Raw genomic sequence first — 144,179 nt, 5'->3', positions numbered from 1 at the left:
TTTTCAAACTCGTGGCCACAGCATTCTATTGAGGTACATTGTTAGCTGTGTGTGTGTGTGTGTGTGTGTGTGTGTGTGTGTGTGTGTGTGTGTGTGTGTGTGTGTGTGTGTGTGTGTGTGTGTGTGTGTGTGTGTGTGTGTGTGTGTGTGTGTGTGTGTGTGTGAGTGTGAGTGAGAGAGAGAGACCTCTACTCCCACCGACCCCAGGGTTCTCCCTAACCGGCTGAGTGGTTTGGGCCAGGGCTGACCTTGGAGGTGAGTCCACTGACCTGGATGTCTGAACAGCTCATTATCCAGCCCATGGGCCCTCAGGGGACCAAGCATGAGCCAGACTGCTCCCTGGGTAACAACCAGGGAAAACATCCCGATCCAGCTCTCATCTCGACCCTGCACAACAAAGTTCAACCCAGCTCTCAGCACGGCTAACAGAAGGAGATTCATTATAAGGGGCAGGAAATGTCACACAGCTTAAGCCCCTGTGATTTGCTAATCATCTGAGGTCCCCAGATCCTGCTGACAATGCAACATTTAGCGGGAGGTTTTATATCCAGTATTTTTTTATCCATGTCTCTCTTACCCTGTTCGTTATCTTCTCAGTGCTCTGTTTTTTATTTTCTTGTCAGCATTGTTGTGCGCTCTAAGAGAATCCCTCTTAGAACAGCGTCTGTCTGTCGCTAAGACTCTCCATCTCGTCCCATGTCTAGTCCCTCTTTTCTCTCCAGGCCCTTTCTGTCAACAGTGGCGTTCTTTACCTGCTCAGGATCTCTGCATTAGCAATTCAGTTGTCAAACAGAGGGAGAAGAGCGCAAAAAGGCAGAGCTCACAGGGGCCCATCCCATTTCTCACTGTGGCTAATTTGTCTTGATTAGGGCCAGACGTCTTTTGCACAAGTGAAGGCAACGCCACATGGGAGGCACTTGAGTGTGCAAAGACATAATTACCTTACTGTGTTGGAAGGAAAATTGTAGCAAACACAAAGAAACTCAAGTCCCAACCCTACTCCAGGACCATAAATGGCATCTTTAACCTTTATTTAACTATTTAACTTTAACAAATTCTTATTTACAATGACGGCCTACCCCTGCCAAACCCGGACAGCGCTGGGCCAATTGTCTGCCCCCCCTATGGGACTCCCAATCACGGCCGGATGTGCTGCAGCCTGGATACAAACCAGGGACTTCCACTGAGATGCAGTGCCATAGACCGCTGCACCGCTCGGGAGCCCCCCCAGGATGATCAAATCGTTATCACTCATAGATGAAGAGAGATGCCCAACTTCCCCTGTGGTTCCATGGAAAAAGAGATTATGAAGCACAAGTTGCCTCTAGTTCAGGTCTGCATTGTTACCCCCCCCCGCCTTCTTACTAACGACACTCAGCAACAGGGATGGTTTTGAGATTCCAGGAGTGGAAAAAAGCTTTGGGTAATCAATTCTCCCCTGGATCAAATATGTCCCCAGGGGCTGGTCACTGAGCCCTGGCCAATAACAGGAAAAATCTATTAGCCCCACCAGTGGCCAGATTCTATCTGTTAGCATGCTACGGGGTGTGTGTGTGTGCATGTGTGTGTGCACAGTTAGGCCTGGGAGGGGCTTGTGTAACCTCTCTCAGAACAGCCCTACTGGGCGCGAGACAGAATACATAAAAACGTCTTCTTCAGGACACACATTATCCAGTCATACCTCTCCAATGAAAAGGATGAAAGCCAAACACACTGTCTGACACAGAGAAAAACAGAGGCAGAGAGAGGGGAGGGGGGGATAAAGAGTTACTGTCGGGGAATGTGGACAAAGCAGGAACACTAAGTTAAAGGGTTCTTCGGCTGTCCCCATAGGAGAACCCTTTTTGGTTCCAAGAAGAACCTTTTTGGTTTCCATGTAGAACCCTTTCCACAGAGGATTCTACATGGTTCTCAAACCGGTTCTATTTGGAACCAAAAGGGTTCTACATGGAACCAACAAGAGTTCTTCAAAGGGTTCTCCTATGGGGACAGCTGAAGAATCCTTTTAGGTTCCAGACAGCACTTTTTTTCTAAGAGTGTACTACATCGCTGTGTTCAAAGACAGACCTGCCAGACCTTTCAGACAGTCAGTCAGCCATAACAGTTTTTGTCAGGCATTGTCTACCTCTGATTATACCTAAAACTGACCTTGATGTTGAGGAGTGAAACTCACACACGCTCACAACAGGAAACTCAGAGAGAGGCAGAGACAAAATCAGTGAGAAACAGAGTGGGAAACTGAGGGGGAGAGAGAGAGATGGAGAGAGGGAAACTGAGGGGGAGAGAGAGAGGAGGAGGGAGAGAGGGAAACTGAGGAGGAGAGAGAGAGGAGGAGGGAGAGATGGAGAAAGGGAAACTGAGGAGGAGAGAGGGAAACTGAGGGAGAGAGAGAGGAGGAGGGAGAGCTGGAGAGAGGGAGGAGGAGGGAGAGAGAACTGAAGAGGAGAGAGGGAAACTGAGGGGGAGAGAGCTCAATCCAGAGGCTCAGACAGGACATTGTACCTTTGATCAGCCTTGTTGTTAAACATTCTGACCTCTGCAGAGAGGCAACCCCCAGTAGAGAGACAACACCGTAGAGATGGCATACACTTTTCTCTGTCCCTCCTTCATCCCGCATTTTCACTCTGCAGAAGAGCCCAGCAGGCAAAGCGGTGCTTGATATGGCATTTTTAGATAGTTTGGATAGATATTTATGTTGTTTAAAAAAAAAAATTATTTAGCTGTTATTTTACCAGGTAAGTTGACTGAGAACACGTTCTCATTTAAATCAAGGACCTGGGGAATAGTTACAGGGGAGAGGAGGGGGATGAATGAGCCAATTGTAAACTGGGGATGATTAGGTGACCATGATGGTTTGAGGGCCAGATTGGGAATTTAGCCAGGACACCAGGTTTAATTAACACCCCTACTCTTACGATAAATGCCATGGGATCTTTAATGACCTCAGAGAGTCAGGACACCCGTTTAACGTCCCACCCGAAAGACGGCACCCTACACAGGGCAGTGGGATATTTTTTAGACCAGAGGAAAGAGTGCCTCCTACTGGCCCTCCAACACCACTTCCAGCAGCATCTGGTCTCCCATCCAGGGACTGACCAGGATCAACCCTGCTTAGATTCAGAAGCAAGTCAGCAGTGGTATGCAGGGTGGTATGTACATGATAGTGATGACAAACAAGTTCTCTATGGTGGGTACAGCGTTTAGGAATTCATACAATGTATCTGTCTCTAACAAGGCTCAATGAAAACTTATAGTTGGGTTAAGAAGTTTAGCAGGGATTTACAGTATCTGTGAGGCAAAGCACATTGTTAGCTTTTTGCTGCCCGGTCCCCTTTGTCCTGAAAGCTGTGTTAGAGAAGAGAGTCACCAGAGTGGATCTGCTGCTGCAGAGGAAAGAGTGTAATGAGAGAGGCTTTTAGAGGGGATATATAATGAGATATCTAATGAGGGGAATGAATGAGACACAGCAGGGGGACCGGAGGAGGGGGGTATCACATCCACACACAGTAAACAACACAGAGGGAGGGAGGGCCTGTGGATACATACACATCAACTGTCTGCCACCTCACTAATGTCTTTTCTGTCCTCATCAGTGTGTGCGTGTGCATGAATGAGTTCATGAGTGAGTGTGTACAGACTACAGGCTATACGATTCTTTTTGTATGTCTATATGTGTGCAGGGGAATGTGCAGGTGTATTGTTATATGTCTATATGTGTGCAGGGGAATGTGCAGGTGTATTGTTGTATGTCTATATGTCTGCCGGGGAATGTGCAGGTGTATTGTTGTATGTCTATATGTCTGCAGGGGAATGTGCAGGTGTATTGTTGTATGTCTATATGTCTGCAGGGGAATGTGCAGGTGTCTTTTCGTGAGGGGCTTTGTAGTGTAACAATATATTTCTGTATGGGCTGATTGTTACTTGTAAGAGCCGTTGTTGCATTTGGAAATGTCTTGGTCTGGAATATAGACAGCAGCTCTGCCTCTGATCTAACGAGGCATTTTGCTCTGCGGTAGACAGCTTTGAGGGGATTTCAGAAGAGGAAGTGTGAGATTTTAACAAGGAGAAGATTTTATTTGGCAAACGTTGAGCCGAGAAAAGGTTGCAAAGGAGTGGAAAAAAAGACGGGCTTCAAGCTGAGTCCCACCCACTCAAATGCTGTTACGTCTATTTAGAATTGGATATAGGAAACCAAAGCCCTGAACTGCCATTGTGTAACATAAAAAATGCCTCAAATTTAGCTAAAGCTGTGGAATTAGCTTTTCATACAAAGATGCTTCTCTTTCTGCTAAAGACGGAAAGAATTGTGCCTTGGGTTATCTAATGACTTTGTTTTTGTTTATTCTGTCATACTGTATGTCCGTTACACTAACTTTCCAGTACATCCAGCCAATCATTTTGCTTTCGTCACTTTCATTGACAAGATTGACATGGTCATTGAATATGAATGTTAGTTCTTTGTATCAGCTTGATGTCACAGTCTCATTTACATGCAGTACAGGTACCCACTGGGCACAGACGTCAGTTCAACGTCTAGTTTTGATTTTCATTTGGTTGAGTTGTCGACTAACGTGAATTCAACGTGAAATCAACAGCAAAAAAAATAATTGCACTCATTGGATTTAGGTTGATATGTGGGTGAAAAAAGACAAAATGCCTTTATGTTGATGACTTTTTGCAAATCCAATTAGTTTTCCACGTTGATTCAACGTCATCGCGTTGATTTTTGGGGGGTTGAAATGACTTGGAAACAACATTGATTCAACCAGTTCTTGCCCAGAGGGTAAGGTTATGAATGTAGCTAAGATCACCCTTTGTTTTTCTTTCATCATTTTTATTTTACATAGAAATCTGTGGTTAGGGAAATGAGCACACTGCATAGCAACAAGGCAATCACTGAGAGTAGAGAATGGGAGATGTAAATTCTCTGTGCCAAACATAATATTTTATATTTTCAGCTACATCACTGTCTCAAGGGAGGTTAGTGGAATTATCACATAATGGTTCTGCTTTGTGGGAGCTTATTACCCTAATGCCCTTATTAGAGAGTACCAGAGGTGAGTGACATAATAACCACATTCATCATATAATACACTGAACAAAAATATTGGTCCCATGTTTCATGAGGTAAAGTAAAATATCCCAGAAATGTTCCATACGCACAAAAAGCTTATTTCTCTCAAATGTTGTACACACATTTGTTTACATCCCTGTTAGTGAGCATTGCTCCTTTGCCAAGATAATCAATCCACCTGACAGGTGTGGCATATAAAGAAGCTGATTAAACAGCAGGATCATTATTACACAGGTGCACCTTTTGCTGGGGACAATAAAAGGCCACTCTAAAATGTGCAGTTTTGTCACACAACACAATGCCATAGATGTCTCAAGTTTTGAGGGAGCATACAATTGGAATGCTGACTGCAGGCATATCTACCAGAGCTGTTGCCAGATAATTTAATGTTAATTTCTCTACCATAAGCCGCCTCCAACGTCCAACCGACCTTACAACCGCAGACCATGTGTATGGCGTTGTGTGGGCGAGCGGTTTGCTGATGTCAACGTTGTGAACAAATTGCCCCATGGTGACGGTGGGGTTATGGTGTGGGCAGGCATAAGTTATGGACAATGAACACAACTGCATTTTATCAATGGCAATTTGAATGCACAAAAATAGGTTGATGGGATCCTGAGACCCATTTTTTAAGGTATCTGTGACCAACAGATCTGTAGTCATGTGAAATCCATAGATTAGGGCATAATGAATTTATTTAAATGGACTGATTTCCTTACATGAACTGTAACGCAGTAAAATCTTAGAAATTGTTGCATGTTGCGTTTCTAGTACGTTTACAGTATATATGGTATAATACATTAGGGGTGAACACAACATACTGTATATACTGCAGCCAACAGTTACAATATCCTCTTCTCCTGTGGGTTTATGGACCTCTGTAAACCAACATAAGACTGCTGGCTACTCCGATACAACACTTACAGTCCATTAGGAAAGTATTCAGACCCCTAGACTTTTTCCACATTTTGTTACTTTACAGCCTAATTTTATAGTTTTTTTCCCTTATCAATCCTCACACAATACCCCATAATGACAAAGCAAAAACAGGTTTTAAACAGAAATATCACATTTACATAAGTATTCAGACCCTTTACTTTGTTGAAGCACCTTTGGCAGCGATTACAGCCTCAGTGTCCTCTTGGGTATGACGCTACAAGCTTGGCACACCTGTATTTGGGGAGATTCTTTCATTCTTCTCTGCAGATCTTTTCAAACTCTGTCAGGTTGGATGGGCAGCGTCACTGCATAGCTATTTTCAGGTCTTCCCAGCCCAGGCTCTGGCTGGGCCACTCAAGGACATTCAGAGACTTGTCCTGAAGACACTCCTACGTTGTCCTGGCTGTGTGCTTAGGGTCGTTGTTCTGTTGGAAGGTGAACCTTCGCTCCAGTCTGAAGTCCTGAGCGCTCTGGAGCAGGTTTTCATCAAGGATCTTTCTGTACTTTGCTCCGTTCATCTTTCCCTCGATCCTGACTAGTCTCCCAGTCCCTGCCGCTGAAAAACATCCCCACCGCATGATGCTGCCACCACCATGCTTCACCGTAGGGTTGGTGCCAGGTTTCCTCCAGACGAGACGCTTGGCATTCAGGCCAAAGAGTTCAATCTTGGTTTCAGACCAGAGAATCTTGTTTCTCACGGTCAGAGTCCTTTAGGTGCCTTTTGGCAAACTCCAAGTGGGCTGTCATGTGTATTTTACTGAGGAGTGGCTTCCGTCTGGTCACACTACCATAAAGGCCTGATTAGTAGAGTACTGCAGAGATGGTTGTTCTTCTGTAAGGTTCTCCCATCTCCACAGAGGAACTCTGGAGCTCTGTCAGAGTGACCCTCGGGTTCTTGGTCACCTCCCTGACCAAGGCCCTTCTCCCCCGATTGCTCAGTTTGGTTGGGCAGTCAGCTCTAGGAAGAGTCTTGGTGGTTCCTAACTTCTTGCATTTAAGAATGATGGAGGCCACTGTGTTCTTGGGGACCTTCAATGCTGCAGAATGTTTTTGGTACCCTTCACCATATCTGTGCCTCGACACAATCCTGTCTAGGAGCTCTTTGGGCAATTCCTTCGACCTCATTGCTTGGTTTTTGCTCTGACATGCACTGTCAACTGTGGGACCTTATATAGACAGGTGTGTATCTTTCCAAATCATGTCCTATCAATTGAATTTACCACAGGTGGACTCCAATCAAGTTGTAGAAACATCTCAAGATTGATCAATTGAAACAGGATGCACCTGAGCTCAATTTCGAGTCTCATAGCAAAGGCTCTGAATACTAATGTAAATCAGGTATTTTATTTGTAATACATTTGAAAAAAATTCTAAATATCTGTTTTTGCTTTGTCATTATGGGGTATTGTGTGTAGATTGATGAGGGGGAAAAATGATTTAATCCATTTTATAATAAGGCTGTAATGTATCAAAATGTGGAAAAGGGGAAGGGGACTGAATACTTTCCCAATGCATTGTATATCCTGTTCAACCAATACTGTTGACTTGGATGCATTTTGACATATTCCCTCTTGGTCGATCCTAACCCCACTTTGTTCAGACTTCCCATCATTTTCCCCTTCTTTATGCAGTTACGTTTTCTCTCTCTCTGTTCTCTCTCTGTTCTCTCTCTGTTCTCTCTCTGTTCTCTGTTTCTGCTGGCAGTGCATGTTTCCTGTGTTGTGCATCCAGCAGGAGGTCTGGACTCAACCTACCATTAGCCACCTCTGGTCCAGGCTTTGATGTGTTTGGTGTCCACTTCTGGAAAACAACACGTACGCTACCCTGAGGTCCTTCCTATTTTGCCTCACCCTGACTATTGGCCCTCATTGAACAACCCCTCCACCTGTCCTAGAATGCCCCCCAAGAGAGCCTGTCGTGTCCCAACTCACCTTTTCAGGCGTTTTCCCTTCAGACATCTCTCTCTCTCTCTCTCTCTCTCTCTCCTTTCTATCTTTTGTTCTTTCTTTCTTTCTCTCTCTTTCCCCGGCTTTCATCCTGCAAATCCGCTCCTAAGCTCAAGGCAGACTCTTCTGTGGAGTACAAACAGCATACAAAGTTGGGATGTTTTTGTTGCCATGGCACCAGGAGGAAGCCTAGGCAGATAGCTCTGTCAATATTGTATATATATTTGTATTATTAAGTGTTTTTTGTTGCATTTTGAAAAAAAAATTTGTTACCCTGTTCAGAAAAAATATCTGGTGGTGGCCCATGGAGTTGCAGGACTGACAATGGAACATCTGTTTACTTTGCTTGGCTAGCATTAGCTAGCTAGCTGGCAAATCTAATTTGAATGATGCATCAACACCTGATCAACACAGAACCAGATTTTTATTCCACCTGCCTCGGTTTCTGGAAGGATGTGGACTGTGGTGTGAGGGGATTATAGAGGCTCACCTCGTAGGAGACGCTTGGTGATTACTGCCGAGGTGTGGTGGTTGTTTCAGTATGATATGTTGGATAAAGGAATAAAGACAGACACCAATGTCAAGTTCAATAGCCTTGGTCATGCATTGTACAAATCCCTACGCGTGGAGTCCGGGGAACAGTCCGGCTAGTCGAATACCTATCAACTAGACTCCGTAACAGTGGTCTCTCAGGCACTTTTGCTGCCGAAGCATCATCCAGGTGGGTGCTACACATTCGGTGGTGGATGTTCCAGCGTACCTACAGAGGAGGAGTAGCTGTGAACTTCAGAGACAGAGGAGCCTGATAAAGAGCTCCCGACTGTTGTTTCTCCCTCCCTGGCTGTACCATCGACGCCACCTCCACTCAAGCTACTCCTTTACTGAACTGCATCATGATCTAGCTGTGGAAGACCATCTCCCATCAACTGCCAGCTCCCTGAATTTGTTTGAGATTCTGTATGAAAAGCTTTATATTAAATACACAGGAGGTTGGTGGCTCCTTAATTGGGGAGGATGGGCTTTTGGTAATGGCTGGAGCAGAATCAGTGGAGTGGTATCAAATACCATTCCGTTTGCGTCGTTCCAGCCATTATTATGAGCCGTCCTCCCCTCAGCAACCTCTACCGATAAAATACATGTATTATTATTATTATTATTAGAGGGGTTGGAGAGACTGACATAGATCAGGTGGAAGCGGTTGGTAGTTATGGCTTGATGGGTTGTGGCATGGACTGGACAATAGGGCCTCAATTATGTTATCTCGTCTTTACCATCAAGAAACAACAACAGGTTGTGTAGATAAATATAATGTTTTGTCCTTTCAAGTTGGTACAATTTCTACCAGCTATTGTCCGCATGTTGAGTCATCCCCAACTATTTCAACAGCAGATGCATTTCTCTCAACATTAGCCTGCCTGTGTGTGCAGCCCGTGGGCGTAGCGACCAGAATTCCCCTTCCCAAACCTTCCATCAATCAGAGTCGCATCACCAGGCAATGTCGCCATCACCATGCACCCGTCACTCACAGACTAGTCCGGTGACACTCCCCTCTACCATTCTGCAGGTGACAGCGTTGTCCCTGGAGGCAGAGATGAGGGGGATGGGGGGAGGAGGGGGACGGGGGGAGGGAGAGGAGGGCAGACGATATAGGTGGTGATGGCTCTCTGGTCAGCAAACATGCCTTCATTGTATTCATTACTAATACTGTGCTATAATTGGTAATTGCTATAGCATGACCTGAGACGTCTGTGTACCTCCCTAATCATTGTGTCAGAAATAATCAATCTGCCCACATGTAACAAGGCAGGAAGCTCTCAGCGTGTCACCATCATCAACACCTCTCACTTTCCACAGGAAAGTCACAGGAAAAGCTGTTCCCCAGGGCGAATGTGTCACTGCCCACAACACACCAACAACAACCTGCAGCTCTGAGGAATTCAGCCAAGACATGCAATAATGCCTCAGCACAGAGACACTGACATCAATACAAAGACAAGCTTCAGTATACCCGCAACTGGAACTGCAATGACTAACACTAATGACTGAAACAATGCTGTTGCAAAGTGAAGGAGCAAATACTAGTTTCAGACAACAATTAAGTGTTTCCTTCTCGTTATTGAAATGCTGAACTGGTCAAAAAGTGGTGGTGCAACAGAAAAACCCAAAGAGCATTTCAGGGAACTTCGCCACCGGTGGTCATTAATTGCAGAGCAATTACGAAGCAAGATGTCCATAACGAGTCATTATTGCATTGTAATTGTCTCTATGTCTGAGTAATGAGGCTGGTGTTGGGTGTTGTGATTTGGCTGGTTAGTTCTGCAGGCTCCGCTGGTCTTGGGGAGAGGCATAATCAGCAGCAGTGGAATCTCTCTAAGAGAGCCTGGATGGTGTGTGTGCCCTCTGGCCAACCATAATAAGAGGAGCTGTCATGGGAGAGGGCCAGGAGACATCAGCTCCATTTGCAGTTAAGACACAGTGGAGATGGATCACGCAGCTGAGCCGCTGTCTGTGTCCAGACAAATTAGCTCTGAACTAATATCCTCCTGACAGGGTTTAGGATATGTTTCTACAGTAATGTTTTGTCTATTCATAATGGGTCTTTTATGTTGGATGTTTTTAGCGAAATTCAATTAATTCTTGATGTCGGATGACTCGGAATTGTGTGGTGGAAGACGTATCAGATAGGCACTGGTGCTGACCCTGTCAAGAATTTATATTTTCCATTAAACCTTTTGCTACAGCTCAAATAACGATTCTGTATATTCTGCCCCATCCTGATTGCTGGTAATTACAGTCATGTGACATTTAGAGTCTGAAGTGTATAAATTAAAATGCTTTTCTTTTGTAGTTCTCCTATCTGCAGCTGCGCTTCTCTTGTCTAAAGGTAATTTGACTATTGAGGCTTTTACAGACTTCTAATGGCCTCCTATTCATTTGCATATTTTATGTATTACAGAGCTTTACAGCACGACTTGGGCAATTAAGCACTTGAGCGATTTCTCAAGGGTCCCCACCTGGACCTGAACCCAAACAACCCCTACATCTCTCTCAAGTGCATTCATATCGTGAGCATTTATCTTAATATAATTCATTCTCAAATACACACAGCATCATCAAAATAGTTTGAAAACGGCATCAGTCTGATGGGGTGCTGGAGTGATGGAAGAAGAATGTGTGTTCTTAGCCTGCCCCCTGCTGGTAAATGGAGAACTACACGTCAGTAGAAATTACTAGGGCTGGGACTTTTTCCTGCTCAGGTATCCAGGAGCTCCTGTGGACCTCATTTTATTTTTTAGCCTACAGTTAGGGATATGCTTTACTTGACCATGTGACCTCTGGGATATGTTTTATTCGACCATTTGACCTTACTAGGAGTAAATCCTGGCTGTGGACATGGTCCTGTGTCACAGTGTCACCTCCTCATCCATTTCAACAGACAGATTTACTACTGTCTTCTAAGAGTAAAGGTGCTGGGTAGGTCAACAAAAAGACTGGAGTTCCTCTCTACCATGACCCTTCCAGTAAGGAGACGAGAGACAGGCTGTGGTGAGGTTTTCTTTACCTGCTGGACATTGTTCTCTCAGACTCAGAACATCATCTGTTATTACCTTATGAGTTGATTGTGTATTGTACTGAGACAGACAGGTGTTAACTTGTTCACTGGGAATATCATCACCTTCTCATCATCCTTTATTTGAATATACTGTTCCTTCAGTGAGACACGGAAGGGCAGAATACCTCAGGTGCCCATCTGGTTTCAGAGGTGAACGTTTCAATTCAACATATTGTGTTCGTAAAGAAAATAACTTGAAAGTCAGCGGGCGCTCGATTAATCATGCCCTCCAGCATTGCCTGATATATCAGTGAAATGTTTGAAGTTACCTAATCAAGGTGGTGGCAATAGTGATGTGAAGTGGGTAATTAAAACCGCTGGCAATTTTAGATTTTCATTTAGATTTCATATCAGTCATCAGTCATATTTCTTATGATCATGCGCTGATAATATAGAAGCAGTAATTGTAAAACAAAACATTTAACCCAAATGATCATTTATGAATACACCATTAGTTCTCAGCAGTAGAGTACTGATATAGCAGATATTGATTGAGCTCTGAAATACATACTGCAAAAACAAGTGTCATCCACAGTCAGTAAGCTAAGGTAGAATGGTGTAATTCTATTTAATAATAGCAGACTCGTTTCTGAAATCGCTTGTCTTTTCCAGTTATTTTCCTTTATTCCCTGCCTTCATCTCAGAGGACAGGCCAACCAAAGCAAAGCCCCTAGATTCCTGAGCAAACCACTATGCGCCTTGGCCCTGGTAGCGAGAGTTTTGAATGTTGTTGTAACTGACATCATGTGACTGACTACACAGAGAACAGACACTGTTCACTGAGGACAATGGAGAGACGAAGAGAACCCTGAAATGCTATACTGCACTGTAGTCTATTGTATGTGGAGTGGATGTATTTGAAGTGGGCAGATATTGGTGTTTTACTCTTGTCTGTGATGAAGCTGTCAGACACTTACTGTGTATACAATATGTGGCATGCAGGTGGATTCTAAGACCGAGTATGATGATAATGAAGATGGAGATGATGATGGAGACGTGGTATTCTTCACAGTGGTGATAGTCTCAGCCACCATCGTTGTCTCTGTGTGAGGTAGCAATAAGCCTGGGGACGAGGTTACGATATGACCATGATGACCATCATGCTAATGCTGATGGAAACCATATTGGAAACGACGGTGACCACGATGATGATGATGATGATACTGGACAGCTTTTACAGGTTGTAGACCAGCTGCAGTCAGTCTGGTGTCAGCTCTGCCTCAGCCAGTAGCACAGTGAGCGGTAGGCCAGCCACTAACAGAGCAGCCATTCCCTAGGTCTTGATGACTTCCAGATGACAGCCCAGACAGCCTGGCCAGAGAGAACTCAGCACTCAGTCACAGACAGAGAGAGAGGGGGGAGGCAGAGATTAGGGAAGGGGAGGAGAGGGAGAGAAACAGACAGAGTGGTGGAGAGGAAACGATGAAGCAGTTGCATATGAAGTGGTTTAGCAGTGCTCCAGTCAGCGTTCTTACCTCATTGTTTGTACACAGCTCTTTCCAGCTGGGACCTGGCTGGCTGCTGTGATTGGCTGGGGACTGATCCACATTCAGATCCCATTGAGACAGACAGACGACAGGGCAGTGTCAGTGTGTGTGTGCTGGGCCGAGAGTCAGCATGATGCATCAGTGGGGTCTACTCATCACTGTGTTCTACTGCCAGCTGTATCTGGCTGCTGCTCAACACTGGAGGAAAGGTAGGACACCTGAGCACCTCACAGAGCTTAGACTGACTTCAGGTCAGTTTGAGGGGTCCACATAGACACGTTCATAGAAAGTTCATGGTTGTTGTATAGACGTTCTCAGAACTAAGAGCAATAAGAAGTAATGACCTGCATTTTGGAATCAAAGGAAAAAATAAACAATATGGTTATGTATTAAGTATCGTTGTGTGTTATCATAACTGAACGTTTTGCTGCCAAATAGATTATTTAGGTGGAGTTAAGTAGGCTACATTTTTTTATGTAGACTTTTTTCTGATGTGTTTACAGACTTTTATGAAATGTAATGTTTTTTTGAAGAAAAGACAAATGTTTTGTTTGATTTGGCAGGGCTGTGGGTGTTAGGCTCCTGTATGTATGTGATTGTGTTGATGAAAAGGAGAGAAATGCTATTTTCTGAATATCTTTCAACAAAGTTCCCAGGGAAAAACAACTTCAAGTGCCTCTTTGTAGTTGGGTCCAAACATTTGGATCCACATTCATACATTTTCCCTCCCTCCCACACACGTCAATGTTTGGTTCCTTGGAAATGTTGACTGACGAAAATAGGTCCCTCCGAATTAAGGAATGTAGGAGGGTGGATTTACATGTAAATCACTGACAGTCACATGATGTTGAACTTGCTTCAGGAAACGCAACTTAGCTCAGGTCTTTGCTGGCAGATGAGATCCAGCCATATACAGTCGTGGCCAAATGTTTTGAGAATGACACAAATATACATTTTCACAAAGTTTGCTGCTTCAGTGTCTTTAGATATTTTTGTCAGATGTTACTATGGAATACTGAAGTATAATTACAAGCATTTCATACGTGTCAAAGGCTTTTATTAGCAATTACATGAAGTTGATGCAAAGAGTCAATATTTGCAGTGTTGACCCTTCTTTTTCAAGACCTCTGCAATCTGCCCAGGCATGCTGTCAATTAACTTCTGGGCCACATCCTGACTGGTGGCAGCCCATTCTTGCATAATCAATGCTTGGAGTTTGTCAGAAATTTGTGGGTTTTTGTTTGTCCACCCGCCTCTTGAGGATTGACCACAAGTTCTCAATGGGATTAAGGTCTGGGGAGTTTCCTGGCCATGGACCCAAAATATCGATGTTTTGTTCCCCGAGCCACTTAGTTATCACTTTTGCCTTATGGCAAGGTGCTCCATCATGCTGGAAAAGGCATTGTTCGTCACCAAACTGTTCCTGGATGGTTGGGAGAAGTTGATCTCGGAGGATGTGTTGGTACCATTCTTTATTCATGGCTGTGTTCTTAGGCAAAATTGTGAGTGAGCCCACTCCCTTGGCTGAGAAGCAACCCCACACATGAATGGTCTCAGGATGCTTTACTGTTGGCATGACACAGGACTGATGGTAGCGCTCACCTTGTCTTCTCCGGACAAGCTTTTTTCCGGATGCCCCAAACAATCGGAAAGGGTATTCATCAGAGAAAATTACTTTACCCCAGTCCTCAGCAGTCCAATCCCTATACCTTTTGCAGAATATCAGTCTGTCCCTGATGTTTTTCCTGGAGAGAAGTGGCTTCTTTGCTGCCCTTCTTGACACCAGGCCATCCTCCAAAAGTCTTTGCCTCACTGTGTGTGCAGATGCACTCACACCTGCATGCTGCCATTCCTGAGCAAACTCTGTACTGGTGATGCCCCGATCCCGCAGCTGAATCAACTTTAGGAGACGGTGCTGGCGCTTGCTGGACTTTCTTGGGCGCCCTGAAGCCTTCTTCACAACAATTGAACCGCTCTCCTTGAAGTTCTTGATGATCCGATAAATGGTTGATTTAGGTGCAATCTTACTGGCAGCAATATCCTTGCCTGTGAAGCCCTTTTTGTGCAAAGCAATGATGACGGCATGTGTTTCCTTGCAGATAACCATGGCTGACAGAGGAAGAACAATGATTCCAAGCACCACCCTCCTTTTGAAGCTTCCAGTCTGTTATTCGAACTCAATCAGCATGACAGAGTGATCTCCAGCCGTGTCCTCGTCAACACTCACACCTGTGTTAACGAGAGAATCACTGACATGATGTCAGCTGGTCCTTTTGTGGCAGGGCTGAAATGCAGTGGAAAAGTTTTGGGGGGATTCAGTTCATTTGCATGGCAAAGAGGGACTTTGCAATTAATTGCAATTCATCTGATCACTCTTCATAATATTCTGGAGGATATGCAAATTGCCATCATACAAACTGAGGCAGCAGACAAATTAATATTTGTGTCATTCTCAAAACTTTTGGCCACGACTGTACATTATGTGACTGTGTGGATACGAGTCTGACATGATCAGATAAAATAACACAAACTTTATTAATCCCAGAGGGGAAACTGGTCTGTCAATCAGTCATGTGTCTCAGTATCCATAAGGAAAATATTATTACATCCATGTCATACTAGTACTAAGCTTATCTACTGTATGGCTATTGAACGTCAGGTCACTTCTAAAGATCACATCTGAATATTTATGATTTGATAGAGGGGACAGACAGTGATTTAGAATTGGGGACAAACTGTAAGTGTAGCCCATGTGACTGTCTCTGGCCCATGTGACTGTCTCTGGTCCACTGTGTCCCTCTGACTGCTGCCAAATTCTTCCCCAGCTGTTTTGACTGCAGCAGCTTGGAAGAACATCTGCATATCTGACTTGATATATTGTTATCCCTTCAATATTGAGACATATCTTGCCCCATATTTGGAGCTCTCAGGTCTTCGGTCCACTGGGAAAGTTCTAATTAGGACATATACTTAGCTTGCTCCAGTGTGTGTGCATTCTGTGGAAAATATCACTTTAGACATCACAATGCAAATATGTCAACTGGTTAAGCAAACATCATTCATCAGTTGTAGTATGGCAAATGTTCCTGACTTTGGTTTTGGCTCTGACTTTAATCCAAATAACCATTACTGTAAACCTGGAGTACAGTGACCTCTGGTTTGCCTGCTTTTCTCTAGTCACGACACAATTCCAGCCAAGACCATTTAGCACTGCTTGTAATGAATGGCTTTGTGTTTTCCCCTGGCTCATTGCATGTGCTTAGAGGGAGATTACAAGTTCCCTGCTTGTCTGTGAGGACACAGGGGACAGTGTCCTAGCAAACACTGATTATTTAGTCTAGCGCTACAGTGGGCCGAGAAGCACGAGCGATGATTGGTTTCTTCTAGCTTTGAAAACTGAGATCTGCTTTCAGAGGTGGATCATCCACTTTAAACCAGCAACCACTTATTCCATATGTGATCGGCTAGATTCGGAAACCGAGTCTACTGTGCATCAGATGACTGTGTTGGCCCGCTGAGCTAAAGCCTAGGCATTACACAAGTCTTCAGGTCTCAGGCAAGGTTACACATCACATGGGCATTGCACGTATATGTTTCTTTGTGTTGCTGTTGTTCTGCTGAGGTGAAAAGAAGGTTCCCTCCTGTTCTTCACTTCTGACTCGAGCTTAACACAGTGGACTCAACTCATCATCTGTGTGTGGAATTCCAGCTCCACCTACCTCCACTTATAGATGCAGACTGGAAGGCATCAGGAAAGGATGTGCTCCTGGATGGAAGTCAACATTGGGGCTTAGGCTTTCCAGTACATACTGGATGAGTATCTCACTTGGATGCACAGTAGCACATATCAGCCCAAATCTAGGTGAAAATTATGACGGCAGTGTCTGGCATTCCTCGCAGCTGCTGTATGTATGGCACCTGTGCAACTACTGGGTAAACCCATACAAATTGCTGGCTGGTTGGAGCAGCCATTTTGGAGCTAATATCTCCACAGTGGTACAGCATCGCCTTAACATCAAATGATTCATGGAAAATGAAGCATGGAAATGAACCTCATAGACCTCGTAACCTCACTGTTCACACTGGCTCTGTGCCAATAAAAGTTGTTGTCCCTATGGGTGTGTTCTGTATGCTTATACATTCCAACGCTGCTTCTTTAACCCTGTTTCTGAATGGGGAGAATGTGGCAAGTGTTGTCCCATCGACAGTGTGAGGCCTTGGTGGCCGGACGGTTAGGAGTACAGTGGAGGGGGACTGGGAATAACAAGAGCTGATCCTGGATCAGAATCCATATGGAGTACAGTCTGAGAACAGTGGAATTGTGCTGGGTGTCAGTTGACCAGAAGCTTATTCCTGATCAGTTTCCATTGAGAGGGCCAATGTTTAAACTATGACCCTCATTAAGCTCAGTGAGCCTATATTTCTCTTGGCTCAAACAGCAGTGATTGGATATCTGGCTTAGATTAGTAACAAGAGCACGTTCTACAGTAGTAGGGAACTAACCAAGCTCAGAAAGAATGTCACTCTCTGACAGGTGTTGTATCTATGAGAGAATGAGTAAGCTATGGTGTAAGGTATGGATAAACAGTAGCCCTGTGTGTTGTGTTTCATAAAGCTAAGTTACAACCGCATTGAACTCTGAACTGTTGAGAGGACAACTTATTTTACCGCTAGTCACGCTGTGTTCCTACCATGACCTTTCTGTTCTGTCCAGGGCCCAGGCATTCCTCAGACAGACTGAAGCACTGCATGATCGATGGTCTGTTTGTGTCCATTTCATACATGCTCCGACTTCCAATCAAGCTTCTTATTTGGGCGTTGTCTGTCTGTACCTGACCCTTCAACCCAAAAGCACATGGTCCTGTACTTTCAACACACAGTCAGAGTTCCTGCCAGGTATTCAGGGCTGTAATGGAAAAGAAAACAAATAAGGTATTGAGGGAGAGATGCTGTTGCAACAAACTTTCTTTGGGTTGGGCTGGGTCATCTCTAGGTTATGTTAACAACATTTCTCAACGTGTCATATTTTTCTGTTGAGGTCAAATACTTGACCACAAGAATGTCTCTATGTACTGTAGCTGTCTCTCAGACTGGTGAAGGGTATTACCATGTCACTACTGTGCCTCAAATCATCCCCTCACTGTTAAGAAGCTCAGAGTAATACAGAGAAAACACTGTTGAAAGAAGCCGCTCAAAGCCCCATTATCTCACTTAATGTTAATCAGGCCTAGGTCATTTTTGAGAAATTAGACGAGTCCTTTGTAGATATAATAACTACCACATCTCCCTTACAGGTCGAAGAATAGGTGTGAAGGAGGTGATTCAGTGAATGGCCTCATCTGAGATCAGAATACCTGCCTTAGCTGCATTTAGCTCAGGAGCTGCCTTTAGCTCAGCAGTCTTGTGGTATGCAAGAGACCAAGGTTGGAACCCAGTTGGTAAGCTTGTGTCCAGGTGTTTCTCTGCTTCTGCTCCTGGTTAGCTCCCCTTATAAATGACAGAGCTGCCTTAGTCTGCGGTCCTGAAGGCTGAGAGAGGGGGCTTTTATAAGGAGCAGACCACAGCTCCTGAACTCTCAGGCCTGCTGCGGCACATATGCCCTGACACTTTGAAATCTGACCGCCCTATAGCCAAGCCCTATAGACACACCTGGCTCTTTGAAAAGAGGGGGCATATATAACGTGGGACATACCTGAGATTACCGGTGTCAGAGGTTTAAAGGTTTTCACCTGGTTTCACATAGGGACATCTGCTGCAGTTTACACCCTGGTTGTCTCCCACAAACCTGGGGCTAGATAGTTTAACCTACGTAGACATGTTTACAGTATGCAGTAAGTGTAGGATTTTACATGACCTATAGCCACTGTGTCAATGTATTTGACTATATTGTATACTGTAGACCTATGCCACTGCGTAAATACTGCAACGTGTGCTGAGTTTGACTGACCTCCTGGTCTCAACAACGGCAACCATATTCACCCGCTCAACGGGAAATTCTGGATCTATTGTATTTCAGGCCTTCTTTTGGTTGCCATTGGTTTAATGAGTCATTCAACTACTCAAAATGCTATCTCTCCTCTTCTCACTTTCTCTCTCCTTTCTCTTCAGCCCTTTACCCATCAGCTTTTAGAGTGAAGCGTGGCACACACTCATTGGTCAACCCCACCTTCCAGAACTCTGTGGAAGATGTTAACCTGCTGTTTGAGGTGAGTCAAAAATAGCCATCTCTGCTTAAATTACATTAATGAGCTTAAAGGGGATTTAATTCATTGTGAATGTTACATGGAAACAAGAAGATTGTTGTCAGATAAAGTTAAATCTTCCACAAACGTAAAGTTTTATTGCAGGCTCTGTCTGTAACAGTCTGGCTCTTCTCTCCGACCCACAATGAATCATCCAGAGACCCTCCTCTCAGATCATTTTGTCTTTAATACTTAATAATGTTCTGACAGTGAACTCCATATCCCAGAGGCCCCTGCTTCTTCTCGTTGTTGAGCGAGACCATATCCACTGTGGGCACAACCCAGATTCATCCACACATATTAGAGCTGGTATGTTGGAGCCCAAGGAGCAAACATTATGTCTGGACATATACTGCTCAACCATCCACCGCTCTGATGTTTAAGTGGAAAACATGGACACAGAGGTTATAGGTTATTGAATCTTTGTGAATCTTGTGGGGTAGCAGAAAAACATGTTGCATCAGAATCAATGCCACTCAAGCTTTTATATTCGCCATTGCTTCTAAATAAAATATCTTAGGCATAACAAGTCAAAAATACCTGAAAGCTCATCTCTTGTGCTTTTGGGAAGAATTCTTAACTTTCAGAAACTCTGTTAGTTACTTAAGTGAGTTGTAGGTCGCAGAGGGGCCCCTTTCTCCATACTGTAGCAAACTCTTCTATCAGTCCTTGTCAGTGCCACATCTCAAATCGACCCCTAGACCCTGCACTTATGGAGATCTGAGAGTGCATAGGGTCTAAGGGTTGATTTGGAATTGGGCATTACAGTATGGGAAGAGGCTACATTTCTACTGTTTGTTATGACAGAACTCAGAACATCGCTGAGCAAACAACGGAAACCAAGAAGTGCGTGTGCAGTAAGCAAAGTTGGAGAGCTCTTGTCTTCAGCAGTGGGCCTATGTGTGTAGGTGTGTGTATCCCTCAGAGTTCCATTCAGAGAGAGAAGTGAAAGTTAAAGACGAATTGAATGTTTGACTCCTCTTCTCCTACTAATTGAAGAGCTGAAACATTTCCTGTTTGATGTGAATCTTGTGGGTACTACCGCTCGTCGTGCTGCAGGGAAATGGAGGTTGGAGGTGGGAAGGGCAGAGGCAGAGAAGCTGTAGGCAAAGTGAACAGTCCTCATGGGTTCAAACTTTCTGAATTTCATACAGTTGAACTTGGGCAACGAGAGTCATGGTTGGAGCAGGAACGTAGTTTTGACCTACTGGGAAAGGGAAGCTGAAGCCTTAGGCAGCAGTCGTCATCAGTATCAGTGTGTGGGTAAAATCACTGGGGAAACCAAGCCAGGAAAAAAAGCCATATTACAACCTATGTGTTGTGAGAATTTATTTGGTTGCTCTATGACCTGTTAGTTCATATGCCTTGCCACCGTGATATATTGATATATAGGCCTAAGGCCGAGTCAATAAGAAGACACAGTGGCAGAATAAATTCAACCACACATTTGTTTCATCACAAAACCGGAGAGCATCCTCTATGCGGTGAAGTCCACAAAGCATATTGAATGTAACCAACAGTTACATGAACTACAGCATGGTCAAGCAAAAGAATGTTTCTGGAATTTTCAGACTACTTAACAACTATTTATTTAGAACCACGGAGAGTTACTGCAAGTCACAAAGAAAACTGGAGCTGCCTCCACTATTCCAGCACCATTTCATCTTCAACATTTCAACATTATCAAATCACCTATGCTTAGTCTATTACAGTGACAACTAAAATACACCAAAAACAATCTAGTCCAATCAACGTAATGTGGCGTACAGCAGGTCAGCCACCAGGGGGAGACTCGTCGAGGCGATGGCTCCATATGCTGGGTGTGCCAGGTCTCGACGGGTTCTCCGGCCAGGACTAATTGGCGCTGATTGGGAGTTGGTGAGTAATCAAGGGCTGATTGGTCACAAGCTGTGCAAGGCCCATAAAGCTGCCAGAAGGGCAGCACACAGGGAGAGAGTGGGGAAGAAAGGACTCCCGTATAGTTGGGGACGGTTACAGAGGGAACAGGAGTGAGTGCAGTTGTGATCCCAATACAGCAAGACCCGGAGCCCAGAAGACGGTATCCCGGAGAGGGTCTCATAGGGGATTTAAAAAAAAAGATGTATTATTTAAATAAACACCCTTGAAACCGAGTTTATCCTACTCTGTCCGTGTCTGATCTGTGTCAACGTCTTGACCAAACCCCCTGGTCTTCCATAGTAAGCTAAATATGATGTGGCTTCCCATGGTTCTGATTTCTCTCTCTCTGTGTGTGCGTGCGCGCTTGTACATGCATGCAAGTAGAAAAAACACATTGACTCACCCTACTTGTAGAGAAACGCCAATGCCATCCTCTCTTTCATGTTGACGAAACGGTCTATACAGTACATGCTTTTTTTTTCGTTGTCCTAGGCTACCTGGCTAAAATGCTTACTCGCTAGCCTAACTTCCTTTCATGGTCAACGTTAGCTAGTTAACATTAGCCTTCTACATCTAGCTACATATTGAACTTCCATCCTCTCAGGTCAAGGGCACAATGTATGAATTTATCATTGGATCAGAATCGCGGTTATAATAATTCGCCAGTATGATGAATATATGATGTAAAACAAGTCCACCGGAGGACAACACAATGAAATGTAACAATTGAAGTTGTTTTTTGTCAATGATGTTTGGGTCTCAATGTGATAGAAGTGAAGCCAAATCCAAACTGGCTTCCCCTGACACTTTCTTTTGGTGTGCCAAGACCATTAACAGTTTAGCTCAACACTGATTGGCTAATATTTTATCATTTTTATCAAGGGAGGCCAAATGCCAAACAATTTTTGACCAGACATCATCAGATAGATGGCCTACATATACAGAGAGAAAGGGGCGCAGTTTCACTCGCTCTAATGCTTTCTCCGGTGAGATACATTCCGCCTCTTGCGAACTGAAATAAAATTCTCAAAGACCGAGACAAAAGATTTTTAAAAATTACACTTTTTTTCTCTGACAATTTTTTGGGGAAGCCTGGCTTCCCTTGGCATCCATGAATACATGCCAACGGGAGTCAGGTTACTCAAGGTAAACTGTCCCTCTATCCATGGAAGGAACAGAAACGTATTTTTAAGGTCTTAATTATTGAGTGTTTAGTCCGATTCAACAGAGGAATAAGGCAGCAAACATATTTTTTATGTATTGTATACCCCCTGGTGGTAAGAGCTTGACTTGTATTCCAGTTATACCATCGGTGGTGCATGAGGTGAGTTTCACCATGACTGTTGGGAAATTGCTCTGTTGATCGAATCATTCAATCAGTCAATTGATTAAATCAATCAAACAATCTCAGAACATGAAGGTATTGAGATGACAGATGGACATATGAAAAGTGGATCTGATAGAACCTGTAAAGAATCTGATACAACTGTGTCTGTCTTCTAGATCCTGCTGGCAGGCCTGCAGATCGAGGGTGAGGACAAGCCCTTCGTGATCCCAGACAAGGAGCTGGCGTCTCTGAGGAGGGTCCAAAAGCTGGAGGTTATCTGTGAGGACGTCCTGCCCAAGAGACTATCCGAGATCAGACGTCTGACCTCCCACCTGTCCCAGCGCAGAGGTGCCCTGAGCAGGGAGGACTTTGAGCGCACAGTGCTCACTATGGTGTACACTGCCCAGACTCTGGCTCATACCACCTCCCAACACCAAAAGGCACTGTGGGGAGACGCCCTGCTGCAGCTGTTCAGGGCCATACAAGAAGATCTGACGCCCCCACCCAGGACACCTCAGCACAACTAGTGTTATGGACATGTGGACACATTCTTTTAGATACTGTAATATACTGATCATTTTATACTGTAACACAAGTCACTTTTTAGCAGAGAATTTGAAGGATGTTTTCTATTGAGTTGTATTGTATTATCAAAATGGCTGTTCTGATAATGTAATGTGTTTGGTTATGATCAAATGATATGATCTAATCATATTGAAAGGAGGATGTGGGAAAAGGAGGGATGTGAACTATATCTTGTTCATGTTCTATCTACCGGATTCCGCCTTGTTCCAGGACTTCAGACGTAATCAAACATTTTAAATATTTTATCAGTCACTCTGTCATCGTGATTCATACCAGGTCTTTATCAAATCTTCTGTCAGCTGTTTATCACAATCACATAATCTTTCCCCAGCACAGTCCCATGGCGAAAGGGAGCTTCATGAAAAAGTTGTCCTATGAGGTGCAGAAATATTGTATTGAACTGTAACATTGCTTTGGATGAAGACAGGGCTATCAATTTGCTCAGCTTATTTCTCTAATTGATATTATAATAAAATAATGATCAATATATATGTTTTTAACTGTACCATGTTATGACCATGTTATGATCCAACCTATCCTGATGCAGGACGGATTCACAGGTTTTACGCACCAACAATACTTTTTGGAGAGCACTATGGTCCTCTTTTGATATGGCCTTGTTATGAATATGTGCAAATGAGGGATATGGCTATAGAATGTTCACTCACATTTGCAAAAAACGTGGAGAGGGATTTGCCTCAGTCTCAACCAGTTTTTATTTTGGAAGTAGAGGATTTTAGCTGCTCTAGCCTGCAGGGAGGATGTCTAGCTCTCCTGGTGGTCACACATAATGGCAGGGGTGAGTCCATGCCCCATGCTCCTGGTAGAGCCCACTAGAGCCCTCATTGATGAGAAACTACAGATTGTGGTGAAGAATGTTTTTCCCCAAAAAATAAGATGACCCTTCGTTCCTTTCAGCGCTCTGATGGGATGCGTTCGGCCATTATGCCAGTGATGAAACGGGGATGGTCAAAGGCAAGAACAACTATGTTTTTGGGCTTGGGTTCCTACTTGTTGTTTTGCCAGATGTTACTATTTATGGTTCTTATACTTCATGCAATTTATTTTTTTAAAGTACAGTATTTTGACTTGTTTATCAACTGTACAAATTGCTATAGTAAAGCAACTGAGTTGTGTTATTGTACTGTATCGTGTGTGAAGTTGCTGAGGACATCCGTTTCAGCGGTTCTTATGTGGGCTTCGAGTCCATGGGCTTACTGTGGATCACGAGGCCAGTGTCTGGCAGTGAAACAGGACTCCGGTACACACACACACACACACACACACACACACACACACACACACACACACCAAATTACATAAGATATGCCTCTGCTCCAGTATGAATTCTGAATTATTTTCAGTTAGCTCTCTCTACATAGTTGACTGTTTCTTTTCTCTCTGTAACACTAAACAATTATTTTACAGGTGCTCTGTAGACACAACCCTATTTTCCAACATATGTTTTGATAATTCAGCCCAGATGTATGGTGTGTATAAGTGACAGCCATGTTTTCCCTTTCAAATTGTCCCTTGTGTCAATAGCTGACAAGTACAACACGTGAGTGTGTTTTAACCTATTCTAAAGCAATGGTAAATTACCAAATTTGGAATGCACTGAAATTATAGTTGTATTTTGCTAAAATCTCTAGAAATATGCACAAGATGCACTTTGATGAGAACAACCATTTGATCTGGAGAGACATGATCCAGCCCATCACTGAGAGTGGTCCTAAAGTAGAGGTGATGACATCTTTCAGACTGCATTGTATGCACACTATACTGTATGTATTTGTACAGTGAGGAACTGACATGTGTTTGGGCCTCTTTTTTCACCCCATAGGTCAGGAGGTTAAAGTGTCCATTACTGATGGTCATTGGAGAAGCTGACCAGAACTGTGCCACTGCAGGATGTAAGTACTGCACATTTGAGTTATTTAGTAGACACTCTTGTCCAGAGCAACATACAGGAGCAATTAGTGTTAAGTGCCTTGCTCAAGACATATTTTTCACCTAGTCACCTCAGGGATTCAAACCAGCAACCTTTCAGTTAATGGCCCAACACTCTTAACCACTAGGCTACCTGCCACTACCTGATAATGCATACATAGACCTATATTGATTACAGTATAAGTTGGCACACTAAAAGGCCTATCCCAGATATCACCTGACCTCTGACCTCTATGCACAGATGCGCAGTACAGTATGTTGGAGAGGGCAGGGAACGGTCACCTGCTGACAACTGTGTCCTACCCTGGGGCTGGTCACCTGATCAAACCTTTCTACTCTCCTCACTTCCGCTCCAGCACCTTCCTTAGGCTTTACACCAAGAACAGGGTCAAAGGTGAGGGATTTTACAGAGCATCTCTCATCTGCTCTGACTTACTGTACGGCTAGATCAAGGAACCAGTCGATAGTATCACTAGACATTACACATTACATTACAAGTCTCTGAAAGGGATTGATTTTCATTAGTATTTTTACCCTAGTGTTAAACTGTGATGTGTTGTTGCAGTGATCATGTTGTGGGGAGGGAAGTCCAAATGGAGGAGGATCCTGGAGTTCCTTCAGAAGAACCTGTACCAAAGACAGGACCCCTCTGTCCCCTCAGAGCTGTGAGATCCTCCTGGACTATCTCCATTATAGTTGTCGCTTCTCTAGCTTCATTATCTGTCAGGGCCCTATTCTTGAAATTAAAGAGAGACAATATTGGTTGGATTTGTTTTTACTCACCAGGTGGCAGCATTGTACAGTCTCTTAAATGACTGGTGTGCTGCTCGTAGGTGTCATAGTAGTCAATGTCCTGACAATGGCAAGGAGGAAGAAGAGGAGATGGTCGACATCGGCCTTTCATCAAAGTCCTTATGGGGAACCCTTTCTGTTTAAAGACCTTGGGTCAGACCTTGGCTGCTCGGTCACGGTTGAGTTGTGGTCTTCCAGCCAACCTGGTTTGGATTCCAAACTCCTGTGAGGTGATATGAAGTGTTATTGATATCAGCTGAGTTGGAGAGAATGAACACCGCTGCCTTTAACTCTTATCAACTGCATCATTTTTTTTTTTGAGATGTCACCCATATATTCTCACTTCAGATCACTCCATTCTGGCAAAGGGGACCGATGGCCTAAACATCTCCATGTGTTGCTCATATATTAAACCAATAGCCTGGTCCCAGATCTGTTTGCGCTGTGTTGCTCCTATGGTCATTGTCATCCCAAACATCGTCATGCACAAACAGATCTGGGACTACGTAGGCTACTAAACCAATGCCTTCTCTAGCGAGGAAGGATAAAATCCCAATTTGGCAACCTGCCGTGCTATTAAACCAATGCCTTCTCTAGTGATGAAGGGTAAATACCCAATCTGGCATCCCGCCGTGCCATTAAACCAATGCCTTGTGTAGTAGTTTAAGAATAAATACCCAATCTGGCATCCCGCCATGCCATTAAACGTTTACAGACTCAGTGGAGTATACCCTCAACCTTAATTTCTCCAGAAGCCTTGTGGTGTGACTTGCCCCCCCCCCCCCCCCCCCCCCCCACCCACTATTATTATGAGGAGGAAGTAATCCAGCGCCTGTATCCCATGCATCAGACCCACGCTCCGGCTCCGCCATGGAAAATATTCCACTGGCAGCCCCTCAGCACGGCCCATATGGACCAAATTCCTCCTTTTGAAACTCCATTGAAAGAATATGTTCATGTTGTGAGCCCGAAAAAAAAGGGGAGTAATAGATAAAAGCGATTTTAAAAGAAAACATTTCTATTACTCATTGTCACACATGGCGGCGGGAGAGAAGAGGACGGAGGGGAGGGCTTTAGAGACGCAGTCAGAGACTCCAGATGTTGGGTTCAGAGGTTCTGATTTATGAGCTATAGAGCCAGGCACAGTGTGATGCTATTACCCAGATAATGATGCCACCTAGTGACCATGGCAACGTACAAATCCTGTAACTCTCTGGTTAGGGTCCATGCCATGTTAAGTGGGCAACCCACAGAACACTAGATCTAGAATCCCTACTCCCCAGGGGCTGATAGTGAGGTAGGATTTTAGAAATGTGGCCCACCCACTTTTAGTGGGGAGGTGGAAGGGAGGGTTGAAATACTTCCCTGTCCATCCATAGAGTTTTGACAGACTGATATAGCATATATAATGGCTAGGGAGCCTGGCTTTGACAGTGAGAGGGGAGAGGGGTGATGATGCCAACGTTGTGTGCGCTTGCGTGCTTGAGTGTGTGTTAGTTTCCTATGTGTTAGTCAGGGAATGGGATGCCTCAGTGTATCCGACAGCCAATTACACAGTATGAGGAGGGTAGTGCCTAACCCATAACAAACAATACTTTAACAGCCTGCATGAACTCATGAGATCAGCCTGATATTAAATTAACACACTACCACTACTTGGAATCATGTCACCAAGAATAGATAAAACTACGTCTCAAAACAGATCAAATAAATAAAAGCTATTTAGCACATTTAGGTATGCCATGCGTTCATTTGATTGGGTTAATATATGCTTCTGTCGCTGTTTTTGCCCTTAAAACTGAGTATCACAGCAGACTGTCAATCTAATTCTTGCCAAGCACTTGCCTGCTTTGATGTGGTTCTTGGTGACGGCTTCTCCTCCAAAACCCCATAATAATCAGTAACCGAAGCGGCCACATTTATCACAGCTCTTGGAATTCTGGCATTCTGCTCCATGTTCCCACACAATGAATTTGTTGTGCATAGCACCCCTGACACAGTCGATAAGCGATTGGAGATCGTTGTCAAGGAGGGAGTGATGAGGTTTAGGCATGAGGTGGTTCTCTCTTACTCCCCCTACAGCTCTTATCTAGTATTGTTGTGTAGAGGTGCTGGGTTCTCATGAGAGTTCTGGTATTGTTGTGTAGAGGTGCTGGGTTCTCATGAGAGTTCTGGTATTGTTGTGTAGAGGTACTGGGTTCTCATGATAGTTCTGGTAGTGTTGTGTAGAGGTACTGGGTTCTCATGAGAGTTCTGGTAGTGTTGTGTAGAGGTGCTGGGTTCTCATGAGAGTTCTGGTATTGTTATGTAGAGGTGCTGGGTTCTCATGATAGTTCTGATATTGTTCTGTGGGGTGCTGGGGTCTCATGATAGTTCTGGTAGTGTTGTGTAGAGGTACTGGGTTCTCATGAGAGTTCTGGTATTGTTGTGTAGAGGTACTGGGTTCTCATGAGAGTTCTGGTATTGTTGTGTAGAGGTACTGGGTTCTCATGATAGTTCTGGTAGTGTTGTGTAGAGGTGCTGGGGTCTCATGAGAGTTCTGGTATTGTTATGTAGAGGTGCTGGGTTCTCATGATAGTTCTGATATTGTTCTGTGGGGTGCTGGGGTCTCATGATAGTTCTGGTAGTGTTGTGTAGAGGTGCTGGGGTCTCATGATAGTTCTGGTAGTGTTGTGTAGAGGTGCTGGGTTCTCGTGATAGTTCTGGTAGTGTTGTGTAGAGGTGCTGGGGTCTCATGATAGTTCTGGTAGTGTTGTGTAGAGGTGCTGGGGTCTCGTGATAGTTCTGGTATTGTTGTGTAGAGGTGCTGGGGTCTCGTGATAGTTCTGGTATTGTTGTGTAGAGGTGCTGGGGTCTCATGATAGTTCTGGTAGTGTTGTGTAGAGGTACTGGGTTCTCATGAGAGTTCTGGTATTGTTGTGTAGAGGTGCTGGGTTCTCATGATAGTTCTGGTAGTGTTGTGTAGAGGTGCTGGGTTCTCATGATAGTTCTGGTAGTGTTGTGTAGAGGTGCTGGGTTCTCATGATAGTTCTGGTAGTGTTGTGTAGAGGTGCTGGGGTCTCATGAGAGTTCTGGTAGTGTTATGTAGAGGTGCTGGGTTCTCATGATAGTTCTGGTATTGTTGTGTAGAGGTGCTGGGTTCTCATGAGAGTTCTGGTATTGTTGTGTAGAGGTGCTGGGTTCTCATGATAGTTCTGGTATTGTTGTGTAGAGGTGCTGGGGTCTCGTGATAGTTCTGGTATTGTTGTGTAGAGGTGCTGGGGTCTCGTGATAGTTCTGGTAGTGTTGTGTAGAGGTGCTGGGTTCTCATGAGAGTTCTGGTATTGTTGTGTAGAGGTGCTGGGTTCTCATGATAGTTCTGGTAGTGTTGTGTAGAGGTGCTGGGGTCTCGTGATAGTTCTGGTATTGTTGTGTAGAGGTGCTGGGGTCTCGTGATAGTTCTGGTATTGTTGTGTAGAGGTGCTGGGTTCTCATGAGAGTTCTGGTATTGTTATGTAGAGGTGCTGGGTTCTCATGATAGTTCTGGTATTGTTGTGTAGAGGTGCTGGGTTCTCATGATAGTTCTGGTAGTGGTAGTGTTGTGTAGAGGTGCTGGGTTCTAATGAGAGTTCTGGTATTGTTGTGTAGAGGTGCTGGGTTCTAATGAGAGTTCTGGTATTGTTGTGTAGAGGTGCTGGGTTCTCATGATAGTTCTGGTAGTGTTGTGTAGAGGTGCTAGTGTCTCATGAGAGTTCTGGTATTGTTGTGTAGAGGTGCTGGGTTCTCATGATAGTTCTGGTAGTGTTGTGTAGAGGTGCTGGGTTCTCATGATAGTTCTGGTATTGTTGTGTAGAGGTGCTGGGTTCTAATGAGAGTTCTGGTATTGTTATGTAGAGGTGCTGGGTTCTCATGATAGTTCTGGTAAGCTCTGTTTCAACACAACCCACTGCAAGGGTCTTTAACTCAATTTGTCCTGGTGTAATCCTACCACAGGTGCTGTGTGTGTGTGTGTGTGTGTGTGTGTGTGTGTGTGTGTGTGTGTGTGTGTGTGTGTGTGTGTGTGTGTGTGTGTGTGTGTGTGTGTGTGTGTGTGATTTAATAATATTTCTTCCCCATTTACACTACCATTCAAATGTTTGGGGTCACTTAGAAATGTCCTTGTTTATGTAAGAAAATCTAATTTTTTGTCCATTAAAATAACATCAAATTGATCAGAAATACAGTGTAGACATTGTTAATGTTGCAAATGACTATTTATTGCTGATTTTGAATGGAATATCTACATAGGCATACAGAGGCCCATTATCAGAAACCATAATTCCTGTGTTCCAATGGCACGTTGTGTTAGCTAAGCCAAGTTCATAATTTTAAAAGTTTAATTGATCATAAGAAAAACGCTTTTGCAATTATGTTAGCACAGCTGAAAACTGTTGTTCTGATTTAAAGAAGCAATAAAACGGGCCTTCTTTAGACTAGTTGAGTATCTGGAGCATCAGCATTTGTGGGTTCGATTACAGGCTCAAAATGGCCAGAAACAAAGCACTTTCTTCTGAAACTTGTCAGTCTATTCTTGTTCTGAGAAATGAAGGCTATTCCATGCGAGAAATTGCCAAGAAACTGAAGATCTCGTACAACACTGTGTACTACTCCCTTCACAGAACAGCACAAACTGGCTCTAACCAGAATAGAAAGAGGAGTGGGAGGCCCCGGTGCACAACTGAGCAAGAGGACAAGTACATTAGAGTGTCTAGTTTGAGAAACAGACACCTCAAAAGTCCTCAACTGGCACCTTCATTAAATAGTACCCGCAAAACACCAGTCTCAATGTCAACAGTGAAGAGGCGAATCAGGGATGCTGGCCTTCTAGACAAGTTTGGTAGATTACCTCCACGTTTCTCTCTACACCAACATTTTTTATCTCTACTGAACACACCCAACAGTTAATGCCCAAGGAGCAACAGCCTTATCACGCGCCCACACTGCCCCTTACTGCCCAGTCCCCACAATAGACTCAGTGTATTAGCTATGTGGTTACAGCAATCTGTTTTTAATAGACTCTCTCACTTTGGACATTGTGCAAATCTATCTGCCATTCAGCCAGTTCATCACAGGCTAGGGTTTCTCTCCCCTTGTTGCTTGGCATCTTTATGGAGGCGCTTATCACACAACTGATTTTTCTATTGGTTGTCGTCCAAGGAGAAGCTCTAGTGTGATTTTCTTGGAAAACGTAAGGAGATAACTGTGAGTAATGAGTAAACAACTGGCAGAATAAACACTGCGCAGATTTCCATCCTAGCATTTTCTCTGTTTATTTAAGAATGAATCATTAAAAGGGTAATCCGAAGATGAAACAATAATAAAGCATAATCCCCGCCCTTGTTTCAGTAATACATTTAGCTGTGGGTTTGGGCTGGAGAAATGTAACCACTCTCAAATTCATAGACAGAGCTATGGATGCAAGGACTGACCATCCATGATATCAAAATTACAGTTTTAACTTTGTTTTGAGGCTATATAGTGTTTGTTTATATTACTTTGTTTACGGACATTGGAGTAATCAATACATTAATTAATCATTAATGTATAAGTTCAAAAATGGATGTAGCAATTGCAGATTGCCCCTTTAAGACTATAGTATCTGTGGTCAGCAGGCTCTGTTTTCTCTGTAGCCATCTTCGTATGGTTTTAATGTGCATCGTACTGTTGTGTCAACACATACAGGGAACCCAGTGTTAGGCCTCGACGTACGGGGAATTCAAGCGTTTATTTCTCACAGAGTAAACCGTGAAATTAGGTGCATCAGTGTGCACATACAGTACCTGTGTGCTTGCGTGCGTGCGTGCGTGCGTGCGTGCGTGCGTGCGTGCGTACGCGCATTCGTCTGTGTGTGTGTTCCTCAGACGTGCTCCAACCCACCCCTGAGCTGCCAGTCACCAGAGGCAGCAGGGCCATTATGTGTGAGTGTGTTCAGTGTGAAACTAGCTGTGAAGACGCGTGTGGCCCTCGGGGAGCCAACCTGACCCTGTGAGCCGTTTAGTCAAACTGCTTATCCTTCCATTTCAACACGCCATCTGATTTGTATTTCAGGGGAATGTCCACCTACAGTATGATGGACCTTAGGGGTATGACAGTCTCCACTTGATGACCTCATCAGTAAGAGACACATGTAACATAGCCCCCCTAGATCATCCCTTAGTCGTCACCGGTGGGTGGTGGTGCCTAATGGGAGTGGTGCCTTATGGGAGTTTTAAGTGGTATCCATCTGACAAACATTGTTTGACCTAACACGCCCCAGGCTTTATTCCACAACGGGGAAAGTATGTTTACTTGGATCACATAGTAGAAAGTAAAAATCTGTTGGCTTGGTGAATCCCTCTTTCCCCTCCTTTCTTGTTAATGGTGTTTTTCAGGGGAACAGATGTGTTGACTGAGTCACATAAGGACTCTGCAGATGCTCTGGGTTGAGGAGTTGAAGCATTCGTGTCCTGGAGAATACATCACACACAGTAGGAGGGAGATGATGTGGTGATCAATGTGTCCACATGAGGATTCATGTAGAGAGAGAGAGAGGATACAGGTAAAGAGAAAGGGGGATACCTAGTCAGTTGTACAACTGAATGCCTTCAACTGAAATGTGTTTTCTGCACTTAACCCAACCCCTCTGAATCAGAAAGAGAGAGAGAGAGATACCGTGACTTCGGAAAGTATTCAGACCCCTTGACTTTTTCCAAATTTTTGTTACGTTACAGCCTTATTCTAAAATGGATTAAATAAATAAAAATCTTCAGCAATCTACACACAACACCCCCATAATAAAAACAGAAATACCTTATTTACACAAGTATTCAGACCCGTTGCTATGAGACTCGAAATTAAGCTCAGGTGCATACTGCTTCCATTGATCATCCTTGAGATGTTTCTACAACTTGATTGGAGTCCACCTGGGGTAAATGCAATTGATTGGACATGATTTGGAAAGGCGCACACCTGTCAATAAAAGGTCCCACAGTTGACAGTGCATGTCACAGCAAAAACCAAGCCATGAGGTCGAAGGAATTGTCGCTAGAGCTCCGAGACAGGATTGTGTTGAGGCTCAGATTTCCGTAGCATTGAAGGCTGTCAAGAACACAGTGCCCTCTATCATTCTTAAATTGAAGCAGTTTTGAACCACCAAGACTCTTCCTAGAGCTGGCCACCTGGCCAAACTGAGCAATCGGGGGAGAAGGGCCTTGGTCAGGGAGGTGACCAAGAACCTGATGGTCACTTTGGCAGAGCTTTAGAGTTCCTCTGTGGAGATGGGAGAAACTTCCAGAAGGACAACCATCTCTGCCTCACTCCACCAATCAGGCCTTTATGATAGATTGGCCAGACGGAAGCCACTCCTCAGTAAAACGCTCATGACAGCCCACTCGGAGTTTACCAAAAGTCACCTGAAGACTCTCAGACCATGAGAAACAAGATTGTCTGGTCTGATGAAACTAATATTGAACTCTTTGGCCTGAATGCCAAGCATCACGTCTGGAGGAAACCTGGCACCATCCCTACGGTGAAACATGGTGATGTCAGCATCATGCTGTGGGGATGTTTTTCAGCGGCAGGGACTGGGAGACTAGTCAGAGTCGGAGAAAGATGAACGGAGCAAAGTACAGAGAGATCCTTGATGAAAGCCTGCTCCAGAGCGCTCCGGTTCACCTTCCAACAGAACAACGACCCTAAGCACACAGCCAAGACAACACAGGAGTGGCTTCAGAACAAGGCTCTGAATGTCCTTGAGTGGCCCAGCCAGAGCCCGTACTTTGAACCCGATCCAACATCTCTGGAGAGACCTGAAAATAGCTGTGATTTTGTTTTTATTATTCTTTATTATAACCTCACAAAATGTTCTAAAAACCTGTTTTTGCTTTATCATTATGGGGTGTTGTGTGTAGATTGATTTGAAAAAAACACAATTTAATCATTTTTAGAATAAGGCTGTAACTTCACAAATGTGGAAAAGGTCAAGGGGTCTGAATACTTTCCGAAGCCACTATATATCTTGGCATCACTGACAGACTTTACACTTTTGATCATGTTTTCTCCTATCTGTTAAATAGGCCTATGATTGATGCGTAATCAACTAAGGTATGCATATAGCTCTAGGCCTTTGCTTTTACTGTTCCTGATCCCACTGATATATATGTGGGAGACATAGTGTATGTCCATATGCACAAAGCTCAACTTCAGCCCGGCCTTCGTGATTCCCTCCCAATACAGCCGACTTGTAGTTTACCCAGGAAATCCTTGTCTGGTTAGGGTGCCAAGATTGCCCAGAGAGAGGTTATCTAGCAAACATCTGCTCTTTGTCCTGAACGTTGACTTTGGTTCTCCTGCAGTGTGTTCAGTCTCATAGTCCAGACATGGAGTCCAGACATGGAATCAGCACGGAACCCTAAACACATCATGATTAGATAAGAGGCTTTCTCTTTATGACATTCAAGTAATTACTTTACAACTTTGCGGTGACTCTCAAGGACACTTCGGTATGCTGATTATGCAGAACAGTAAATGTGTTAATTAATCTGGACCAGTATATGGCTTGAAGCGTAGAGTCCTGACCCAGTAACGGCTCCATAAACAAGTCCATGAGTCCATTAACGCTGTCGATACTGATATGGAGCCATTTATCTAGAAATACCGAGAATCAAATCTCACTGTTACTCCTTACAAAACGCTGACTCATTAAAACAGTAATAACAGGTTCTAGTGTCCATGACTCAACACATGCCATGCAGGGAACCTCTCATACATTTGCAGATGCAGCAATGGAAGAAGTGACCGCTGGCGCAGCGCCGGACACATGGCAGATGAACCTTGGTCCTCTCTGGGGCTGTAATGAGGAAGAGGGCCCATAGCGTGCTGGAGGAATATGAACCACAGGTTAATGTTGACAGAATCAATCAGAGCCTAGGTAGAATTACCTAAGCCTGTCCCGCCCGGGTCCCCAGGTCATCCATTCACGTAATTAGCAAAGTACTATTCATCTACAGAGGGACAGGGGCTTGGATACAGCTCCCTCGGCGCTCTGAGGCTGGGCCAATTAAATAGCTGGTATTAATACAGCCATGTACACACATGCACACACACACACACCTCTGGGATTAGTGCACAGGGGTGGGCATCCCATCAGCTCATCCCCTGTGGATTGGGCCATATTGATCTGGCCTGAAGTCATCCCATTTAAAACATGAGGGACTCAATAGGGCGGTCACACTGTTAGAGTAATAACTGATTGGTACTGTTAGGTCAGAGACCTGGGTGCAATTCAATTGTTGGACGTGGTAGTAAAAGAACGAGCAGCATACTCAAAATATGCCTCTTCAATTGAGTGAAAGTGAATGGGAAAACTAGGGGGTAAGGATGGCTTGATTCAAAGCAAAAAAGCTCCCAGCACACTGCGCTTTCATAGTGTCACTTGTTTGTTTTGTGCCAAAGTTTCGACCTCACACCCGTAGCTTGTGGTGGGAGAACGGTCTGTGAGTGTGAGGGTGTTCTTGTTTGTTTTCTATTTACCCAATATGTATGTCTTATCGTCACCTTGCTCCCAGCCTTGCCTCGTGTTGTCCACATGTGTTTCTAATCCAGCCTGCTGACTGCCTGATGGTTTGGTGTAATGAGCATATATCTTATGATGCAGAGCTGGCCTTAACACTGCAGCAACCCTCCCTCAGAGAATGAGCTCATATCTGAACTTCCAACATGAAGAACCAAACAAGCAATCTGTAAGTGATTCCAGGATATGGTCAGGAAGATATTGCAATCAGCGGGCTGTACGGAAAGTCTAAGATCGCCAAGATGTACTGGTAAGAACGCTTTTGGAAATTGTGAAAAGTTGCAAGTAGGCTTGCGATTTACAGTATATCCACATACTGTATCATTAAATGAATGTGTATTTGATTGATGGTATTTTCTTATTTAATACCAGAAATTGTAGGACATTGTTATATGGAGTAAATACCTATGTACTCCTACTACTTGTTATTATCATACTTTACGGATTACATTTTTAAAAGCCTGGAATGAAAGGAATGGGTAAGTTTAAATGGTCACTTATCTCTTCATTTAGCTGTATCTGCTTGTTCAGCGGCTTTCAGTGGAGGGTTTCTGGTTACTAAGCTATTTTTAAAATGCCCAGAATAAAATAGCTATAGGGCCATTTTTCTTTCACTATGAGAGGAGACAAAGGCAATGCCTTTCTAATTCAAAAAGTTAAGACTGGAATATGTTAAACCTAATCTGAAAAGACTAAACAATGGATAGGCAAGAGAACTCACTTCCTGTTCAAAATGCAGACACCAATCAGAAGTAGTACTTCTGCAGAGAAACCTATCCACCCACCAATAATGCAGTTATTGATTAACATGTCTGAGGCGCTCTTTGCTGCTGATTGGTCTGGTCTGAGGGGACCTCCTGATTGAATTGTGGACCCAACATAAATAATGGTCTGCTGGCATAGACCAAAAGAGCTTCTGGAATGCAACTGGTAAGCGGAAATCAAGTGTCACTTTTCTCCTCTTTCCATTAATGCACTCGCTGCAGTTCCTTTTGACATGGGGAGGCGTGCAATCCTAGCAGAGCCTTCGCCTGTTAAAAAAAACATTCATCAACAAAAGTAACAACGAGGCTGATAGCAGGCCTTTAAAATGAATTAAACCTAATTGAATTCCACTGTGCTGATGACAGAATGCATTCAGTTCCTGATTTAGGGCTGTGATTGGTCATGCACGCCTGTTGACCCCTGACCCCAGGAAGCATATAAAACAGCAGGATGTTTGCACAAGGCCAATTCATAAGTGCTGCGAGACACAGTGGCCAATATCCCCTCCCTTCTCTGTGCTAGCCTGCCAGTCCACTCTAATCAGATACATTTGTCTTTGTTTCTACCTAATTTATACAGCATGTGGAGGGAGGGACCACAATACACAGGGCCCCCTGCCTGCAGTTACTCATGGAAAATGAAGTCACCAGGTTAAATGAAAATGTATAGCTTCATTGATCATGTGATTTCGAGATAAAATACTCTGTCCTTGGTGAAGGGAAAGCATGGTCACAATGCAATTTCATTTGTTTTGATTAGGGAGTGGGTTACATTTTGTCATGTTTGGCTGGATGTTAGAGGTTAAAACCATTATTCCTGGTGACTGGCTTCTGTGCATCTATAGCAGTCTGTTGGTGGTTGGAAATGGATGGCTGTTGGAGTTGTAAGCTCTGGGATAGCCTGACCCTTGTTGATTTATGTTGCCTATCTAATGCAGCGTTTTTTCTTGAACTTTGAACTTTCTATGAAACTCAAACCGCTTTGGTTGAGTTGAAAGTCAGGCTAAACTCAACATTTATTTATATATTTTGATTAATTTGCTATCTAGATAGACATTTCAAATAACGTTGAGGTTGTTCATCTGTGGGCCATTCAGGTCTCCATCCGTGTTGAAGCTATTGTTTTTGGGGAATGTGAGGCGTTTACATGTTCCAAGATGGATGGCACTGACTTTCACTTGCTCTGAGACTTTGTGTACATTATACCTTATTGTTACCATTTACGTAGCGAAAGGCTTGGACTTCTACATACACAAACTGGGCTTAGACTTTGGGCTGCCAGACAGACCACTGACAGCTATTCTGTGTTGAATGAGTAGAGATGAACAGTGGAAGCAGATGTAGAGAGAATGCCTGGTTCACTATTTCCTCAGTGGTCAAAAAAGGTAATTCCTCTGATTGACACTTGGATTGTGACAGAGAAACATGACCATTCCCAGTTGACATCTGCTCAGGGAAGAATGGCCCTAGAATACTGACTGGCATCCGCTGCTTTGAGCAGAACGACTACTGACCGATTCGCCACCGCCGTGAGCCGATTGAAGAAGGAATGTCCCGTTGAGAATTGTTCTACATTGACACAAACTGATACATTCCGGCAGAAGATCCCAATGAACAGCTGAAGATCCTGGTGATGATCCACATGATCCAAGATGACAGTCAAATTACGGGAGTCTAGATGCAGAACTAAAAACACCCTAAAGGAACCTTCTGCCTTCACCCTCATGTTAAACTGTCAGCTACAGCCAAGTAGATTATGATGGATCGGTCTGTGTGGAATGTTGTTTTCGTAAGGTTCTCTAGGCTCTGATTGGTTCTCTAGTAACTCATCAGCATCCGTCTTTAGGGGTGTTCAGTGTCAAAGTAATCAGAGGTATTATCAAAAGCTTTTGACCCACCAACCAAATCATTAGCATATTGCTGATAGGAGAATTTAGTCGGAGGTTAAAGCAACAATCCCCTTTACAAGATGGACAGCTGCTTTTAATACCAGATTTTCAGCTTCCAACTTACCAGGTGGGTCGGCACGAATACGGCTGCATTCTTTCCGAGGCTTCGGTTGTGTGTTTTTAAACTAGTATCCATCTACAACCTCTCTGAGGAGGAAGAGTTAATAAGTCCTCCACCTGTCTAAAGGAAGGTCAAACTACATCCTGGGTGTTCACTTGTTTTCTGTCCCAGTAGAAACTGTCGGCAGGGTCACATGAGTTCCAGACAGGAGTGCTCCATGTTAGATCCTGGGAACTGATACACTCAGGACTGAAGGAGAGTGTTTTCAGGTGTTCCTATTCCAGGAGTAGTAGCCCAGCTGGCTGTGCTGTTCTGATCTGTTCATACTGTGGTATTTTACCTCTTTGGCCACTTGCTTTGATATTGTTTCAATTTTCCGCCACAAAGGCAGTAGAACTCTCCATCAGTACTAGAACTCTCCATCAGCACTAGAACTCTTCATCAGTAGCGCTTGTTGGCTGATGGGAGATGAGGAGAAATAAATGAACACAATATCAGTGATGTAAAATGAGGGATGAAATGTAATCAAATCCAGTAGAAGGCAGAAGTCATTGTAATGGAATTGAATGGTGCTTTATGGGAGGGTAATGACCCATAACCATGTACTTGACAAGCATAGAGGAAGCTATGATAATGGAAGAGAATGAGAAGCACTGTACTATAGCTCTGGTCATGAGGTGAAACCTACTGTGGTATCTGCCTATCGGTCAGTCTTTCCGCTCTCTCATCATTTGAATAACTTATTTAGTAGCTGGTAACATCCGCTGAGTAATGCTACACAGATGTCTGTGGCTTCTCAATGTGAATGGAGCACTTTGAGCAGCTGAAATATGGACAGAAATAAATAGACTAGTCCATTCGCTATTATGAATCATTGGAGGAGGCAATTATTATAGTGTGCAAGGGCCATTGGTCCTTTAAATTTGACCTTTTCCTGATAACTGTTCACATCATGACATAAGGTAACATACATCTGTACTAGACCCATTGTCACCCTCCAAAATCCATAAATCTAAATTATATGCCATAGATCCCTGGATAGGAAGGTCAGAATTATCTCTGCTAGTAACTGTACCTGTAACTGTACCCTTTATCACAGACAATGGCTAGACAAAAATACAGGAAGTGGTATAAATCTTATAACTCAACTCCAATACGCTTTTCCTATTGAGCTAGAGAGAGAGAACCTGCGATGGCACATATGATATTATTATACTGTACCCCTTGCTGAGGTGTCTAGCACTGTGACAGACAATATTGTTCAGTGGCAGGGGGTGAGGGGTGGGGTTCTCCATACAGTTCACTGTGCTGTATACCAGACCTGGGTTCAGATACTATTTGAAATCTTTCAAATTCTTTAAGTGCTTGCTCTAGCCTGCCTGGAGTGACAGATGGTCAGGGTTTGCACTGTTGCGACTACTCTATTGGCCAGGAAAGCTAATTCAAGCCTAGCGGAAGTATTTACAAATTATTTCAAGTAGTGTTTGAACCCAGGTGTGGTGTATACATGTCATAAACAACAGGAAGGCCTCACACAGACCCAGTCTAGGTCACAGACAACAAATGGAGCAGTTGAGATTAAAGTTGACTTGTACAGTGCACCTTAGGGAAGGAAGGAGGAGAGAGTATAACCGTTGATTGATCCCATAATCTAACTCTGGCCCTTCCTGTGGGACTTTCTGGGAGCTGGTATACATGAGACTGTGTTGGCAGAACTAATGGTGAGAAGCAGCGCTATTATTAGACACCTGATGTCTGTCTTTCCTCGCACTCGAAGATATGCGATTCATAATAGGATCAGGTATGGCGATATTATGAACAGTGTTCTGGGTTGAATTTAGTTTGTGGAATTCATGTAGTCTGGGGTCAAACAGACGTCAGCCAGAAGCTAGTTGAGAAGTAATCGTTCATTTTGACACAGACTCGCTCTTATGAGTCTGTCTGGGTATTATGAGTCACTTAGTTAATTGAGTTCCTCCTCTCCTTTCTCTATAGGCTGTTATTTCTGGACCTTCCGTCCAGCCTCCACTGTGAGATCACAGGATGTCCTTTAGATATGGAAATGCCCTCGTTTATAGAAAGTCTCCCTCTGTTTCCCTCTCAAATGCCAAGTCATTCCACATTAGACTGAAGAAGTAGTCTCGGCTGTGCTGTTTCCACCAGAACTGCAACTGTACTACAGTAATGGAATTCTTAAACACGGTCCGAGGGGAGTGCTTTAAAAGACGAGTGTCTGAGGAGATCTACCTCAAGCTGTTTCAACACCGACCGTGACTCTGGCTGAATTCCTCCTCTCTCTCTGTCCAGGGTGGCAACGGCCAATCTATTAATCTAACACACGGTGCTTTTCAGATCAGATTCCCCCCTCTCGCTGCCTGGCAGGTTGTTACTGATCCCACTATTCACGTTTTCTGCTGTTGTTATTGCAGTCTTTCATGGCTAAGTGGCAGCGGCGGCCTCAACTATGTGCTGTGTGCACAGATGGAGGGAGGGATATGCAAAACCAGAGCAGCTGCACCAACAGAGAAAACAATATGTCCTTATTATACCTCTCGTAACACGCAAATCAATCCATCATTAGCTCGTTCAGGCGTCCACCACTCACGCTCCTGCCTCGTTATCACGCCCGTCATTCCCATGGTAATTGAGGAGAGGGTTTGCAATAAGCTTCAGTTCGCTGATTAGGATGTCGTGTGCAATTTGGGTAGTATTTGTCAGCGATACATAGGCTGTCCGAAATGGCATGCTATTCCCTATACACAGAGTGTACAAAACATTAAGAACACCTTCCTAATATTGAGTTGCATCCCCTTTTGCCCTCAGAACAGCCTCAAGTTGTCGGGGAATGGACTCTACAAGGTGTAAAGCGTTCCACAGGGATGCTGGTACATGTTGACTCCAATGCTTCCCACAGTTGGGTCAAGTTGGCTTGGCTGTCTTTTGTCTTGTCCATTCACTCTCTGAATGGCAGACATTCACCATCCATGTGTCAACATCTCCAGACTTAAAAATCCTTCTTTAACCTGTCTCCTCCCCTTCATCTACACTGATTGAAGTGCATTTAACCTGTCTAGCCCCGGGGTTCCGCTAGCGGAAACCCCCACACATTCCACTGAAAAGGCAGCGCGCGAAATTCAAAAAAAATGTTTTTGAAATATTTAACTTTCACACATTAACAAGTCCAATACAGCAAATGAAAGATAAACATCTTGTGAATCCAGCCAACATGTACGATTTTTTAAATGTTTTACAGCGAAAACACCACGTATATTTATGTTAGCTCACCACCAAATACAAAAAAGCACAGACATTTCTTTCACAGCACAGGTAGCTTGCACAAAACCCCCAAATAGAGATAGAATTAGTCACTAACCAAGAAACAACTTCATCAGATGACAGTCTTATAACATGTTATACAATAAATCTATGTTTTGTTCCAAAAATGTGCATATTTCAGGTATAAATCCTAGTTTTACATTGCAGCTACAATCACAAATATCACCAAAGCAGCTAGAATAACTACAGAGAGCAACGTGAAATACCTAAATACTCATCATAAAACATTTGTGAAAAATACATGGTGTACAGCAAATGAAACACAAACATCTTGTGAAACCAGCCAATATTTCAGACTTTTTAAGTGTTTTACAGCGAAAACACAATATAGCATTATATTAGCTTACTACAATAGCCAACCACACAACCGCATTCATTCACCGCAAAGGTAGCGATCGCAAAAAAACAGCAAAAGATATACATTTATTCACTAACCTTGATAAACTTCATCAGATGACAGTCCTATAACATTGTGTTACACAATACATATATGTTTTGTTCGAAAATGTGCGTATTTAGCGGTACAAATCGTGGTTATACAATGTGAATACGTAGCCAAACTGCACAAAATTATCCGGATATATTTCTGACACTCACCTAATCTAATCAAAGAACTCATCATAAACTTTACTAAAAAATACATGTTGTACAGCAAATGAAAGATACACTAGTTCTTAATGCAATCGCCGTGTTAGAATTCTAAAAATAACTTTAGTACGACATACAGCTTACGTTATAGCGAGACAGCGCCTGCAATGAGGGAGGAAAATAGTACTAAACATTTTCCACAGAAATACGAAATAACATCATAAATGGTTCCTACTTTTGCTGAGCTTCCATCAGAATGTTGTACAAGGAGTCCTTTGTCCAGAATAATCGTTGTTTGGTGTTAGAATGTCCTCTTCTCCTGTCGAATTAGCAACCAAAGCTAGCCAAGTGGCGCGAAGTTGTCCATCTTCACCAAACGCAGAGAACGGAAAACGCCAAATCTCCCAATAAACGTTCAATAATCTGATAAAACTATATTGAAAAAACATACTTTACGATGATATTATCACATGTATCAAATAAAATCAAAGCCGGAGATATTAGCCGTCTATACCGAAAGCTTTTCAGAAGGCAATCCAGGGTTCCTTCCCGCGCCTTGCTGAACAAAGGAAATTTGGGGTCACGTCATTCCAAGAGCTCTTGTTCGACCTCAGATCAAGATAGACACCCCATTCCACCTCTCACTGCCTCTTGACATCTAGTGGAAGGCATATGAAGTGCATGTATATCCATAGATTTCAAGCAAATGAATAGGAAGGCCCTGGAACAGAGCCTCGATTTCAGATTTTTCACTTCCTGACTGCAAAATGAGTTCTGTTTTACTCACAGATATAATTCAAATGGTTTTAGAAACTTGAGAGTGTTTTCTATCCAATAGTAATAATAATATGCATATTGTACGATCTAGAATAGAGTACGAGGCCGTTTAAATTGGGCACGATTTTTTCCCAAAGTGAAAACAGCGCCCCCCTATCCCAAAGAAGTTTTTAACAAGCGACATCAATAAGGGATCATAGCTTTCACCAGGTGTTCCTAATATTTTGAACACTCAGTGTATAGTGCACTACTTTTGACCAGAGCACTATGGAGTGCTTGTACTCCAGCTGATGGGGGTTCAATACCTGTGGTGGATACACAGTGGGGGAGCAGGACACGGTCAGCTCTCTGCCTCACATCTTTTATCATCTCCAATTAGTTGTTAATTGTTGCTAATTCGTTAGAGCCTGTAGCTATGATAATGACTTTCCACCTGTACTGTTTCACCAGGCAGTACTTGCACAGTAGGAACCAATTGGAGGTTTCATTGGCTCAGTGTTGCCAGCATGATGCTGGCAACACCAGGGTTGTGGGTTCAACTCCCGCACAGGCCACTGAATACAGCTCTCTTAGTCACTTTCGCATCTGTGAAATGATGCGAAGCTGAAGGCAAATGTCCAAAGAAAAATGAGTGGAGAAATCTTGATTTGTGTTAAGAATAAGACCAAACTTGAAGGGAGGAATATTCCATGCTCAGCCTGATAGATTGTCCATGTAGTCTCAGAGTTTCTGTTGTATTACATTATGAACGCTCCGGTATAGAATCACATACCATGAAAGCAGATGTGTGTGACGGAATATTTTGGCTTAGAGTGGAACCACCCGTAACCCTAGCCATCGCTCAATGTATTTAACTTCGGTGTGGCAACAAAAAACACATGCGTGTGTGTGTGTGTGTGTGCGTGGCCGCTTGTGAAACAAAGACACAGTCATAAGTACAGGTGGACAGTTCAGATTGCGTGATGAGTTCTATAAACTGAAAGATTTATTTATCCTCCCAACAAGACGTTTTTGGAAAACTCCAAATGAAGCATACCAATGTTTAATCATTTCTGGGCTTTAGAATTTCAACACAGAGCAGACATGTTTTACATGACACCACAGAGAATGCATCCTATTCTCAGTGTGAGAGAGTTGCAGCTACCAAGATTGTTTACAGTGTCAGAGAGGGCTGTTATTCAGAAAGGTTCAGGTTCATTTCCCTCCTCTCGTCCTCTAATAATGTATCTCAGTTCTGTATGTAATGTCATGAAGATAGTTGTAGCCCATCCCTTCTGTCTGAGGCTGACGTGCTCTCAGCTTCATCACAGCCATTAGTCATTTACTGCTCCTTTCTCCTCTCCTCTGTAGAGGGGCTGGTTAAAGAGGAGACCCGTCTGCCTCTATTCTCTCTGGGTGAAGAGAAGAGGCTTTACGGCCCAATGAAATGGTCTCTCCCGCTCTGCTGCTCCGTATCCTGACAGTTTAACTGGAGAGGCATAAATCAGCCCATCTGTCAGAGAGAGGGGTAATTATTTCCCTGTGTCTCCGCTACCAGCTGTAGGAGCACACCCACACGTAGTAGTAGTAAATACACACACTAAATTAAATTTGTCTTAATATTGTGTTGCAATGTATTTTTAACCGATTTTCTCTGAGTTAGTTTCAGAAAACACATTTGGAAAGCATTGTTCGAGTTTATTGTATATTGAAAATGTTTTGAACCATAACACATTGACAAATATGTATTTTCAATGGGGCGGTTTGTATCAGCTCTCAAACTCTGTGAAAACTCAACCTCAAAGCTGTTAGTGTAAATCCTGCTTGCTTGCCTTTACACATAAACTGACAGGAATTCAAGTCATTCCAAGAGCAACACAAATGTGCCCGTTCATGGAAACACAACCTGGGTAGAATGTACAATACCACACAGCTCTCTGGAGCACACTCTGGAAATATAGCGCACAATGGCATGTGGCTACTATGTGTGGTAACACATCTCATTTATTTAAGTATGTGTCAGGCCTTTGAACAATGTGGTTTTGTTTTGGCACTATTCACTGGGCTTAAGAGGGGTACAAATGAGGAGATGCCATTACATATCTCATCCTGAGGTTCCTACTCAACTCACTAGTGGAAAATACAAGTCAATTCTCCCTCTTTTCAGAACCCCCTTAATTGTAAACCCCAAAGCTGACTCAGCACAACAGGGTTGTGTTCATTAGGCACCAAATGGAATAAAATGCACTGAAACAAGGAGAGACTACCTGGACTTGTCTAATGAGAAATGTTAATTTTCATATTATGTTGCAAAACGTTTGAACATGACCCAGGACTCCAATGACCCCTTCAAACATGAAGTGTGTTTGGGTGTGTTTTTAAGTGACTCTGAAAGTGATATGGTCTCTGCATGGTATGGTTGCATGCTTCTGATCTTAGAGAGGACATACCACTCAGACCATGAGCCATACGCTCCCAGAGGCAACCCTACTAAAGTAGATCTCTCAGGGATGCACTAACCTGCCCTGTAAGTTATAATTTAGGCTTCTGGCAATACCTTAGTAAATGCAATGGAATAATAAAGTGTAATATATATATATATATATTAGAATGGAGAGCCAGGCTATAAAAAATCACACAAGTGGAGGAAATGAATTGTTTAGGAATATTTGTATGAATGCCATAGTAACTTCCATAGGATATCAAATTATCACCAGAATTCAAATAATGTCTAACAACCTATTTTAATATCTCAGCATTAAGAAAACATGTCCCCCGACTAACTCAATATCTGGGCTGTAACATTTTACGACACTACTATGAAATATTTGATGTTTTTGAAACTGTCTCCAGCCCATGTTAGATGTGATTTTATTATTTCATTCAACAGGAATAATATTTCATATTGGGTTGGTGTGTAGATAGTGAAGGAGGAAGGGTCTGTGTTGATTTTAATCTACTGCTGAAGGGCAATATGACTGAATGTGTTGGGAGTGGACAGTGAGTGTCCCTAGGTAAACTGTTCAGGGCTCTGTTGGACATAAATGATTGTTACTGGCTCAGTCTCTCTCATATTCTCCTGCTTTCTCCCTGGTTACCTCTGTCTGCCTGTGTGAGGTAAGAGTCGTCTGTCTGCCTGTGTGAGGTAAGAGTCGTCTGTCTGCCTGTGTGAGGTAGGAGTCGTCTGTCTGCCTGTGTGAGGTAGGAGTCCTCCACCAGATGAATGTTAGTACTGGGAGGGATTGGGTGATCAGTTCGCTGTCTCGTTAGCTGACGGAGGGGGAGAGAAAGAGAAGCGAGGAGGGGGGGACTTCAGTAGAGTATGTAATAGGAAACCAGCCCTTTCTCTCTCTCCTCCTCTCTCTACCCTTCCTTCTCTCATCTCTTTCACTCATCAAGTCTGTCCTGCAGGCGGTTGGATGTAACAGCAGCAGCACTCTCTTCTCTGCCTTCTTTCTGGGAGAGTCACCAGGGAACCGTCTCAGTGGTACTTAAGTGCTTGACGAGGATAAGGACTGGGTCAACACAGGAACAATCAGGGAACCAGGGCTTTGGGATCGACACAGAGCAGGAGAGGAGCCTTATAAGGTGGGTCCTAGGCTGGGCTGTCCTAGGCTGGGACAGGGATGTGTGGACAGTCAATCTTTGTGACAGAGAGATCACTCACCAGGGCCGTGAAAGAGAGGCGGTAGTGGGAGAGAGCTGCATGGACTCGGGCTAACAGGTGCAGGGTCCCACTGGTAGACAGACTGAAAGGGAATAAGAACGGCTGAAAGGGAACACATTTAGACAAGTATTAAGAAAAGCTCCAAAAGACTTGATCCAAATGTAACCGCATTTTTGTCTTGTTAATTTAGATGCCTGTTTACGGTTTGGTGGCTTATTTTCTCCTTTCTATACTGATGGATAAGGGGTTCTCTGTGTTGAGTATTGTGAAGATATGTCTGAAATGACATGCTGTGAGGTGTCTGAAAAGTAATGCTGACCATTGAATGTGTTTTTGGTTGTTCTTCATCACTGATGTTTGCCCACATACTGTGTTTATGGTGGGATAAATGTTATATTAACATTTACATTGAGTAGAAATAAGTATAATTGTTATAGGACGTACTATTACAAATAAATCAGGGTGATCACGAGTGTGCCTTTGCTCTGGGACTGAGATTGTCACGTTGTCTGACATTAACTATATGAGTAAAAATAGGTTGTAGGTTGTGAGTCTAAGACGATTGACTATAAACCAAAGATATAGTTAAAAAGTATTATTTAATTCTATTCAACAGGTTACTGTTGAGCCCTGAAACCTCCATTTTTATTACAAAAACATTTGTTTTTCTTAGCTCTTCCTGGTCAAACGTGTGCTTGGCAACATGTCCATGTACCCGAGTCGTTAACTTGTGAGTGACAGGGTGTGGTGTGAACACTCGGAGCCCCTCTGGTAGATCCTGTAGGTGGAGGGAAGACACCGATACAGACAATTCACACAGAGTTCAACTCTTTACTCTCAGAATATTATTATTATTATCTGTTTACCATCTTTTATTTATATGCTCTAGGTCTAAATAGCATCTCTGTCATGACTAGAGAGAGAGAGACTCTGTAATTTATGTGTTGTAATTACAGTGTGGTTATCTCTATCTAAAGTAGGAATCTTTGTACAAATAGAACCAGGAAGAAGAGCGAATCTAGACCAAAACAATCCATTTATCAAGTCGTAATCCAGATGGGACTGCTTTTTCCTCATTACGTTCCATGTACAGTGCATTTGGAAAATATTCAGACCTCTTGACTTTTTCCACATTTTGTTACGTTACAGCCTTATTCTAAAATGGATACAAAAAAATTCCCCTCATTAATCTACACACAATACCCCATAATGACAATAATCTAGTGTACAAAGCCATATGGAGAGCCATAAACATATACATTAATTTGTCTGGCGAGACTGTACTCTGTCCAGAAATACTGCTGCTGCAAATGTATAAAAAAAATGAAATATAACATTTGCATCAATTACAGCCTTGAGTCTTATGTATGACGCTACAAGCTTGTAGCGTGTATTTGGGGAGTTTCTCCCATTCTTCTCTGTAGATCCTTTCAAGCTCTGTTAAGTTGGATGGGGAGCGTCGCTGTACAGCTATTTTCAGGTCTCTCCAGAGATGTTCGATCGGGTTCAAGTCCGGGCTCTGGCTGGGCCACTAAAGGACATTCAAAGACTTGTCCCAAAGCCACGCCTGCATTGTCTTGGCTGTGTGCTTAGGGTCGTTGTCCTGTTGGAAGGTGAACGTTTGCCCCAGTCTGAGGTCCTGAGTGCTCTGGAGCAGGTTTTCATCAGGGATCTTTGTTCCATTCATCTTTACTTCGATCCTGACTAGTCTCCCAGTTCCTGCTACTGAAAAACATCCCCACAGCATGATGCTGCCACCACCATGCTTCACCGTAGGGATGGTGCCAGGTTTCCTCCATACGGGACGCTTGGCCTTCAGGCCAAAGAGTACAATCTTGGTTTCAAATCAAATTTTATTGGTCACATACACATGGTTAGCAGATGTCATTGTGTGTGTAGCGAAATGCTTATGCTTCTAGATCCGACAGTGCAGCAGTATCTAACAGGTAATATCAACAATTCCACAACAACCTAATATCTAACAATTCCACAACAAAACCTAATACACACAATATAGTAAAGGAATGGGATAAGAATATAAAAATATATGGATGAGTAGTGACAGAGCGGCTAAGACACAAAAGATAGTGTAGGATACAGTATAAACATATGAGATGAGTAATGCGAGATATGTAAACATTCTTAAAGTGACTAGTGTTCTATTTATTAAAGTGGCCAATGATATCAAGTCTGTAAGTAGGCAGCCGCCTCTCTGTGCTAGTGATGGCTGTTTAACAAACTGATAGCCTTGAGATAGAAGCTGTTTTTCAATATCTCGGTCCCAGCTTTGATGCACCTGTACTGACCTCGCCTTCTGGATGGAAGCGGGGTGAACAGGCAGTGGCTCAGGTGGTTATTGTCCTTGATCTTTTTGCCTTCCTTTGACATCGAGTGTTGTAGGTGTTCTGGAAGGCAGGTAATTTGACCCCGGTGATGCATTGTGCGGACCGCACCACCCTCTGGAGAGCCCTGCGGTTGTGGGCGGTGCAGTTGTCGTACCAGGCGGTGATACAGCCCGACAGGATGCTCTCAATTGTACACCTGTAAAAGTTAGTGAGGGTTTTCGATGACAAGCCACATTTTCTTCAGCCTCCTGAGATAGAAGAGATGCTGTTGCGCCTTCTTCACCACGCTGTCTGTGTGGGTGGACCATTTCAGTTTGTCGGTGATATGCACACTGAGGAACTTAAAACTTTCCAACTTCTCCAATGCTGTCCCGTTGATGTGGATAAGGGGGTGCTCCCTTTGCTGTTTCCTGAAGTCCACGATCATCTCTTTTGTTTTGCTGACATTGAGTGAGAGGTTATTTTCCTGACACCACACTCCGAGGGCCCTCACCTCCTCCCTGTAGGCTGTCTCGTCATTGTTGGTAATCAAGCCCACTACTGTTGTGTCGTCTGCAAACTTGATTGAGTTGGAGGCGTGCATGGCCAAGCAGTCATGGGTGAACAGGGAGTACAGGAGGAGGCTGAGACTGCACCCTTGTGGGACCCCAGTGTTGAGGATCAGCAGAGTGGAGATGTTGTTTCCTACCTTCACCACCTGGGGGTGGCCTGTCAGGAAGTCCAGGACCCAATTACACGGGTGGGGTTGAGACCCAAGGTCTCAAGGTTAATGATGAGTTTGGAGGGTACTATGGTGTTGAATGCTAAGCTTTAGTCCATGAACAGCATTCTTACATAGGTATTCCTCTTGTCCAGATGGGATAGGGCAGTGTGATGGTGATTGCATCGTCTGTGGACCTATTGGAGCGGTAAGCAAATTGGAGTGGGTCTAGGGTGTCAGGTAGGGTGTAGGTGATATGATCCTTGACTAGTCTCTCAAAGCACTTCATGATGACAGAAGTTAATGCTACGGGGCAGTAGGCATTTAGTTCAGCTACCTTTGCTTTCTTAGAAACAGGAACAATGGTGGCCATCTAGAAGCATGTAGGGACAGCAGACTGGGTTAGGTATTGATTGAATATGTCCGTAAACACACCAGCCGGCTGGTCTGCGCATGCTCTGAGGACGTGGCTAGGGATGCCGTCTGGGCTGGAAGCCTTGCGAGGGTTAACACGTTTAAATGTTTTACTCACGTCGGCCACGGAGAAGGAGAGCCCACAGTCTTTGGTAGCGGGCTGTGTCGGTGACAGGCACTGTATTATCCTCAAAGCGGGCAAAGAAGGTGTTTAGTTTGTCTGGAAGCAAGGGGCTGGTTTTCTGTTTGTGATTATCTGTAGACCCTGCCACATAGGTCTCGCGTTTGAGCCGTTGAATTGCGACTCCACTTTGTCTCTATACTGACACTTTGCTTGTTTGATTGCCTTACGGAGGGAATAACTACACCGTTTGTATTCGGCCATATTCCCAGTCGCCTTGCCATGATTAAATGTGGTGGAACGTGCTTTCAGTTTAGCACGAATGCTGCCATCAATCCACGGTTTCTGGTTAGGGAAGGTTTTAATAGTCATAGTGGGTACAACATCTCCCATACACTTCCTTATACGCTGACTCGGTGAGCGAGTTTATGTCAATGTTATTCTCTGAGGCTATCCGGAACATATCCCAGTCCATGGGATCAAAGCAATCTTGAAGCGTGGAAACCGATTGGTCAGACCAGCGTTGGATAGACCTAAGAACGGGCACTTCCTGTTTTATTTTAAGCTTATAGGAAGGCAGCAACAAGATGGAGTCATGGTCAGATTTGCCAAATGGAGGGCAGGGGAGGGCCTTGTATGCATTACGGAAGTTAGAGTAGCAGTGGTAGCAATGGTTGAGTGTGTGACTCGCTTGTGTTCATCAGACCAGCGAATCTTGTTTCTCATGGTCTGAGGGTCTTTAAGTGCCCTTTGGCAAACTCCAAGTGGGCTGTCATGTGTCCTTTACTGAGGACTGGCTTCCGTCTGGCCACTCTACCATAAAGGCCTGATTAGTGGAGTGCTGCAGAGATGGTTGTCCTTCTGGAAATTTTTCCCATCTCCACAGAGGAACTCTGGAGCTCTGTCAGAGTGACCATTAGGTTCTTGGTCACCTCCCTGACCAAGGCCCTTCTCCCCCGATTGCTCAGTTTGGCCAGGCGGCCAGCTCTAGGAAGAGTCTTGGTGGTTCCAAACTTCTTCCATTTAAGAATGATGGAGTGTTCTTGAGGACCTTCAATGCTGCAGACATTTTTTGGTACCCTTCCCAGATCTGTGCCTTGACACAATCCTGTCTCGGAGCTCTACGGACAATTCCTTCGACCTCATGGCTTGGTTTTTGCTCTGACAAGCACTGTCAACTGTGGGACTTTATATAGACAGTGGTGTGCCTTTCCAAATCATCTCCAATCAATTGAATTTATCACAGGTGGGCTCCAATCATTTTGTAAAAACATCTCAAGGATGATCAATGGAAACAGGATGCACCTGAGTTCAATTTCGAGTCTCATAGCAAAGGGTCTGAATACTTATGTAAATAAAGTATTTTTCATTAAAAAAAATCTAAACCTGTATTCGCTTTGCCATTGTGATATTGTGTGTAGATTGAGGAAAAATATTAATTTAATCCATTTTAGAATAAGTCTAACCAAACAAAAATTTGGAAAAAGTCAAGGGGTCTGAATACTTTCCCAATGCACTGTAAACATGCTCAATTGTGTCAAATGTTAATATTCCATTACAAATGATAGCCTTGGGAATTGCTCTCAATCAGTACAGACATTATGGCAGAGCCAGACGTTCAGATCTCCTGTTCGGCATCGAAGAAAAACAAATTGGTCTTAAAATGTTGTCATACATTCATCGATTAGTAGTTTTTGAAAAGAGAGACGGGAAATTCATTAGGCAAAGGGCCAAGCAACACACAATAAACCCAATTATCATTATACCCCTTCGGTAATGTACTGCTGTATTTATTCAAGTCCACCTCCTTTAAGGAGACCAATTTAATTGTCATTGCCAGGATTCCTGGCAAGGCTTTGACAAGCAGCAGTGTTTCTGGACTGACTACAGTCTCGCCAGACAAATTAATGTTTATGGCTAACCACATGGCTTTGTACACTAGAACGTGGAGCATTGCTCCTTATAAGGCTGGTATGTATATCAATGTGGAGCTTGATTGTGTACATGGAGCACTACCAGGCTGCCAGACATGCCTTAGGAGGTTAGGCAGGTCAGTTGTACTAGCTAGGTGCCAGTCATATTTGTAGGGAGCTCCATGATATCACCTGACAGGTTATACAGTATGACCGTGGTAGATTTAAAGCAGGAGAGAAGTTCCAGTTGTATGTGGCTCTAATCCTGCTGAGGTGGCGTGTCATGGTAGGCGTGTGTCTTATCTCACAGTAATGACTCCTGGCACTCAGCAGCAGTAGAGGCTCCGTTCTCCAGTGATGGTTTAAGCAGCTGTGAGGCTGACATCTCCAGTCCAGCGCAAGGGCTTCTCTCTCCGGGAACTCACCCCAGCTAGGCTGGGCTGGGATAGGGAGGGCTAAGGCCGGTTTAGGAAGCCATGCTGCCAAAGAGATCTTAGCCCTTCTGCACTTTTCCATATGCGTTCTAACTCTTCACACGCGGCCCCTCAAACGACGACCCAAGCCCGTCATGCAGGTTACATTTCAGCTGGGTGATATATGGTTAATCTGATCCCAGTACCTCAACCTTTCCATCAGCTGCATCCCAAATTGAAAGTTTCATAGATATCCCACCCTCATCTATAAGCCATGAGAATATGCCTTTGTGTGGGTGAATTTTATTGTTTCTCCCATTTTTACTTTCAATTAAACCAAAATGGATACTTTGCGCACAATACATTGAGTGGCGTGGCCATGGGCAGAAAAGCCTGCTCAGTTTTTCAGAGGCAGTGAGAAGCTCAGTCTTTGGTTAGCAGTAAGACAATCTCTCTACAGAAGAAAGTCCCCTGGTAATACCTGTCTTTATCAATAATGGAACTCCTCTTGTCCAATAATGGAAGCAGAGTGAAGGCAGAGAGGAGATTCTCCCCCAGCTCTTTTGTGTAGATGAATCTCATCCATAACAGGGAGCCATGTTAAAGGACGTGGTAACTGATGGATTTAACTGTCATGTGACACTCTGATATCTCTACTTTAACACAGATCCTTATTATTTATTGTTATTTTTAGAACAGGAAGTAGACGCCATAGGACAGGAAGTAGACACCATAGGACAGGAATAGATAATGGAGGGCTGCAGCACTGCTAGTTTTAATCCTACCTTTCTAATCAGGAATTGTTTCAGACCTGGGAAACCAGATGAGTGAATCAATCAATTACTGGGATCTATTACCGGGAAGAGAAGAAAATCAGCGGTGGTGTAGCCCTCGTGGACTGGATTTGAACATCCTTGCTGCATCTGTGGTACTGTAGTCTGACCAGTGATGTACCGCTCTCCTCCTCCCTCAGGTCATTTGGACTAGTTGTGGTTCCTGAGGCCCTGCTGTCATGAGGTGGCCGGAGGGGGTCGTGAAGACCCCGCCCTGGATAGGAGTCGGACCCACCCTCCTGGCTCTCTCTCTCCTCCTCACTTGTGTCTCCAGCTTCCTCCAGCCACTGCCAAGAGTCTTCCTCTCCTTCGAAGGTAAAGAAATGTCCTGTTTACTCCAACAGTGAATCCCTAAGCATCGGACAGACATGTCCTACATCTAACCTTCTCCAGAAATCCCGTAAAGCATTACCTCAGGCTTAGTCTCATCCTGGTCTGCTGTGTTTCACCACAGCTGTGATGAACTTACAGAACACAATGAAGCTATTAGTTTATGGTGTTAATGGGTAACATATGGTCATCCAGAGGATGTACAATCATCTTCGTCATTTTGAACTAACAAGAAAATACTATATAATTACCTTCTCTGCAATGTCTGATATTGTCACGCCCTGCTCTATTTGGTTAGGTCAGGGTGTGATTTGGGTGGGCATTCTAGTTTTTCTATTTCTTTGTTGGCCGAGTATGGTTTCCAATCAGAGGCAGCTGTCTATCTCTGATTGGGGATCATACTTAGGCAGCTTTTTTTCCACCTTTAGTTTGGGGATCTTGTTGGTGTGTAGTTGCGTTCTGCACTGCATGTAGCTTCACGTTCGGTTGTATTTTTATTTATTTTTTGTGTTCATCAAATAAAAATGATGTACGCTTACCACGCTGCACCTTCGTCTGATTCTTCCGTCAACGAACGTGACAGAGATGAGGTCATCTCAGACATTCCCTTAGATGTTTGTGTTTGATTGACATTTAATCAGTGTTCTCTGCCAGATAGTGGGAGGGGGGCTCTAAACGTTATAGTACCCATGCTGCTTAGTCCCTGTGGGACTTAACATTGTCATGTTCTTGGTTTGGGCCTGTGAGACCCTGAGATCGTGGTTCCATTTTCAGTTCTGTTCCATGTCATGTCAGGCGAGCCAGAGCCGTACATCTGTGAGATTGTACTGTACTGTGTCATGACTGACTGCCCTGGCTCAGCCTGGTCCTGGTTAAACTTTAAACGCACACAGTGGATGGAGGCACTGTTTCCTTTCCCTGTGATTGTTGTTACAGCCTCTTGGTTTGATTCTGTTTTATTTAATTTCCTTGACACATGATTGGATGACTTATTAACCCTCTGAACTAGGAAGGAGTTTGCGGGGGAGGAGGCTGGAGGGGTTGTTTCTTGTTTCTCTAGCTTTCAGGAACCAGCTACCCCTCATAAGTGGTGTAGCTGTACACTGGTGTTGATGTTGTACAGCAACTGCTGGGTATGTTTGATTATCTTTCAGTACCTCCAGGCTGATTTATTTTGTCCAATGCAGGAAAGACTGTGGCTGTGCTATGTCTTTGTTGCACATGTGTCTGTGCGGCGTCTGAGTGCTCAGACAGTGTGAAGAGGTGTTGTGACTGACTCATTGTCTCTGGAAAGGCTGTGATATTCTGTGGTCATCTTTTTCCTTGACTCCCAGCACCTTTCTCTTCCTCTCATTGGCTCTCATCCTCTCTCCGCCCCTTCTCTCCTACTGTCTCTCCTTTCTCCTTTCATTTACTGACTTTCTCTCTCCTCTCCCTCTCTTCTTCTCTCTCTGTTTCTCTGTGATGGCTGTATACACTTGTCTAGGGGATGTGTGGAGCATTAGGGGTGGCTTGGAAAAAGCCTGCTCGCTCACTGCAAACAGACCAAACCACTCAAATACCTCTGTGGCTTTTACATACAACCACGGTAGGCCTATTCACTCCTGCCCTGTTAAAATGTCTGACCTCCAGGATTCACGGTCAACATGCTGGAAATTAATCTATCCCTGCTGCTGATCATGTGATTGGTTAATCCCTTTTCCATGTGTGGATTTGATTTGTCCCCATTTCCTGCTTTAGTTCGGTTCTATTGTATCCGAGTGAAACGTCAAAGGGAACTATTATCAGTCAAATAGGTTCTAAAGTGGTTCTTGGTTGGGTAGCTCTGGTTTTGTGGTGGACCGGTAGTAGCTTGATTTATTAAAAACAAATTATTTGAAAAGTCAGGTGTGTGTATGTCACTTAGGATGATCTATGTAGGTGCTTCGTTCCCTTGGGACTCATCGGATTGAATTAGTGTGAAAACAGAAGCGGAGGGGATTTGGCAGTGACTGGAAGGACATTTCAAAGTAAAGAAAGGATTGGAGATTTGATTGTGAGCCAAGATTTCAGGTGTTGGTTAGCTTCCATGCTGTGATTTTAGAGCTATTCTGTCCGGGATGTTAAGCACAGGGGAGTTGAGCTGAACTGATCTATGTTGGTGGAGTTGGAAATCCTTTTCCGTTGGGGCGGACAGGCTCCGTATTTCACCCTGCATTCAGTGGAGCTTCTGCCTGGGAGAGATCCAGATGTAGGGAGTTGGAGACTCCTCTGACCGAGGGAGAGGACTCTTCTCTCAAATAAACTCCAGTGTGGACGTCCTCACTGAGGGAAGTATTTAGGGTGCATGGGCTCTCTCCAGTACCAGGGTGGGGAGAGGAGAGGTACAGGGCCCAGAGAGGGTAACATGTGGGAGGTCCAGTCAGCAGCAAGTGTAAGGGTGTGTGTCAAAGGTTCTGCACTGGAGGCGAGATATACTGTAGTTCCCTAGAGTAAAAACTCTTTATTATTACAGCCTAAACTGACTAAACCAAAAAAGAGAAAATAAACTCTGGGAGGAGACTTGTGTCAGTACACAGTATCTCACTCTCTCTCTCCCTCCCTCTAGCTACCCATCTTTTCTTCCCTCTCTCCTGAAACTCTAGCCGAGGGTAAGGCAGGTTCACGTGGCTGAGTGAGTCAGCTCGCGTCTCCAGGAGAAGTTGCCGTCACTGACATTCCTGCTCCCTCACACTGCTTAATCTTGTCTTGGAGAAGCAAACGCAACGCAACGGGACGGCAACCAAAACACAATAATAAACAGTGAGAAACGCAGGCCCCAGAACGCAGCCCTATATAATAAACAGTCAAATACGTTTCAGTAAAGCTGGAAAATAAATGAGGGGCTTCAATTCTTAGCAAAAAGCATTATGGATTTAGTAGCATGATAAGAGATTTGTTTTTAAACTTTTGTTTTCAATCACTTATTTTCCCCAATATTTAGTCTAGCGACCACTTTCATTTGACATATTCCAAAACACAAACTCCATCTGTCTCAGTGAAAGTTAAAATAATGAATAGCGGACCACTCCGAAGTCTGTGTTTTGTCAGCCACGGATAAAATAAGATAAGGGCCATATTTTCCCATGAATCATTAAAATGTGAGAATGGTACAAAGCCCAGGACTAAGGACTGAATAATAAACCACTAACAGTGTCTTATAGCTTTCTTTGAGCAGGTGAGGTGTAGATTAGACTGGACTAGGTCTAATCCTAGGCCAGGATTCAGACAAACGCAGAGAAAATGTAATAAAATATTTGTCTGAATCCTGGGTTAGGATTACCTAGTCCAGTCAGATTTACACTTCACCTGCGCAGAGAAAGCTTTTGGGATTTGGAGCCCTAGGCGTCGTGATTTGATGGCTACTACAAGTCAAGTGCACTGCGATGTCGATAATCTGTGTTTATTTAAATCCCTGCCATAGATTATATGGAGAAATGTTTCAATTTCAACTAAAGTGGAAAATGAATCTGGGTCTGGTCCAGTGGTCATATAGCATTGTCCTTTCGCAACCTGATTCAGTGACATAGGTGATATGCTTTTAATCAGAAACAGAATTCACTTTTCTGTCTTGGCTTTTTACTCCGCAAAATATACTTTTGAACATACAGTATCTGGATTTCATCTCAGTTAATTTGGCCAAATTGCTGAGCGTAGAAAAAAACGTTAGATCATCAGTTTCTTGGTCAGAAAGGCTCATGCCATGTTGATACTTTCTGTTGTTTAACCCAGGTGAAACATTTCTGCCAGTGAGTTTACAAGCCAATACGCCAATGTTTTAGCCCTGATCTAATTGTTAGGAGGCCGTATTAAAGAGTTGCCTGCCCAGGGCTATGGCTGTATGGTACTTATCACATCTAAGGCTGTCTGTATACGGTCTGGTAGGGTGATTTGGGTTTTGTTTCTCTCTGGGTGATTGTGAAGAGGATTCTACACTAACGCAGAGGGTGTTGAGAGTCATGGTCACTGTCGCTGCTGACAGGGTACGTGTGGCTCAGGGTGTGTGCTGGTCTTTGTTTAAGATGTCATTAATGTCATCTGTCCTGGTAAAACACTGCTGGCGGTCAGGGTGTCACTGTGTAAATGAGGCTTACGAAAATATACAAGTATTTGGATGTAAAAAAAAAAGTCTGTGTATATCTCTGTGTGTTTTAGCAGGTGTCTATTTGAATCCTTCTGTCTAGTCCTTGGTAGAGAGCCTTGGTCGCGTAGCTGTAGTTTGAGACGTGTGGGAGATTGATTAAGATGGTGTTCTTGTAATGAGTGTTCCCTCTCTCTGGGAGCTACTCCTGTTCCCAAACCCTGAGCGGAACCAGACGTCACACACACACAGCCGTCTGTCTCACAGCCTTTCACCATAGAACGGATGCTCTGGTTCCACAGCTTCCTCAGATTAGTTCCTTCTTTTATCATGCGTCATTAGAATCTCCTCCTAGCCCTCATTATTCCTAAAGGATGACTATCAGGAGGTCGTCCAACTGTGAAGTATGTTTATTTAATTGTGGGATGGTGTGTGGGTGTGTGCGCATGCAAATTCTTCACATTTGATTACTTTCTACTTTTCCCTGAATCACCATGGAAACTGACAGTTTTTTTTTTCCGTCCCTCTTTATAAAACAAATTGAGGCTCTGAGCTGTTAAGTGAATATTTGGAATACCTCAAGGTATCCTGAAATGTTTGACCCCTTTCAGATTTAACTCTCAGACTCCTCAGCGTTTTACTGAGGAAAATCAAGAGGTGCATTCAGTGGAATTGAAACATAGCCAAGGTAAAACATTTTCCGAATTACTACGTGAAGGACTCATTTGGAAGATAAACAGCAGAGCCTTGCCAATGTAACATTCACCTCCTGTAAGATAATGTCTCAAACTTTAAATCTAATGGGAAGGTCCGAGCCAGTGGTTTGATGTTCAAGGTTTTATCCTTGCCGAACCTAAACCTCAAAACCTGATCATAAATCGCCTAACTTGCCCCAGATCTCATGATAATGTGTTCTCTATGGGTTTGCACTTTTGTCTTCTATCCCTGACCCCTCTGCAATTACGGGGCCTGGATAGGTCAAACAGACCGCTGCCTGCATGGTTGTCAGCAGGGTCAATAGGAAGTCAAAGGTCGTCAAATGTTATAGGCAGGGCTGACGCAGGGCAAAAGTGGACCAGTGTGTCTGCATTAGTGCTCAGGGGCATGGAATTAAAGTAAAATGCTTATAATTTCACAGAGCATCCCATATCTGCTTTACATTATTTTTCCCAGAGTGCATCTAAACTTGTAATTTGCAACATAATTTGCCTTTGAAGTGAAATCACAAATCCGTGATGGTATGCTCCAGGGAGTTCAAGGCTATACAAACCAGTGACCTGTCATTACTGTCGACAGAGAGATGTTTAGACATACAAATAACCAGGCTGACTGGGGTCGTTTTTTGTGTGGTTGTTGTTTGTGTCTCCAGGCATGTGTCCTGTTGCTAGCCGAGCTAATTGATTGAGTTAGAACCTGGACATTCTCCAGTGAAGGTTAGCAGGTACAGGCTGCAGCAAAGCCTACGGCTGCTGTGTTTGCGGACAGGGTTTGACAAGCCTTCTGTCAGTCATACCTTTTCTCTCCTTTCTCCTCCTTTCTCTGTCTCTGTGTTTTGACATTCCTGTCTTTGACCCAGATGAATGTTTTAGTGTTCATCCCGTGCACCATGTTGAAAGGTAATCAATGGCCATCAATATGGAAGAGACGGTATCTTTCTGGAAGATGCACAAGGTCAAATGGAAATGGTGACGGTTGGTCTTTGGGAATTTAGGCTATTGATTCAGTGAAATGTATTCTCAACGTTCTTTTTCTGGCTTTTTTACAGATGTATCATTAAATATGTTATCTTGCACACAGAACTATTCTCATACTGGCTTTGAGCTTAAGTGAGTATCCATAGAAAAGGCCATGGTTCTTTACATAATAAAATGGAAAAGGCTAAATTAACACAATTACATACAGTGCTTTCGGAAAGTATTCAGACCCCTTCCCTTCTACATTTTGTTACGTTACAGCCTTTTTGTAACATGGATAAAAAAATATAGAAACATCTCATGGATCTACACACAATACCCCATAATGACAAAGCGAAAACTGTTTTCTAGTAATTTTTGCAAATGCCTTAAAACTAAAAAAACGGATACCTTATTTACATAAGTATTCAGACCGTTTGCTATGAGACTCAAAATTGAGCTAAGGTGCATCCTGTTTCCATTGATCATCCTTGATGTTTCTACAACTTGAATGGAGTCCACCTGTGGTAAATTCAATTGATTGGACATGGTTTGGAAAGGCACACACCTGTCTATATAAGGTCCCACAGTTGACAATGCATGTCAGAGCAAATACCAAGCCATGAGGTCGAAGGAATTGTCCGTAAAACTCCGAGACAGGATTGTGTTGAGGCACAGATCTGGGACAAAAAATGTCTGCAGCATTGAAGGTCCCCAAGAACACAGTGTCCTCCATCATTCTTAAATGGAAGAAGTTTGGAAACACCAAAACTCTTCCTAGAGCTGACCGCCCAGCCAAACTGAGCAATCGGGGGAGAAGGGCCTTGGTCAGGGAGGTGACCAAGAACCCGATGGTCACTTTGACAGAGCTCCAGAGTTCCTCTGTGGAGATGGTTGTCCTTCTGGAAGGTTCTCCCATCTCTGCAGCACTCCACCAATCAGGTCTTTATGGTAGTGTGACCAGACGGAAGCCACTCCTCAGTAAAAGGCACATGACAGCCCGCTTGGAGTTTGCCAAAAGGCATGTTTTTGGGGATGTGTTTTTCAGCTGCAGGGACTGGGAGACTAGTCAGGATCGAGGGGAAAGATGAACAGAGCAAAGTACAGAGATCCTTGATGAAAACCTGCTCCAGAGCGCTCAGGACCTCAGACTGGGGCGACGGTTCACCTTCCAACAGGACAACAACCCTAAGCACATAGCCATGACAACGCAGGAGTGGCTTTGGGACAAGTCTCTGAATGTCCTTGAGTTGCCCAGCCAGAGCCCGGACTTGAACCCGATCGTACATCTCTGGAGAGACTTGACAATAGCTGTGCAGCAACGCTCCCCATCCAACCTGACAGAACTTGAGAGGATCTGCAGAGAAGAATGGGAGAAACTCCCCAAATACAGGTGTGTCAAGCTTGTAGCCTCATACCCAAGAAGACTCAAGGCTGCAATCCCTACCAAAGGTGCTTCAACAAAGTACTGAGTAAAGGGTATGAATACTTCTGTAAATGTGATATTACATTTTCAAACATTTTCAAACATTTCTAAAAACAGTTTTTGCTTTGACATTATGGGCTATTGTGTGTAGATTGATGAGGGGGAGGGGGAAAACAATTTAATCAATTTTAGAATAAGGCTGTAATGTAACAAGATGTGGAAAAATGCAAGTGTTCTGAATACATTCCGAATGCACTGTATTCACTAACAATGGAACAAGGCTCAGAGTGACTCTTTTGGAATAACTTTTTATTATACCAGTGAAAATGGTTGTATTTTATTGTTGGGATCAATGACAAAATGTGAGTTATTTTAGCCTTTTCGAGGTCAAGACCCTTTTCTGACATCTTGGTCATAACATATCGGTTTTGAGTGAAGGTTCAAAGAAACTGCAGGTCTGTGACCAGTTATTACTCTCTGTACCCTCACCAGTGGTGTAAAAAGTACCCAATTGTCATACTTGAGTAAAAGTAAAGATATGTTATTAGAAAATGACTCAAGTGATAGTCACCCAATTAAATACTACTTGAGTAAAAGTATTTAGTATTAAATATACTTAAGTATCAAAAGTAAATGTAATTGATCAAATGTACTTAAGTATCAAAAGTATAAATCATTTCAAATTCCTTATATTAAGTAATCCACACCGCACCTTTTTTAATTTACGGATAGCCAGGGGCATACTCCACCACTCAGACATCATTTAAAAACAAAGCGTTTGTGTTTGGTGAATCCGCCCGATCAGCAGTAGTAGGGATGACCAGGGATGTTCTCTTGATAAGCATTCACAATGGAACGAGTACTTTCGGGTGTCAGGGAAAATGTATGGAGTAAAAAGTACATTATTGTCTTTAGGAATGTAGTGAAGTAAAAGTCGTCACAAATAGTAAAGTACAGATACCTAAAACGACTTACAGTAAGTAGTACTTGAAAGTATTTTTACTTAAGTACTTTACACCACTGACCCTCACCATAATTCAACAGCACTGAGATGAACGTTTGACCTGCATGATGTCAGACAGGAAATATAGACTTTTTAATCCAACAAAACAAAATCTCAACATGTCATCTCTGCCCCATTCGACTAAACTTTTCTCAGCCTTTGCTTCTCTTCCACCTCCACTAATAAATCGGAGAATCTCATGGCCCAGTACTGTCTATTAAACCTCCTCTACACGTGAGTTTCAAGTTTTATTAGTCGTATGTACGGGATACACATGATATACACCGTCCAACCAAATGCTTACTTGCAGTTTCCTTCTCAACAATGCAATAATAAATAATGGAAGATAAGAATACGAATGTAAAGTAAATGACTCAGTAGAATAGAATAAACATTTTAGCTTAAGTATAATACAAGAAGGCACATTTTATAGTCCAATATTGGCCCTCCCTCTGGTCTCATGGGGCCTGTAGTCTGCACAGTAAAAATACATTGATTTAGTATCTGCGGGCGGGGTGAAGGAGTAATTTGAGGACTGGTTAGGTGAAAGGTCATGAGAGGCCCTAAGGGGGGGTTGGTGGGATGCTGTGTCAGGTGAAGAGGCCAGGTGCTAATTAAGGCTAACGCTAGCTAGCATGATGGACAGGTTGGTTTGCGTCTCCGGTTTCAGACTCCTGGAGGGGATATTACCCAATGCTGCTGCAGCGCAGGTCATCCGTGTAACGAAGACTGCTCTGACGCTGGTGCTGAGTAACCTCACCCTGCAGAGTCTTAGAGAACCACACTCACTGCCAAGGAGAAAGATTACTCTATGCCCTCGTGTTCTACCCTTGTGTCCTACGTAGTGAAAATGGAGTGAGAAATCAATGATGGGGAGGTCATACTAAAGGCTAATAGGAGAATAGTCATCCTACATATGACCATGAGAGTCCCCTGACATTATGTCTGGAGACTGCTAGATAATGCAGTAACTTACAGAAAATGCTGGGAAGAGGATGATGACATTGGATGGGATGAGAGTTAGTCAGCCGAGCGGTTGTCCCTCTTCCTCACAAGCAGTCCCTGTATGTCTATGGAGAGGAGTGTGTTGATGCTTGAGCGGTGAGTTTGTGTGCTCCTGCTCCTCTTGCCTGGCCGAGAATGTGGTGAATGTCAGACAGACGGACAGCCAGACGACTCTGTCGCCCTGCACTGGCCACTCTGGGTGGTCCCTCTCTACGGGGGGGACAAGGAGGAGACCATGCTCTGGCACGATACCCAACCCGCCCCCTCTGCTTTACCTGCCTATATACCACCTGCCATAACACTGTATACTGTAGAGGTACTATAGGCTAGGCCTATATCCCCATGGAGATGGAAGAAATGTCCTCGTGCCGGTCAGCGTCTCCAGAGCCAGACCGAAGCTTTGAGTTGCCAGGATAAAGGTTGTGAGTGGCGCAGTATGTGTGAATGTACCAACATTGTATTAGAGGAGTGTTGCCATGCAGAACTGCACCCAAGGAGATGTGGCATTGTCCTCACAAAGAGCACCGACACTTGGCAAGAGGTCTAAAGTCAGACGTTTATAAAGAAACCCACTCCATCTTCAGTGGGTACATGAATCAGGGGGCGGAAGTGTACTAAGCCCATGCTTCAATATTTATCAAGGCGAGTGATTGGGATCCGCCAAATCCTGCCCCTGAAAACAGTGGAACACAGGTCCTAGTCGTTGAAAATAGACAATGCCCCATTTGCATGTGGTTAATGAATTCATGATGGCCTTTGAGGGTGCGGCCCATTTTGAAAAGGCCTGCATTGAATCTGAGACACAAAGGGAGGTTTGTGATTGGCCGCCTGCCCAGCTCTGGTGTTAATGGGGTCTGAAGACCTCTGGGCCTTTGGCTCTCAGACACTGAGGTAGCCAACATACAGCAAGAACTCACACTCCACAGGCGTAGTTAACCATTTAACCTAGTCTAGCTTTTAAGTACTCCTATGAGTAGAGCGGATTAAATCTTGGTTGAGTAGACTTGGTTCTCTTAAACTTCAGCCCCAGATGAGCCTTGGCTTGAACCATCCTATACCGTGTACGGCATCCATATTAGGAAGTTGTCCGTTCACACAATGCCGTAATCCTGATCCTTTGATACCTCTCCTGCCTCTTTGTGAACCTGACCCTGCCTGGACACAGCTGGACTACAGGTGGCTCAGTACAGCCTGAGTGTCAGTCCCCAGCTGGTGCCCCCCCACAAAGGGAGAGTAGAATGAGCCTGTCAGGGTGGCTCAGTGGGCCGACCAACACAGACTGCTGGCTCCATATCCTAAAACCCGATCTTGGGGGGGACCCACATATTCATCGCTCTTGCAAAAGCCAGACGGCGTACTTTCCAGCGGCGCTGAATCTGTCTTTTTACAATTCTGCAATGTGATAAACTGTTCCTTGTATGGCGAGCCAAACCTAAAACACCACTGGCTTGTTTACTGGAGGGGATCATGGTGGAGGCCCACTACTTTGATCAGCCTAACAAATGGGAGAGTTAGTCTGTCATTCCGTGTTATGGGTTTTCACTTCGCCGGAGGGAAACTTCTTATTCTCTGTGGTGGCACCATTCCCGTCTCCCTCCCCTTAACTCCCCCGTCAATGTAATCACAGCACCATGAAACAAGACAAGGCCTATCCCATCTACATTTATAAAATTATGAAATGAACACTGCAATCTCTTCCATGATTTTAATTACAGTAATACCATCATGGGCGGAAGGACAAGTCCCTGCTGCTGCCCAAATCCTTCACTTAGATTCTACAGACTGACATCACAAATGTTTTGTTCCTTATGGACAGTACTATGTGGCATGCAGGACGGTTGTTGCCTTTCTCTGCTATCCTCCTTTAGTTTACAGAATACTTGTTTATAGGGAATGATGATCACGGCTTGTAGTCTGGTCATGTCATCAGATGTTCCTTGTGGGTACATTTTAGACTGGATTAAAAGTCTGCTGTCTTAAACAGATTTGCCCTCCGTGCATGGTTCACTGGACAGGGGATCAATGCAAATGTGAATCGAAAGTGTTTAATAAGCTGATGAAATATAGATCATCTGAGATCCTGCTATAATGTCAAGGTGAATGTGTATTCATTAGGCTCATTAGTTACATTATCACCATCGAGGATCTCTGACCTGATGTCTTGGGCAACCGCTAGTATGGATTTATATCTGGGTTTTAGTCTTGCATGTGAAATATGTAGTCTACTCCACTCAGACTAGATAATATCTGCAGTTGCTCTGCGGCAGTGTATGACCATGTGAAGCCCGCAACCCACCACCAGTCTTAAATATTGAATGACCGTTGTGGTCTCTTGGCCCCTACAAAAGGTTTTTGTGCCGCTTCCGCTTGACCAAGCTCTCACAAATGAACCACTCTTCAAAGGGACTAGAGGTATTACTGTGCGGTCACCTGTAGCGGTCGGCTGCTCTGCAACCTTCAGTCCACTACATGGATGACCGCTCCTGGTCAGAACGCTATTCCTGCACAGCGGAGCCCCCATGGGTGAACGCTCACAGTCAAAGTGAACTCCGTAGTCCTAGCAGGAGGCACACGGGGGAAGGTGCGGCCCGCCTGCCCACATAAATAATAGACTACCCACAATCCTCTACTGAGTCCTCACCACTGCTCTGCGTTCTCCTACTGCGGGCGTGTTCTGTAACGAGGGCAGAAATGTTTTTGTATCCTGTCCATGATGCCTAAACAACAAGGGATACGCCATTTCATCCTCAGTCATCACCACAGCAGCTCAACCTACATACCAGACCTCCCCAACGTCTTACTGTCAAGGGTGGTGTCCTCCCATTTTACGACCCCCTGAATACTTCAACCGAGCCAATAACATTGACCAACATTCTTACTCATTATGTTTAACAGTTAGAGACAGTTTTTTCCTCAAGCCACATCTGAGTGAATCCAGTCTACATAAACAGCACCATTGATAGCAGACTGGACAGACAAGGACAATTTAGCCAATTATATCCACAAACACTTATGACATACTCAGGATCTCTGCTGGTGATGTCATCATAGTGGAATGCAGGCTAAGCCCATGACTAATAAATATTACTACAACCTAATGGATTTATAATTCATTGTGATGAGAGCATATGGGAGCTCCCATTTGATATGTTGGTTTTCAATAAACAGTACCGAACTCATCGTAAGAGCATGGGTTTGATTGTCAACCCAATGATTTATATGGTAACAGACCGTACTGTACATGTACCAGCCACTGTCCTCAAATGCTTTAAGCGATACTTCTGGGACTCATTATTACTGATCTATGACAGCCATTATATTGTTTACGGTTTGCTTTGATTACATTTCCCCAGCCACGTATTAATGTTATGGCGTCAAAAGCTTAACTCGTCCCACAAGGATGACTTCCGATCCCATCAGGTCAAAGGTTAATGGGTAGTAGAATAAACATCCACAGATTTGCCTGCCACCATCTCTCTTTGTAAGCCGATCTCATTATAAATTAGACACATGTTAAATTGTGCAAATCCCATGTATCTCAGGCAGAAAATGGTGGAGAAGCACTTGAAGTGAGTCTTCATGTTTTCTTCAGAGAGTGCAGGTGCGGTACACCAACGGTTATTGTGACATTTTGAGAAGGCTGTAATGCGTACCCAGGCATGACTCCTGTGTTCCCTGCTGGGGTCATGATGAGCAGACAGACGCTGGATCCCTGGTATGCACCAGAGGCTATGCTCGCCTCACAGAGGATCAGCTGGGTGGCGGGGTCATGTGACGCACGCCTGCCGCGCTGTTTCCCCCCAAAACACTGGACTTAGTTAGGGCTTCCACCCATGGTAGGAAACATGAAAGTCTCCAATTCCTCCACTGAGAAAACAATACGGAGTTAATGATAATAAGTTATTTCACCCGGGCCGCCTCACCCCACACAACTCTGAACACTTTGTTCCCCTTGTGGAATGTTCCAGAGGGACAATATGGATAGAATCAGACTGTACCAAGAGCATTGACTTTAGGGGGGTTTCTGGATCCACATTGAGCAGAGCTACAATAAACCCTTCTGTAAACAGGAATCATTAAGTGAGAGTCAGCACCTTTTGCTCCAGGAAAAACAGAAGCAGGAGACCGCAGGCTTGTAAACTGAACACTCCTTTCCCTCAAGCATAAGAAAAAGATCAAATAAAACCCTTTCCAAGAAGGTCTTTACATCTCTCCCCTGCCTACTTATTCTGGAGGGATGTAGGTAAGAGTGGTTTGGAGTGAAGCATGGTTTTAATTAGTTCTTACAGTTACTCCTTCACCCCTGGTGGCACGCCTGGCTTCCCTGATCTCTGGCAGAGCTGCTGTTGAACATCTGTAGCCTGATGAGCCAAAGGCTTGAGCTAACCTAATATCTCCCTGAGCCCAATGCGACGCTATCTCCTCAGCTCTAAAGCTTTGGACACGTGATCTTCTCCTTTTTCCAAAGGTTCTCTTTGTTAAATGCACATTGTACTTGTTGGAGTTTGACAAGGGCCTTCGTATTAGATTTGAGTCTGGCGGAAACAAAGTATTGTGTGTGTGTGTTGTTCATTAGGCGCTGTGAGATAATGCTCATGCCTAAAGTTATACATGATACACCAACTGACTGCTTTGTGCTTTTTTAACAATATCGCCTAAGTTGATTTCTCTACATATGATTGGGGCGTAGGATATGAGGATGCTTGGGCCTCCCGAGTGGCGCAGTGGTCTAAGGCACTGCATCGCAGTTGCTAGTTGTGCCGCTAGAGATCCTAGTTTGCGTCCAGGCTCTGTCGCAGCCGGACGCGCCTGGGAGACCCATGGGGCGGAGCACAATTGGCCCAGCGTCGTCCGGGTTAGGGGAGGGTTTGGCCGGCAGGGATGCCCTTGTCCCATCGCGCTCTTGCGACTCCTGTGGCGGGCTGGGCGCATGCACGTGTACGGTGTTTCCTCTGACACATTGGTGGGACTGGCTTCTGGGTTAAGCAGGCTTTGTGTCAAGAAGCAGTGCGTCTTGGTTGACTTGGGTTTCGGAGGACGCATAGCTCTCGACCTTCGCCTCTCCCGAGTCCGTACGGGAGTTGCAGCGATGGGACAAGACTGTAACTATCAATTGGATACCACGAAAAAGGGGGTAAAAGTAAAAAAAATAAGGATGTGAGGATGCTTATAGAGTTATGTCAAGATCAATAGAGTGAAGAGGTGTGGGAAATGGTACTTATTCATGTAAACAACTCTAGTGCTGTTGCTGTATGGAATAAAGGTAAACACACATCCATGATCAGAAAGAGAGGCACTGGAAAACAGCTTTCATTCAGGATTAAAGGGCCTCGACCTCAAAAGCAATACTATTGAATAGAGTAATGAAAAGTGATTTTAGCCTGGAGGCATGAAGGAGAGCACAGCCAGCCTGTTTGTTGATTAGAGAGAGAAGACAAAGGAAGAAGGATCAACTTGCTCTCAACTCCTCCACTCCTGCCCCATGTCAATAGTGATGAATATGCATGAGCTTGGCATAGACAGTGAAGGCCTTTGATGGTTTGGATGGAGAGCTCTGGACGCTTAGAGACAGAGGACGTTTACTTCTTCCTTCTAGCTTTAGGACAATACGGGCTTTTACAGTAGCTGGTCGGTCAGAGACAACCAAGCAAATGGTTTTTCCACAGATTTATTTTGCTCACCATGACTGTCCAGTGTTCATAAAGTGTCTGGAAAGTTGTGTTGTGTGGAATCTACTGCATGCATTGCAAAACAAATGCAATCACCTTCTATGCACTTGTTTAGTCAGTGTTAGCTGACTTGGTATAGTCCTGCTGTAAACGCTACAGATTCCTCATTATTTCCCACCATAACATTGTCTGTTTGTATCCCACAGACCTGCAGGCCTCCCAGACGGTGGAGTACTACAGTCTGTCAGACAAGGCCATGGACTACAGGATCCTGTTGATGGATGAGGACCAGGACAGGATGTATGTAGGCTGTAAGGACCATGTCCTGTCTATGGACATCAACAACATCACCCATGGGACACTCAAGGTGAGGTCCTCTGAACAGTCCGTTAAACTGCTAAGATTTTCTTTACAGCATCAGGGAAATGTTTAGTTGATCATTGTTTGTTGTGAAAGTATTGTAAGTAGAGACTGGATATAGCAGGATACTGACTTCATCTGCCTTATAGTATGATGGTGTGATGACTCATAACTCTCTGTCCGATACCAACATGAGTTCTATTACTTTCCATCCTATTTATCAAACTCTCACTAAAGGAGACAAAATGACCTTGATCTCATTTAGCTTTCCTTGCATGTGGCAGATCATGGCTGAATACATTAGGCTAATTATACAAGAGCAGTAATGGTGGTAATTAAGTTAAAATAGAGTACATTTTATATGCTAGATCACACCCATTTCATGGAACAAAATATGACATATATTAGTGGTGCCTGATGCAGCTCTGTGATTCTGTAACAGAAGTTCCATGCTAATTGTATCTCTGTGTGCAGTGAAGGAGCTATCCTGTCTATAACTGACAGGTGTGAAGAGCAGAACAGATGGGAATGCATTTAGTTTACCCCAGAGAGAGCTGTAGCACATCCATTTGCAAAGTAATTGCCTGATACGTTCCCAGCATTAGACCCTTCAAGCTCCTCACGGGATTGGAAATATAGCATTTACTGTAGACAAGTTATCATCATGATTGGGAAGTCACTACAGTGAAGAGCATCCCTATTAGGAAGTCACTACAGTGAAGAGCATCCCTATTAGGAAGTCACTACAGTGTAGAGCCTCCCTATTAGGAAGTCACTACAGTGTAGAGCATCCCTATTAGGAAGTCACTACAGTGTAGAGCATCCCTATTAGGAAGTCACTACAGTGTAGGGCATCCCTATTAGCAAGTCACTACAGTGTAGAGCCTCCCTATTAGGAAGTCACTACAGTGTAGAGCCTCCCTATTAGGAAGTCACTACAGTGTAGAGCATCCCTATTAGGAAGTCACTACAGTGTAGAGCATCCCTATTAGAAAGTCACTACAGTGTAGAGCATCCCTATTAGCAAGTCACTACAGTGTAGAGCCTCCCTATTAGGAAGTCACTACAGTGTAGAGCATCCCTATTAGGAAGTTCACTACAGTGTAGGGCATCCCTATTAGGAAGTGACTACAGTGTAGGGCATCCCTATTAGGAAGTCACTACAGTGTAGAGCATCCCTATTAGCAAGTCACTACAGTGTAGGGCATCCCTATTAGGAAGTCACTACAGTGTAGAACATCCCTATTAGGAAGTCACTACAGTGAAGAGGATCCCTATTAGGAAGTCACTACAGTGTAGGGCATCCATATTTGGAAGTCACTACAGTGTAGAGCATCCCTATTAGGAAGTCACTACAGTGTAGAGCATCCATATTAGGAAGTCACTACAGTGAAGAGCATCCCTATTAGGAAGTCACTACAGTGTAGAGCATCCCTATTAGGAAGTCACTACAGTGAAGAGGATCCCTATTAGGAAGTCACTACAGTGTAGGGCATCCCTATTAGGAAGTCACTACAGTGTAGAACATCCCTATTAGGAAGTCACTACAGTGAAGAGCATCCCTATTAGGAAGTCACTACAGTGAAGAGCCTCCCTATTAGGAAGTCACTACAGTGTAGAGCATCCCTATTAGGAAGTCACTACAGTGTAGGGCATCCCTATTAGGAAGTCACTACAGTGTAGGGCATCCCTATTAGCAAGTGACTACAGTGTAGGGCATCCCTATTAGCAAGTGACTACAGTGTAGAGCATCCCTATTAGCAAGTGACTACAGTGTAGGGCATCCCTATTAGCAAGTGACTACAGTGTAGGGCATCCCTATTAGCAAGTGACTACAGTGTAGGGCATCCCTATTAGCAAGTGACTACAGTGTAGGGCATCCCTATTAGGAAGTGACTACAGTGTAGGGCATCCCTATTAGGAAGGCACTACAGTGTAGAACCTCCCTATTAGGAAGTCACTACAGTGAAGAGCATCCCTATTAGGAAGTCACTACAGTGTAGGGCATCCCTATTAGCAAGTCACTACAGTGTAGGGCATCCATATTAGCAAGTGACTACAGTGTAGAGCATCCCTATTAGCAAGTGACTACAGTGTAGGGCATCCCTATTAGCAAGTGACTACAGTGTAGGGCATCCCTATTAGCAAGTGACTACAGTGTAGGGCATCCCTATTAGCAAGTGACTACAGTGTAGGGCATCCCTATTAGGAAGTCACTACAGTGTAGAACCTCCCTATTAGGAAGTCACTACAGTGAAGAGCATCCCTATTAGGAAGTGACTACAGTGTAGGGCATCCCTATTAGGAAGTCACTACAGTGTAGAACCTCCCTATTAGGAAGTCACTACAGTGAAGAGCATCCCTATTAGGAAGTCACTACAGTGTAGGGCATCCCTATTAGCAAGTGACTACAGTGTAGGGCATCCCTATTAGCAAGTGACTACAGTGTAGGGCATCCCTATTAGGAAGTCACTACAGTGTAGGGCATCCATATTAGGAAGTCACTACAGTGTAAGGCATCCCTATTAGCAAGTCACTACAGTGTAGGGCATCCCTATTAGCAAGTGACTACAGTGTAGGGCATCCCTATTAGCAAGTGACTACAGTGTAGGGCATCCCTATTAGCAAGTGACTACAGTGTAGGGCATCCCTATTAGCAAGTGACTACAGTGTAGGGCATCCCTATTAGGAAGTCACTACAGTGTAGGGCATCCCTATTAGGAAGTCACTACAGTGTAGGGCATCCCTATTAGCAAGTGACTACAGTGTAGGGCATCCCTATTAGCAAGTCACTACAGTGAGTGAAGTTTGTCAGTTTGCTTCAGAGTTTGTTTATTTCTGTTCAATATGTTCTCTTCCTTCCTTCCGCTCCACAAGCTGTCCCTGGTTTCTGGGTTTAAAAAAATTCCCAACTTTCCAAGACCAGGATGTGCAATGGTCCCTAATGAAGCTGTTTTCTGTGTTTCTCACCAGGTGTTTTGGCCTGCATCTGTTAGCAAGATTGAGGAATGCCAAATGGCTGGCAAGGACCCCACGGTAAGAACACTTACACTCAATATGTAGCACTAACCGCTAACTAAATCCACTGAAAGTCATGTGTGATGCTAACCGCTAACTAAATGAATGAACACACTATACTGATGATGTCTCTGGTCCTTCTCCATTAGCATGTGTTAGCATGTGTTAGCATCCTGGGTTCCAAACACGTGGGGCTGCAGATGTGGAGTTGAGGAGAGTCATTGACTCCTGGCATTCCTTATGTTAGTTGATAGACGAATGAGGCATAGGACTGCTCAAATCCACCCAGAGAAAATAAACAAGCATCAAAGCAGTATGCTAACTACTGTGACTGACAACAGATCTCATAACCTGTCCTGATCCCTTACTGCAACTCTGTTGTATTAGCATATACAACATCGACAACCTCAAAACAGCAGCTGGTGATTCAGTTTTCTGTAACTAATTAGGCTGTTTTGCATGTTAGGACAAAAATTCTGTTTTTGTTCCATTGTTTTTAATGGACTGTTGGCCTGTTTTTATTTGGACTGTGACTTCAAAGGCATTCATGTGGTGTACTGTTATGAAGCTAGTAGTCGTAGTTAGTAACAACAGCCACCTTGGCAGAGAGCTGCGGTCTTGTACAGTACTAGAGTGTAGGACCATAGTCTTGTACTGTAGGGGTAGAGCAGAAGCTGTTTCCAGTCAGTGGAGGGTGATTAGTGCTGCCTAGAGTCACGGCTCCAGCTCTGTGGACAGCCTCGCACAAATATTTGGCTGAGCATCTTTGTGTGGAGAAGCCCAGTGGTCGGCTTACCTCTCTCCTCCGCCTCTACTCTGCCATCCCTCTCTTTCGCAGCCCTGCCTGGTCTCTCTATCTTGCAGTCTCGGCCTCTCCCCTCTCTCTCGCTTTACTCTTACTGTCTCTCTCTGCCTCTCACTCACTCTTTCTTTCTCTCTCTTTCTCTCTCTCTGTTTAAACACGTTTTTTATACCGGACATTTTATTTGTCTTCCTGAATCGAGAGCCCTTGTCAGGTTGTTATGGTTACCCTCCCGATGTGTGTATATATTCAATTCCTCCTTACGATAGAATCCGGGGTCACCGGGCCTCCAGACTACGACCACACATTGTTAAGCACTGGAGGATGGCATTTGGGAGAAATATTCCTTTATTGTATGTATAAAAGCTTGAGATAGATTAAATCCATGTTTAAAAGTTCCCTCACTGTGTGATCCTCCCTTAAAGGCCATCAGCCGGGTTTTAAATCCCCTACTACAGTTGCTCTGGCTCTGAAGGGGGGCTGTGGCTGGATAGTTAACCCAAGCAAGCTCTGGGACATGATATTAGTTCATATGTAAATCTGCTATTGGATATGAGCAGACAGTGGGGGGCGTAGAGTTGATGGAGGGTGTCGTCTGAAGGGTGTTTATCTGCTAGGAGGAGAGGGTGAGGGAATGAAAGAAAGTGAAAAAGCGAGAGGGAATGAAGGGTGTGTAATGTTGGACGTATCATTGTTTTTCTCGGCGGAGTTGGTGTGCGGAGTGTGAGTGGGCGCAGCTGCTCCGTTTCCGTGGGGATGGCCAAGTTCCTAACGGCTCCCTGGGTGCTCCTCCGCTGGCTCGCTCCGCGGTCTGAGTTTTTATTACGCACAAAGCCCAGTGCTCTGGCCACTCCCACCTCGTGCTGAAGAGGGAAAGATCTCGATTGGGTCTGTAATCAGATCACAGGGCTGTATATACTCAGCTCTGGACTATATAGTATATACTCAGCTCTGGAGACGGGGCTTTGACGAAATATCACTTCACTGTTGACACCCTTTTTTCCACTCTACCAGTGCCAGGGAGCAAACTGGAAATAGCTATTATGATTGTACTTAATGACAGTATATAAGTAGCAAGTGAGGAAAGTTGGAATAACATTGGTAGCTAACCATTTGGAACTGTGTAATTGCTCTTTATGAAGCATAGCCCCTGACCAATCACAACTTGGCCACTGTTAGCTTTATGACCTTCTCAACAATTGCAGTCTGGAAGTATTTTGCTGTTGAACATGCAATATTGCATGATAGATTGATTGACTGATGTATGGATACTTTGGTGATTTCATACATTTACTAACCAATTTCCTCACCATCTCTCTGCAGCATGGATGTGGTAACTTCATCCGGGTGGTCCAGCCGTTCAACAGAACCCATCTGTTCATCTGTGGGAGTGGTGCCTACAGTCCTGTCTGTGCCTTCATCAACAGGGGCAGGAGACCAGAGGTTAGTATGCTCCTTGACTTATAATCAGGCCATGACAGCTTTGCTATAGTTCACCTACAGTATAGTCTCTACCACCATATTCTCATACAAATGGAAATTCCTGTGGATATGTGATGTGGTTATTGCTGAAACTAGAGTTTGGTAGGTTTACGGCTGGGCGCCTCTGCTTCTGAAACCAAACTGCCGGATTTTTTTATGTTTCATCTGGGGCAAGAGGAAGTCTGTCTTAATCCAAGACATCCTCAGGAAAGCAGCCATGACAGTTGAGTTTAGCCTTGTGTGCCAGTCTCTCTGAGACAGAGAAGAGAGGGATGGAGTAGAAGAGGAGGAGCTGTCTGCCCCGGTCTCTGGCCACCTGGCCCTGAAAACGAGACTGGGAAACCCCTCCAGGAGAAAAGCGCTCACTGAACTCACTGGCAGTTACAGCAGTCTGCAACGCCTGCCAAATGCTAATCGGCACAGAGTTCGAAACCAGGCTCTTTCTTCAGTATGGTGTCTTCTGTCATTTAGGGTTTTGTTTAAAAAGCAGCATTGCTCTGTTTTTCCCATCCGCCAATGCTTGGATGTGTCAGTATCGTTTCTCAGACTGGGTTTGCTAACAGTAACAAGCTGCTATTGTGGGACTTTGACGCATAACTCCCTGGGCTCTTTGGCCCCTAAGCGTGTGTCACATTGTTGTATGGGAGCCTAGTGAGGAGGATTTCAGTGTCACAGACAGGTCACCTTTGTGTGAGTGTGTCGCGGTACAGACCCTGTGATGAATGGCCACGGATTGCCGCCAGAGCCACGGGAAATCTTCATGCACCACTTGGAGAGCAGCCGCGCTTTTCTGGAGAACGTCTCTGGGCTGACGGCACCCCCTTCCCCTTCATTCCCCCAGTCAGAACTGTCGAAGTGTGGGTTGGACCAAACCGGGGGGATTTTCCGCTGACTGCCGAGATTGTAAATTCGGATGATCCATTTCACTGTGAGGGGTGGCAGAGGGCCAGGTCTGAGATGGAACCACAGCATCTCAGCCCATCGGAGGACATTCCTCCCTAATGGAATGTTCTTTTAATGTTCCGTGCAGACCAGTAAAGGTAAAGCCCAGCGATGGTTTTGTAACTCTTTAAACCGGAGGGAAAAAACCTTACTCTCGATTACCTTGAGAACATTTGGAATGCTCATAATCTCATATTTATTGCTAAAAAGAGCAGAGGGTTGAATTCCACCAAATTCCCATATAAAATCTGTTATTTACATTTTCTTTTCCTGCAGGAGCAAGTGTTCCACATTGACTCCAGAGCGGAATCTGGGAAGGGAAGGTGCTCCTTCAATCCTAGAGTCAACACTGTCTCCGTCATGCTTAGTAAGTTTTCCTCTGTCCCTCTATTGGCACTATTTATGTCTCTGCAGGACGCATCATACAAAAACCCAAATCGCTATACTTCCCCACCCTATGGTTAACCTGACTCCCCATCCCCCTTATCGGTGACCCTGCCGTAGGTCGGGCCGCACACCCTTGTCAGTCTGTGTCATCCTTTGGCCTCCGATCACAAGGAGAGGGCAGAGAGGAGGGGGTAGTGGTGGCAGAGAGGAGGGGGTAGTGGTGGCAGAGAGGAGGGGGTAGTGGTGGCAGAGAGGAGGGGGTAGTGGTGGCAGAGAGGAGGGGGTAGTGGTGGCAGAGAGGAGGGGTAGTGGTGGCAGAGAGGAGGGGGTAGTGGTGGCAGAGAGGAGGGGGTAGTGGTGGCAGAGAGGAGGGGGTAGTGGTGGCAGAGAGGAGGGGTAGTGGTGGCAGACAGGAGGGGGTAGTGGTGGCAGACAGGAGGGGGTAGTGGTGGCAGAGAGGAGGGGGTAGTGGTGGCAGACAGGAGGGGGTAGTGGCGGCAGAGAGGAGGGGGTAGTGGTGGCAGACAGGAGGGGGTAGTGGCGGCAGAGAGGAGGGGGTTGTGGTGGCAGAGAGGAGGGGGTAGTGGTGGCAGAGAGGAGGGGGTTGTGGTGGCAGAGAGGAGGGGGTAGTGGTGGCAGGGAGAGGACCTCTGAGTCAGACTAGGGGACAATCAGGCCTGTGTCTGGGCTAGATAAAAAGGCTCCATCTCCATACTGAACCCCTCATATGAGCCTGTGCTGTCTGGGGGATGTTGACACCACTGTTCCCCTCAGAGCAGCCAACCACATACAAACACTCACACTTGGACCTGAGCCACACCTCCAGAGTACATGCTGCTGCATGCTGGGCTGGGGCTGGTGGAATGATGAAGTGACAGAGTAATGGAATGATGAAATGCACAGAGGGTGTGGAGAGAGGAAAGAGAGAGAGAGTGCGGGCTCTCAGCCAGGTTCATTAGCAGAGTACAGGGAGATCAAACACTATGGCTGTAAATCCACTGTTGGCTCCATTACTGTTTACTGTCACCATTCCCTGTCCACAGTGATGTACTGTCTCTGTAAATAAAGGCTGTCATTGTAAATAAGAATTTGCCTAGTTAAATTCCATCCAAAATTCCATCACCATTGAATATGAACCCAGAATTTCCATTGCTGTCAATGGAAATTGAGACAGGCACATTTTTGTTCCCTTGGCCATAAATAGTCAGTGATTTTTTTTTGTGTTGGTGTTTTGTCAAGTCTTTAGGGCTCGTGGGGGGTGGAGAGAGTGTTCTGTTTGGTCAGATGGGAGTAAGATGGTTCAGCTATGATCCAGGGTTGTGTTCATTAGGGCACACCGTAGTGCAACTTTTTGAGATGGAAAATGAAAACAAGCTTATCTTAGTGGACAAGTTCAGGTAGTACCTCCCTGTTTTACGTCATTTTCTTCCATGTTGTGCCATAATGAACACAGTCCTGTATGTGTCTCTGTGTTTCAGACCAGGAGCTGTTCTCAGGCATGTACATAGACTTCATGGGGACGGACGCTGCCATCTTCAGGAGCCTCACCAGGAGGAACGCAGTGAGGACAGACCAGCACAACTCCAAGTGGCTGAGTGGTGAGCACGTACAGCAGACATATATGAAGCACATGTAATGTACACCAGAAGTCTCCAACTGTGACCCTGAAGAGCTAGAGGTTGGGCATGCGTTTGTTCCAGCCCTGCACTAACACATCTGGAGTTGGAGGTCCACATTTAGTACATCAAATGTACTTCAACTACTTTGACACTGGAGACAATGGACAGAACGTTATACTATAACATTTTAACCTGTTTATTTACTTTCCATAGAACCCATCTTCATAGATGCCCAGTTAATCCCAGATGGATCGGATCCCAACGATGCTAAACTGTATTTCTTCTTCCGGGAGAGACTGACGGACAACAGTGGGAATACCAAGAACATCCACACCATGGTCGCTAGAGTGTGTCCTGTAAGTGTGTGTTCAGGAAGTGTGTGTGTACGTGCGTGTGTGCATTGCATATGTGTGCATACATGAGACATTAACATGCATCTCTTTCAACGTCTACAGAATGACATAGGTGGCCAGCGTAGCCTGGTGAACAAGTGGACCACGTTCCTGAAGGCCCGGATGGTGTGTTCAGTTCTGGAGGAGGACGGCACCGAGACACACTTTGACGAGCTCGGTGAGGAATACGCCAACACCTACCTACTGTGTTCACCAAGGCCTGGAACATTCGGTTCCAACCCAAACCACTTCTCCTGTTTACCTAGAACTAAACATCTCCCTGGCCAGTCTCTACAAATACCAATGTATCTCAGATTCTCAGGTGTTTTGGATTATAAATAGGGTCTTTACACCTGTTTGTTGACCTGCTCCTCAGTATTGAAATAATTCATGGTTGCACTTTAGTTGGCTAGTCCACCTGTAGATTCTCTACAGACTATTAGTAACATTTTAAACTATCTTCTAGCTCTATCCCCAACCTTAACCCTTACCCTAACCTTTAGTCTAAACCTAACAAGTAGTAGCTGTTCAACAGATCGTTTGTTGATAATATGACACTCCGGACTATCCAAACAGAGTGACCCAATTCATCCCTTAGTATTATTTTAGTCTTCTGTGAGTCTATGGAGGTCTGTCAACACGGACATTCATTCAATTCATCTCCACTTCAGACTCTTCCGTTCCAGGAATATTAAACGATAAGGTGCATGATGAACGCTGACTCCATAACTCAACGTTGTGTTTACCCTTCCAGAGAGTGTGTTTTTGCTGGAAACTGATCACCCCAAGAGCCTCCTGGTGTTCGGCGTCTTCACGTCCACAAGGTGAGGCCAATGGTAATATTGCTAGAGCCTTAGTGGCTATGCTGACTGGCATGGCAGCACTGGATATCATTAGGAATGAAGCAGACATGACAGGAGCTCCTGGATAGAGACCCCCAGTATCACCTTACTGTAGCATTTAATTTCTTTATTTAACTAGGCAGGTCAGTTAAGAACAAATTCTTATTTACAACGACGGCCTACCCCGGCCAAACCCGGACGACGCTGGGCCAATTGTGCGCCGCCCAATGGGACTCCCAATCACGGCCGGATGTGATGCAGCCTGGATTCAAACCAGGTACTGCAGTGACGCCTCTTGCACTGAGATGCAGTGTCTTAGACCACTGCGGGACTTGGGAGCACACTCTAGTGACCTGCATGTTGTACCAGAGGAGGCTGGTTGGAGGAGCTATAGGAGGATGGGCTCATTGTAATGGGATAAATGAAATGGAGTCATACATGTGGTTACCATATGTTTGATGTGTTTGCTACTGTTCCATTCCAGCCATGACAATGAGCCCATCCTCCTATAGCTCCTCCCACCAGCCTCCTCTGGCACTACAGTATTTGGCTCATTGACTTAACTTTACCATACTGTTCGCATTTCATTGATCACTTTTTCTTATGTACTAGGAATGCAGTTAGTGAGCTCTGCTTCCTTTCGCAATGTTGACAGCAAGTTCATTATGTATGAGTATCACCATGTAGTACCTCTGGTGTTTCCTGAGGTCTACTGTTACTGTATATGGTAACTCAGACACTATATGTGTTCAATAACTTTATTTATCATCCAGGGCTTTTGCAGGATGGCTATGGATGCCTGTTATGTGTACTCACTGGTTTGTATTCACTAGGAACTAAACGGAAGCAAATGCGCAGAAACAGGAAGGGAACTATCAATAAGAAACACGTTTCTTTTTACATTGCAAAACATTTTGCTATGGTGTGCACTAATGAATACAACCCTGATTTCTTCAATCATCAAGGCTAATTGGGCAGTATCTAGATCAGGGTTACTCAACCTTGTAGCGTGACCCTTCCATAAATCCTAAGGAAACACTTGTATCTTTTAACCCGGCCATTTGAGACTCATCCTCTTTCTATAGCCAACACAAACAGCTTGTAGTCTCCATGTCTCCAAGCAATCTCTCGCTCTCGCTCTCTCTCTCTCTCTCTCTCGCTCTCTCTGTCTCTCTCGCTCTCTCTGTCTCTCTCGCTCTCTCTGTCTCTCGCTCTCTCTGTCTCTCTTTCGCTCTGTCTCTCTGTCTCTCTGTCTCTATCTCTCGCGCTCTCTGTCTCTCGCTCTCTGTCTCTCGCTCTCTGTCTCTGTCTCTCGCTTGCTCTCTGTCTCTCGCTTGCTCTCTGTCTCTCGCTTGCTCTCTGTCTCTCGCTTGCTCTCTGTCTCTCGCTTGCTCTCTGTCTCTCGCTCTCTCTGTCTCTCTCGCTTGCTCTCTCTGTCTCTCTCGCTTGCTCTCTCTGTCTCTCTTGCGCTCTCTCACTTGCTCTCTCTCTCTCTCTCTCTTATATATATATATATATATATATATATATATATGAATCTCCAACACAGTCTGTAGTCTCTATGCAACGTTGTCATTCCTATCAGCACAATGTGTTTCTTTCTTTTGCGCCTTCAGGCTTTCTCCTCTGTTTCACTCGCTGAACAAAGGCTCTCTCTGTATTACTGATGGTCATGTGGTTTTTATGCTCTGGTCCAAACCACATCATATCCTTCTGGGAATGGAGCAAGAATGGGGCAAGTTGGGTAGGGCGAAGTGGGGTGGCAGTAAGCTTCACCCGGATGGCTTGGATATCCTATGAACAGCGGGGTTTAAAGGACTGTGATGTTTTAACTGGATGGATCTGGGGGCTTCTGTCAGTTATCTACATTACACTGACCGCCGGAATGTGTGTGTGTCATTTCCCACAGCTCAGTGTTTAAGGGCTCGGCCGTGTGTGTCTACAACATGGCAGACATCTTGACAGTCTTCAACGGGCCGTTCGCTCACAGGGATGGGCCAAACTTTCAGTGGGTGGCGTACCAGGGACGGATCCCTTACCCCCGGCCTGGAACAGTGAGTTTAGGATCTAATATCTGTATTGAACTCAAAATAAGACAATTTCTCCAATGCAAATGTACAGTTCCTTGTTGTTCTCCTACACAGTATCTACTGTGTCTATCAGTGTGGTTGAGGAAACAAGGTCAGAGAAACATTAATCAATGAGGATGAGGACAGCAGAGTTCAGGGTCAGGGGTAGGCTTTTCCTTTCTGTACCTTTGTCACAGAGTTGAGTGGTAGGGATTTATTCACCTCTATAGCATCTCTCCTCTTTCTCCCTCCCTCCAGTGTCCAGGCGGAGCCTTCACCCCTCACATTCAGAGCACCAAGGAGTTCCCTGACGACGTGGTGACTTTTGTTAGGAACCACCCGGTCATGTTCAATTCTATCTACCCCGTGGGCAGGAGGCCCCTGGTGGTCAGAACGCAAGCTGACTACAAGTACACCTCCATCGCTGTGGACCAGGTGACCGCCGCAGACGGGCACTACCAGGTCCTCTTCCTGGGCACAGGTTTGTACTCAACGGTACATCCTTATTGATCTATTAGAGACAACTAGCACCCATTCCCACCACACAACATACACACACCACAGGCTGGGAGCAGCACAGGGTCAAGCCTGTACATCGCCTACATCCGCACCTAAGTAGCTGTTCAGGATGCCTGTTCAGGATGCCTGTTCAGGATGCCCTCAGACTAACATTCTCATATTCCTCGTCTCGCCACTTGTGTTCCATAACCATCAGAGTTACACTTTAAAGAGCTCTGACTAATGCGGTGGGTTACATGAGTGGGATGCTTCGTAAAGAGTGTGACATCGTCCATGATGGAGCATCCATGTTGGCTACGGATGCTAATAGATCTCCAGGCCCCAGCATGACAGCCTAAACGACCTGTTCTCTCTGTCACCAGGGGGTGGCGCCACCACAATGCCTTCATTATACATAACCCACTTAATTCCATTTTATTCTATATTGCGTTAATCCATCTCTGCTCTCTCATGCCATAACGCAGGCGTTTCATAAGCAAACTATTACAGAGGGGATATGAACTCAAGATAAGTAGTCAGTCTCGCTCTTCGGGGAATAGAACAATAGACTACACTATAACGAGCTGCATGAGAGACAAATAGACGGTCAGGAGGGCGATGCAGCCCACTGGGTGGAGGAAGAGGAAGAGGAAAGGTCTGAGCAACAGAGGGGCGTGTGGAGCTGGCTGTACGTCCTGCATCCCAGGGAGCCTCTCTCCTTTCTCTCACCCACAGCTGTTTATGTTTATCAGCCTTTCAGTCCTCCAAGATTCCTGAAGACATGCCAGTAATGTCAGACTGCAGGGCGGAGAAGTGGGGGCTTTGTTTCAGGGATGTGCAGAGTTTTTTTTCAGGGATTTCCAGGAGATCTTGCTGTAACTCTCCTCCCTCTCTCTCCCTAGCTAACTCCTGGACAAACATAGTTCTGCCCCTTTCCGTGGCCTTTGTCCGTTCTCCTCTATGTGGGTTCTAAAGCTCACAAACCCACAACTGACTTGACTGTGGATACCGGTCACAGCAATCGTGTTAAATTCAAACCCAAATATGTGTGAGGAGAAGAGCCAGCTCTATATTTATTTACTTTTTCATTCTAATTTTGCTAGCCATTCTAATTTTGCTAGCCACATGTGTCAATGTTGGGTCTGTGGTGAGGTTGGTGTGTGTGTGTGTGTGTGTGTGTGTGTGTGTGTGTGTGTGTGTGTGTAGGGGTTTGTGCCTGTGAAGTGGTTGTCCAATGACTGTCTCCATTCTCTGACGTGTATATGGAACTGATAGATGCGCACACACACACACACATTTCAAAACAATAACATGTAGTATGTCAATTGTGAATTATTTTGTCTGTAATGTCTTTTTCGTTATGTGTTGGCTAATGGGGATCCTAATAAATCAAATCAAAATGTCTCTGTGTGTGTGTGTGTCCTCAGACAAAGGGACAGTGCAAAAGGTCATCGCTCTCCCCACAAACCGCTCCCTGGACCAGGATCTGATACTAGAAGAGCTGGAAGTATTTAAGGTTTGAATTCTCTCTCTCTCAATCACAGACAGACAAATGTCTCTCTCTCAAATGCAGACAGAATAGGAGCTTTTGGCTTTTTCACAAAGGGTCGCAGACTGTACTCCTAAGGGAGGAGCATTCAGGAGAGTGATGACCCGGGCACTAGACCACCACACAAGACTGATGGGAAGCATACTGACATTAGAGGGCGATGCCAGTCACCCATACCAACCCTCACACGCTCTGATTTATCTCAGCCTGATAAACAAAGCAAGTTATCCGTGTGATCAAGGCCCAGCCAAGCTTTAATCTCTCTCTGCACCTGGACGACACCGGTCTCCCACTAGTGTAGTTTTACATGTCATAGAGATCTCACATAGTGTTCCTACTAGTGCCGCGCGGTGGAAGGTGATGTGGTATTCAATAGGACGTTAGATAACCTGAGTGTTGGTAAAAAGATCCCTACACAGAATGTAAAGGATAAAATGTATTTCCTAAGATTTACGGTGTGCAACAAGGACTAGCTCAATCACACCTACAGTCTTATGTAATATGACATGAAAGATAAGAAAGTTATTATGGTCCATTACTTTTATGACATTGGGTCACAACATTTGTTACATAAGATTATTGACATTGTGGCATGTTTCTCTCTTCCCAGAACCAAGTTCCAGTGACAAACTTGAGAATATCTTCCAAAAAAGTTAGTATATACAAGCAGTGCTTAATGTATCTCAATATTGTTTCAAAATGCTTCTGATTAGCTCATTGCTATCGCCTAATGCAATAGTTTATTTTCTGCATTAAAATTGTGACTCAGCCGGAAAGCCAGCTAATAAGCCATAATTGTCCATGAGCTTAACTTAGTTAAGTCACTCTTCCACTTATTAAAACAAACAGTGTGGTTGACATTTGAACTGTTTTGCCTTGCAGCAACAGCTGTACGTAAGTTCAGAGCACGGCGTGTCCCAAGTGTCTCTGCACCGTTGCCATGCCTACGGCTCAGCCTGCGCCGACTGCTGCCTGGCCAGAGACCCCTACTGTGCCTGGGACGGCCTGAGCTGCACCCGCTTCTACCCCACTGGCAAGAGGTACGGTACTACAGACCCTGGTTTGGGTCAACATCAACAGTACAACACCAACTGTGAGAAAAGACCACTCTAAAGCAAACCGAGCGGCACAATTAACATTTTACAGTGTTATTCCACTCTATGGTGCAGTCTGCTTTTACCCGTAAAACATTGGTGCTGAGGACCCAGGTTGTTAAGGGTTACAGTATAGGGCAACACTTCACATAGCTTAGGTGTTATTCATGGGGACTTAGTTGGGAATAAAGACAAGTCATTATACAGCTCTTAGTTGTTTGTTTGGTTTTCCCAAAGATATACATACTGTCACAAGCCGGCTCATAGCCTGTGACAAAAATGAGGGGACACGAACAACAGGTATAGGCCAATTAAAAATGTTCTTTATTATAAACCAAACAATTAACTTTAAACAAAGAAAAAGGAATGAGGTGTGGAAGTATCATAATGTAAGGTGTATGTAAAGTGCATGGATGCGTGAATCGGTGTGTGTGAATATGACTGAGTGAAAACTATGCAAAACTACAAAGGAACAAACAAAACAGGATCATACCTGGAGGAGCAGAGAGAGAGAGAGAGAAGTAATTAGTGAAGCAGTTTATACCCTGAGCCCAGGTGGCTCCAATCACTAACGACCCTCCTCTGCCTGCAGGAGGAACCTGCATGCACGTTCTAGCCTGTTACTGTAATTACTTAGCTAGTTTATTCCACTGGTATAAGGCAATGTATTAGGCTGGTTATACAATGTATCTGCAGGTCGGAATGATAACATACACTATAGAAAACATTAAGAACACCTGCTCTTTCCATGACCAACTGACCTGGTGAATCCGGGTAAAGGCTAGGATCCCTTATTGATGTCACTTGTTAAATCCACTTCAATCAGTGTAGATGAAGGGGAGGAGACAGGTTCAAGAAGGATTTTTAAGCCTTGAGACAAGTGAGACATGGATTGTGTATGTATGCCATTCAGAGGGTGAATGGACAAGGCAACAGATTTAAGTGCCTTTGAACAGGGTATGGTAGTAGGTGCCAGGTGCACCGGTTTGTGTCAAGAACTGCAACGCTGCTGGGGTTTCCACGCTCAACAGTTTCCTGTGTATAAATAATTGTCACGCCTACTCCCGCTCTCCCTCCCTGGCGCTCGAGGTTGCCAGGCTGCCCAGCACTACACACTCCTGCCACCATCATTACGCACACCTGTTTCCCTCGTCACACGCATCAACGGTTCATTGGGCTCGACTGGACTCAATCACCTGCATTCATTATCCCTCCCCTATATCTGTCTGTTCCAGAGGTTGTTCCCCGCTTCAGCATTATTGTTGCCATGTCGTTCTGTTCCCCCTGTTCTGACACTGTTCCTGTCCTGTTCCTTGTCTGTGTTTGGTATACTCAGTGTATACACCATGTGTTCTTGAATTGATCCAACCATAGCTATAACACAGCCGTAGCACAGTGAGTGATACCGTTCTACTTTGAACAGTCCCCCCTCTGGTTTCCCTCCTCACCGGCTGCTCAGCTGCCATTTCAGTCAACCACAGTTCAAGTATAGCTTGGTTATCGAACAGAGGCTCTGCCCCTTTACTCCACAGAAATCCTGCTGGAAATGTGCCTGCTGTTTAAGCTCTCTCCCTGTAGCTGTTGGATGGGATGCGACTGAACCATATGGTGGAATAACACTGTCAAATGTTCCTCACACCGCTGTGTCTGGCTCAGTGGTCCTTCCTCACTGTTGATATTATGAGATTTTCATAATGGGCTGGAGGGTTGGTATAACCATGTTTCTAAGCTACTGGGCTTTGTGAAAGGTATTTATTCTCCAACTAGTTTATGTAGGCAATGAAACTAGATATACAATATATTTGACAGGATTCAACGGTTAGGCCACTTCACAGTACATAGTGTGTATATATATATAAATAAATAAATATTTATGGATGGTTATGGTTTCTATACAGAAGGAGCAGAAGACAGGACATCATCCATGGCAACCCACTGACTCAGTGCAGAGGATTCAACCTGAAAGGTATGACAACATCCAGCCAACATGCACCAAATGCCTGAGAAACCCACAGCTCTGTTGAATTTGCCAACAGCGGGCATTGGTGTGCTTATCCATTTATCTGATTTGCTCGACTCATTTGTTATGTGGCTAGTCTATCCCAGCTGTACTCATTTTACTCTAAAAGAGTCTAACACAGATTCGGTTGGTTTATGGGTCATTTGAGTTCAGGTGTGTGTGTGTGTGTGTGTGTGTGTGTGTGTGTGTGTGTGTGTGTGTGTGTGTGTGTGTGTGTGTGTGTGTGTGTGTGTGTGTGTGTGTGTGTGTGTGTGTGTGTGTGTGTGTGTGTGTGTGTGTGTGTGTAATCAAACAGACTATACAGAGATGATTCACTCAATCAGCTGTCGGCAAGCGGTCTAACAAGGGGAGGCGCTATGGTCCTCATAGTGCCACATTCCAGTATAAGTCTGTGTAAATGAACATATGTCATGGGACTAAACCATATGGTCATTGGTGCTAATTAGTCTATACCCTGTCATCCATCCAGCATGGGGATGAGCTAGTTGGCTGGGACATAAACATCAGATGGCAATGCTGTCAGTTAAAGACCAGGTCAACATAGCTTGTTCTACTATACAGATATGAAGTGCATCTCAGGGGGAATGCAATCTGACAAACAAGCGTACATGGGGGATAATCTTAATTTGAGTCAAATTTCTTTAGTACATTGAAGTCAATAGGAGACTAATTGAAAATTAGACTTAAGGGTACGTTAGGATTTGCCCACTAGTGACTGGGAGGGTTTGGTTGTACTGCAGGTGTCACTAACCCTCAGGTCAACTTTTGACCCTGACTCTTGGGACCTACATCATCCCGTTGTGTGGTTAATGTCTGTCAATGAGTTGCCGTGTGTGTGAAACACCCTTGTTTCAGCGTACAGGAACGCGGTGGAGATGACCCAGTATGGGGTAAAGAACAACACCACCTTCCTAGAGTGTCTTCCTAAGTCCCCTCAGGCCTCCGTCCGCTGGCTCATCCACAGAGACAATGACAGGAGGAAAGAGGTCAGAAAACAACTTCCCGAGTCAAAGTCAATTGAGAAGCTGGGTTGAACCATAGAAATGGAATGATTCATTCTGTGTGTTCAACGTCAGAGCTGGCTCAATTCCGACTCCAGTTTCTTGCAAATCAATGACGTTTTAGACAAAAATGTAATCCCATGACGTGAAGGAGGATTGATTAGGTATCGTTGTTCCTCAGTCAGTAACAAACGGGACAGACTGAGTACAAAGGCTGTTGGCGGTCGATTACAATATCAAACACGTCATTACAATCGAATGATTGTGTCGAATGCCTTGATCTAGTTGGAACTAGATCAATGAATTCGACACAATCCTTTGATTGTGATGACATGTTAGTGATCTGATATTATTTCAAACACGTCACGCCTCGGGGATGACGTTGCAAAGTATTTATTGTCTGTGTAACAAGGTAGTGATATACTGTAGATCAGATGTGATATGGGACCTAACTAATGAGTCTATTCTCAACGGGGGAAACATTTCACATTACTGACACCCTCTAAGACTTCGTGCTGCCCATCAGGCCATGAGAAATGATACGGGGCTGTGCAAAGAGAGCACCTGCTCTTTGATAAAGATTCACATCTTTTACAGATTTCGCTGTTTATAGCTCATGCATAATATTCATATCAGAGATTCTATGAAAATGAGTACTCCAGGTGAACTGTTTAAAGACGTCCTCCAGCGATGTTTGACCTTTTACTGTTGAAAAGCGATATCCCCAGTATACATACAGTAAAGGACACACTAGAGGGTAAAAAATGTATGTTTTCAGCTAAATTGTGTTTTTTAGACACAACTGCAAACTTCAAAGAGCAGGACATTCATGGCTGATGGGAAGTCGTGATGTCATGGGCCTCCCCATTGCTTGAGGAACAATAGAGAACAAAAGAGGAAAGCCCCCCCCCCTTCCTTGTGCTATCTCATGAAATATCTAGACCACCTATTGAGATGTGCCTTACGTTAAGTAAATCCAGTGTTAAATGAGGTGAAAAGGAGACTGGAGTGCCACTTTAAGTTGATTTGTCTTTGCTCGATTTACTTGACTATAGATCATGCTGTGGGATAATGTGTTATTCTATAGGACAATTAAGACCATTCTGCTGACACCTCTCTTTCCCCCTTCCAGGTGAAGCTGGGTGACCGTGTGGTTGCCACTGACCACGGCCTGCTCATCCGCTCCGTTCAGCTGTCCGACCAGGGCCTGTACTATTGCCTGGCCACAGAGAACACCTTCAAGCGCACCGTGGCCAAGCTCCGCCTGCGTGTCCTGAGTGAGGCCATGGTGTCAGTGCTGATGGACAAGCAGCAGTCTCCCTGGGCCTGGGCCAGCACCCTGCACCCCAAGGCCCTGCTCTCAGCCTTCAGCCCTGCAGAGAGCCTGGCCATACAGCAGTACTGTAAGGAGAGAAAGCAGCTCCAGAGCCTGCAGGGGGCCAGGCAGCAGAAGGGGATGAAAGGAGGGCCTCCTCTACGGGGAGACATGGCCAAGCTCAAGCCCCTGCTAGACCTCCGGAAGAGCCGCAACCGCAGGAACCACCTGGAACTGCCTGATGATGTTTGACTGGGGGAGACAAGGGGTTAATAGGGCTGTGGAGAGGGGGGTATACATGAACACACACACCTGGCCACACACACACAACCCCCGAGCTCCCACCCTGCCAAGAGGCAATGGACCTGAACTGAACACTTCCCCAGCTCCAGCTACTGTAGGTTTACAAGGAGAGAGTGGGACTCACCCTACCTGGGGCTGTCTGTAGTCTTATATGCATGAGGTACACTGACCAGATGACTGTGATATACATGCACACCTCACATCCTATCACACTCGCCAATTAGACAGAGGTGTAAGCCCTGACCCTGGATCAGGACACATGGAGATGTGTGGATTTAGGCATTGGGTTCAGGTGTCGTAGGCTACATACACAGGATGACTTACTGCATTCAATGCTGCTCCCATAGTTCTATGATAATACTTGCCACACATATATACTGTAGTCACGCTATACAGTAGGCAATGGTCTGATAGCAGTATTGTAGTATATTGCAGTGTAGACATTTACAGCATGGGGAAATGGATCAGGCAGCATGTAATGGCTTAGTATGGATGGATGGATGTCTGGTCCAAGGATAACAAACCTGGAGTTACAGATGGTAAAGATTGTGATTGAGTAGGGAAATCATTGGCATATTAATTTGTATATCCAAGAGGAGTGTTTCATAGGGAGCACCCTAGCTGTTTACACTCTGCTCTGCAACTGTACATTGACTCATATTCATCCATATGAACACTGTTTACAACTACCACCTATTACAGTTTTACATTTGACAAAACGACAGGGCTATCGTCAATATCAGAAACAAATCTCTCATTGTATGACCCGTTTCTATGTTCACGTTGTAGCTCTGTCTCTATGGAGGAACTCTATCCCTCCTAACACCAGATAAAATAGCAGCACTGCCTATACAAAGGGCATATTGTCCATACTACGTGGTCCCAATAAAAAAATATTCCAGCCTTGGAAATTAAAACATAGTGGCTAGGCCAAAGTACACCTCCAGCTCAGCTGCCAACCATATGGACAGTACCGTTACACTAAAACATGTAGCGCTGTGTGAGCAAAGAACCTTCGTTGGGAGGGGTTCTGCTCAATTTATTACAGGAACACTGGCAAGACCACCCTACATGTTCACAATCCTTACTCAGTCATTTTCTAAACATCACGTTTAATAGGACAAAGGTCATGTAAAATGTTAGGTCACAGCCTCCTTACATTCTGTCTTCTTTCCTGTATTTATTCACGTTACTTGGAACATGTATGTTCTTAAATGGTACGGGACATTGTGCCATACTGTACAAGTATCTCTTCGATAGTGTATGATACTGTGTTATCAGCACATAAGCATGTTAATGTATATCAAATCCATCTAAACTTTGTGGCTATTTGCAATACATCGCAGGATTGGTTTTATACCGATGGAGTATAGCAGTCACGCACATCCTAGCTTTTGTATTCAGGTACATACACTCCTGATTTTGGGGTTTGCATTTTCTTGATCCATGATTTGATGAGATATATTTAATCTCCTTACTGAGTTTTAATTTCACGTACAGCAAGACAGACATGCACGATCAAAAATAATCATGATGAACATTTAACTTGAATATCATTCTAATCATTTTGAATAATGCATTTAATTCACAGTTTGTGCGATGGTCAGATTGGCACTCTCTGTTTTATATAGTGTGAATAGCTCTTTCCTGTTTGTCTCAGAAGTATAGTCTGTGTAGATATATTCATGGTTGGTATGTGTACAGAGTGTTTTTCATTCTATATTTTCATCATAACTTATGTCATTGTGTCCAGTTTTTGTGGATCTGCGCTTTTGAATGTGACCCTAGTGTATATAATTTAACACATCTCATCAAATATTCTCGACCGTATCTGCAAATTGTAGAGATATATTTTCATTTTGACAAAATATTTTTTAAAGGTCTGGCTTTTCCTTAACATAAATCTCTAGACTGACGACTCGTTTAAGTTTTGATCAATTCAAACTTTTAACAAAGAAGTGTCGTCATAGTGATGTTCAATGTCATTTCCATGTTATCATAAAACTGGTGTATTTCTATTTATTAATGTCATGACAGCCTGAATAAATGCATTTAGAAAGTACTTTGAATTTCATACATTTTGGTTGTAAGTAGTCATAGATGAATCTGACAGGAGAGGAACAGCAGGATCATTCCAATGAGCAGTAAGTCCCCATATTTCACTTATCTCTTCAGATGTGATACACTTTCACCGTTCACAGTCACGCTTAGGAATTACATCGATTTATTGAACGTAGGAAATTCATATTAGGTTGTTGGCACCTTAATTGGGGAGGACAGGCTTATGGTAATGGCTGGAGTGGAGTAGGTGGAATGGTATCAAATATAGCATACACATGGTTTCCATGTGTTTGATGCCATTCCATTTACTCCATTCCAGCCATTATTATGAGCCGTCCTCCCCTCAGCAGCCTCCACTGAAATTGTATGATGAATGAAAACAATCACATTACTGTTCTATTGGCTATTAGATATTTGCCGTGTTCATGTGCTAGTGGGAAATCTGAAATGTCCATCTTGCTAACTGGTTGAACGCGGCATGTGTATATTAACTACAACCAGTTAGCAAGTCAAATGTAAGTTTCCTAGTTCCGACTAGCACGTGAATGCGGCGAATTCTGAGGAATTATGGGTAGGAAGAAGCTGCCCATGCAAATGGGGTGGATATGGGAAACGGGAAAGAATTCTGGGAAACAGTGTAATGACTCCAAGTGAAGCTGAATAGATTTACAATGTGATTTATTAGGTACCCACAAGTTTAAATACTTGAGAAATTATACTTAGGCCTGGCCTACTTTCCTTCAGAATATTTAAATGAAGATATCAGTAGCTGCTGTTAGAACTAGCATTGCATATTGGTTAGTTTCCATTTTTTAGATTCATATTCAGTATTTAATATTCATTTTCAAACAGCCACACATCTTAGAAAATATGGCGTAGAAAGAAAATGGCTGCTTTAGAGTGCGCTGGTGCAGAGAAGGCGAGAGAGCTGAGGAGCACTAAGGCAAGTAAAGATGTCTCCTTCAATCTCAATTAAACACTTTCCACTGTTACTGTACAATCTAGAGTAGACCGAGGTATCAAAGAGCCCCGGGAACCGGGAAATTGTCATTTTAAACACCCTAAAACCAAAAACAGTGCTTTCTCACCAAACAAACCCAAGTGCCATGCAGAAACCACAGAATAATCATCGGTATGGGGGTGTTTTCACTCTCATTTTGATTTACGGGCCAGATGAGGTGAAAGAGACACTGAATAATTGTTGCTTCAAATGTACAATAGAGCGAGTTGTTCCAGTAATGAGAGAACATGGGGATGTGGGACAGTTTTGCTAGACTCATGCCGTGTCATAATCCTATTTAAGACCCCTTGAGAAGCAGGGTATGATAAAAAAAATGACTTCACTTCCTCCATTGATATTCATGGCTCAACTTCAGTGTGAGCCGAGCTTAAGTTGAATACATTTGAATCGGCATTGATTTATTTTTATTGGAGTCGTGAATGTTATAGCAATTTCAAACGCTGTATATTCTAGCTTCAAGATCCCCGACCAAAATCTAGCAGGGAGGTGTGTGCAAATCAAATTACAATAACATAAAAGAACAGTTTATAATAATTTGTACAAAAAGAAGTACATTCTAACTCACACAATGTTTACAATATATCCTCGCTATGTATCAGAGCAAGAATTTTGAAATTGTAAATAACACAAATGATGAACGTGCATGATATTAAAGGTGACAAGTTACAGCACACTGACATCCTTGTACCCCCGCTGTTCCTCTGTTGTACAGCAGCATTGTCCCTCTCACACACGCTTGTTGTTGTTTCTGCTTACCAAACAATGTGCCACTATGCAGAGTACAAAGGCTGCTGACCCTAAGCCTATCAGCGTGAACTGCACCGTCTCCAACATGTCAACACGAGATAACAGCTCCTTCTTAAACCTGTCCGCTGTCTCGTCATCCAGGGATGCCGTCTGTAGAAACAGGCAGTCGTTGAGGTATAGCAATTACAGAAACGAGAGGTTATATACTTAGAAAATACTTTGGAAATATGCAATAACAAACGCAAGTTAAAACGTTTTAGAAGTAAGACCTGGCAGCAGTAAGTACAGCTCAAATGACTTACCTCGTTTAGCCAAACTATAGGGAGTATGGTGTAATCTTTCACTTTCTTTAACACCCTGGAGAATATGTAATGAGAGAGAGATATCCTTGGATGAGTGTCTGTATATGCAATAGTAAAGTACGGGAAAATAATAGACCAAGACATTAAACCTACGTGATGATCTTGGAGGGGCCGTACATCATGTTCACCTGCAGTCTCTTAGCGAACCTCAGACTGAACCCTGTGGTCTGACAGAAACAAACACCAAACACATTTATTCCCACAGCAGTTAGGCCTACTGTACTGTACACGCCAGCAACAGACAATCAGGATCTGTCAAAATCTAAATAGATGCGAGAGCAAGGGAATGTCGCTTATTGAGAGAACAGCACAAGAATACCATGAATACCATGCGTGCTGAGACTTTTTTGGGGAGCGTTAGCATATGCACAGAAGACTGCATAGTTGGGAAGGTCATTGGACATATCCTAGATATCAGAGGTGAAAGGTGAATGGATGCAGGGCTCTCACCGGTTCCACATCCAGGAACGTGACGTGATGCTCCTCACTAGGACCAAGGCCCTCCACATCTTCAACCAGGTATGGACTACCATGCAGGAAGTGAGGCAGGGAGATGTAGACTGGTTGTCCTGGTTGAGAATATCAAAGATGGACACGTTGATCACCTGGTACTGTACACAGGACATGCATACAGTACCTTTAGAACCCACAGTATTCCCTGACCAGGAAAAACTCTGGGACCTGCTTATAGTGGAACGGAACTGCAGTAAATGCTAGTTGATATTAACCCTTTATTGCTCCTGTAAGTCTCTCTGGATAAGAGTGTCTGCTAACATGACTAAAATATGAATTTATTAGACTTCTGTGCCATTCATACAGTGCTAATAGATCATTAGATCATATTATTATTTGCATCCGGTTGATGTCCAGCAGTGCAGGAACCAGTTAGTGACTGTTGCCCGTGTCCCTCACCACGAGAGGAGCTGATGTCCAGGACTCCGGCCAATGTGCAGTTCTTAGTGACCACAGAGTCTGTGCAGAAGCACTGGTTGTCTGGGTTGACTGCAGGGGAGGCTAGGGTGAGCGGGGGCAGTTTGAACCGGTACACCTCGATCCCCTTCAGGTCCAGGCTCCTCTCATACTCAGCTGACACAGACCTGAAGACATTGAAGAACAGTGCTTTTAGGAGACAAGGCTCTTTGTTTTTGCCGGGTCCTGACCTCTTGTGGTCATGATTAGAAAGGCATCTTCAAAAGTGAGGATGGGAATAAAGAGTGCTGATTTGGGATCAGTTTAGTCTTTTAGATGAATGAATAAGATTGCATGGAGGGTGGTACCTAGATCAGCAATACTCTGAGATGCTCATTGCATATGGCTGCAGATCTGACTACAGTGTCTGTGAATATTAGGCCAAAGGACATAGTGAAGAGTCCCTTCCAGACTTCAAGGGGGGTGATAAACAAGTAGTACATTTCTATTGGCTGTATGACGGCAGTGAACAGGATTAAAGCTGATAGAAGTTGCTTTACAAACTAGGGCCACTGCAAAACATAATCAGTTATCATCTCCACTTGTCTTCGTATACCGTGACACCAGTCTTCATTAGATCTGAACATTACTATCCACCCCAATAGGTAAATGATCACTCCACCTGCTGATGTCAGGGGAGAAGAAGTACAGAGGCTTCTTCTTGTCCAGGAAGGGAGAGAATGACGAGCCATCTGATGAAAATAGTCAGAACAATGGTAAAGTTAGTCAGAACAATGGTAAAGAACATAGAATTGAATATACAGTATTAACCATGGCAGTATAAGATGACTTAGTAATGATTCTCCAGTGTTCTTAATTGATTTCTTACGCATTTGAAATGTTTCGGTTGTGTGATGATAGAGTAAAATGTAATTCAACAAGACAGTGATGCAATGCAAGTTGTCTGCTGCCTGGGTATTTGGGTGACTGTACCTGTGCCGTTGATCATGTCGCAGTATGTGTTGTTCCAGAAAGACACCTTTCTATTAGAGAGAAATGGGCTCATCAGTAAAGCCATCAGTTATTGGGTAATACGACCCAGACAAAAACTGCCTACGATCAAGGGCGGACTGGGACAATAAATTGGCCCTGGCATTTCAAACATACCAGCATATTTTTTTCCTTGAGGCCCCCACACCGGCCTATTTTTTTTCTTTGAGGCTCCCATTATTAGCCAGATAATTATTTGGGGCACAAAAAAAAATAGTTAGACAGGCCTACTGGGCTACAAATGGACCAGCCCATCTGGCTTTTGCCCAAAATACCAGATGGCCAGTCCGCGCCTGCCTACACTCACCAAAGACCTGTGGTTTTACATGGTTTGCCAGGAGAATTCTACAGATGATGCTGTAAATCCATGACGCCATTAGACTGAATTGACAATATGGACCCTACGATAACGGTAACAGACTCAGATGTTTCACTTTAAAATGTATGCCAAACAAAAAGCATTGATTTCAAAGTTTAATAACAAACCATGCAACTCTATGCACAAGGACTACTTTGAACAATTGACACAAAAAATGTCACAAAAACACATTTACTAGAACTGTGCACATGCACATTTTTCTAACAGAATTACAGTTTATTTTTTATTTTGTTTATTGATATTACAGTAGGTGAAGTGGATTTACATCCGGTAACGGAATAACGGTAAGAAAATTACATCATGGGTCCCTGTTATGATATGGGGGGATGGTTAGTGTGTACTCATTGCACTATTTCGATTCAACCCTCACAACAACTCTCCAACTTTAGTGTGTTGAGACTCAAGATAGACTCACTTTTCCCCCTGCCAGCTGTCAATGATAGACACTTTAGAGATGTCATCCTTGCCTGTGAAGACACTGTATGGCCCGTCATAGGTGCCGTTGTACTGAGGAAACAGCACATCACACCATAGTACAGTTAGGTAGCTACACAACATTACATTTCATTAAGTTATTCCTACATTCTCAGTGAATGTCACATAAATAATGTAGATTGGTATTTTTTGGAATAATGTACATATAAAACGAAATAAAGAATTTGTATTATTCTATATAGGGAAGGTGTATGAAAATGATATGCTGTGAGCTTACAGGAAAAAAGAGGCCCAGTGTCCCTTTCAGAATGGGGTCTTTGTAACCCCAGAGTATTTCCCTCACTGTCCGTCGCTGGAAGAGTGAGACATTGTTTAACTTTATTGCAGCTTCCAGTGCCCATGGGGGAAACAACTTGTACCCACCCTGAAAGGAAGGAGAAGAAAAAGGAAGTTGCATTTCCATTATTCAAAACGAGTACATTACATAATGTCAGCACACATGCATATTACTGCTTCCCTGGCTCATAAAGATAGAGGATTACAACAGAAATGTTTTATGACTGATGTGGTGACATGCGAGAGAGGGCTGTGTCCTACAAATGGTTGTATTATTGCCTCTAACCTCATAGATCCTTGAACATATGTCACGTTCCTGACCTGTTTTCTCTTGTTTTGTATGTGTTTATTGGTCAGGGCGTGAGCGGGGTGGGCATTTCTATGTGTTGTGTTTCTATGTTGGGTTAAAGGGTTGCCTGGTATGGCTCTCAATTAGAGGCAGGTGTTTGGCATTTCCTCTGATTGAGAGTCATATTAAGGTAGGTTGTTCTCACTGTTTGTTTGTGGGTGATTGTCTCCTGTGTCGTCCGTGTCCGTGTCCGTGTCCGTGTCCGTGTCCGTGTCCGTGTCCGTGTCCGTGTCCGTGTCCGTGTCCGTGTCCGTGTCCGTGTCCGTGTCCGTGTCCGTGTCCGTGTCCGTATCTGTATCTGCACCATACGGGACTGTTTGGCTGTTCATTCGTTTGATGTAGTCTGTTCCTGTCCGTGAGTTCTACGTGTAGTTATGTAAGTTCATGTTCAGGTTTCGTCTACGTCGTTTTCTTATTTTGTAATTTTCCAAGTGTTTTTGTGTTCGTGTTCGTCTTTTCAATAAATTCATTATGTCTAAATACCTCGCTGCGTATTGGTCCACCGATCCTTCTCTCTTCTCCTCGTCCGAGGAAGAGGAGGAAGACGACAGCCGTAACAGAATCACCCACCTAACTAGGACCAAGCGGCGGGGGAGAGCTCAACAGAGCAACCAGGATTCATGGACATGGGAGGAGATCCTGGACGGCAAAGGACCCTGGGCTCAGCCAGGGGAATATCGCCGTCCCAAGGCGGAGCTGGAGGCAGCGAAGGCAGAGAGGCGCTGGTATGAGGAGGCAGCGCGGCGACGCGGTTGGGAGCCCGAGAGTCAGACCCAAAAATTTCTTGGGGGGGGGCACACGAGGAGTGTGGCAAAGCCGGGTAGGATACCTGAGCCAACTCCCCGTGCTTACCGTGGAGTGAGAGGGCGTCGTACTGGTCAGACACCGTGTTATGCGGTAAAGCGCACGGTGTCCCCAGTACGCGTGCTTAGCCCAGTGCGGGCTATTCCACCTTGCCGCACTGGGAGGGCTAGGTTGGGCATCGAGCCGGATGTCATGAAGCCGGCCCAACGTATCTGGCCTCCAGTACGTCTCCTCGGGCCGGCGTACATGGCACCAGCCTTACAGGTGGTGTCCCCGGTTCGCCTGCATAGCCCAGTGCGGGTTATTCCACCTCGCCGCACTGGCAGGGCTACGGGGACCATTCAACCTGGTAAGGTTGGGCAGGCTCGGTGCTCAAGAGCACGTGTCCTCCTTCACGGTCCGGTATACCCGGTGCCACCTCCAAGTACCAGTCCACCGGTGGCAGCCCCCCGCACCAGGCTGTCTCTCCGGGTTCTCTCTCCAGCTGCTCCCACCTGTCCAGCGCTGTCAGAGCTTTCCTCCTCTCCAGCGCAGCCAGTGCCTATACCACGCACCAGGCTGTCTCTCCGTCTCCTCCCTACAGGTGTGCCCGTCTGCCCAGCGGCACCTGAACTGCCCGTCTGCCCAGCGGCGCCTGAACTGCCAGTCTGCCCAACGCCGCATGAACTGCTCGTCTGGACTGAGCCGTCGTCCAGCCAGGACCAGCCAGAGCCGTCCAGCCAGGACCAGCCAGAGCCGTCCAGCCAGGACCAGCCAGAGCCGTCCAGCCAGGACCTGCCAGAGCCGTCCAGCCAGGACCTGCCAGAGCCGTCCAGCCAGGATCAGCCAGAGCCGTCCAGCCAGGACCTGCCAGAGCCGTCCAGCCAGGACCTGCCAGAGCCGTCCAGCCAGGACCTGCCAGAGCCGTCCAGCCAGGACCTGCCAGAGTCCCTCAGCCAGGACCTGCCAGAGTCCCTCAGCCAGGACCTGCCAGAGTCCCTCAGCCCGGAGCTGCCGTCCCTCAGCCCGGAGCTGCCGCCCCTTATCCCGGAGCTGCCCCTTATCCCGGTGCTGCCCCTTCATTTAGGTGGGTTTAGTTGGAGGGTGGTCATTGGGAGGGGGATACAGAAGCGGGGAGTGACTATGGTGGTGTGGGGACAGCGTCCGGAGCCTGAGCCACCACCGTGGTCAGATGCCCACCCAGACCCTCCCCTAGACTTTGTGCTGGTGCGCCCGGCGTTCGCACCTTAAGGGGGGGGTTATGTCACGTTCCTGACCTGTTTTCTCTTGTTTTGTATGTGTTTATTGGTCAGGGCGTGAGCGGGGTGGGCATTTCTATGTGTTGTGTTTCTATGTTGGGTTAAAGGGTTGCCTGGTATGGCTCTCAATTAGAGGCAGGTGTTTGGCATTTCCTCTGATTGAGAGTCATATTAAGGTAGGTTGTTCTCACTGTTTGTTTGTGGGTGATTGTCTCCTGTGTCGTCCGTGTCCGTGTCTGTATCTGCACCATACGGGACTGTTTGGCTGTTCATTCGTTTGATGTAGTCTGTTCCTGTCCGTGAGTTCTACGTGTAGTTATGTAAGTTCATGTTCAGGTTTCGTCTACGTCGTTTTCTTATTTTGTAATTTTCCAAGTGTTTTTGTGTTCGTGTTCGTCTTTTCAATAAATTCATTATGTCTAAATACCTCGCTGCGTATTGGTCCACCGATCCTTCTCTCCTCTCCTCGTCCGAGGAAGAGGAGGAAGACGACAGCCGTAACAACATATAGAATACAAATGTCCCGATCTGTTATCTACAGTGCCTTCGGGAAGTAGTCAGACCACTTGACATTTTGTTAGGTTACAGCCTTGTTCTAAAATGGATTAAATACAAAAACTCCTCAGCAATCTACACACATTACCCCATAATGACAAAGCAAAAACAGGTTTTAATTTGCAAATATATAACATATAAAAACAAATACCTTATTTACATAAGTATTCAGACCCTTTGCTATGAGACTCGAAATGAAGCTCAAGTGCATCCTGTTTCCACTGATCATCCTTTTTATTTTTATTTTTTTAAAAGCTCCCTTTTTCTCCCCAATTTCGTGGTATCCGATTGGTAGTTAGTCTTGTCCCACCGCTGCAACTCCCTACGGACTCGGGAGAGACAAAGGTCAGGAAGGCTGTGCATCCTCCGAAACACAACCCAGCCAAGCCGCACTGCTTCTTGACACAATGTCCGCTTAACCCGGAAACACCGTACACCTGGCGACCTGGTCAGCGTGCATTGCGCCCAGGCCGCCACAGGAGTTGCTAGTGCGCGATCGGACAAGAACATCCCTGCCGGCCAAACCCTCCCCTAACCCGGACGACGCTGGGACAATTGTGCGCCGCCCCATGGGTCTCCCTGTCGGCTGCGACAGAGCCTGGACTCGAACCAGGATCTCTAGTGGCACAGCCTTAGACAACTGCGACACTTGGGAGGCCAAGATGTTTCTACAACTTGATTGGAGTCCACCTGTGGTACATTCATGATTGAGAAAGGCACACACCTGTCTATATAAGGTCCCACAATTGACAGTGCATGTCAGAGAAAAACCAAGCCATGAGGTCGAAGGATTTTTTATGGTCACTCTGACAGAGCTCTAGAGTTCCTCTGTGGAGATGGGATAACTTTCTAGAAAAACAATCATCTCCGCAACACTCCCCCAATCAAGCCTTTATGGTAGAGTGGCCAGACGGAAGCCACTCCTCAGTAAAAGGCACATGACAGCCCACTTGGAGTTTGCCAAAAGGCAGCTAAAGTGTCTCAGACCATGAGAAACAAGATTCTCTGGTCTGATGGAACCAAGATTGAACTGTTTGGGCTGAATGCCAAGTGTCACGTTTGGAGGAAACCTGGCAAGACAACACAGGAGTGGCATCAGTACAAGTCTCTGAATGTCCTTGAGTGGCCCAGCCAGAGCCCGGACTTGAACCTTATCGAACATCTCTGGAGAGACCTGAAAATAGCTGTACAGCGATGCTCCCCATCCAACCTGACAGAGCTTGAGATGATCTGCAGAGAAGATTGGGAGAAACTCCCCAAATACATGTGTGCCAAGCTTGTAGCGTCAACAAAGTACTGAGTAAAGGGTCTGAATATTTCTGTAAATGTGGTATTTAAATTTCTAAAAGGCTGTTTTTGCTTTGTCATTATGGGGTGTTGTGTGTAGATTGATGAGGGGGAAAAACTATTTAATATGGCTGCATCCCGCTACCGGGATCGATATGACAGCAGCCAGATAAAGTGCAGGGCGCCAAATTCAAACAACAGAAATCTCATCATTAAAATTCCTCAAACATACATGTGTCTTATATCATTTTAAAGGTATTCTTGTTGTTAATCCCACCAAAGTGTCCGATTTCAAATATGCTTTTCAGCGAAAGCACTACAAACGATTATGTTAGGTCACCATCAAACCACAATAAGCACAGCCATTTTTCCAGCGAAAGATAGCAGTCAGAAAAAGCAGAAATAGAGATAAAATGAATCACTAACCTTTGATTATCTTCATCAGATGACACTCATAGGACTTCATGTTACACAATACATTAATGTTTTTTTTGATAAAGTTCATATTTATAACAAAAAAATCTGAGTTTACATTGGCGCGTTACATTCACTAGTTCCAAAAACATCAAGTGATTTTGCATAGCCACATCGTTTCAACAGAAATACTCATCATAAATGTAGATGATAATACAAGTTATACACATGGAATTATAAATATACCTCTCGTTAATGCAACCGCTGTGTCAGATTTCAAAAAACTTTACGGAAAAAGCAAATCATGCAATAATCTGAGACGGAGCTCAGAACAATAGTCAAATTAGCCGCCATGTTGGGGTCAACAGAAACCAGAAAATACATGATAAATGTTTTATATATAAATATATTAGCAACTGGGACTGAGGATCAGGCTGATTAATATGGGCACCTCTGTGCACCTTTCATCCAAGCTACTCAATACTGCCCCTGCAGCCATAAGAAGTTTTTAATCCATAGTAGAATAAGGCTGTAATGTAACAAAATGTGGAAAAGGTCAAGGGATCTGAACACTTTCCTAAGGCACTGTACATGTGCACTTCAACCAAACATTCACTATAACACTGAGACCACCACAGCCAGACTCACAACTAAATAAGTTGTGGTTTGTAAAAACAGTAAAAGCTAGGGCCCCATAATTTATGTTGTACTCGTACAATCCAGACACTTAGTTCCCTTCAACCCCAGCTCTCCTTATTGTCCCGTTTCTCTACTCCAGACAAAGTAACCCCGACAGAGGTGGAATACACAATATCCACTCAGACAGGTAGAGAGCCATCACAAGGTAATGAGGTGTCACCCACTTACAGCCACAGCCAGGTTGAGGGAGGTGACACTGTCCTCCTCAGACCCCACAGACATGGAGGGCTCAAATATGGCCCCCGCAGGGAGCAGGAAGGAGATGGTGTGGCTCTCTGGGTTGGCCGTGATGTTCTCTTTGGGCAGGTACCGCGTCCTGATGGGTAGAGAGAGACACACGGACGAGTGGCACCCACCCTCCCTTTCGTTCTCCTGCTTTCTCACCCAGTGACTTTTAATCTCTCGTACATTATATCATATTAGATTGGATTCTAGATTAGACTTAGTCAAATATAGGTGTTTTCTTTTCATCTATATGAATTGTAGATATTAAAGTGCAATTTATAATTCAAAATCATCAAAATATATTTAGAATACAAAGTGGAGATGAACAACACCATAGGTTTTTTCCCTCTATACAGCGTTGAAATCACCTAACAGAGATGATGCACATCGTATATACATCATGTTGTGGATCTTTTAGAGACATTTGAGTGAGTAGGTACCTACTTGTATGTGTAGGGCCCTTTCTCCACCAATTTTGGCTTTGACCCATTCTCCACCACGTCCAGTGGGTTCTGCACGTCGAAGAGCCAGAACTGTCTGTACACAGGTGCGTCTGCAGACACCCAGTTGTCCCAGGCTGTGGTCCCAGGCTCGATGACCGATTCCTGCATTCACCAGACAGACATCAACTCTTTCTGTACAGTGCCCTGGTTTTAGGTAAAGAAGCAATCTTTTCACTCATTTATTTAAGTTATGTCCAAAGTGGCTGTCAACTTTTTAGATGTATTTGGAAAATATGACCTAGTAATGCAAGAGATTGAACAAATGAAGATATTTCTTTCACTTACTGTTTAGAATCTACTCTTATGTCCCTTTCTTGCTAGCAGAAAACCACTTTTTCCTAAATGGACCTCTTAGAAATCCTCTTATTTCTATGTTTCTCTTGCCCACCTCTCATGCATTTGATTGACCACCTCCACAATGTTTACACCTCTAGCAAGCTGACACTCACCTTTGTAACAGTCTCACGGATGATATTGTTCCCCATGGGGATAAGGATTATACCTAATATGGCCACCGCAATTCCAGCCCCAATTCCAGCCTTTAGCCCACACAGCTTGTTACAGCAACCCATGGTGGTGTGTGTTTCTGTTTGTGGGTGTATGTAGGTTCCAGCAGCAGCCGTGCCAGTGGAGAGACCGAGAGACTGAGACGGAAGGACAAGTACAGGCAGACGTAGCTGGTCCTAAACCAGGCCACCTACTGATAAGAGGTATATAATAATGTGACAGCTGGGTGTTAAAGGTTGAGTGATGATGACTCCTGGCCAAAAGATATCACTACACTATATGACAGCTGATTAGAGCTCTGCTTGACTGAGGAGGAGTCAAGAAGGAAGGAGATGCTCTGAGAGGCACTGTGATTTCTGTACCTTTAAATACAGAGCAGGTCTGTATATCATGTTGTGTTAACTGGATATTCTATTCTAATATTATTTCCTGATGGGATGTGGGTTGCTTTATGCTCTCCCCCTGCTTAGAGGAAGAGATGAGATGGTCACGGTTGGAGGTGTGTCGGAGGAGACAAATTGGGTACTTTTCAGATAATATATCCACAACTGTATGTTTTTAATGGAATTTGCAGAGCTTTATTAATCCCATGCTGATAACGAAGAATAAGAAGATGCGTAATCTTAATTATATGATTATGGCAAACCACGGTTATGACAGCCATAAATTTGAGTGATATTGGCGTTATCTTTTCCCTCGGTCTGGTCAAATGTCAGGTCATTCAGTATGTGGGAGATTCTGTGTCACAAATATGACCCCTGGTGTTACAAATACAGACCTACATCTTTTGTTGAACAGGTGTATTTATTATTGCAATACCGTACTGACATGCGTTATTCAGGTGTTGTTATCTTAGAGTTAATAGGTTCCTCCTCTTCCCTCCAGGTGATCCTCAGTCCCACATCCATATCTCTACTTTACTAACATCCCTGACCCAGAGGAAGCTGGTGGGAGGACATATAAACTCAGCAAAAAAAAGAAACGTCCTCTCACTGTCAACTGCATTTATTTTCAGCAAACTTAATATGTGTAAATATTTGTATGAACATAACAAGATTCAACAACTGAGACATAAACTGAACAAGTTCCACAGACATGTGACTAACAGAAATTGAATAATGTGTCCCTGAACAAAGGGGGAGGGGTCAAAATCAAAAGTAACAGTCAGTATCTGGTGTGGCCACCAGCTGCATTAAGTACTGCTGTGCATCTCCTCCTAATACTGCACCAGATTTGCTAGTTCTTTCTGTGAGATGTTACCCTACTCTTCCACCAAGGCACCTGCAAGTTCCCGGACAGTTCTGGGGGGAATGGCACTCACCCCCCGATCCAACAGGTCCCAGACGTGCTCAATGAGATTGAGATCCGGGCTCTTCGCTGGCCATGGCAGAACACTGACATTCCTGTCTTGCAGGAAATCATGCACAGAATGAGCAGTATGGCTGGTGGCATTGTCATGCTGGAGGGTCATGTCAGTATGAGCCTGCAGGAAGGGTACCACATGAGGGAGGAGGATGTATTCCCTGTAACGCACAGCGTTGAGATTGCCTGCAATGACAACAGGCTCAGTCCGATGATGCTGTGACACACCGCCCCAGACCATGACAGACCCTCCACCTCCAAATCGATCCCGCTCCAGAGTACAGGCCTCGGTGTAACGCTCATTCCTTCGACGATAACCGCAAATCCGACCATAACCCTGGTGAGACAAAACCGCGACTCGTCAGTGAAGAGCACTTTTTGCCAGTCCTGTCTGGTCCATCGACGGTGGGTTTGTGACAATAGGCAACGATGTTGCCGGTGATGTCTGGTGAGGACCTGCCTTACAACAGGCCTACAAGCCCTCAGTCCAGCCTCTCTCAGCCTATTGCGGACAGTCTGAGCACTGATGGAGGTATTGTGCGTTCCTGGTGTAACTCGGGCAGTTGTTGCCCTCCTGTACCTGTCCCGCAGGTGTGATGTTTGGATGTACCGATCCTGTGCAGGTGTTGTTACACGTGGTCTGACATTGCGAGGACGATCAGCTGTCCGTCCTGTCTTCCTGTAGCGCTGTCTTAGGCGTCTCACAGCACGGACATTGCAATTTATTGCCCTGGCCACATCTGCAGTCCTCATGCCTCCTTGCAACATGCTTAAGGCATGTTCACAAAGATGAGAAGGGATCCTGGGCATCTTTCTTTCTGTGTTTTTCAAAGTCAGTAGAAAGGCCTCTTTAGTGTCCTAAGTTTTCATAACTGTGACCTTAATTGCCTACCGTCTGTAAGCAGTTAGTGTCTTAACGACCGTTCCACAGGTGCATGTTCATTAAATTGGGAAACAATTTGTTTAAACCCTTTTATGCAAGTTATTTGGAATTTTATGTATTATCTTTGAGAGATTATGAAAAAGGGACATTTCTTTTTTTGCTGAGTTTAGGAGGATGGGCTCATTGGCTGGATTGGAATTAATGGAACGGATTCAAACGTGTGGTTTCCATATGTTTGATACAGTTCAACATAATCCATTCCAGCCATTACAATGAGTACATCCTCCTATGGCACCTCCCACCAGCCTCCTCTGCCCCCCTGACCTGCCACACCCTGTTCTTTGTTTTTACTTGCACCAGGTAGCCTAGTGGTTAAGAGCGTTGGGCCAGTAACCAAAAAGTTTCTGGTTTGAATCCCCGAGCTGACTAAATAAAAATCTGTTGATTTGCCCTTGAGTAAGGCACTCAACCCTAATTGTTCCTGTAAATCGCTCTGGATTTGAGCATCTGCTGAATTACACATTTTTATTTAAATATATTTAATCCACAGGAGGGCATCAAACTCCACTTGAAGAATCACTACAACAGGTGCACAAACCTGGGCCAATGAAAAAAGCTTACGTGTGATCCCTTGTTCAATATGCCAAAGCAGCATGTGCATTCTACATAATAAACTGCGATCTGAAAGAGGCTGATCAAGCAAATGTTAATTGTCAACAACAACAAATACTGTCAGTTAAATATTGGTTGAAATGACTGTCTTTCACACATTGAGATACTTCAGAATGACACCATCACCACAGCAGCCTACCACAGCTATGTGTTATTATGTGTTATTACACTACGGTCCACCTGTTGGATCCTTCATCTACAGAACTTGGCTTCCTCCCCTCCAATTCTCATTCTCATCTCCATTCCATTTCCACAATAAAAGTTCTAAACCTATTTCAATGTTTGGTCCTTGCTTCGCAAACAGGCACATAAACATGCCTCTCTTCATGTGAAACAATTTGGAATAGTTACAATATATTATAAATGACATGAGAAGATGTATGCAATTAAATCTAGTGAATGCAGTTATATTTAATGACATTGCAAGACTGGGGTCATGACTAACATTACCATTTCAGACTACTGCCATGATTATTAACAGGCGCAAGGTTCTCAGATCAGTCTCGTTTGCTTTTCATTTCACATAGGTTGGAAGAGCTGTCAAAGTTTTTTTTTTAAAGAGTGCTGTGAGCTGTACCTCTGTGGCGCATAGTGTCTGTCAATGAGCTGATTGTTTAGGAATTGAATGAGTGTGCATTAACCCATTGAGACATGACATCATATCTAACCATGCAAATGATCAGAGGCTTGAAGATAATAATTGCAGGATTTGAACCCATGCCTCACATGTAGTAGATGCCTGCGTTAGCCCTTGTCCTGTTCTTTCTGATTCTCTAATACCCCTGTCAGGTTTTGGCCAGGACTATTCAGGTTTTGGTCACTAGATGTCCCCATTGCGCCTTTTTGAACCTTTTTTTTTTTTTTCCTTCTAGTTATTGTTTTCACCTGTGCCTCATTTCCTTGTAGGTATTTAAACCATTAGTGTCCCTCAGTTCTTTGCTCTGTGTTTGTATGTTAGCACCCAGCCCCAGCCATGCTGTGAACCTATATTTCTCTTGTTGGATTTTCCAGAGGTACTCTGGTTTTGTTCTTGTTTATTTTTGATTAGTCTTTTGAGGTTTGTTTTTTCCCTGCTGTTCTTACCACTTTGTGGATTTTCTTTGTATTTTGGAGGATATCCATTTTTTTCTCTTGGCTTTACTTTTGACGTTGTGGATTTATATTTTTGCCTGAAGATCTTTTACCTTGATTAAACCACCGTTTCTAGTACTGCTGTGTCTGCCTCATCTTCTGGGTTCTGCCGACTATTAGTGACTGTTTCTCACACCGGGTCCTGACAACCCCTGTTTGTCTTCACCTTCACTAATAGCCCCTCCTTTCCTCCCCACTATCCGCAGGGGAGCCAGTGCACCCATCTACCCCTCCCCTATGGGGTATCCCTACCAGTGCACCATCCTGGGCAACCCCAGCCCACTTACCAGATCCTGGATCCAGCAACACCTCCTCCCACTTCACCGTGAAGGAGAGACAGACTGAGTGGGGCTCAAACCCACATTGCAAGAAAAGTGACCTTGAAGTGCTGGGTGTGTAAAACCCAGCATATACCTCATGAGCCACTCCTGAGACCTGACAAGGGCTCATTCGTGATATTTAACCAGACAAGTCTAGAACACTTAAATACAAACATCTTCGGCAAAGCTAGCATTCAAACCCGTGTTGGAGTTGGCTTGCCACTCCAGCACTAACCTGTTGAGCTATCGAAGAACTCAGGGGTTCAGAGCTTCAAATGAGTATTCATCACTATGTTCTCTTCACTTGTATTCTCCACCAGATGGCCACCAGCATGATCCTGTGCAGTTTAACTGAGAGGCCACTGAAGACTCCAGTGTATTAGTAAGTGAAAAAGATCCCGTTCATGGCCAAGTAAATTTTTTTAAATTGATATCACTGTAACATCTGCTTCCAACTCACACCCTCAAACACGTAGATCCCCTGAACGTAGCTCACTTTCCAGCCCACTTTCCAGCTCACACTCTCAAACACCTAGATCCCCTGAACGCAGCTCACTCTCCAGATCCCAATCACCTGAATTATAATCACCTGTTCACTCACCTGTATGTCATTTACACACACTCTTTAGTTCAGTTCTTTGCATCCCACCACTGTGATGTATTGTTTGTATTGTGACACATGTTGTTCTGCGCGCTGGGGTTTCCCCCCCTGTGATTTATGCCGCTCGTGTATGATAGTTTTTGCCTGCCTCACTAACAATTCCTTTTGCCTATTCCCTGCCTGTACATTAGCCTATTGGATTTCCTGTTATCTACCTTTTGCCTGATCTCCTGGACTAGGTTACTAGCCTTTTCCCTGCCTGTACTGTTGCCCTTTTGGACCCCTGTGTATGACCTTCTGCCTCCTCCTGTGGTCCTTTGCAATAAACACCTGCTGCGCCCTGTGCTTGAAACCAGTTCTCTGTCTCCCCTTGTGTTCATTACAATCACAATATCTTTTATTTTGGATCTTGCTGAGGGCTTAAGCATATTCCGTTGGATAGCTTACTGCTTGGGGGTCGAGTGTTGGTTTGTGAAGATGGCCCCCTACGGTAGGCAGTAGGTTATAATGTTCATTCACAGCATCACAACTCAGGCAAAGGACAGTATAGCTAATTAGACTGCTGCCCAGGTGAGAGGTTAGAGGGTACAGGAGCAGCCTAGAGAGAGTCACTGTCCAGCAGGTCTCAGCTCCTGTTTCACCATCCTCAATGTCCTTGCCCACATCTGGGTCCTCAATGGTAGGAGTGATCTGTGGAGACAGGCGCTTCCACAGTAGCCTTTTTTATATATTAAATCAGTTTAAATGTAATTACATTTGATATGTGATATGATCCTCAAGCTTTTATCCAATTTGGTGGTATGAATTAAAATTATCCAACAACTTGTCTCCCGGGTGGCGCAGTGGTCTAGGGCACTGCATCGCAGTGCTAGCTGTGCCACCAGAGTCTCTGGGTTCGCGCCCAGGCTGGGCTGGGTTCGCGCCCAGGCTCTGTCGCAGCCGGCCGCAACCGGGAGGTCCGTGGGGCGATGCACAATTGGCATAGCGTCGTTAGGGAGGGTTTGGCCAGTAGGGATATCCTTGTCTCAGTATGTAAAAATGTAATAAAAATGTATGCACTCTACTGTAAGTCGCTCTGGATAAGAGCGTCTGCTAAATGACGTAAATGTAACTGGCTCACCAGAAAACTGAATTGGCAGCTGTACAGGAATCTTAATGAATAATTCCACCTTTGTTGTCCAGAAACAACCATTATTAATTTCTATGCAACTATCCCTAAAATTGGGCCTGAATGTCTCACGTTTTGTAATATGATTCAATGGGCTTGTTGAATTCATCCTAAATTTAGATGAGGTGAATTGCTTCTTGTTGACCAGGTTGGCACAGGGATCTTCCCAGAGCCGGTCTTGGGGAGTCGTCTGACAATCAGCACCTTCCTGAAAGCAGCCACTGGTCCGATGGTCACTCTGACCTGGCTCAACATCTCCATCACCACATCTTCCTGGCTTTTCTGTAAAACAGACAGACCACAGGTGGAGAACCACCTCCAACTGGGCACGGACATTCGAGAAGAAAGTATCACCCAGAACAGATTAGTTGAAAATGGGCTTTCCATTAGCCAAGCTGTAACGCTGTATGGAGCTGTCTCCTACCACGTTATATTCTGTATCTACCTCTTCTACTCTCCTCAGCACCTGGCCTGTATCTGCGGTCACAAAGGGAAATCTGTTTATAGGAAACCATTAGAATAGCAGGGGTCACCACCATTATTTTGCATGTACTCCTAAACATCCCTATTTGAAAGTAAAAGGTTATGTAAAAGGCATGCTGGAAATGTTCCCTGCATGCCTGGCTGGAAATAAATAAATGGAAGGGTATCAAACACATGTTTGATACCATTACATTCACTCCATTCCGGCCATTGTTATTAGTCATCCTCCCCTCAGCAGTCTCCTGTGATGCAGACTATTCATATGGTATCTCTATCAGAAGGTGGAGAAGGAGTCTGTCCATGGAGATCAGTCTTTTCTCTATAAAACCACCAGGTGGCAGAAATGCAACTACAACTCAGGTGTTGCATACCCTTTTGATATTGTTTTATTCTGGAATTAAAAATATTTTAATTCATTATATGTGTACTGTAACTTGTATATTAACTTTAGGCGTAGGCTACTAGAATCACAGAATAAGGCTGTGGAATAAGAAATCACGTATCCTTTAACAACCCTCATGGTTTGATGATGAAAATATATTATAACACCCTAGTTGCCTAATAGTCTGCATGAACCGTATAATATATCTCTTGAGGTCTCTCTTGGGGGTGAATAGCATGTTTGCCTTGGTTTAGCTATATTGGTGTCAGAAGTGGGATGGCCCCAGTGTACCCTATAATATGTTATACACAGACAAGAAACAGTAAAGTACAGTACATTGTTTTCTCATGTGATATCAAATGTCACTTACAGTATTAGGCATTTCCAAAGACCAGAATATATTGACTCAAAGGTCAGTCTGGTATTTTTGACAGAAAAACCTGAAACAGGAAGTATTCGTGTAGCCAACTGGTGGTAATTGTAGTTGAATGAGCAGAGCTCACTGTGGCAGTGAAAGACGGACGCGCTGAGACAGAGAGAGCAATTCGCCGTGGAACTGTTTTCATTTAGAACTATTTATGCCACGAGGAGAGAAATAGCTTACACTGACTGAAAGCATAGGAATATAGTGGTCCTTTTTTTTTTATCTTTAAAAAAAGTATTAATCCAAGCGATCCGATAGCTTTCACACAAGGGCGTGTGTGGGTCTCGGGGAGCAGCGGCTCGCTTTTTAACCCGTGCATGTTGGTACTGTATATATTTGATATTTTTGCAAAACTCGGGTCCGGAGGATTTGCTTGAGGATGGGGTGTACCCTGAGCACGGACGATAAGGCGGCGGTGGAGCGCAGTAAAATGATCGACAGGAATCTGCGGGACGACGGGGAGAAAGCCGCAAGAGAGGTCAAGCTACTGCTTCTCGGTAAGGGAAGTGCTTGTCTTTGCTTCGTCCCGCAACGTGAAACATTGTGGAACGAAGCAATGGTTATCCGTGAACTTAACTGTAATATTAGCTGCGATTGCGACATTGTAACTAAATGTCAAACGCACTATTTACAGTGATAACGTTATACAATTGGTCTGCATATACAAAATGGCAACAATTTGAATTGAGAATTCTTGCACGATTTCATACAATTCCGCATAACACACAAGCTGTCGTCATCAAATGTAAAACATTGTCAACTTTTACATAGACCTTGAAATCAAAGCACATTGGCGAAATTGGACTACCTAATAAAACAAAAGTTTAAGAACATTTTCCGATTTAGCCTATAAGCAGAACAAAGGTCGTTGTCCACGCTGGCTCATCAGTTCCAGCCTTCGGTATGTTATCACCCTTACAGGCAGTTGTAACAAAGTAGCCCCCTTTGTTACGCTTGTTCAGCAACACAAATGGTTTCTCTGGGCCATATTCATTGGCTTAATCCTCCAGCATTTGACACCTTGTCGCCTGTCTGCAGCATTGTGTTTGAATGCTATGTCCAGCTGAGTGCATATGATGTTTCCAATTTGGTAATTGGCCCAGAAACTGTTGGAATAACGAATTGCAATAACTATACTACTATGTTCAAAACATTTTTGTTTGAGACCTCATCGCCTTTTTTCCTACTTCAGGCATGGATGTATGCTGTTTATGATTCCGCCATTGCTTAGATAAACCTATGTCTAAATTAAACTTCAGGCTCTTTCTTACCGCTTCTCTCATTGGTTGTTGCAATAGTGGATGGACTTATCTCTGAGTTTAGCCTACTGCTCAATATGTTTTACCTAAAAGCCATTAAAACCGTGGGTATTCCATTGACAAACAAAGGAGCCCATTCCCTGGACAGAAACAAGTGATTTGTTTTTGAAATACTGCTCTATCGTCCACTCCATTGGGGAAGAGAAGGACGGGATGTGTCTTCTCTATAAATATGGGTATTCTTCACTGATGCCATGAGCAAGAATGGCTGTCCTGAAATGCCTGTAAAACTATAGGCCTGTCGGTGGATGGCTATGAAAGCTTTTGGAGGACGTTGTCCCTGTGTTTTTTGTTTTGATTTCCTGCTATTTTCTTCTAGTTGTACATGCTGATATTTACCATTTATAAACTGGGTGGTTCGAGCACTGAATGCTGATTTGCTGACACCTGTGGTATACCACGGGTATGATAAGTTTTATTTGTACTTTTCTAATTACGTTGGTAATCAGTTTTATATTAGCAATAAGGCACTTAGAGGTTTGTGGTGTATGGTTATATGGTATAAGCCTCTTCCTTGTTGTTTAGAGCCTAGGCTACATTCATCTGCATTGCTATGAGTGATGAAACTGATTCGAAGCAAGTCGGGTCCAGTACTATGGTCTTGCTGCAGGCTGCGACTTAGGTCTCCAAATTTTCTTCTGAGTGAAATTATAAAGTTTGTGTAAAGTCAATCCCAGACCTGTGACGTCCAATATTTTGAACTCTTTTGAAAATGGTCTCTCCCAAAATCATTTACTTAACAAAAATATACACACAACATGTAAAGTGACATTTTCCATACACACAAAAAGATTTTCTCTTTTCCATACGCACAAATTGTTTACATCCCTGTTAGTGAGCATTTCTCATTTGCCAAGATAATCCAGCCATCTGATGTGGCATATCAATAAGGTGTATTAAACAGCATGATCACTACACAGGTACACCTTGTACTGGGGACAATAAACGGACACTTTAAATGTACATTTTTGTCACAACACAATGTCACAGATGTCTCAACTTTTGAGGATGTGTGCAATTGGCATGCTTGACTGCAGGAATGTACACCAGAGCTGTTGCCAGAGAATTTCTCTGCCATAAGCTGCATCCAACATCGTTTTAGATAATTTGGCAGTACATCCAACCGGCCTCACAACTGCAGGCCATGTGTAACCATGGCAGCCCAGGCCCTCAACATCTGGCTTCTTCACCTGCGGGGTAGTCTGAGACCAGCCACCCGGACAGCTGATGAAACTGGGTTTGTACAACAGAAGAATTTCTGCCTAATCTGTCAGAAACCGCCTCAGGGAAGCTCCTCTGCATGCTCGTCATCCTCACCACTTGACCTGACTGCAGTTTCGTGTCGTAACCAACTTCAGTGGGCAAATGCTCACCTTTGATGGCCACTGGCATGCTGGAGAAGTGTGCTCTTCATGGATGAATCCCAGTTTCAACTGTTCTGAGCAGATGGCAGACAGCGTGTATAGCGTTGTGTGGGCGAGCGGTTTGCTGATGGCAATGTTGTGAACAGAGAGCCCCATGGTGGGGTTATGGTATGGGCAGGCCTAAGCTTATGGTCAATGAACACAATTACCTTTTATCAAGGTCAATTTGAATGCACAGAGAACCTGTGACGAGATCCTGAGGCCCGTTGTTGTGTCCTTCATCTGCCACCATCACCTCATGTTTCAGCATGATAATACACGGACCCATGTCACAAGGATCTGTACACAATTCCTGGAAGCTGAAAATGTCCCAGTTTTACCATGGACTGCATACTCACCAGACATATCACCCATTGAGCATGTTTGAGATGCACTGGACTGACGTGTACGGAGGACCGCGTGTTCCAGTTCCCGACAATGTCCAGCAACTTCGCACAGCCATTGAAGCGGAGTGGGACAAAATTCCACAGGCCACAATCAACAGCTTGATCAACACTATGCGAAGGAGATGTTGCGCTGCATGAGGCAAATAGTGGTCAAACCAGATACTGACTGGTTTTCTGATCCACGCCCCTACCTTTTTTTTATGCATCTGTGACCAACAGATGCATATCTATATTCCCAGTCATGTGAAATCCAAAGATTAGGGCCTAATGAATTTGTTTCAATGGACTGATTTCCTCATATGAACTGTAGCTCAGTAAAATCTTAGAAATTGTTGCATTTCTATTTTTGTTCAATGTATCAATAAGAAAAATAAATGGTCTCCCCCAATATCATATCATACATACCTATACAAAGAGGTGCTATGTTACGTGTTGCTGCTTCGGTTGTTGATCTCGCTCTCCGAGACCGACGTGAGTAAGGTCTTTAATCAGGTAAACAGTCGCAAGGCCACGGGTCAGGACAGTATTCCAGGGCGCGTTGTCAGGGAATGCGTAGATCAGATGGCAGGCATAGTCACAGTAGTTTTCAACTTCTCATTGTCCCAGTCTGTAATCCCCATATTTTAAGATGACTTCCATCATTCTGTAATCATGAAGTGCTTTGAAAGGCTGGTTATGGCACACATCAACTCCATCATTCCAGACACCATAGACCCACTCCAATTTGTATACTACTCAAACAGATCTGTAGATGACGCAATCTCAATTGCACTCCATACTGCCCTCACCCACCTAGATAAGAGGAATACCTACGTAAGAATGCTGTTCATTGACTACAGCTCAGGGTTCAACACCATCGTCCCCTCAAAGCTCATCACCAAGCTTAAGACCCTGAGACTAAACACCTCCCTCTGTAACTGGAGTTCCTGACGGACTGACCCCAGGCTGCCACGCTCACCCTCAACACATGGGCCCCACAGGGGTGTGTGTTTAAGCCCCCCCCCCTGTACTCCCTGTTCTCACACACGACTGCGTGACTCCAACACCAAGTTTGCCGATGACATGACTGTGGTAGGCCTGATCACCGGTGATGAGGAAACAGCCTACAGGTAGGAAGTCGGTGACCTGGCAGTCTGGTGCAAGGACAACAACCTCTCCCTCAACGTCAGGAAGTTGAAAAGGTTTGGCATGGGCCCTCAAATCCTCAAAGTTCTACAGCTGCACCATTGATAGCATCTTGACTAGCTGCGTCACTGCTTGGTATGGCAATAGCACCGCCCTCGATTGCATGGTGCTACAGAGGGTGTTGCAGACAGCCCAGTACATCACAGGGGCCGAGCTCCCTGCCATCCAGAATCTCTATATCAGGCGGTGTGAATGGAAGGTCCGGAAAACCATTAGACTCCAGCCACCCAAGCCATAGACTGTTCTCTCTGCTTCCTCATGGCAAGCGGTACCGGTGCATCAAGTCTGACACCAACAGGCTCCTGAATAGCTTATATCCCCAAGCCATAAAACTGCTAAATAGCTAACAGAATGGATACACAGACTAAATGAATTGACCCCTGTCTATGCACACTAACACTCCAACACCATTAACATGCACACACATTTATATGGACTACACGCACACACACACTCACATACAATCATAATTTACGCTGCTGCTACTTTTTTAAAATAAAAAATACTAATATATCCTGATGACTTGTCAACTTATTCCTAATAGTAATATGGTCATGGTGGTGGACGTCGGACTTTGTCGGTTGGCAACCAACTTTAAGGTGCATTACCACCACTGACTGGACTGTGGACCGCGGTTCATCTTTCAATCACCCACGTGGGTATATGCTCCTAAAAACCAATGAGGAGATGGGAGAGGTGGGACTTGCAGCACGTCAAAAATCGAACCAAGTTCTATTTTTCACCTGGCCATGCAGATGTTCGTTGACGCGCGTGAGCAGTTTAGATGAAATGATTGACTAACATGTATTTGTCAATTTATTTTGCAACGCAAGGTCAGCTTGTTAGAGCTTGCAAGAAATTTCCCTGTACTTGTGTGCGTGACATTGAAACCTGTTTGCGTGTTGGCACCCTGACCTGCTTCCTGTGTCAGCCGTTCAGGTTGGTAACCAGGTAACACACCCAGCCTCGTCAGATGACCGTGAGATATGCTAATAGAGGCGCAACAGGAAAGAATGTACTAGATCAGGTCTAAACTCTAACACTCATTATAAATTGAGGAGGAAGATGTTTTGGTTTCTGTTTGCTTACATATTTAGTCTTTTCTGTTACTATACTTCTGTCACAAAAGTCTCAATTCCTGTCATCTGCCTCTTAGCTGCCCCACTAAACATACTTTGTTTAATTACATCCTGGTTAAGAGGTCATAACCATATCAGTGATGCTGATGGAGCATACATCGGCACAGGCAGCACCTCAGAAACGGTGGTGAATATTAACTACTAAATCACTTCAAGGACACCAACCGTCAAGCATCCATGTTTTACATTGGGTGGCGTTGATGGGCTGTCCATGTTTGTGCTGTGGACTTCATGGGGGGTGGCTTACGGTAGGACGCACGCACAAACACAAAACAATTGTTGCATTCTCCAGAAGGAACCTGCATGTAAGCATTTCATTGGCCAGTGTATACCACGTGTATCCTATATGACTAATAAAACTTGACACACACACACAGCATAAAGAGCAGTCTGTCAGCGGAGTATACCGGCATCCTGCTGTCAGAGGAACAATCATTTGTATGAGGAGTGCTTTGAATGTTTGGGTGTATGCTGTCAAGTCTGTACAAGCAACATCTTGTCTTTATTAGGCCGACTACACCCAACCACATTGGTGTCGAGAGGTTTCTGTAGGTGGTCTATGTAACATTTTATGTAAAGCGTTATGGGTAGTACTTTATTTTACAGTACTAATGCTTCCATTTGTATTTCCCGGATGTTTGATAGGAAATCATGTGTCTTTCTTGTACTTCAAATAGTTCAACACATGGTAATTAATTACCTGTTACCAAGTTTGTAGTAATAACTCTCAAATAAACAAACAAGCAATTCCTAGGTTATCACTGTATCTGCTATTTTACCATGTCATTTATCACATCTGGTGATTTATGTAGGTCTACTGTAAACTGAAGTTCTTATGAATTATGAGGAATTCAGTAGCTTCCACTTCTCCAGCACCGTCCCGTTAGATCTACTGCTGTTACTGGTCACTTCCAGTAAAGTATCGGCCTGCATGTAGTTTGTTTCCTAAATCTATTATCCATTGATCTGGATGTGGACAGCTGATTTAGCTACATGACTCCCTGATGGGTTAATGCTACTGTAACTTCCTGGGTTCCCTTGTGAGTCACTCACAGGCTCAACAGCTCCCGATGGTAACGAGGGATGGGGCCAGCTAATGTGGCACCACTAATGTGGTTCATGGAGAGTGAGCCAGGCCCAGCTGTAAGCCCGTTCAGCCCTGTCCCCTGTCCCTCACTCCTTCTCAGCTCTGTCCCTCGCTGCCTCTCTCCCTCTCAGCCCTGTCCCTCACTCCCTCTCAGCCCTGTCCCTCGTTGCCTCTCTCCCTCTCAGCCCTGTCCCCTGTCCCTCACTCCCTCTCAGCCCTGTCCCTCACTCTCTCTCAGCCCTGGCCCTCACTCTCTCTCAGCCCTGGCCCTCACTCTCTCTCTCAGCCCTGGCCCTCACTCTCTCTCTCAGCCCTGGCCCTCACTCTCTCCCTCAGCCCTGGCCCTCACTCTCTCTCTCAGCCCTGGCTCTCACTCTCTCTCTCAGCCCTGGCCCTCACTCTCTCTCTCAGCCCTGGCCCTCACTCTCTCTCTCAGCCCTGGCCCTCACTCTCTCTCTCAGCCCTGGCCCTCACTCTCGCTCTCAGCCCTGGCCCTCGCTCTCAGCCCTGGCCCTCGCTCTCAGCCCTGGCCCTCGCTCTCAGCCCTGGCCCTCGCTCTCAGCCCTGGCCCTCACTCTCTCTCTCTCAGCCCTGGCCCTCACTCTCTCTCTCTCAGCCCTGGCCCTCACTCTCTCTCTCTCAGCCCTGGCCCTCACTCTCTCTCTCTCAGCCCTGGCCCTCACTCTCTCTCTCTCAGCCCTGGCCCTCACTCTCTCTCTCTCAGCCCTGGCCCTCACTCTCTCTCTCTCAGCCCTGGCCCTCACTCTCTCTCTCTCAGCCCTGGCCCTCACTCTCTCTCTCTCAGCCCTGGCCCTCACTCTCTCTCTCTCAGCCCTGGCCCTCACTCTCTCTCTCTCAGCCCTGGCCCTCACTCTCTCTCTCTCAGCCCTGGCCCTCACTCTCTCTCTCTCAGCCATGGCCCTCGCTGCCTCTCTCGCTCTCAGCCCTGTCCCTCGCTGCCTGCCTCGCTCTCAGCCCTGTCCCTCGCTGCCTCTCTCGCTCTCAGCCCTGTCCCTCGCTGCCTCTCTCGCTCTTTCCCCCTCTCCCAGAGGACTGTATGCCCTGGCCAGCCTAACTGAACCCCAGGCAGGACGTGCCCTGGTTCTTCTGGTGACCCAGACAGAAAACCCCTCGGCTCATTAGATCTGAAAGCCCTCAACTCCGGGACAGGCAGAGAGACTGAGCTCTGAGAGAGTGGGAGGAACTCCAAAAGCGATTCTCCCCACCCTGGTATTATATAAAAGCTCCAACTTAATCATCACTTAAGATTAAAATGCAACAGAGCTGTCATTTGGAATGAAGACTTGATTGTAGCCAATCCTACCACAGCCCTTTGTAAAACGTTCCTTCATTGTCGACATGCATGTCCTCTTTACCCTCTGTGGAAAACCACCTTGGGGGAAGTTCTAGGAGAGATGGGTTGGATGGTTGGTGGCATTTAGAAGTACTGTTCTGTAAACGTCCATTTTTTTGTTTGCAGGCCTCAACAATTTTTCTTAAAATAGTATTTTCCCAACCGCCAGAAAGCAGCTGCCTCGCTGTGGTTTTGGTCTGGCTCTTTGATGGGTGTATCAAATTGTGGGTGGGTAACATGACTCTGTCTGTCCCAGCCCATGAGGTCCACTTTTCAGCCTTTGCTTTCTTTAATGGCCCATGTGTTACAAATACAGTGTGGTGTTACAAATACAGACCTACATCTTTTGTTGAACAGGTGTATTTATTATTGCAATACCGTACTGACATGCGTTATTCAGGTGTTGTTATCTTAGAGTTAATAGGTTCCTCCTCTTCCCTCCAGGTGATCCTCAGTCCCACATCCATATCTCTACTTTACTAACATCCCTGACCCAGAGGAAGCTGGTGGGAGGACATATAAACTCAGCAAAAAAAAGAAACGTCCTCTCACTGTCAACTGCATTTATTTTCAGCAAACTTAATATGTGTAAATATTTGTATGAACATAACAAGATTCAACAACTGAGACATAAACTGAACAAGTTCCACAGACATGTGACTAACAGAAATTGAATAATGTGTCCCTGAACAAAGGGGGAGGGGTCAAAATCAAAAGTAACAGTCAGTATCTGGTGTGGCCACCAGCTGCATTAAGTACTGCTGTGCATCTCCTCCTAATACTGCACCAGATTTGCTAGTTCTTTCTGTGAGATGTTACCCTACTCTTCCACCAAGGCACCTGCAAGTTCCCGGACAGTTCTGGGGGGAATGGCACTCACCCCCCGATCCAACAGGTCCCAGACGTGCTCAATGAGATTGAGATCCGGGCTCTTCGCTGGCCATGGCAGAACACTGACATTCCTGTCTTGCAGGAAATCATGCACAGAATGAGCAGTATGGCTGGTGGCATTGTCATGCTGGAGGGTCATGTCAGTATGAGCCTGCAGGAAGGGTACCACATGAGGGAGGAGGATGTATTCCCTGTAACGCACAGCGTTGAGATTGCCTGCAATGACAACAGGCTCAGTCCGATGATGCTGTGACACACCGCCCCAGACCATGACAGACCCTCCACCTCCAAATCGATCCCGCTCCAGAGTACAGGCCTCGGTGTAACGCTCATTCCTTCGACGATAACCGCAAATCCGACCATAACCCTGGTGAGACAAAACCGCGACTCGTCAGTGAAGAGCACTTTTTGCCAGTCCTGTCTGGTCCATCGACGGTGGGTTTGTGACAATAGGCAACGATGTTGCCGGTGATGTCTGGTGAGGACCTGCCTTACAACAGGCCTACAAGCCCTCAGTCCAGCCTCTCTCAGCCTATTGCGGACAGTCTGAGCACTGATGGAGGTATTGTGCGTTCCTGGTGTAACTCGGGCAGTTGTTGCCCTCCTGTACCTGTCCCGCAGGTGTGATGTTTGGATGTACCGATCCTGTGCAGGTGTTGTTACACGTGGTCTGACATTGCGAGGACGATCAGCTGTCCGTCCTGTCTTCCTGTAGCGCTGTCTTAGGCGTCTCACAGCACGGACATTGCAATTTATTGCCCTGGCCACATCTGCAGTCCTCATGCCTCCTTGCAACATGCTTAAGGCATGTTCACAAAGATGAGAAGGGATCCTGGGCATCTTTCTTTCTGTGTTTTTCAAAGTCAGTAGAAAGGCCTCTTTAGTGTCCTAAGTTTTCATAACTGTGACCTTAATTGCCTACCGTCTGTAAGCAGTTAGTGTCTTAACGACCGTTCCACAGGTGCATGTTCATTAAATTGGGAAACAATTTGTTTAAACCCTTTTATGCAAGTTATTTGGAATTTTATGTATTATCTTTGAGAGATTATGAAAAAGGGACATTTCTTTTTTTGCTGAGTTTAGGAGGATGGGCTCATTGGCTGGATTGGAATTAATGGAACGGATTCAAACGTGTGGTTTCCATATGTTTGATACAGTTCAACATAATCCATTCCAGCCATTACAATGAGTACATCCTCCTGGTTGTCCACGCTGGCTCATCAGTTCCAGCCTTCGGTATGTTATCACCCTTACAGGCAGTTGTAACAAAGTAGCCCCCTTTGTTACGCTTGTTCAGCAACACAAATGGTTTCTCTGGGCCATATTCATTGGCTTAATCCTCCAGCATTTGACACCTTGTCGCCTGTCTGCAGCATTGTGTTTGAATGCTATGTCCAGCTGAGTGCATATGATGTTTCCAATTTGGTAATTGGCCCAGAAACTGTTGGAATAACGAATTGCAATAACTATACTACTATGTTCAAAACATTTTTGTTTGAGACCTCATCGCCTTTTTTCCTACTTCAGGCATGGATGTATGCTGTTTATGATTCCGCCATTGCTTAGATAAACCTATGTCTAAATTAAACTTCAGGCTCTTTCTTACCGCTTCTCTCATTGGTTGTTGCAATAGTGGATGGACTTATCTCTGAGTTTAGCCTACTGCTCAATATGTTTTACCTAAAAGCCATTAAAACCGTGGGTATTCCATTGACAAACAAAGGAGCCCATTCCCTGGACAGAAACAAGTGATTTGTTTTTGAAATACTGCTCTATCGTCCACTCCATTGGGGAAGAGAAGGACGGGATGTGTCTTCTCTATAAATATGGGTATTCTTCACTGATGCCATGAGCAAGAATGGCTGTCCTGAAATGCCTGTAAAACTATAGGCCTGTCGGTGGATGGCTATGAAAGCTTTTGGAGGACGTTGTCCCTGTGTTTTTTGTTTTGATTTCCTGCTATTTTCTTCTAGTTGTACATGCTGATATTTACCATTTATAAACTGGGTGGTTCGAGCACTGAATGCTGATTTGCTGACACCTGTGGTATACCACGGGTATGATAAGTTTTATTTGTACTTTTCTAATTACGTTGGTAATCAGTTTTATATTAGCAATAAGGCACTTAGAGGTTTGTGGTGTATGGTTATATGGTATAAGCCTCTTCCTTGTTGTTTAGAGCCTAGGCTACATTCATCTGCATTGCTATGAGTGATGAAACTGATTCGAAGCAAGTCGGGTCCAGTACTATGGTCTTGCTGCAGGCTGCGACTTAGGTCTCCAAATTTTCTTCTGAGTGAAATTATAAAGTTTGTGTAAAGTCAATCCCAGACCTGTGACGTCCAATATTTTGAACTCTTTTGAAAATGGTCTCTCCCAAAATCATTTACTTAACAAAAATATACACACAACATGTAAAGTGACATTTTCCATACACACAAAAAGATTTTCTCTTTTCCATACGCACAAATTGTTTACATCCCTGTTAGTGAGCATTTCTCATTTGCCAAGATAATCCAGCCATCTGATGTGGCATATCAATAAGGTGTATTAAACAGCATGATCACTACACAGGTACACCTTGTACTGGGGACAATAAACGGACACTTTAAATGTACATTTTTGTCACAACACAATGTCACAGATGTCTCAACTTTTGAGGATGTGTGCAATTGGCATGCTTGACTGCAGGAATGTACACCAGAGCTGTTGCCAGAGAATTTCTCTGCCATAAGCTGCATCCAACATCGTTTTAGATAATTTGGCAGTACATCCAACCGGCCTCACAACTGCAGGCCATGTGTAACCATGGCAGCCCAGGCCCTCAACATCTGGCTTCTTCACCTGCGGGGTAGTCTGAGACCAGCCACCCGGACAGCTGATGAAACTGGGTTTGTACAACAGAAGAATTTCTGCCTAATCTGTCAGAAACCGCCTCAGGGAAGCTCCTCTGCATGCTCGTCATCCTCACCACTTGACCTGACTGCAGTTTCGTGTCGTAACCAACTTCAGTGGGCAAATGCTCACCTTTGATGGCCACTGGCATGCTGGAGAAGTGTGCTCTTCATGGATGAATCCCAGTTTCAACTGTTCTGAGCAGATGGCAGACAGCGTGTATAGCGTTGTGTGGGCGAGCGGTTTGCTGATGGCAATGTTGTGAACAGAGAGCCCCATGGTGGGGTTATGGTATGGGCAGGCCTAAGCTTATGGTCAATGAACACAATTACCTTTTATCAAGGTCAATTTGAATGCACAGAGAACCTGTGACGAGATCCTGAGGCCCGTTGTTGTGTCCTTCATCTGCCACCATCACCTCATGTTTCAGCATGATAATACACGGACCCATGTCACAAGGATCTGTACACAATTCCTGGAAGCTGAAAATGTCCCAGTTTTACCATGGACTGCATACTCACCAGACATATCACCCATTGAGCATGTTTGAGATGCACTGGACTGACGTGTACGGAGGACCGCGTGTTCCAGTTCCCGACAATGTCCAGCAACTTCGCACAGCCATTGAAGCGGAGTGGGACAAAATTCCACAGGCCACAATCAACAGCTTGATCAACACTATGCGAAGGAGATGTTGCGCTGCATGAGGCAAATAGTGGTCAAACCAGATACTGACTGGTTTTCTGATCCACGCCCCTACCTTTTTTTTATGCATCTGTGACCAACAGATGCATATCTATATTCCCAGTCATGTGAAATCCAAAGATTAGGGCCTAATGAATTTGTTTCAATGGACTGATTTCCTCATATGAACTGTAGCTCAGTAAAATCTTAGAAATTGTTGCATTTCTATTTTTGTTCAATGTATCAATAAGAAAAATAAATGGTCTCCCCCAATATCATATCATACATACCTATACAAAGAGGTGCTATGTTACGTGTTGCTGCTTCGGTTGTTGATCTCGCTCTCCGAGACCGACGTGAGTAAGGTCTTTAATCAGGTAAACAGTCGCAAGGCCACGGGTCAGGACAGTATTCCAGGGCGCGTTGTCAGGGAATGCGTAGATCAGATGGCAGGCATAGTCACAGTAGTTTTCAACTTCTCATTGTCCCAGTCTGTAATCCCCATATTTTAAGATGACTTCCATCATTCTGTAATCATGAAGTGCTTTGAAAGGCTGGTTATGGCACACATCAACTCCATCATTCCAGACACCATAGACCCACTCCAATTTGTATACTACTCAAACAGATCTGTAGATGACGCAATCTCAATTGCACTCCATACTGCCCTCACCCACCTAGATAAGAGGAATACCTACGTAAGAATGCTGTTCATTGACTACAGCTCAGGGTTCAACACCATCGTCCCCTCAAAGCTCATCACCAAGCTTAAGACCCTGAGACTAAACACCTCCCTCTGTAACTGGAGTTCCTGACGGACTGACCCCAGGCTGCCACGCTCACCCTCAACACATGGGCCCCACAGGGGTGTGTGTTTAAGCCCCCCCCCCTGTACTCCCTGTTCTCACACACGACTGCGTGACTCCAACACCAAGTTTGCCGATGACATGACTGTGGTAGGCCTGATCACCGGTGATGAGGAAACAGCCTACAGGTAGGAAGTCGGTGACCTGGCAGTCTGGTGCAAGGACAACAACCTCTCCCTCAACGTCAGGAAGTTGAAAAGGTTTGGCATGGGCCCTCAAATCCTCAAAGTTCTACAGCTGCACCATTGATAGCATCTTGACTAGCTGCGTCACTGCTTGGTATGGCAATAGCACCGCCCTCGATTGCATGGTGCTACAGAGGGTGTTGCAGACAGCCCAGTACATCACAGGGGCCGAGCTCCCTGCCATCCAGAATCTCTATATCAGGCGGTGTGAATGGAAGGTCCGGAAAACCATTAGACTCCAGCCACCCAAGCCATAGACTGTTCTCTCTGCTTCCTCATGGCAAGCGGTACCGGTGCATCAAGTCTGACACCAACAGGCTCCTGAATAGCTTATATCCCCAAGCCATAAAACTGCTAAATAGCTAACAGAATGGATACACAGACTAAATGAATTGACCCCTGTCTATGCACACTAACACTCCAACACCATTAACATGCACACACATTTATATGGACTACACGCACACACACACTCACATACAATCATAATTTACGCTGCTGCTACTTTTTTAAAATAAAAAATACTAATATATCCTGATGACTTGTCAACTTATTCCTAATAGTAATATGGTCATGGTGGTGGACGTCGGACTTTGTCGGTTGGCAACCAACTTTAAGGTGCATTACCACCACTGACTGGACTGTGGACCGCGGTTCATCTTTCAATCACCCACGTGGGTATATGCTCCTAAAAACCAATGAGGAGATGGGAGAGGTGGGACTTGCAGCACGTCAAAAATCGAACCAAGTTCTATTTTTCACCTGGCCATGCAGATGTTCGTTGACGCGCGTGAGCAGTTTAGATGAAATGATTGACTAACATGTATTTGTCAATTTATTTTGCAACGCAAGGTCAGCGTGTTAGAGCTTGCAAGAAATTTCCCTGTACTTGTGTGCGTGACATTGAAACCTGTTTGCGTGTTGGCACCCTGACCTGCTTCCTGTGTCAGCCGTTCAGGTTGGTAACCAGGTAACACACCCAGCCTCGTCAGATGACCGTGAGATATGCTAATAGAGGCGCAACAGGAAAGAATGTACTAGATCAGGTCTAAACTCTAACACTCATTATAAATTGAGGAGGAAGATGTTTTGGTTTCTGTTTGCTTACATATTTAGTCTTTTCTGTTACTATACTTCTGTCACAAAAGTCTCAATTCCTGTCATCTGCCTCTTAGCTGCCCCACTAAACATACTTTGTTTAATTACATCCTGGTTAAGAGGTCATAACCATATCAGTGATGCTGATGGAGCATACATCGGCACAGGCAGCACCTCAGAAACGGTGGTGAATATTAACTACTAAATCACTTCAAGGACACCAACCGTCAAGCATCCATGTTTTACATTGGGTGGCGTTGATGGGCTGTCCATGTTTGTGCTGTGGACTTCATGGGGGGTGGCTTACGGTAGGACGCACGCACAAACACAAAACAATTGTTGCATTCTCCAGAAGGAACCTGCATGTAAGCATTTCATTGGCCAGTGTATACCACGTGTATCCTATATGACTAATAAAACTTGACACACACACACAGCATAAAGAGCAGTCTGTCAGCGGAGTATACCGGCATCCTGCTGTCAGAGGAACAATCATTTGTATGAGGAGTGCTTTGAATGTTTGGGTGTATGCTGTCAAGTCTGTACAAGCAACATCTTGTCTTTATTAGGCCGACTACACCCAACCACATTGGTGTCGAGAGGTTTCTGTAGGTGGTCTATGTAACATTTTATGTAAAGCGTTATGGGTAGTACTTTATTTTACAGTACTAATGCTTCCATTTGTATTTCCCGGATGTTTGATAGGAAATCATGTGTCTTTCTTGTACTTCAAATAGTTCAACACATGGTAATTAATTACCTGTTACCAAGTTTGTAGTAATAACTCTCAAATAAACAAACAAGCAATTCCTAGGTTATCACTGTATCTGCTATTTTACCATGTCATTTATCACATCTGGTGATTTATGTAGGTCTACTGTAAACTGAAGTTCTTATGAATTATGAGGAATTCAGTAGCTTCCACTTCTCCAGCACCGTCCCGTTAGATCTACTGCTGTTACTGGTCACTTCCAGTAAAGTATCGGCCTGCATGTAGTTTGTTTCCTAAATCTATTATCCATTGATCTGGATGTGGACAGCTGATTTAGCTACATGACTCCCTGATGGGTTAATGCTACTGTAACTTCCTGGGTTCCCTTGTGAGTCACTCACAGGCTCAACAGCTCCCGATGGTAACGAGGGATGGGGCCAGCTAATGTGGCACCACTAATGTGGTTCATGGAGAGTGAGCCAGGCCCAGCTGTAAGCCCGTTCAGCCCTGTCCCCTGTCCCTCACTCCTTCTCAGCTCTGTCCCTCGCTGCCTCTCTCCCTCTCAGCCCTGTCCCTCACTCCCTCTCAGCCCTGTCCCTCGTTGCCTCTCTCCCTCTCAGCCCTGTCCCCTGTCCCTCACTCCCTCTCAGCCCTGTCCCTCACTCTCTCTCAGCCCTGGCCCTCACTCTCTCTCAGCCCTGGCCCTCACTCTCTCTCTCAGCCCTGGCCCTCACTCTCTCTCTCAGCCCTGGCCCTCACTCTCTCCCTCAGCCCTGGCCCTCACTCTCTCTCTCAGCCCTGGCTCTCACTCTCTCTCTCAGCCCTGGCCCTCACTCTCTCTCTCAGCCCTGGCCCTCACTCTCTCTCTCAGCCCTGGCCCTCACTCTCGCTCTCAGCCCTGGCCCTCACTCTCGCTCTCAGCCCTGGCCCTCGCTCTCAGCCCTGGCCCTCGCTCTCAGCCCTGGCCCTCGCTCTCAGCCCTGGCCCTCACTCTCTCTCTCTCAGCCCTGGCCCTCACTCTCTCTCTCTCAGCCCTGGCCCTCACTCTCTCTCTCTCAGCCCTGGCCCTCACACTCTCTCTCTCAGCCCTGGCCCTCACTCTCTCTCTCTCAGCCCTGGCCCTCACTCTCTCTCTCTCAGCCCTGGCCCTCACTCTCTCTCTCTCAGCCCTGGCCCTCACTCTCTCTCTCTCAGCCCTGGCCCTCACTCTCTCTCTCTCAGCCCTGGCCCTCACTCTCTCTCTCTCAGCCCTGGCCCTCACTCTCTCTCTCTCAGCCCTGGCCCTCACTCTCTCTCTCTCAGCCCTGGCCCTCACTCTCTCTCTCTCAGCCCTGGCCCTCACTCTCTCTCTCTCAGCCCTGGCCCTCACTCTCTCTCTCTCAGCCCTGGCCCTCGCTGCCTCTCTCGCTCTCAGCCCTGTCCCTCGCTGCCTGCCTCGCTCTCAGCCCTGTCCCTCGCTGCCTCTCTCGCTCTCAGCCCTGTCCCTCGCTGCCTCTCTCGCTCTTTCCCCCTCTCCCAGAGGACTGTATGCCCTGGCCAGCCTAACTGAACCCCAGGCAGGACGTGCCCTGGTTCTTCTGGTGACCCAGACAGAAAACCCCTCGGCTCATTAGATCTGAAAGCCCTCAACTCCGGGACAGGCAGAGAGACTGAGCTCTGAGAGAGTGGGAGGAACTCCAAAAGCGATTCTCCCCACCCTGGTATTATATAAAAGCTCCAACTTAATCATCACTTAAGATTAAAATGCAACAGAGCTGTCATTTGGAATGAAGACTTGATTGTAGCCAATCCTACCACAGCCCTTTGTAAAACGTTCCTTCATTGTCGACATGCATGTCCTCTTTACCCTCTGTGGAAAACCACCTTGGGGGAAGTTCTAGGAGAGATGGGTTGGATGGTTGGTGGCATTTAGAAGTACTGTTCTGTAAACGTCCATTTTTTTGTTTGCAGGCCTCAACAATTTTTCTTAAAATAGTATTTTCCCAACCGCCAGAAAGCAGCTGCCTCGCTGTGGTTTTGGTCTGGCTCTTTGATGGGTGTATCAAATTGTGGGTGGGTAACATGACTCTGTCTGTCCCAGCCCATGAGGTCCACTTTTCAGCCTTTGCTTTCTTTAATGGCCCATGTGGCTCAAATCAGGGCCATTAGACTTTAGTGATGTAATAGGGGTGTGGCCCCACCCCAGTAACTTTAGAGTTGAAGGACAGAGCAAGGTCAGTTAGTCCAGACTGGAGCGTTTGTTTGCCTTACTTAAAGAAATGTCATAAGGGAACAGTACCTTGGAGATTATCATTCAATAATTATTCCTATGACTTGCTAGTGTACATTTTGTTGACCCTATGCAGGGTTTTGTGTTCCATATTGAGATATCAAGTGTGTGTCGGTCAGACAGTAAAACATATCTAGAGGGAGGGTTCAGTGAACACACAACGGCCTGTAAAGAGGGTATGTTTATTCTAGATTGAGAGGCAGCCAGCCAGTGTGGTAGGGAGTAAAATGCTGTGTTGTGTCGCAGCCTTGGCACTGAGGCCCTTAGCAGAAGGAGGGAGGTGACTTTACCTGCTGCCAATGCTGTGTGTCTGTGTGCGTGCACGTGTGTGTTACAGTGCACGTGTGTCTGCTGTCTCGTAGTCCCTCTGGGGTTCTTAGTGTTTGGCTCCGGAGCAATGAGACATGTTAGTCCTCCTCTCTGGGGCCAGGGCCACAGCAGTGACATGTAATTAAAACAATTTGTCCTCTGGTGAAAGCCATTCCAATTAGGCTGAACAGTAAGAGTTACCTGCCTGGGGTGCACACTGTTAAAACACACACATTCTCACACACGCACTCTGTATCAGCATGCTCTAAGGCTCTGGAGAAAGGCTTGTCCACAGGAATTCACTTCTACATGTTGGTTTCAGGTTCTCTTCTGCGTTAGGGAAAGTTCCAGGCCCCTACGTTTCACTTGCCACAGCGAGAAGCCCTGACGTGGTGTGTGTGTGTGTGGCGTGCATGTGCTCGTTGTCTTGCTGTAATGCAATACTAGCTGGGTCTTGCGAGATGGGAAGATTGGGTGTTACAGAACTAGCTTCCTCCTGACAACTCAGATGGGTGTTAGTATTGCCTGGACAGTTCTGAATAAACAGTAAAGAACTTTAATCACACTAGTAACAACAACATTGTATTATAATGTTATATACTACTTTGGTAGTTGCATTTAGACTGACATGGCTACAGTTCCCCTTCTGACCGTGTTTATTGTGTCCGAGCTGAGCCCACGAAACAAGTGAAAACAACATGTTTGTTTTCAGGGACAACCCATATTTCCCAGTAGCCTGACTGTCCCTGAGTGGAAAAACCCACCGGTGGACATTATGTCGAGGAGGGGCCTGGCTTAGTCATCCTCTACTTATGTGTTATGGGGACATTGCGTGCAGTTTGGGGACATTTGCCTATCAATAATACATGCCCGAGATGAGCCATCACTACACAACCACCCCTAATCCTCCTCAGGTGACCGTGTGGCGAGCGCTGAGATGTCTTTGGTAACGAATCCGGTTGCCATGGCAGTGTGACGGAGGCACGGAGCCCCTAGCAGCAGCCAGGCCCAAGCAACGCTTATTCTGTGTTCCCTGCCTCTCTCATAGGAGTATTGCCATGTCAATCACCTCTCCGCCTCACACTCATTGGCTGCTAGCTTTAGTGTCCACCCTCCCGGCTCTTGTCCTCATGTGTGAGTGGTTTACACAGCCTATCAGTCAGTAATGTGTAATTCAATATAGAAGGCTTGTACCATCTTGAAGTAACACAATATGTGCTCATAGGCCCTTTAAGGAAAACACTGGTTACAACTGGTGGTATATCAGAGCTGACAACTAACTCATTTAATGTACAAAGACCCAATGACCAGATATTAACTGGTTGATAGCAGCGTTGTGTTGATAGTGTGTTAGTGGTTTCTGGAAACTACTGCAGGCTGCATGCTTCACTGCTGTTAATGTAGATGATGAGGAATGTACTGCCTGTGATTTGGCCTTTGCAATAATACTGAGGACCATAATGTATTCACCTCTGTCCCTTCACTGTACTCCCATCCCAACGCACACACTCACTCATCACTCTGCACTCTCTGAATGTTACTGTGTTTTGCTATGGTGCTGCTCATTCAGTGAGTCTTGCGACGCTGCCTGAGATGGGTCATTGGTTCCTGCTGCAGTAGGTAGTTCCATAATGCTGTGTTAGTGCTGCTGTTGAAATGTGCCGATAAAGGGAGAGGTGGGGAGGGTCTGTATCGACCGGACGGCTGCAGAGCGACGCTTTGGGTCAGAGACGTCAATACAGAAACACAGGAAGGGAAATGATCAGTGTGTTTGACCACCTCAGGGTTCTCCACTATGGTCCATTTCAAAAGGGGTTGGATAATAGCCTGTAATGAGTAGCTCTTTACAATTGACTTTTCTTTCTCAGTATGTCAGTGTAATCCCATACCAGGCAATATAAATTATGGTCAGTGTTGGCTTCAAATTCCACTGCAGATTCGGAACACATCGCTCTTACTGCATAATTGCAATTAGTTAAATTATAGGCTTTGACTGGTTTGGTAAATGTGTTCTCTCTCTCTCAGGTGCTGGTGAGTCGGGGAAGAGCACAATAGTCAAGCAGATGAAGTGAGTATATCCTTCCATTCTTCCAGATGCCATATCTGCCACACAATCAAAACAAAGCATTGTTTTTGCCCTTCTGTGGGGACAGTTCTCAGAAATGAGTCATTGTTATTGTCCTTGTGCCCCATTCAATTCAGATGCTGTAAACATTGTTACCTGGATAGTGTTGTTATCAATGTTCGCTTTTTCCCCCCTGTCATTTTATGATGGAAAGGTTGCCATTGTGTTGGGGGTTATTGGTCTGCTATTTTTCTGTCTTATTTTTTGCTGTTAATAAAAATGAACATGTTCTCAAAAACAGAAAGTGTTTCTCCTTGTGACTGACTGTTGTTGCTCAATGTTCCTCATCGTGACTGTGTCGTGTTGCTCCATGTTCCTCATGATGGTTGACTGTAGTTGTGTCCTCCGTCCCGTGTGTCAGGATCATCCACGAGGCAGGCTACTCGGAGGAGGAGTGTAAACAGTACAGGGCTGTGGTCTACAGCAACACCATCCAGTCCATCATCGCCGTCATCCGAGCCATGGGACGACTCAAGATCGACTTTGGAGACGCCTCCAGAGCCGTGAGTGGGCTAGACATGATGATTATGATGGATTGCATTTATCAAAGCCTTCTGACTAAAACTATAAACACACCCAATCACATGCCCAACACTGATGCCATGGCAGTATTATTAATGCTATTGATGGTTATGATGGTAGGGATGCTTTTCACAGTGGAACTGATGGTGACGGTTTGATGGTAATAGTGATGGTTGTGCTGACGGACTGCTCTCTCCCAGGATGATGCGAGACAGCTGTTTGTGCTGGCGGGGTCGGCAGAGGAAGGCTTCATGACGGCGGAGCTGGCCGGGGTCATCAAACGCCTGTGGAAGGACGGGGGGGTACAGGCCTGCTTCAGCCGCTCACGAGAGTACCAGCTCAACGACTCTGCAGCATAGTGGGTCACACACACACACACACCACCTTGTCCTGCTCACACAGTCTGCTCAGCTTGGTCTGATACACACACACACACACAGAGCTCCTGCAGTTCCTCTTCCTCCCTAATTCTCTTCTGCTGGAAGTAAATACATTCTCATTCCTCTGCAATAACCAAAGGCCTTGAGCAGTCCATTTATTACAGATGCCCGCCCACTCTCTGGCAGACATCTCTACTGCCTACAGTCCAGTCCGCTTGGTGTTTCAACCTTGAGTGAGACTGTCAATATTTGTTTTTTGTGGGGGTGTCACCCCTGTAGCAGGACTGTAACACGCAGGCTGCAGCGTGTCTGCTGAGTCCTTGACCTTAGCATTTAGCTCATGTAGTTGTCTAACAGCAGATTGGCCAGGGGTGTTGTGTTTACCAAACCCTGGTAGCAAAACACCACAGACAGCAGAGCTAGAAAACATGTCCAAATCCCTTTCAGTCAGTGGGCAGCGTTGGAGCTCAACTCCCTCGATTCAGTTGTTCTTTTTCTGAAGTGATTGTTCTTTTTTCGTCCGCATTGTGCCACAGCCTTTCCATAAGCCAGTGAAGTCACCAGAGGGGCAGCCCCTGCGGTGTGCCATGAGAAACCCCTCCACCTTGTTTTGGAACGGAACAGCTGCTGGCCATTTCCAAATCAATACCCAGAATCCTTTTGGCCAGGGCTACCACACACACAGAGAGAGACACAGACCAGCGTCACGTAGCCTGCCGACCGGCCTCTACAGCGAGGCTGCTGACACCGATCTCTGCTGTTTGTTTGGGTTAAAACACCAGTGCTGCTGAGTCGTGTGTAATTACTGCTGCCGTAATCTTTTGGAAGAGTAATACAGGGTAGGCTGTTTGAGCTAGGGGGGGGGGGGGGGGGGGTATTTGTGGAAATATTGGATGAGGGACCATTCTGAGGCAACAGAAGGGGGGCACTGATAGTGTGGAAGAGAGTGGAAAAAATGTCACTTGTTTTTCCCAGTTCAAGATATAGAAGCAGACATGGTTCATGGCCAAACAAGATCTGTTTATTATTTGAATAGCTTATTGTCCTATTGTTCCATTGAAGTATGTTTATTGGATGCATTGACTCCCATCTAAACATTCTCTCTCTCTCTCTCTCTCCCCCTCCCTTCTCCAGTTACTTAAACGATTTGGACAGGATATCCCAAGCCACCTATATCCCGACCCAGCAGGATGTCCTGAGGACTAGAGTCAAAACCACAGGCATTGTGGAGACACATTTCACCTTCAAGGACCTCCACTTTAAGTGAGCACTTCCTCCAAATCCCTTTTTAAGTGTAGTCATATTCCCTACTTTAAATAGGATAACTCAATCTACTTCCCTACTGTGCGTATTGAATCGCTCAAACCCATAGACATGTCCTTAGTCCAGTGGTTTCATTATGACTGGATGACAGAGCTGACCATACCACATCAGCAGTGAATCATATCTGTTCTAGTGTTCCATTGGCTGATGCCAGAGAGGAAAGGGGAACGATTGGCTCACTGGTCAATACCCATATTTCCAGTGTTGGGGATTAGTGAACTACATGTAGTTCAACTAGTAATTGAACTGCATTTTACAGTAGCTTGGTGGTAGTTCAACTAAATTCAAATCTAGGTAGTGTTTTCAGTAGTGAACTGTTTTACCATGTAGTGGTGTGGCTAACTACTGGAACTACACACTACTTTACCATGTAGCGGTGTAGCTAACTACTGGAACTGCACACTACTTCTTTACCATGTAGTGGTGTAGCTAACTACTGGAACTACACACTACTTCTTTACCATGTAGTGGTGTAGCTAACTACTGGAACTACACACTACTTCTTTACCATGTAGCGGTGTAGCTAACTACTAGAACTGCACACTACTTCTTTACCATGTAGTGGTGTAGCTGACTACTGGAACTACACACTACTTCTTTACCATGTAGTGGTGTAGCTAACTACTGGAACTACACACTACTTCTTTACCATGTAGTGGTGTAGCTAACTACTGGAACTACACACTACTTCTTTACCATGTAGCGGTGTAGCTAACTACTGGAACTGCACACTACTTCTTTACCATGTAGTGGTGTAGCTAACTACTGGAACTACACACTACTTCTTTACCATGTAGTGGTGTAGCTGACTACTGGAACTACACACTACTTCTTTACCATGTAGTGGTGTAACTTACTACTGGAACTACACACTACTTCTTTACCATTTAGTGGTGTAGCTAACTACTGGAACTACACACTACTTTACCATGTAGCGGTGTAGCTAACTACTGGAACTACACACTACTTCTTTACCATGTAGTGGTGTAGCTGACTACTGGAACTACACACTACTTCTTTACCATGTAGCGGTGTAGCTAACTACTGGAACTGCACACTACTTCTTTACCATGTAGTGGTGTAGCTAACTACTGGAACTACACACTACTTCTTTACCATGTAGCGGTGTAGCTGACTACTGGAACTGCACACTACTTCTTTACCATGTAGTGGTGTAGCTAACTACTGGAACTACACACTACTTCTTTACCATGTAGTGGTGTAGCTAACTACTGGAACTACACACTACTTCTTTACCATGTAGTGGTGTAGCTAACTACTGGAACTACACTACTTCTTTACCATGTAGCGGTGTAGCTAACTACTGGAACTACACTACTTATTTACCATGTAGTGGTGTAGCTAACTACTGGAGCTACACACTACTTCTTTACCATGTAGTGGTGTAGCTGACTACTGGAACTACACTACTTCTTTACCATGTAGTGGTGTAGCTGACTACTGGAACTACACACTACTTCTTTACCATGTAGTGGTGTGGCTAACTACTGGAACTGCACACTACTTCTTTACCATGTAGTGGTGTAGCTAACTACTGGAACTACACTACTTCTTTACCATGTAGTGGTGTAGCTAACTACTGGAACTGCACACTACTTCTTTACCATGTAGCGGTGTAGCTAACTACTGGAACTACACACTACTTCTTTACCATGTAGCGGTGTAGCTAACTACTGGAACTACACACTACTTCTTTACCATGTAGCGGTGTAGCTGACTACTGGAACTGCACACTACTTCTTTACCATGTAGTGGTGTAGCTAACTACTGGAACTACACACTACTTCTTTACCATGTAGTGGTGTAGCTAACTACTGGAACTACACACTACTTCTTTACCATGTAGTGGTGTAGCTAACTACTGGAACTACACTACTTCTTTACCATGTAGCGGTGTAGCTAACTACTGGAACTACACTACTTATTTACCATGTAGTGGTGTAGCTAACTACTGGAGCTACACACTACTTCTTTACCATGTAGTGGTGTAGCTGACTACTGGAACTACACTACTTCTTTACCATGTAGTGGTGTAGCTGACTACTGGAACTACACACTACTTCTTTACCATGTAGTGGTGTGGCTAACTACTGGAACTGCACACTACTTCTTTACCATGTAGTGGTGTAGCTAACTACTGGAACTACACTACTTCTTTACCATGTAGTGGTGTAGCTAACTACTGGAACTACAAACTACTTCTTTACCATGTAGTGGTGTAGCTGACTACTGGAACTACACTACTTCTTTACCATGTAGCGGTGTAGCTAACTACTGGAACTACACACTACTTCTTTACCATGTAGTGGTGTAGCTGACTACTGGAACTACACACTACTTCTTTACCATGTGGTGATGTAGCTAACTACTGGAACTACACACTACTTCTTTACCATGTATTGGTGTAGCTAACTACTGGAACTACACACTACTTCTTTACCATGTAGTGGTGTAGCTGACTACTGGTACTACACACTACTTCTTTACCATGTAGTGGTGTAGCTAACTACTGGAACTACACACTACTTCTTTACCATGTAGTGGTGTAGCTGACTACTGGAACTACACACTACTTCTTTACCATGTAGTGGTGTGGCTAACTACTGGAACTACACACTACTTCTTTACCATGTAGTGGTGTAGCTGACTACTGGAACTACACACTACTTCTTTACCATGTAGTGGTGTAGCTAACTACTGGAACTACACACTACTTCTTTACCATGTAGTGGTGTAGCTAACTACTGGAACTACACTACTTTTTTACCATGTAGTGGTGTAGCTAACTACTGGAACTACACACTACTTCTTTACCATGTAGTGGTGTGGCTAACTACTGGAACTGCACACTACTTCTTTACCATGTAGTGGTGTAGTTAACTACTGGAACTGCACACTACTTCTTTACCATGTAGTGGTGTAGCTGACTACTGGAACTACACACTACTTCTTTACCATGTAGTGGTGTAGCTGACTACTGGAACTACACACTACTTCTTTACCATGTAGTGGTGTAGCTAACTACTGGAACTACACACTACTTCTTTACCATGTAGTGGTGTAGCTAACTACTGGAACTACACACTACTTCTTTACCATGTAGTGGTGTAGCTAACTACTGGAACTACACTACTTCTTTACCATGTAGTGGTGTAGCTAACTACTGGAACTACACTACTTCTTTACCATGTAGTGGTGTAGCTAACTACTGGAACTACACACTACTTCTTTACCATGTAGTGGTGTGGCTAACTACTGGAACTGCACACTACTTCTTTACCATGTAGTGGTGTAGTTAACTACTGGAACTGCACACTACTTCTTTACCATGTAGTGGTGTAGCTAACTACTGGAACTGCACACTACTTCTTTACCATGTAGCGGTGTAGCTAACTACTGGAACTACACACTACTTCTTTACCATGTAGCGGTGTAGCTAACTACTGGAACTACACACTACTTCTTTACCATGTAGTGGTGTAGCTGACTACTGGAACTACACACTACTTCTTTACCATGTAGTGGTGTAGCTGACTACTGGAACTACACACTACTTCTTTACCATGTAGTGGTGTAGCTAACTACTGGAACTACACACTACTTCTTTACCATGTGGTGATGTAGCTAACTACTGGAACTACACACTACTTCTTTACCATGTAGCGGTGTAGCTAACTACTAGAACTGCACACTACTTCTTTACCATGTGGTGATGTAGCTAACTACTGGAACTACACACTACTTCTTTACCATGTAGTGGTGTAGCTGACTACTGGAACTACACACTACTTCTTTACCATGTAGTGGTGTAGCTAACTACTGGAACTACACACTACTTCTTTACCATGTAGTGGTGTAGCTAACTACTGGAACTACACTACTTCTTTACCATGTAGTGGTGTAGCTAACTACTGGAACTACACACTACTTCTTTACCATGTAGTGGTGTGGCTAACTACTGGAACTGCACACTACTTCTTTACCATGTAGTGGTGTAGTTAACTACTGGAACTGCACACTACTTCTTTACCATGTAGTGGTGTAGCTGACTACTGGAACTACACACTACTTCTTTACCATGTAGTGGTGTAGCTGACTACTGGAACTACACACTACTTCTTTACCATGTAGTGGTGTAGTTAACTACTGGAACTGCACACTACTTCTTTACCATGTAGTGGTGTAGCTAACTACTGGAACTACACACTACTTCTTTACCATGTAGTGGTGTAGCTAACTACTGGAACTACACACTACTTCTTTACCATGTAGTGGTGTAGCTAACTACTGGAACTACACACTACTTCTTTACCATGTAGTGGTGTGGCTAACTACTGGAACTACACACTACTTCTTTACCATGTAGTGGTGTAGCTGACTACTGGAACTACACACTACTTCTTTACCATGTAGTGGTGTAGCTAACTACTGGAACTACACACTACTTATTTACCATGTAGCGGTGTAGCTAACTACTGGAACTGCACACTACTTCTTTTGCACCAAAAATATCATACCTGCCTAATTGTCACTTGAAACCGTTTTTGTGTTAAATTGGCTAAATTACACATTCAAAGTAACTTAAGTTAAGTAAACTATATTTTCCTTAATGGTAGCATTAGTGTTGCTTAACTTCTTCCAGTGTGAAGTAATCGGTAGCTTGGTAAACTATATTTTCAGAGTAGCTTCCCCAACACTGCATATTTAGTTGTTTTATCACGTCTGTCCCCCACTCCACGTCCTATTCGAATAGCAAGCCCTTTAAAAATCCTCTTTCTCAACAGTTTGTTCAGCCAAGCCACTCAGTGCAACTCAGCAGAGAGAACTATGTGGAGCCATTCCAACGCAAACCATATCTAAGTACATTAGAGCCCCATAGCCGTCTGTTCCAATGGGTGAAAACTGGCTCACTAAGTGGGGGACATTATTAGGGCTTGTTCCCTTGGGTTGCGTTAATGGGTTATACAGCTCAAAGTGCAAATTGGTAAGGGTATAAACAAGAATATGTTATTTAAAATACAAAAACATTACATTTAACAAAGTGTATTCATTTATACCCTACAAAAAATTATACCCTACTTTCTAAATATTTTATTCTGTGTTGAACATTTCTACTGTATACCATCTCTCCACAACACAGAAAAGCCTCCAAAAAAAGAAAAACGCATGTATTCTCTGTCATTTCCACCTGGTGGCCTGTTTAACCATCTAACACTTAAACCCAGAGCCCCAGGCCACAGCTCTATGTTTTCTCTAGTGGCCAATGGCCAATAAAGTTGTTTGTCCTGTGTGCGACATGCCTTGAAACATACTCCATTTACATTGTCTGGTGCATTATCCGCCACTTCCTCCTCAGGATGTTTGATGTTGGAGGTCAGAGGTCAGAGAGGAAGAAGTGGATCCACTGCTTCGAGGGTGTCACTGCCATCATCTTCTGTGTGGCGCTCAGCGACTATGATCTGGTGCTGGCTGAAGATGAGGAGATGGTGAGTTCCTGTCCAACGATGGACATTACATAAGAGTACATGGACAGTACCAGTCAAAAGTTTGGAAACACCTATTCAAGTGTTTCTTTATTTTTACTATTTTCTACATTGTAGAATAATAGTGAAGACATCAAAACTATGAAATAACACATGGAATCATGTAGTAACCAAGAAAGTGTTAAACAAATGAAAATATATTTTAGATTCTTCAAAGTAGCCACCCTTTGCCTTGATAACAGCTTTGTACACGCTTGGCATTCTCTCAACCAGCTTCACCTGGAATGCAATTCCAACAGTCTTGAAGGAGTTCCCACATACGCTGAGCACTTGTTGGCTGCTTTTCCTTCACTCTGCGGTCCAACTCATCCCAAACCATCTCAATTGGGTTGAGGTTGGGTGATCTGATGCAGCACTCCATCACTCTCCTTCTTAGTCAAATAGCCCTTACACAGCCTGGAGGTGTTGTGTTATTGTCCTGTTGAAAAACAAATGATAGTCCCACTAAGCGCGAACCAGATGGGATGGCGTATCCCTGCAGAATGCTCTGGTAGCCATGCTGGTTAAGTGTGCCTTGAATTCTAAATAAATCACTGACGGTGTCACCAGCAAAGCACCCCCACACCATCGCATCACCTCCTCCATGCTTCATGGTGGAAACCACACATGCGGAGGTCATCCGTTCACCTACTCTGCGTCTCACAAAGACACGGCGGTTGGAACCAAACATCTCAAATTTGGACTCATCAGACCAAAGGACAGATTTCCACCGGTCTGATGTCCATTGCTCGTGTCTCTTGGCCCAAGCAAGTCTATTCTAATTGGTGTCCTTTAGTAGTGGTTTCTTTGCAGCAATTCGACCATGAAGGCCTGAATTCACGCAGTCTCCTCTGAACAGTTGATGTTGAGATGTGTCTGTTACTTGAACTCTGTGAAGCATTTATTTGGGCTGCAATTTCTGAGGTTAATAACTCTAATGAACTTATGCTCTGCAGCAGAGGTCACTCTGGGTCTTCCATTCCTGTAGCAGTTTCATCATAGCATTTGATGGTTTTTGCGACTGCACTTGAAGAAACTTTCAAAGTTCTTGAACTTTCACGGATTGACTTACCTTCATGTCTTAAATGAATGATGGACTATCATTTCTCTTTGCTTATTTGAGTTGTTCTTGCCATAATATGAAATTGGTCTTTTATCAAATAGGGCTATCTTCTGTATACCACCCCTACTTTGTCACAACACAACTGATTGGCTCAAATGCATTAAGAAGGAAATAAATTCCACAAACTAACTTTTAACAAGCCACACCTGTTAATTGAAATGCATTCCAGGTGACTACCTCATGAAGCTGGTTGAGAGAATGCCAAGTGTGCAAAACTGTCAAGGAAAAAAGTGGCTACTTTGAAAAATATAAAATATATTTTGATTTGTTGAAGATTGTTTGGTTACTATATATACACTATATGTACTATATATACTATACTACTATATGATTCCATATGTGTTATTTCATAGTTTTGATCTCTTCACTATTATTCCATAAAGCTAACTCTGGAATGAGTAGTGTGTCCAAACTTTTGACTACTGTATATCTGTATGAAACCAGCCAAATCCTGAACAAAAAATCGTTCTCAATATAATATTTACATTGAACATGCATTTTAGTGCTTCATTCTGGGTCTGTGAAACTGTCTCTACGAGTCCAAACATGTTTCTGAGTATATCTCGATAGTCTAAAGAGGCTTTCTCTCCTCAACTCCTTTCCTTCATCTGTACTGATCTGAAAACATAGGATAAATCAATATGGTGGACGTCCTAGCAGGTGTTTTGCTTTCACCTGTCCGTTTTTCCACATCAGTGCAGATGAAGGCCTGTAGCTCGAAGCCCCACAAAAGCCATTGTCCAATGTTGCCCTTCTTCTCGCCCCAGAACCGGATGCATGAGAGCATGAAGCTGTTTGACTCCATCTGTAACAACAAGTGGTTCACAGACACCTCCATCATCCTCTTCCTCAACAAGAAAGACCTGTTTGAGGAGAAGATCAAGAAGAGTCCTCTAACTATCTGTTACCCAGAATACGCAGGTACAGTAACACAGCCAACCAGCCATGGTAGACTGTTTTATAGAATGATTGCGGATAACTGTGAATTGTGTGTGACTTATCGCTGGAGTTTTCTGTACATTTTCAATGATTTCTTTGTCAGTTGCACACCTGAACAAATATAATTGAATTTCTACATGAGTGGAAAGAGGATCTCATATAAACATATAGCGCTGGTAATATACTGTAGTTACTGAACATATGCAGATGGTATGTTCCACCGCATCAGTGTTGTAACAGGAGACGTTCAACAGACATGAGTCACTTCTACCATTTTTTTTATTTTTTTTTTAAAGATTTGGGTATGTCATTTTAGGCGAATATTGAAAAAAAAGGGGGCTATCCCTAAGAACTTCACAGATCTTCATTGTAAAGGGTTTAAACACTTTCCCATGCTTTTTCAATGAACCATAAACAATTAATGAACATGCACCTGTGGAACGGTCATTAAGACACTAACAGCTTACAGACGGTAGGCAATTAAGGTCACAGTTGTGAAAACTTAGGACACTAAAGAGGCCTTTCTACTGACTCTGAAAAACACCAAAATAAAGATGCCCAGGGTCCCTGCTCATCTGTGTGAACGTGCCTTAGGCATGCTGCAAGGAGGCATGAGGACTGCAGATGTGGCCAGGGCAATAAATTGCAATGTCCGTACTGTGAGACGCCTAAGACAGCACTACAGGGAGACAGGACGGACAGCTTATCGTCCTCGCAGTGGCAGACCACGTGCAACACCTGCACAGGATCGATACATCCGAACGTCACACCTGCAGGACAGGTACAGGATGGCGGCAACAACTGCTCGAGTTACAACAGGAACGTACAATCCCTCCATCAGTGCTCAGACTGTCCGCACGCAATAGGCTGAGAGAGGCTGGACTGAGGGCTTGTAGGCCTGTTGTAAGGCAGGTCCTCACCAGACATCACCGGCAACAGCGCCGCCTATGGGCACAAACCCACCGTCGATGGACCAGACAGGACTGGCAAAAAGTGCTCTTCTCTGACGAGTCGCGGTTTTGTCTCACCAGGGTTGATAGTCGGATTTGCGTTTATCGTCAAAGGAATGAGCGTTACACCGTGGCCAGTACTCTGGAGCGGGGTCGAGGTGGAGGGTCTGTCATGGTCTGGGGGTGGTGTGTCACAGCATCATCGGACTGAGCTTGTTGTCATTGCAGGCAATCTCAACGCTGTGCGTTACAGGGAAGACATCCTCCTCCCTTATGTCGTACCCTTCCTGCAGGCTCATCCTGACATGACCCTCCAGCATGACAATGCCACCAGCCATACTGCTCGTTCTGTGCGTTATTTCCTGCAAGACAGGAATGTTAGTGTTCTGCCATGGCCAGCGAAGAGCCCGGATCTCAATCCCATTGAGCACGTCTGGGTCCTGTTGGATCGGAGGGTGAGGGCTAGGGCCATTCCCCCCAGGAATGTCCGGGAACTTGCTGGTGCCTTGGTGGAAGAGTGGGGTAACATCTCACAGCAAGAACTGCCAAATCTGGTGCAGTCCATGAGGAGGAGATTAACTGCAGTACTTAATGCAGCTGGTGGCCACACCAGATACTGACTGTTACTTTTGATTTTGACCCCTCTCCCTTTGTTCAGATATTATACACATGTTAAGTTTGCTAAAAATAAATGCAGTGAGGATGTTTCTTTTTTTGCTGAGTTGATGTACTGTCTTGCACTTCAGTTGAATTCTCACTTCGTCTCCTATTGACATCAATTCATGACATAGTGATAATGCCTGAAGTAGAGGCTGGGATTACGCCTTATGAGGAAAGTCATTAGAAATGTGGGGGTTTTCTTGTCTTGCGGCCAGGCTCCAACACATACGAGGAAGCTGCGGCCTACATCCAGTGTCAGTTTGAGGACCTGAACAAGAGGAAGGACACCAAGGAGATCTACACCCACTTCACCTGCGCCACCGACACCAAGAACGTGCAGTTTGTTTTCGACGCCGTCACTGACGTCATCATCAAGAACAACCTGAAGGATTGTGGACTCTTCTAAGACCTGGATTTGATCGATGGAAGATTTCTGGTGAGCGCACCTTTTTTTCCGTTCCCTTTCTCCATCAATCTTTCCCTCTCTCTCCCTTCTCATCGCTTCTCCTTGTGCAACATAGCCCTGCCCACGCACTGCAGACCTGTGAACTTGTGTTCGTATGTGTAAAGTGCTGGGGGATCGATGTTGGGGCTACATGGTTGAGGGCACATGTCTGACTGGTGGCTGCCATGAGTGCTCACAGTGCCAGTGTTGAGGACTTACAAACATAACGTATGCTCACTCCACAGCGAGCTTCAAATGTCGCAGCCACCAGTTCGATAGCTCAAACGGTTGGTACGTTGTCAAGGTGGGAGGTCACGTGTGTTTGCGAAGCAGAGGATCACTGGTTCGAGCCCAGTATGGGGACAGGGAGAGTGGAGGAAGCCAAACTGTTAGCAGCACACTGAGATCCGTTACACAAGCATGCTGCAGTTATAGCCAAGGCCGGTTTCAGGAAGGCTGCACGGTATTATCCACATTGCCAGTATGCTAAACTAGTATGCTAGCTTTCCCAGATGGTGAAAGTTATCCACAGGAGCTCTTGTTGTCGTGTGTATCTCTACCTCCTGACGACTGGCATCCAACTTCAAACGTTTTAAAATCAGTTGACGTATTTGATTTGTTCCAAGTTGCGCTGCTTCCAGGCTGCCTCAGATGCAGTTTAACCCTTTCATGATCAAACGCTTGTTAAATCTAATCAGCTCAAATCAAGGCCCTCTTCATTCGGGAGCCTAATTAAATGTTCTGCTCCATTAAGATGTTTGGGAGATGATCATGGCATGGTCAAACAATATTTTAAGGATATTTGAATGGAACGGCCTTTTGTACCCCCAAGCATACAATAATATCTAATGGTGTCTATTTCTCTCACTCTTTCTCTATTTCTCGCTCTTTCTCTCTCTAGGCGGTGAAAAGCCAGCATAATGTGCGTTTTCGGGGAGAAGTTCACAAGAATCTGAGTGGGGAGAATCAATTATGGACCATTGCTGTACTATATGCCACTTTTAACGGATTTATTTATGTTTTTGTCTTGGAACATTTTGAATTAGCGTTAAAACATTTGTGTTGGATGTTTGTGTCGTTGTAAAATCATTTTCACACTTTTTTCTTTTTTGGGAAGAGCAAGCTTGTTTTATTTAGTTTGTTCCTTTTTTAAGCCCTCTCTGGAAAAGGAAGCTTGCCTTTTGGTGAAAATATAAATTCTCCCTCCCCAATTGTTAGGGGAAAAGGATTTTATTTGAGCTCATGTCCTTTTTCTCTGCAGTCACTGACCAAATTGCAAAAAAAAAACATTTGCCAGCTGAAATCGTTCCAACATAAAAGGTGAAACGTTTCCTGAGGGATATTAACAATCTTTTGTGCACATTCCCAACCAATTTAGTGGCGAGATTCCCCGTGGTCCAAAGGTGTGTATGTGTGTCTCGATGGTGACCAACACAGCCCTGCCCACAGGCTGTCCCATACTGACAAAGGGATGTGGTTTTTAACAGTACACCATATCCAATATGAACCCTACCTAGGTCAAGGAGCTTACGTTATGCTGTGGAATTACAGAATAGGAGTCATACAGAATCGGAGTCATATTTTACTGTATATTTTAAGCTTTACTTAAGGTGGCTTCGGGGACTTGGTCTCTGCGATCACTGCAGAATCACAATTGTAAAGTAAAAATGGATGGGGAACAAACGCATGGTTATTGTCTGTAACCAGCCACAGCTGTTTGTGTGTTCTCCAACAGACGGGGAGCCTTTGTACACTTATTCCCTTATTTTGCTAATAAAACCCTTTACAAACCATTCAGTGAACCTGGCGTCTTCAGTGCTCTCCTGAGTTAGTTGGTGAAAAGGGGGAGGGAGTCAACTTACTGCAGGTGAGTTTGAGAATTTCCTCTCGTCACCCTCATCTATTCATCCTTACGTCATGTAGTCACCCTCATCTATTCATCCTTATGTCATGTAGTCACCCTCATCTATTCATCCTTATGTCATGTAGTCATCCTCATCTATTCATCCTTATGTCATGTAGTCATCCTTATGTAGTCATCCTTATGTCATCATTGTTATGTCTTACAAGACTGTTTCTTTATGCCATGTTGATGTCACACTGGCTGCCATATCCAGTTAGCTGGGGAAACCCCAAAATGAATCCTTCTGTTTCACTTTTGTTTTACTTCACATGGTGTGACACACTTCACTGTGAAACAGTGGTATAACGGGAGTGATTTTTCCACAATGCTAATTCCCAGTGTCTTTATTCCTTAACTTTTAGTAGTGTAACATTTTTGAAATTCAAGTGTTTCTTGAGTGGTTGGCACAAACACATATAAAACACATCAGATCATAGTGTGTGTGATCAAGGAAACTGACAAACAATTCTCTTTGTCTCTAGATTATTCTCCTCCGGTGGCATTTCCCTGTCTGTTTGAATATACAGCTGTCTGGAGTGTGGCACTGCTGTTTGTTGAATGATTGACAGCCTGTTGTCATTGGGTTGTGGGTGACTTGAGGAGAGGCAGAGTCTGGTCAGTGGCCATGGTGACATGTTTAGTCATAGTAATTTAAAAAAAATCTCTTTTCTCTAATCTCATTAGCCAGATTACCCTGCAGGGCTATCGTTGGTTTGGGTTTTCGGGGGAAACAAAATGCATTCATGTAGTTTACAGGTTCTTTATAACCTCCTCTATGGTGGGATCTCCTCAGTAACCTCCCAACTGGGGGCACACTGGTTGAATCAACATTGTGTGTGAGACACACCTACTCAGTTTCCATATCGTGTGAACTTGTTAACCTTAACTGACATTTGTATTGGTCATAGATGTTATCCCAGAAACACTGTTAGCAATGTAAATGAGTTAGCACTATACATAGGCAGAGACCACTACT

At 44.7% G+C, this 144,179-nt stretch overlaps 4 protein-coding genes across 4 annotated transcripts; 3 read left to right on the top strand and 1 right to left on the bottom strand.

Moving 5' to 3' along the window:
* The first annotated feature begins 13,189 nt into the window (after nt 1-13,189).
* Nucleotides 13,190-23,476, top strand: LOC120049123 (protein FAM180A-like). The gene is made up of 3 exons (XM_038995363.1): nt 13,190-13,268; nt 19,168-19,265; nt 22,704-23,476. The coding sequence occupies exons 1-3, from the start codon at nt 13,190-13,192 to the stop codon at nt 23,052-23,054; spliced, it is 528 nt and encodes a 175-aa protein (XP_038851291.1). The 3' UTR covers nt 23,055-23,476.
* Nucleotides 23,477-68,714: 45,238 nt separating this feature from the next.
* On the top strand, nt 68,715-90,242 carry LOC120049384 (semaphorin-3C-like). The gene is made up of 16 exons (XM_038995654.1): nt 68,715-68,854; nt 71,821-71,883; nt 73,991-74,110; nt 75,368-75,458; nt 76,957-77,076; nt 77,311-77,453; nt 77,553-77,667; nt 78,244-78,313; nt 80,241-80,385; nt 80,659-80,881; nt 82,326-82,414; nt 83,058-83,099; nt 83,330-83,487; nt 85,440-85,507; nt 86,417-86,547; nt 87,695-90,242. The coding sequence occupies exons 1-16, from the start codon at nt 68,744-68,746 to the stop codon at nt 88,127-88,129; spliced, it is 2,124 nt and encodes a 707-aa protein (XP_038851582.1). The 5' UTR covers nt 68,715-68,743; the 3' UTR covers nt 88,130-90,242.
* A 1,746-nt stretch (nt 90,243-91,988) lies between these two features.
* LOC120049383 (platelet glycoprotein 4-like) lies at nt 91,989-102,126 on the bottom strand. The gene is made up of 12 exons (XM_038995653.1): nt 102,004-102,126; nt 101,496-101,656; nt 100,995-101,142; nt 95,422-95,568; nt 95,125-95,216; nt 94,274-94,323; nt 93,963-94,032; nt 93,284-93,468; nt 92,822-92,940; nt 92,465-92,538; nt 92,312-92,366; nt 91,989-92,159 (listed from the first exon to the last, which is right to left on the bottom strand). The coding sequence occupies exons 1-12, from the start codon at nt 102,124-102,126 to the stop codon at nt 91,989-91,991; spliced, it is 1,395 nt and encodes a 464-aa protein (XP_038851581.1).
* A 7,397-nt stretch (nt 102,127-109,523) lies between these two features.
* LOC120049972 (guanine nucleotide-binding protein G(i) subunit alpha-1) lies at nt 109,524-143,093 on the top strand. The gene is made up of 9 exons (XM_038996517.1): nt 109,524-109,984; nt 129,316-129,358; nt 129,777-129,918; nt 130,138-130,295; nt 131,452-131,580; nt 137,018-137,147; nt 139,074-139,227; nt 141,071-141,291; nt 142,202-143,093. Exons 1-8 carry the CDS (start codon nt 109,867-109,869, stop codon nt 141,259-141,261), a joined length of 1,065 nt encoding a protein of 354 aa, XP_038852445.1. The 5' UTR covers nt 109,524-109,866; the 3' UTR covers nt 141,262-141,291; nt 142,202-143,093.
* Nucleotides 143,094-144,179: the final 1,086 nt, after the last annotated feature.

The sequence above is a fragment of the Salvelinus namaycush genome, chromosome 6, assembly GCF_016432855.1.
Source record: "Salvelinus namaycush isolate Seneca chromosome 6, SaNama_1.0, whole genome shotgun sequence".
Classification (NCBI taxonomy): domain Eukaryota; kingdom Metazoa; phylum Chordata; class Actinopteri; order Salmoniformes; family Salmonidae; genus Salvelinus; species Salvelinus namaycush.
This window is presented reverse-complemented; position numbering and strand designations above follow the sequence as displayed.

Excerpts from the sequence above, each read along its gene's own strand:
- LOC120049123 (XM_038995363.1), top strand. The coding sequence starts at position 13,190 with ATGATGCATCAGTGGGGTCTACTCATCACTGTGTTCTACTGCCAGCTG. Across the intron at positions 13,269-19,167 it reads TGCTCAACACTGGAGGAAAG|CCCTTTACCCATCAGCTTTT; the intron begins GTAGGACACCTG and ends CTTTCTCTTCAG. Across the intron at positions 19,266-22,703 it reads ATGTTAACCTGCTGTTTGAG|ATCCTGCTGGCAGGCCTGCA; the intron begins GTGAGTCAAAAA and ends TCTGTCTTCTAG.
- LOC120049972 (XM_038996517.1), top strand. The coding sequence starts at position 109,867 with ATGGGGTGTACCCTGAGCACGGACGATAAGGCGGCGGTGGAGCGCAGT. Across the intron at positions 129,359-129,776 it reads ACAATAGTCAAGCAGATGAA|GATCATCCACGAGGCAGGCT; the intron begins GTGAGTATATCC and ends CCCGTGTGTCAG. Across the intron at positions 139,228-141,070 it reads CTGTTACCCAGAATACGCAG|GCTCCAACACATACGAGGAA; the intron begins GTACAGTAACAC and ends TCTTGCGGCCAG.
- LOC120049384 (XM_038995654.1), top strand. The coding sequence starts at position 68,744 with ATGGACTACAGGATCCTGTTGATGGATGAGGACCAGGACAGGATGTAT. Across the intron at positions 71,884-73,990 it reads TGGCTGGCAAGGACCCCACG|CATGGATGTGGTAACTTCAT; the intron begins GTAAGAACACTT and ends ATCTCTCTGCAG. Across the intron at positions 77,077-77,310 it reads CAACTCCAAGTGGCTGAGTG|AACCCATCTTCATAGATGCC; the intron begins GTGAGCACGTAC and ends TACTTTCCATAG.
- LOC120049383 (XM_038995653.1), bottom strand. The coding sequence starts at position 102,126 with ATGGGTTGCTGTAACAAGCTGTGTGGGCTAAAGGCTGGAATTGGGGCT. Across the intron at positions 95,569-100,994 it reads CCCTCAACCTGGCTGTGGCT|GGTGGGTACAAGTTGTTTCC; the intron begins GTAAGTGGGTGA and ends CCTTCCTTTCAG. Across the intron at positions 92,941-93,283 it reads GGACATCAGCTCCTCTCGTG|GACAACCAGTCTACATCTCC; the intron begins GTGAGGGACACG and ends ATTCTCAACCAG.